Source organism: Nuphar pumila, chromosome 3 (assembly GCF_984573655.1).
Source record: "Nuphar pumila chromosome 3, dmNupPumi1.hap1.1, whole genome shotgun sequence".
Classification (NCBI taxonomy): Eukaryota; Viridiplantae; Streptophyta; class Magnoliopsida; order Nymphaeales; family Nymphaeaceae; genus Nuphar; species Nuphar pumila.
The window spans coordinates 33,166,291-33,310,469 of NC_143251.1; the positions used below are offsets into that span (position 1 = coordinate 33,166,291).

The 144,179-nt window shown below is 38.0% G+C and overlaps 2 protein-coding genes and 1 long non-coding RNA gene across 3 annotated transcripts; all 3 read right to left on the reverse strand.

The window, feature by feature from the left end:
* Nucleotides 1-601: 601 nt before the first annotated feature.
* LOC149842525 (uncharacterized) lies at nucleotides 602-23,693 on the reverse strand. The gene is made up of 4 exons (XR_016430777.1): nucleotides 23,535-23,693; nucleotides 23,403-23,459; nucleotides 1,254-1,373; nucleotides 602-1,171 (listed from the first exon to the last, which is right to left on the reverse strand). It is a non-coding gene; the product is annotated as an uncharacterized LOC149842525 (long non-coding RNA).
* LOC149842526 (uncharacterized) lies at nucleotides 23,669-73,441 on the reverse strand. The gene is made up of 14 exons (XM_090000683.1): nucleotides 73,349-73,441; nucleotides 46,353-46,471; nucleotides 46,055-46,148; nucleotides 45,856-45,939; nucleotides 45,619-45,775; nucleotides 45,016-45,209; nucleotides 44,632-44,676; nucleotides 37,993-38,021; nucleotides 37,781-37,902; nucleotides 30,568-30,615; nucleotides 25,073-25,197; nucleotides 24,574-24,947; nucleotides 23,910-24,498; nucleotides 23,669-23,797 (listed from the first exon to the last, which is right to left on the reverse strand). The coding sequence occupies exons 1-14, from the start codon at nucleotides 73,439-73,441 to the stop codon at nucleotides 23,669-23,671; spliced, it is 2,202 nt and encodes a 733-aa protein (XP_089856809.1).
* Nucleotides 73,442-96,992: 23,551 nt separating this feature from the next.
* Nucleotides 96,993-122,090, reverse strand: LOC149842527 (uncharacterized). The gene is made up of 10 exons (XM_090000684.1): nucleotides 121,681-122,090; nucleotides 120,489-120,582; nucleotides 120,335-120,410; nucleotides 119,904-119,968; nucleotides 119,769-119,813; nucleotides 119,581-119,681; nucleotides 119,358-119,499; nucleotides 97,327-97,388; nucleotides 97,158-97,237; nucleotides 96,993-97,067 (listed from the first exon to the last, which is right to left on the reverse strand). Exons 1-10 carry the CDS (start codon nucleotides 122,069-122,071, stop codon nucleotides 96,993-96,995), a joined length of 1,131 nt encoding a protein of 376 aa, XP_089856810.1. The 5' UTR covers nucleotides 122,072-122,090.
* Between the last annotated feature and the right edge of the window lie 22,089 nt (nucleotides 122,091-144,179).

A 144,179-nucleotide genomic window follows, 5' to 3' on the forward strand; every position in this document is an offset into this window, starting at 1 on the left:
AGATATACACAACAAACATAAAACATTGAAGTAGTTCATTGGAAAAAAAAAGTTTGTTTATTTCGCAAACTTTTTATGAATTTCACGTACAAACAAAAAAAAAAGACGAATACAAGCGCTTATATATAGAAGTAAATTGGCATGCTAAACCAAAATCTTGTATTGTTTAATGTTGACAGCACACAAAAGTTCATAAATTCTACAAACTTTTCATGAATTTTGCATTGAAAGTAGACTTTACAACCAACACGAAACTATTGACGAAATTCATATGCTAAAATGAAATCTCTCATTGTTATAAGTCGACAGCAAGAAAGTCTGTAAATTCTACAAACTTTTTACGAATTTCACACAAAAGGCAAACTATCGTAACCACCAAACGTGAAACTCTTAACGAAATTCACAGGAAATTTTCACAAGCAATGTCGTGATACTCATACTATTTGTGCAAAATTTATGATTTCAACAAAAATATCGTGTGAATTTCATTTTTAGTGAGATTTAAGGAGATCAAAAGAGCATTGCAATGTAACACCCAAAAATCAATAAATCTGCTCATGATTAAGGTAAAAATGTCCTAAAAAAATAAGAACATGAGAAATTGGTCATAAGATGGATTTCAAATTTGGGAAAATGCATCAAATGTGTTGTACAATACGGTCATTTTCATATATAGAATGAGTAAGAAACTAATACATAAAGGGGTTTCTTGATTAAGAACCTCATAAGCCGGATAAACAGCTGAAAACAAAAGTTAGTCACTCGAAGGCGCAGGTTGATCATATGAGGCTGACTACAAACTGCTAACAACTTGAAACCATAGTTTTTGGCCCAGGCGATTCCAGCCATTCTGGATGAGCATACAAAATAGTGCCACATGATTGTCCAATTCTGATCCTCTGCCAATTTGGGAATTCTCATCATGTATCATGTGCATCTTCTTCCAAGTGATGGATCTTGACAAAAATGAACTTCGTTGTGAATATGAGGCCATACTGAGAAGCTTCATTTCTGTTTTCCTTAGTCTTCTCAAACTTATTTGCATGTGCCGATGTAATACAAAAAACACTTTAATACAGTATGCAAGAATTCTTTTCGATGCACCTCATTATCATATGCACCAACCTCGATCAACATCTTATGAATCTGAATCTTTCCTTGGCAACCTCAACTAGAAAAAATTAAAACAAGATTAGACTCACAATGTAGAGCAAAAGAATTGATATCATGAATAAATATCAGCAACCGATTACTTTTGAGTTTTTGGCAATTACACAACCAACTCTCTTAGATCCAGCAGAATATGAGCAAGTTTTGTACAGCATTGGATCTGAAGCTGGGAAAAGACCCGATCCATCAGCAGATGTTGAAACCTAACCATCAAAAAGCAAGGATTGTTCAGATGCAGCCTGTTGAGAGCACGTAGTAAACATAAATTTGCATAAGATGACAAATGACAGTTCAATAATACCTAACAGAGTATAACTAAAATTTTTCTAAAGAAACAATAAATTATAGTTGTTCAACCCAATGTTGTATCGTACGACGCAGTATGATACATATCGCTACTATGAGAAATAACAATATAATACATGTATTGTGATATGAGTGTATATTATATTTGTATTGTATATATCGTACAATACACCTTTGGCGATTTTAAAAAGAGCTGAATCTTAATTTTTTCTTTTTTGAGGTTTAAAGACCTCGTGAGGGTTGACGACCTCATTTGTATAGAGGCCATTAGAGGGAGTATCAACACACCCTAAGAGTTCAGAGAGCGATTTGTGAGTTGATTCGTGCACAAAGGAGAGGGCTTTTGCAGTTTGTTGCTCTAGTAAAAGTACATTTCAACCATTTTTTTACTCAAGGAAGTAGGTTAAGGTAAAAAAAATCTTATTTTTACTTATTGAGTTTTTGGAGGAAGATGATATCAAATGATCCAACATGGCAATGGGACACTCAAGTAATTAGTGAAAACCGATTAAAAATTGAGTGCAACTATTGTAATACTATTTTTTGGGGTGGTATCTCTCAATTAAAGCATTATTTAGCTAGAACACATCTCAATGTTACGGCCTGCACGTGAAGAAATTTGTTGGATGTTGTAAAATGTCAATGCCAACAATTACTCACTGATTTGAGAGAAAAAAAAAAGAGATGAGTGAGGCAGAAATGAGGTATGTGCAACCCTGAGAGAACGAAGATAAGCTTCATATTTCTTATCCTACATCCCTTAGCATGGCATCAGAAGTAGGAAGTTCTGCAACGAAGAAGAAAAGTGTGGTTGGTGTTAGTAGTAGTGTTGCAGGTACAAAAAAAATATAAAGAAAAAGAGAAGAGAATTCTTTGAGAGGAAGTAAAGCTAGAGGCGCTATTAGGAGTTTTTTTTTCTAGGACTACCCATTTGGCGCAACCTGACATTCGTACTGCTATGACTCCTCAATATTTAGTCGATTAAGTGAATATCGTGGTTGGGAGATGCTTCTATGATGTCTTTACTCATTTCAATGCAACAATTTTTTTTATTTTCAGGCCATGGTAGATGTCATAACGAGTATCAGGTCTGCATATAAAATGTCTTTATATCATGCTTTAAAAGAAAACTTAAGATACTAATGTGAATAAAGTAAAGACATATTGTGATGAGATGGGACACTCATTGAGAGAAACTAGGTGTAGTATCATGGCAGATGGGGAGATAAACAGAAAGTCAATAAGCTTGATATTTTTTTGTCTATTACTCTGAAGGAACTATATTTTTAAAGTCAATTGATTTGTCTTTTACGCTCAAGACAATAGATGTATTTATTAGGGTATTTGATCAGGTTGTGAAAGAGGTTCAAACTGAAAATATTATTCAATTCATTACTAATAATGCAACAAATTATAGTGAAACAATTAAAGAATTAGCAGAAAATTATGAGTCATTCTTTTGAACCCCATGTGTTGCCTATTGCATAGACCTCATGCTTGAAGACATCAGTAACAATGATAAGATAAATCACACATTTGAATGTTGCCAAGAAGTTACTAAATTTATTTACAATCATGAATGAATTTTAAGCCTAATAAGAAAATACACTAGTTGCAATTACTAGACTTACGAGTTTTTTGAAAGTGCAAAGTCTAGTAAAGAATAAAATTGCACTAAAAAAAATGTTTTCATTAGATGAGTGGAATGCATATCCCTATGCACAAAAAAACAAAATAAATTATAGATATTGTATTTAGAAGTGAATTTTGATATTCATGTGAAGTTGTTGAGAATAACTATACATTTGGTGAAGATACTTCGATTGGTTGATAGTGAAGACAAACAATATATGGGTTATCTCTATGAGGCCATGGATAAGATTGTTAAGATAAGCCTTTAATATATATATATATATATATATATGTAAACTAGAATACCCATCAAGGGTATTCCGATCATTTTACATTGTAACAGGCATCATCCCATTAGGGTCTGACTGTTTATTTTTATGTTTCCTTTTTGTAAATGTAAATGTGTACTAGTTGGGTTGTTCCCTATGACCCTTGTGTATCATAAATAGGGCTTCAAGCCCTTGTATATTTCATTGCCTTAGCATTTCATGCAATACAAGAACCTTTATTTTGACCCTTGTGTGGGTAGTGTTCTTGGTTGGTTGTATTCTTGTAAGTTCATAAGTGACATGTATTTGCTTTTGTTCTATTTCATTACATGATATCAAAGCTTTGATGCTCTTGAGTTATTATTCATTCAAAAAGGCCAAGAAAATGATCGTGAGATTGGTAGAACATCGGTTTGTGGGATCGTTGCATCGGGAAGTGCACTATCAAAGAGTGCCTCAACAATTCTTTTGTCATCTTCGTTTCTCTCTTTTTCTCTCTCTCTCATTATTGTAAAACATAGAGGATGAAAGAGAAGTGATTGTCTCTATTCCCGTGCGACTCAATGATACTAACTATGTGACGTGTGCATCAATAGTGAAACACAAAATATAAAAAAAGGGCCTATGGGGTTTGGATGATGGTACCGAAAGAGAGCCTAAACTTATACTTACTAAGATTGAAAATGGAAAAGAAGTGTCTCTTCAAGGAGAAGAGATGTCTAAGGTCGTCACTGAATATGAAAAAAAATGGAAAGAGTAGAGGATGGGTCATTCCAAGATAATTTGATGGCTCATCAATAGTGTTGACATCAACAAATGCTCTAGCTTAGCAAAATTTGACTTTGCTAGTGATGCATGTACGTATCTTAAAGATATGTAGTCTCAAGGATATTACTCACATATGCAATGTGCTAAATAAAGTGAGAACTAAGACCCAGGGAGAGATGAGCATTAGAGAATATTACAATGCCTTCTCTCTTCTTTAGGATGAATCGACTCTTTTAAAACCAAAAATGGCATTGCGCCCAAGACGAAGACCTTCGTGAAAAACAAATTAGAACGGAGCATTTCTATCAATTTGTTAATGGGCTTAAACTCGAATTTGAAGGGACCAAGTTGGCCCTTCTTCGTAGAGGTGTACCTACCATATTTGAAACTCTTGAAGAGTTAGCTATGAAGGAAAATATGTTGAAAAAATCATCTATTTCAAATGATGAAGAATTCATGCTTGCTATGTCAAAGCCCGAAAATCACACTAGGAGTTATAAATCTCTTCACTTTGTAAAAAATAATGAGAATGAAAGAAATTCCAATGACTATGGAAGAAGTCAAAATGATAAAAGAAGTGATCATGAATACAAGAAAGGTGGCAAAATAATATGTTACCATTGCTATGAACCAAAACATATCAAACATTTTTGCCCTAAAAGAAGGAAAAAAGATCAAAGAGATGATAAAAGGGTGGCTTTTGTGGGACCATCTTTTGAAAGCAATAGTGTAAACGACTCCAAATGCATTGGCTCATTATCTTTGGCACAACTCATAAAGTCACTACAACCAATGTTCAAAAATCAAGCTCCTTCTTTCACAGGGGCGGTTGTATCTACAAGTGGTAACCCTAGTAAGACTTCTTGGATCATTGACTCCAAATGAATTCATATTATCCGAATGTCATACTAACACAAATGATTCTTATGTTTCAACCGCCGATGGAACTTCCTTAATTAAAAGTTTTTGGGATTTTCAAAAACAACAAACTTTCTTTATACCAAATATTAGAGTAGTACCAAAATTGAATTTAAACCTCTAGTGTGTTTCCCAAATTGCAGACCATGGAGGTAAAATTTTATTTTCATCTAATGATTGTTTAATATAGGATCTCCAGTCTGGAAAGCTGATTGGGCAAGACCATAGAAGAGGAGACCTCTATGTTATGGACAATGTTCAGTTATCAAAACATATTTTTTGTAATTTTGTGGAAAAGAAAAATATAGAAAATTGGCACAAAAGGCTAGGATATCCTAGTGTGTCCAAATTACATTTGTTTCTATTTCTTACAAGTTATAAAGAAAGACATTTTGTTTGTGAAGATTGCATCATTGGTAAAATGAAATCTTTACCCTTTAGGGCTAGACATTTTATAGCTAAAAATCAATTTGAGTTAGTACATTTGGATGTATGGGGACCGGCTCCGGTTATATCCAAAGGAAGAATATTTTATTATGTTGTGTTTGTGGATGATTATAATAGACACTCTTGAATATATTTTCTTAGACACAAATCTGAAGTATTTGATTGTTTTAAAAGTATATGTTGGTTGTCTATGAAGAGGCACAACACACAAAACCTCTCTCTCTCATATTAGTCTACCTAAGCCTCATTCTCCTATATGAGTTGATAAATGAAAGTTGAATCCTTAATGCCGCACATACACACAAATCTTCACTCTTTACACTAGGCATACCCAGTGAATCTTCTATTTAAAAATCTCAGTCTTGTGATACATATAATGGTTGTATATTCTACACTTGCTACTATAAAAGTCTGATCCAAGACTTGAGAAAAGTATAGACCGACTCTTCCTAAGTTGTTAATGGAGTGTTTTTTACCTTTTCTGAGGAGTCGATATCAATGCCGAATTGCTCCACATTTACTTGAACTACTGGTGATGAAGAGTGACAACACTATCAAAGAAAAGAGGCACACTAAAAGGCTTGACTATACTACCAACATCGATATTGATAGGAAAGAAAAGAGGCTTTCTAGAGGTGGGCAATGGGCCGAGTCGACACGAGCTTAATGGGCAGGCCATGGTTCGGGGGTTTCACAATGGGCCAGTCCATTGCCCACCCCTAAGACCTTCCATACGCCTTCTTCCTCTATGGATAGGTCTCTGTGGCAATAGTGGGACACAAAAGTCATGGCGATCATTGGTCAGATGCTTCTGGTGAAACCAATTCCCAGTGTGCGACAGGTGGTGTGTACATGACTGCTTCGCTTGACACTACTGTTAAGCCTCATTCTCTTATATGAGTTGACAAAGGAAAGTTGAATCCTTAATGCTGCACACACAGAGATGTTCTCTCTTTGCACTAGGCATGCCCAATGAATCAGCTATTTACAAATCACAGTTTTGTGATACATATAACGGTTGTTTACTACATACTTGCTACTATAAGAGATTGGCTTGACACTTACATCACCGAGGACAAAGTCTTGTATTTAACATCGTGTCCAAAAAAGAGAACCAATCAGTCAACTCACCCCTCGATCGGTGCCTTTTGTTTCCCATTCCCAATCATGGTCCCTCCACTTCACAAATCAATGCAGTAGCCACCTCCTTTAAGAGGCCATGTGCTCATGCAGTAAAATCACAGTGAACTATCAAGCAGCCAGCTAGCTGGAATTCTAGCCCTATCCATTATTATTGCCTTTAAAAAGAACTAGCTTCTTATTGCAAAATGCATCTTTAAGTGAAATGAAACACTAGTGCAAAGAGCAATGTCACAAAGTGACAACAACGAATGCACAAGCACATAAGCAAGAAGCCACTAATGGGCAAAATACAACAAGTCATAAAGGGCTAGGCACCAAACACACACAATGTGAGGGAGAGAGAGCTTAAAATACAAAGAACAATGTATTGAAATGCTCCTAGAAGCCTTGAGAATAAGGGGGAGAAAGACCCCTTATTTATACACATTATGGGATTAAAGGGGGCTCCTATAGAGCTGCTCGGAGCTTCCAAATGATCATAAGCTGTTGGAAGCTCCCCAACAGTCACATTTGTGACCCTTGAGGAGGGCCCAACAGCTCTATAGGGAAGACCCTCTTACTCTTAATCAAATGGGAAAAAGAAAAATAAAGAAAGACAAAAAATGTCCCTAATGGACATGTCTATTTATAAAGAGAAAAAAGACTAAATTGTTAAATATGTATATGTAAATGGATATATTCCATGTACTGTATTGTACCACTGTACTGTATTGTACCACTGTACTGTATTGTACCACTTTACTGTATTGTACCACTATGCTGTATTGTACCACTTGTACAGCATACTGTACTGTATTGTACCACTGTACTGTATTGTACCACTTGTACAGCATATAAATATCAATGGAAAGGGGAGAAGATCCCATTGCCGCCCAACATTTTTTTCTCTCTTCCCTCTTACCTCTCTCTCTATCTCTTGCTACGATAGTAAGGTGACTCCCACATCTGATTTCTCACATGGTATCAAAGCCAAGGGCGTGGTAATCACGATCATCAGGAAGGCCCCTAAGGACCTTGACGTGCGTTTTTGGGCGTTCTCAAGGAAAGTGTTTTTTTTTCACCTTTTCTCTGTTGTTTCTCCGTTGAATCACTATATTTCGACGTCGTTTCTTCATTTCCTCATATCGTGCATCTTTTCCTTCTTACATATTTTGTTATCCCCAATTTTATCAACCCTAATTTCTGTTTTCAATTTTATCAAACCTAATTTCTGTTTTCCCCAAATTTGGGAACCCTCATTTCTCAAAAGTGCCTCTTTTCTCAAACTTCTTGTGATTTCTTATCTATTTCTTGCAATATAGTTGATAAATCGTACATTCTGCACGATTAACTGAAAAATCGTGATTTCCAAAACTCAAAAATTTCTGTCCGTACGGTTCTGTCCGTACAACCTACGAATTTCTGTCGTGCTGTTTGATTCATCCTTGATCTTCTTCCTTATGGATTCTAAAATCAGCCCCGGATTTCTTTCTCAACTTGTTTCTCACAAATTAACTCATGATAACTACTTACTTTGGAAACGCCAAATTCTGCCGTTTATCCGAAGTCATGGTCTTTCCGGGCATCTGGATGGGGGATCACCCGCCCCACCTATGACTATTACGCAAGAGGTAACTGGTAATGATGGGAAGGTGAGTTGCATTGTTATTCCAAATCCTGCGTATGATGTTTGGTTTCAGAAGGACCAATCTGTGGTTGCCTATTTGACTGCCACGTTATCTGATCGTATATTACAAACTATCTCTGACCATTTTACTGCTGCAGAACTATGGAGACATCTTGCTCACTCTTATTCACAGGTTTCTGAATCACGTGCACTTCAACTGAAATGGCAGTTCCAATATATGCGAAAGGGAACTAAGACCATTACTGAATTTCTAGGGGATATCAAAATTATCATTGATCAGTTGGCCGCTATTGGATATCCTGTTTCTGACAGAGATGTTGTTCAGCAGGTATTGGGAAGCCTTGGGCCCCAATATCGTATGTTTTGCACTGCATTACAGGTTGCCTCTACACTTCCATGCTTTGAGGATTTACAGGCCAAACTCCTACAGTATGAAGTTAGTTTGACTCAAGATCATCTTATTGATGATCCTCACCCTGTCATGTTTACATCTGGGTCTACCTCATTTCGTCCACCTGCTGCTCATATGGGCCGTGGAGGACTCCTTCCTACTCCTACTGCTCCACCTGCCACTAGAGGTACCTGTGTCCCTACTTGCTTCCATTGCAACAAGCGTGGCCATGTGAAAGCAGATTGTTGGCACAACCCACAGAATCGCAACAAGGCAGGGAGGCCAGGACCAAGAGCTGGACAGATGAATGTTAGACAGTTTCAGGGGCAGCCGCAGGGAAATTTTCGAGCACATCAGGGTACTGATCAGGGACAGAGTGCAGGGTTGCCACATGATGTGCAACAAATTCTGATGACTGCATTTAACAACATGAATTTGCGTCAGAATGATGATGGAGTTTGGTATATTGATTCTGGAGCAGCCGCACATGTTACTTCTGATGCAGGTAAACTTTCCAACATGGTTCCTTATATTGGCACTGGGACTATTGTCACGGGAGATGGTTCCCACCACCCTATTTCTCATACTGGAAATGCATCTCTCTTTGTCACAATCTACACTACCATTGAAAAATGTCTTACTCACTCCTGCCATTGAGAAAAACATTTTATCTGTTTCTAAATTGGTTGATGAAACAAATTCATCCATGGAATTTACTCCGTCTTCTGTTTGTCTTAAGGACCTTCGAACCAAGAAGATGCTCGCTAAGGGTGAACGACGCGGAAACATGTACGTCTTCGAAGCAGCCCCCGGGACTTTGAAGACGTCATCTACCGTGTCTCCATCTTTTCCTGCTTATTTGAGTCAGTCTTCTTCTGTTATGCAATGTAATAAGCCAGTTTCTTGGCATCGTCGGTTAGGTCATTGTAGTCAAGGGTTCCTTGACAAATTGTCTTCTCAGGGTTTTATTCCCAAAGTCAAATTAGATCATAAGTGTCCTAGTTGTAATGTCTGCAAGAGTCATGTACTTCCCTTTCAAAGTATCAATAAAAGAGCTTCCAAGCCATTTGAAATTATTCACTCTGATGTTTGGGGCCCAGCTCCTGTTTCATCTCTGGCTCTCGTTATTATGTGTTATTTCTTGACTCTTTCACTCGTTACACTTGGATTTACTTTATGAAATCTAAATCTGAAGTGTTCAAACTTTTCAAACAATTCCATGCCCTTGTTCAGAACCTTTTCAATTCAAATATCACTTATTTCCAGTGTGATGGTGGTGGAGAATACATATCTCATGATTTTAGTGAGTATTTAAAGGACCATGGCATCACACGTAACTCCTCTTGTCCTTACACTCCACAACAGAATGGAGTAGCAGAACGTAAGCATCGGCATATTGTTGAAACCGCGTTAAGTATGATGCACAATATTGATATTTCTTTCTCTCTTTGGACTGAGGCCTTTCACACTGCAGTGCATATCATTAACAGGTTGCCTATGGAATTATTAGGAGATCAGTCTCCTTATTATTTGCTTCACGGTTCTCACCCTTCTTATGATGATTTGCATGCTTTCGGATGCATTTGTTATGTCCATGTGGATCATTCTTTACGTAACAAGTTTCAGGACAGAGCAGTTCAGTGCAGATTTCTGGGATATGCCGATGGGTATAAAGGATATAGATGTTATGATCCTATTTTGGGTAAGATTAAGGTGTCTAGAAATGTTGTTTTTGATGATGACCATTTCAGCACTTGTGATACTTCTCAGGTATATGAGCAAACTACTTATGATCCATGGCTTTGTGATACTTTGCTATATGACTCTATCAGAGATCCTGTTGTTGATGAACCAATTCAGTTTGAAGCAGACAACTCCATCATCCAGGATGCACCTTCACGGTTTTCAGGTTTGGTTTATGCCCGTCGAGGAGCCCCTCCAACTCCATCTCACGAGGCTCCCCCTCTTCGACGATCCACACGTGAAAGGCATCCTATCCATCGTTGGGTTAGTTACAACAATTTTTCTCTTGACTTTCAGTTGTTTCTAACCAATGTGGCCAAAGAGAAAGAGCCGTCTAATTTCCATCAGGCAGCCCATTCTCGAGCTTGGGTTGAAGCTATGAACGAAGAAATGGCAGCACTTCATGAATGTCATACATGGGATATTGTTCCTCGACCTGTTGATAGAAATGTTGTTGGTTCCAAATGGGTTTACAAGATCAAGCGTAAACCAGATGGTAGCATTGAAAGATATAAAGCTCGCCTTGTTGCACGCGGATTCACACAACAATATGGGCAAGATTATGAGGAAACTTTTAGCCCTGTTGTCAAAATTGGCACCATTCGTGTGATCCTCACTTTGGCACTTCAGCATGGTTGGTCTCTTAGCCAGTTGGATGTCAAGAATGCGTTCCTACATGGGGACTTGAAGGAAGAGGTGTATATGGAGCAACCTCCTGGATATAGTGAACATGATGCGGCTACATGGGTTTGTAAATTGAGAAGGTCTCTTTATGGTTTAAAACAGGCATCTCGGTCTTGGTTTGAGAGTTTCTCCATGGAAATTCAACAGCATGGCTTTTCTAAGAGTATACTTGATCATTCTTTATTTATGTATAAGAATGATCATGTTACTACTTGGGTTCTTATATATGTTGATGACATCATTATCACTGGGAGTGATGATGCACATATTGCCTTGGTCAAGTCTTTACTCATGGCCAAATTCAAGATGAAGGACTTAGGCCCATTGCGATACTTCTTGGGAGTTGAAGTCGATAGACAAGATGATCGACTCACTCTAAGTCAACACAAGTATACTCTTGACATTCTTCACACCACTGGTATGATTAATTGTAAACCTCTCAGCACCCCATCTGTCTTAAATCATAAGTTTAGTGCAAAAGAAGGCCAATTATATCATGATTCCACTTTATATCGCCGCATTGTTGGTATGTTGCAATATCTTACATTTACAAGACCTGACATTGCTTATGCTGTAAATCAAGCATCTCAGTTTATGCATGCTCCCACTGATTGTCATATGGAATGTATTAAGCGTATTCTCAGATATCTGAAAGGGACTATTGGAGATGGATTGCTCTATCACAAAGATGAAAGCTTCACTACAGGACACCGTTTACTTACATATTGTGATGCAGATTGGGGTGGGGATCCTGATGAGCGTAGGTCGGTTTCAGGATATTGTGTTTTCATTGGCCCAAATATTGTCACTTGGAGTAGTAAGAAACAAAAGGCCATTGCTAAATCCAGCACTGAGGCAGAGTACAGGGCAATGGCAGCAGGGACAGCTGATGTCACTTGGGTACGGCATCTTCTTCAAGAGTTGAATGAACCCATCTCTTCCTCTCTGCTTTTATGTGATAATCAAAGTGCCATTAATATTTCTTTTAACCCTATTCATCATTGTCGCACGAAGCACATTGAGATTGATCAGCATTTTGTTAGACAAAAGATTGAAACAGAAGAAATTGAGGCTTCGTATGTCAGATCAGAAGACCAAGTGGCAGACATCTTCACCAAAGGATTGGTTAGTCATCAATTTTGGTTACTTAAGAGCAAGTTGAGCATGATTGAAGATCATCCTCAACTTGAGGGAGGTTGTTAAATATGTATATGTAAATGGATATATTCCATGTACTGTATTGTACCACTTGTACAGCATACTGTATTGTATTGTACCACTGTATTGTATTGTACCACTTGTACAGCATATAAATATCAATGGAAAGGGGAGAAGATCCCATTGCCGCCCAACATTTTTTTCTCTCTTCCCTCTTACCTCTCTCTCTATCTCTTGCTACGATAGTAAGGTGACTCCCACATCTGATTTCTCACATAAATTGCCCGAAGTGGACATTACAAAAGACATTCATAATGCATATATATATATGATATTCATATATTTTAACACCCTCCCTCAAACTGACAATGAAATCACCAAGAGTTTGCTTAGGAGAAAGTTGAAACGCGGGGACGACAAAGCTTTGGTAAAGAAATCTGCAAGTTAATACTCTGAAGTGACCAATGGCAGTTGAATTGTAATAACCGGAAAAAAATTAAGCTTGGATTCGGGTCGGATCCAGACTTGGACCCGACCCAGACCCAATAGATTCACTGCCTCCCATGTCTTTTGAAGGCAGCGAGGCTGGGGTTTCAAAGAGAACCCCCGCACCCTTCTTCCTCTCTCGTTCTCTCTCCCCGGCACCCCTCGATTCTCTCTCGTCTTCTGTGATTTGCCGGAAAATCCTGTCAGGCTGCCGCCACCGGCGACAGCACAACCGGAGCCCACACTCGCCGGCGACAGCCTCCCCTATGCGACCTCGCCGGCGACGCCTCTCTACCCAACGACCCCCGAAACTCGTTGTCGGTTGCGCCTCGCCAACCTTTGTCGCCCCCGTCCCGAGGGCTCGTCGATGGCCTCTCGGCCGGCACCCTTAGTCTTGCCTTGCTGCCGGCCACCTCCTTTCTTCTCTCTGCTGCGAAGGCGCCGACGACCCACCGCCACCGCCTTTCGCTCTGGCGACCCCCAAGTACGCACCCACCTCCCCTCTTCGTTTCTTTTCCTTCTGCCTCCTCTTCTTCTCCGTGAGGGGTCGACCGACAAGGGGCAGAGCCCCCTGCCGTCGCCTCTCATAGGCAGGCAGGATCGACTGACAAGGGGGCTGAGCCCCCTGTCGTCGGAAGGGGGACTTCCCCCTGCTTCTCTCTTTGGGATCGACCGACAGGGGGGTTGAGCCCTTTGTCGTTGTCTGTCGTTAGCAGGGGGACTTCCCCCCTGCTTCTCTCTTTGGGATCGACCGACAGGGGGGTTGAGCCCCCTGTCATCGCCTGTAGTCGGCAGGGGGACTTCCCCCCAGCTTCTCTCTTTGGGATCGACCGACAGGGGGGCTGAGCCCCTTGTCGTTGGCAGGGGGACCCCCCCTGCCTCTCTCTTTGGGTCGACTGACAGGGGGCAGAGCCCCCTGTCGTCGCCTCTCATCGGCAAGGGGACTCCCCCCTTGCCTCTCTCTCTGGGTCTACCAGGAAGGTGGTGCCGAGCACCCCTCCTCGCATGTCTCCCTCTCTTTTTCTCGATTGGGTGGGCAGGGGTCGAGCCCCTACCACCTCCCTGCACCCCCGTTGTTCAGGGGAGGGGCCAAGCCCCCTCTCTGCTCCCTCTTTTCGGGCGTCAGGCAGAGCCTTTTCCCCCTGCTTGTTTACGTGTTCGACAGGCAGGGGCTAAGCCCCTGCCTCTTTGCGTATTCGGCAGGCAGGGGCGAAGCCTCCTGCCTCTCCCTTTGTGGTAACGGGTAGGGGCTTGCTCCCTTGTCTCTTTGCTCTTCTGGCAGGCAGGGCGACGCCTCGGCCTCCTCGTTGCCTTCTTCAGGTAGGGGTGCAGCCCCCTGCCTCCTCGTAGTTTGCTAACAGCAGGTCAGCAAGGGTTTGCAGCCCCTGCCCCTACTTCTTGCGCTATAGCAAGTGCGCAAGGGTGTGATGCCCTTGCCTCTGCTTCCTTCGCGTTAGGTCAGTGGCAGTGCCCCCGACCTTCTGTTTTTGGCGCGATGGATCATGCTCGTGCTCCGCGACCCGAGTCGTCTATCGCTTACACTCGCAGACGTCAGCAAGCTTGCAACTCCCAAAGGTAAGGGAAGATTGCACAGAAGACTTTGGCAATTGAATTAAGTTCAATTAACTAAAAAGGGACCATTAAATAAATATATATATATATGTATATTTATACGAGTACGCATTTTACTAAAGGACGCGGTTTTGCGATCCTTATCCTTGACTTTGTCGTCGTGCATCGCGCAAAGATTTTGCGTTGCACTCCTTCTTATAGTCTTTACTTTGCCGTCGCGCTTTGTGCCCAGGATCTTGCTTTTGCATGTGTTGTTATTGCCTTGCTATTGCAGATGACGCTCAGGTTCTCGCTCATTGCATACGCTTTTGAGGCATCCTCGTGGAGAATGCAAGAGACATCTACCACTCTCCCTCTTGCGACAAGAGTTCAGTCGGGAGCGAGCAATACATCCTCGTCTAAAGAGAGGGATACCTCGCAAGGATCATGGCTCTTTGTGTGCGCAGTCCTGCAGAGTCGACTTGAGATTTTAGGGAGCTGCGCAAAAGCATCAAAGACTACCCAAATCAAAGCATTTTGAAGGAGGTGATTGGTTGGTTCTGTTGAGAAACTCGTATCCCATCTATCGAGGTTGGTATAGAGTCATGCGGGGCATGTAGATACCCTAATAGCGGATGAGATTCGAGATAATCACATGCCAAATGTTGGCAAAAGCTGCTGGTTGTTTCAAAATATAAAGAATGTCAAAAGTAAAGCTTGAAAAACATTACATCTTTGTGAAACACTCCTGTTGAGGTTCCTATTGAGAAACTATACCCTTTTCATTCTAGAGTACTTGTAGTCGTGCACTACACGCTAGTACCGCGATGATCGGATGAGCCGGTCGTGCTACCTCGAATAGTGCTAAATGCACAATGTTGTAATCACATAAAATAGCCTTATATTCGCCTTCACAGGCAAGATGCTCGGGTGGTTTAAAGACTACAGCATAGGATGGGTCGTCAGTTAAGCAACCCCTAACGCACACATTCGCTTCTTGTTGTCTGTCAAGAGAGAGGACAGAGCGGTACAAAACTCCAATGGACAGGTTGTTAACAACCACCCCACGGGCAATGATCCGGCCTCCCCAGTCATTGGAGTTAGGAGAAAGGGGCTACAATAGTTAGCTCAACACTTCTGCAGAAGTTGGATGCATCTGTAGCACAGCTTATCAGCCTTTGGGGAATCCTCTCTCGGCTAAAGTCGTCCCTTTAGGAGCGGACTCAACTAGCTATTCGGGTTATTGAAAATACATAGAATAACAGATGCCTGAACTAGTCTCAGTTGTTTCTATGTTTTGTCTGCGTGTACCCGCAAGCCAGTAATATCGAAACATAAAGTTTGTTCACACTGGTCGATTGCTTGTTTACTCGGTAGTTCAGTATGCTACTCGTTGAGTTGTACCCGCATGTCGAGGCGTTACTCTAGTTTGTTAAACTACTTACGTAGTTCTTTGCTGAGTAATAACTATCTTCTCATACTAGTTAAGTGCTTATAATAATAGCATTATGCCAGTTGCTACATATTAGCATGTGACTTGCTTTACCCTTGGTCGAATTGTTTGGTGCTTGTTGTAACGTAGCACTTGTTGGCTTGTCTTATAAGTTGCTTACATATTGTGATATAACTGTTGTTGTATGATTGCTTATCATGTATAGCTTATGAATGGCTTGCGACACAATGGTTTATGCCTTACGATTAATTTAATTACTTGCTGATGGACTGAGCCATTTGATGGTAATTGTATGTATTGCGAGCATTGCTATTAGTGCATGTCTTATTCAGTTGTTTTGTTTGGCTGACAAATAGAGTTAGTTACTCTTCGCCTATAGAATCAGCTGGATTGCCATATCTGTGTGTTCTCATGTGTCGTTTACGCATGCTTTGAGGTCCTATTTGAGGATTGCAATGTTCCTTGTGGCAATAACACGATGCGTAGTATTATATGCTTCTGTGTGATGTGATTGATATGCCACGTGATAAAAAATGTTGAAAGTATGCAATAATATGTTCATGGTTCATGGAACCTTATTAGAGGAATGGGTAATCGTGTGTTTTATTTTACCATGTGGAGTGATACGATACATATTCCTGATATACATGCTTGTGCCCATATTGGTGGCTACTGACCCCAAAGGCGGTCAATTGTTCGGAGCAATCGATTGTATTGATGCATGTATCACTGAGTGGGGTGTCTGCTGAGGACCTGATCTCCAAAGGATTATCTGCGAGGGCGTGTATGATCAAGACCAGGTAACCGGCTAGAGTGGTAGATTCTCTGTGAGTATGTACACTGTCCATGAACGGGTAGCCGCAAAGACGGTGAACTCCTGTGAGGAGGTGTATGGTTCAAGACCAGGTATACCATCTAGGGCGGAATTCCTTGTGAGGTTATACATTTCCCAGACCAGGTGATCCGGCGTCGATCTTGTTGATTATTATAGTGGCTATCGACCCTGAAAGCGGTCATTTGTGTTGATGTGTGTATTACAATGATTTTTATTGTATATGACATTTGTTGGGGACCGGTTTCCTAAAGGTTTCGCTGTGAGGGTATGTATGATCAAGACCAGGTGACCCAGCTAGAGTGGTAGAATCTCTGTGAGGATGTACACTGTCCACGAATAGGTAGCCGCAAAGACGGTGAATTCCTGTGAGGAAGTGTATGGTCCAAGACCAGGTATACCATCTAGGTTGGAATTCCTTGTGAGGTTGTACATTTCCCAGATCGGGTAATCCGGCTAGAGCGGTAGAATCTCTGTGAGGATGTACACTGTCCACGAACGGGTAGCCGCAAAGACGGTGAATTCCTGTGAGAAAGTGTATGGTCAAAAACCAGGTATACCATCTAGGTCGGAATTCCTTGTGAGGTTGTACCAGAGTTACCAGTCGAGGAAGCGGGAGCGGGAAGCGATACGGGAAGCGGGAGCAGGAAGCGAGGCACTTTCAAAAATTTAGGAAGCGGGGAAGCGTGGGACCACTTAGAAGAAAATTCCGAACCGTCTCGGAAACGACCTAGGAAGCGAACCGGAAGCGAGGGGGAAGCGAAAAAATGAAAAAAATGGGGAAGTGAGGGGGAAGCGTGGGGGAAGCGCTTCCCATAAAAGGGAAGCGCGCTTCCCAAAAAAAGAGGACGCTTCGGAAGCGCGACGTTTCGCGCTTCCCCTTTTGCCTAGGCGCTTCCGGTAACTCTGGGTTGTACATTTCCTAGATCGGGTAATCCGGCTAGAGCGGTAGAATCTCTGTGAGGATGTACACTGTCCACGAACGGGTAGCCGCAAAGACAGTGAACTCCTGTTAGGAAGTGTATGGTCCAAGACCAGGTATACCCTCTACGGCGGTAATTCCTTATCAGGTCGTATATCTCCCGGACCAAGCGATCCGACGTGGATCTTATATTTTTGCTTACCATAAAAAGTTATGGTGAGTTGTGATGATCCTCTGAGATTGTTTGAGATAGCCACTTATGAACTTATAGTTTCGACTTTCTGTTTTAGCATGATTACATGCAGGACTCATATGTGAGAATCAAATCATTAGTGATTTGAGATAGTGATCATGTTTTGGACCTTCTACGGAAGGGTGGGCTTTTCTGAGAAAGTATGACGCCTTAGTGAGTCATAACTGGTGACAGATGGCCGCGTAAGGCCTTGAGAGATGGGAATAGTTCAAGGTTGTTCAAGACAAAGAGTTTGTTAGAAATAGTGAGAGCGACAAACGATGTCCTGATAATGATTAAATGTAGAGACCCCATTCTAGGAACGAGAACAAGCTAGTTGCGTGGTGGTTCACAACCTACGATCAAATGAATCGTCTTGCTACGTTTTGCCATTTGCACTGCTTACGCATTTGCACTGCTTACTTACCCGCTTGCACCGCTTACCGCTTGCACTGCTTGCTTACTTTGAATCGCTTACCTTGTTGCACTGCTTGCCCTGTTGCACTGCTTCCCTGTTTAACTGCATATCTGCCTTAAACTGCTTAGCATACTGAATTAAATGTACTTAATTCAGTTTCTTGTAGTCTCTCTTATCCACCTACTAGTTTTTCGCGAAACTAACTCATTCTATGGGTACAGGTGATGATTAGGTACACTACGAGCGATGGTGCGATTGCAAGATGGCTTCAAGACTTCTTCCTATTTTTAGCTCGCGTCCTGGACGTTTTGGGTTTATAACGAATTTTCCTTGGGATATCCAAATTTTGTGAGTTTTGGTTCTTTTAGCTAACGTGCCCAAAGTTGTCAGCTTGTCTTCTGAATTAACAAAAGAATAGTCTTCCGCTGATTTTATGAACAAACTCTGGAGGAAAGAGACTTTTTCTAGTCTCTTGTCTGTTTTCTGAAAGGTTTGCAAGTTTGAAATTTTGGGGCGTTACATGAATAATACCACGCAAAAATCCATCCCGAACATAATGATAGTCCATCTTAATGTACTTTCTTCGTTCATGAAAGGTGTGGTTGCTAGCAATGTAAATGGCACTCTTGTCACAACACGGTTTCGAAGGAAGAGAGATGATGACTCCTATGTCTTTGAGCAGACTTCTTAACCAGACAAGTTTTGTTGTAGTCGTGGTCATCGCCCTATACTCGACTTCTGTGGAAGACAATGACACATTTTGTTGTTTCTTACATCTCCAATAAATTAATGATTCTCCAAGAAAAACACAATAACCTGTAGTAGAAATACGATCATTGAGATTACCACCTCAAATCAAATTCAGTATAAGCAATTAAAATAAGAGATGAAGAATAAAATAAGAATAGTTCTTTTGTTATTGTTTCCTTTATATATCTAATAATTCACATTACAGTATCCACGTGAATAGAAGTAGGGACATTTTGAAATTGACTTGCACTATGAACAATGAGCAATATTTGGCCTGGTAATAGATAAATATGTTAATGACTTAATAAATTGACGATAAAGAGTGGGATCCTCTAAAGGAGTTTCATCATCAGCTCCCATCTTAGCATTGATTACTTCTGGAGTCCAATTTTTTCCGTCAGTTAAGTTAGACTTGGCAATAATATCTGTTGCAGGCTTCATTTGAGACAGAACATATCCTCTAGGAGAATATACAACTTCAATCCTTAAAAAATCTAAGGTCAAACATATCAAAATTATTTTTAAGAATATTTTCAATAGACTCAATGCCTATTTTAGCATTCCCACTGAAGATCATATCATCAACATATAACAACAAAATAGTTATGTGATTACTTTCATTCTTAACAAAAAGAGCAGTATCAGTATAACAAGAAGTAAATCAACTATCAAGAACTTTACTAAAACGGTTGTACCAATCTTTTGAAACTTGTTTAAGACGATAAAGAGTTTTATTAAGCTTAAGGATTTTTTTTTTCAATCTAAAGACCCAGCTGATGATCTATATAGACTTCTTTATAAGAATCCCTATTTAAAAAAACATTTTTGACATCTAATTGGTAGATAGTTCATTATTTAATAGATTCTTTACTAGTCATCCTAGCAACCGAAGCAAAAAACTCATCATAATCAATTTCATACTCTTGTACATAACCTTTAGCAACTAACCTAGCTTTATATCTTTCTAACGACCCACCACTCTTAGTTTTGACTTCATAAATCCATCTACACCCAATAGCATTTTTCTTAAAAGAAGATTTACGATTCTAGTGTCATGGCTTATATCCAATGAAAATGTTGCTTAGCTTCTTTAAAGTTGGAAGGCTCATGAAAAGAATGAATCATCATTAGACAAGTTTTATAACTTGGACAAAAAGAATCATAGGACACAAACTTTTGAGAAGGTCTACTACTCCTAGAGGATCGTCTAGGTAGGGATTCCTCTACTTGGTCCTCTAAGGAAAGATTTTGTGAATACATGTCAAAAGTGTTTTGTTGTTTATTTTCCTCACGCCGAGTATACACATGCATATCATTAGGATTCTCACTAGGACAATCATCTATTTCATGAGAATGGTTATCATAAACAATTTCATTATCACAAATTGTATCATTAGATTTTTTAGAGTGATTTCTAGGTAACAAGTCAAATAAGAAAGAATAATCAACATCTTCCTTGGGTTGTTGATGTTCAAAACTATTTTGTTCTTCAAGAAAAGTCATATTTCTTGAAACACAAAGTTTATTATTTTTAACATCATAACACCTATATCCTTTTTTATTTTCATCATAGCCATTCAATGCATATTCAAGAGCTTTTGGTGAGAGTTTATCTTGTTCTTGAAAAAGAACAAAACATTTGCAACAAAATATTCTTAATATTTTAAAATCCAAAGATATTTTAAAAAATCTTTCAAAGGAAGAAACATTTTTTTTAAAGATGAGGATGGCATCTTATTTATAAGATATATTACAGAAAGAGGGATTTTGGCCTAAAAATTCTTTGGAACATTTTTAGAAATGAGAAGAGCTCTTGTAGTTTCAATAAGATGTCTATTCTTTTTTTTGGCAAGGTCATTTTTATGAAGAGTTTTGGGACAAGATCTTTGATGAATAATGTCATTTTGTTTAAGATAATTTTGAAATTATTTTGACAGGTATGCTCCTCCGGAATGGGATCTAAAGATGGTTATATTATTTTGAAATTGATTTTGAATAAGGGTATGAAATCCTTTAAAGATAGAAAAAACATTAGATTTATTTTTAAGGAAGTAAACTCAAGTGTATCTAGAGAAATAATCAATAAAAACAACATAATATGAGTATCCTCCTTTAGACATGACAGGTGTCGGTCCCCATACATCTTAATACACTAGCTCAAAAGGTCTTTTCGAAATGAAGTTGCTATGTTGAAAAGAAAATGCATGTTTTCAAGGATACAATCATTGAATGTAAATGCCTTTTCATTATAAAAGTTCTCAAAAAGAGGAAAGAGATACATCTTAGAGAGACTAGAATAACCAAGCATTTTGTATCAAGTGGCAACATCCTTAGTTTGAACATGATTGCAAAAAGACTTAGATGGTAATGACAAAAAATCTATATAGTATAGGTCTCGTCTTCTATGGCATTGCCCAATCCGCTTCTTGGATCAAAAATCCTGCACATAGCAATTTGAAGATGAAAAAGAGACACTATAACCTAAATCGGATATTTGCGAAACTAAAAAATATTCAAGTTAAGTTCAGGAATAATTCTAATTTTCGAAACAAAGAATTTTTTGTCATTGTTCAAAATTGTTTCAAGAGTTCCTATCCCTTTAATATCCAAGGATGTACCATCTGCCGTAAAGACACAAGATTTAAAAGAGTTAGTATTTTGTTCGGATAAAAGAGATAAATTTGATGTCATGAAAGGAAGCACCTGAATCAAGAATCCAAGAAGACACACCAGAAGTTGATGAAACCGTAACACCGAAAGTAGGTGTAAAAAAGTTGTTTCTTACAAATTGTTGAAATGCTTCTGCAAGTTGAGAAATGGAGTCCTTGATATCTCCAATAGAAGCCACTTTTCTCTTATGCTTAAGACAATCGAGTCTAAGATGTTTCGGTTCATTACAATGATGACGCACAATTTTTCTTACACCACTATTGTTGTCAGTTATTTCTCCAAAAATGAGGAGGTTTATATGTCCACATATTGTTACCCGGTTTAAAAACTGCATGCACTTCATCAATATCCGTTTTTATAATCCAACAAGTTTCTTCTTGACATAGATCAGCAAGAATTTCACTAAGAGGAGTTGAAGTCCTATAAAGTAAGGATCCTCTTAGTTGTTCAAATTCGGGCCTAAGCCCATGAATAAATTGAAAAAGTCTCTCCCTCTCTATTTGTTTTTGCCTCATGGCACCAGCATTTCCTTCCCATTAAGGGGATAAAGCACTATAATAATCCCTAATACTCATATCTCCTTTCGTGGTAGCTCTCATTGTTTCTTGCAAAAAGAAATGCCTAGCAAGGTCTCTTTGAGTATACATACATTTCATGAAAAACCATGCTTCATTTGCTTTCTTGAATTTGGCAAGATTAGCACAAATTTTAAGCTCCACATTATTCATAAACCATGCCAATATTTTGGCATGCTCACTTTCCTAATCTTCAACTTTGGATTGATACTCATCTCCACTCAAGGTTTTCTTCAAGATTATTCATGAACTATGCATTTTCTTCTCCACTCAAGGCTTTTTCTTGATCTCCTTCCGTCTTGGTGAGCTGCAGTTGAGGTTCCAAAACCACACCATATACATACCCCCAAAGTTGTTTACCTTTGAGGTTCTCCATAGCGGCCGCCCACATCCTATAATTAGTCTCATTCAATTTGAATGAGAGATCAATCTTTGCATCCTTGTCCGCCATTATGTAAAAAAGGAGAGAATACAAGAACATGTGTGCAAAATATAAGCACAAAGAAAATGAACCAAGCAAGAGTCCCAAGAATGTTCAAACACCTAGAGCTATGATACCATGAAACGAAACACTAGTGCAAAGAGCAATGTCATAAAGCGACAACAAAGAATGCACAAGCACACAAAGAATAAGTCACTAATGGGCAAAATACAATATGCCAAAAAAGGGCTAGGCACCAAACACACAATGAGAGAGAGAGAGAGCTTAAAAATATAAAGAACAATGTATTGAAATGCTCCTAGAAGCCTGGAAAATAAGGGGGAGAAAGACCCCCTTATTTATACACATTATGGGATTAAAGGGGGCTCCCATAGAGCTGTTGGGATCTCCCCAACAATCACATTTGTGACTGTTGGGGAGGATCCCAACAGCTCTATTGGGAAGACCCCCTTACCCCTAATCAAATGGGAAAAAGAAAAAGAAAGAAAATTAAAAAAAGACAAAAAAATGTCTCTAGTGGACATGTCTATTTACATAGAGGGAAAAGGATTAAATTGCCCCTATTGCACATTACAAAGGACATTCATAAATATATATATGCATATATATATATATATATATTATATATATGCATGTGCACACACATATATATAAATATGATATCCATATGCTTTAACATCAAGTACTTCCAGCAGCTAACTTAATTTAGAAGCGAGTTACAAAACTATTGTGTTGATTCATTATCAAGCTATGGCTTCCATTAAATTTTTAGAAAAAAGTCATGTGCATTCGAAAGATGTACAGCAAAAATTTACCTCTTCTTGCACAGAATCATGGCTCTTTGCAGTGATGCAGTCCTTGAAAAACAAGATCTGTTTTTGCATGAAACATAAGACACTGCTAGGTAAGATGGTTGACTAAACAACAGATGAAAAGGTAAATTTTACCTTATCCAGTAAATGAACATTTGAAGAATTTGTTGCCATGACCTGTAAGCCAAGGCAAGAATTGGAAGCACTACAGGAGGGGCAGTAGACAGGTCGGAACACGCATCCATCTTCCTCACACCAGATATCCTCATTTAGAGCACTTCCTGTGGTTCTTTTGTGGTTAAGCTGCCGATCAACAGAATCAATGTCAGAAACAATAATTGACACAGTTTCAGGAACACTCCTAGTAAGAGATTCTTGAGAACTTGCAGTAGCCAATGCTGATTCCAAGAAATTCCTCAGACAAGATTTTGAAGAAGAAGAGAACGAGCAATTCACAAGGAAGTTCTTCTCAGCCACTCCCATTGGAGCTTCACAGATTGAGCAACATACATGTCTTTCGAAAGTCTCACCAAAATCACATGAAGACGGTTCCACAACAAAGCTTTCCATATCCGGTTCTTTAGGATTATTCTCAATCAAATGTTTATCTGCAGTGCCAGAACTACCAGCCTGAAAAGCAAATTCAGTTCTCCACTTTGCTTTGTTGGGGCTATGCATACTTACAGGATCGGTATGTTCTGCACATTCATCTTCTAGGGGCCCAATGATATCCCCATGAATGTGCCTATGCAACTGCAGACCAATTGGGTTCCTCATTTTCTGATTATAAGAATTCACACTCAGACACAAAGATGATTCGGTTTCAGCGTTTGGGATATCTTTAGCATCTGCTGTACTTTCTGGTGTAACAGCTGAAAGTAATGCTTCTTCAGAAAATGCTCCTGATGTTACCATGAAATGATTTGAATGATGAGACATATGATCAGAACATTCACTAGGAGTTGGAGCTGTAGGAGGAATATTGTCATCTTGATCTACAGTGAAATGACAGAGATGGTCTTGATTGCTCAACTCTTCTGTGGCACTAGACAGTTCATTATCGAAGCTGGATGATCTTTTGCTCTCCTCCTCCAAGTACCTGTGCAGTTAATCTTTTATTTACATCCACAACTAGAATGAATCATGAAAATTGAAAACAAGTGCATAACAGTACCTTGACTCTGTTTGTAACGTGTCATCCATATTCCCGTCCTTTTTGAGACTACCACCTGTTTCTCCAGTCGCATGAGATGAATCAAGCAAGAGAGAATTGCATTGTGTCTTTGGTTCAGTACTATGTGAGGTGTTGCTTTTCATGTAAGAAATAAAGTTTTTTATTGGAACTACAATACTTTCTAGAGATAGCTTATCATTAGAAGAAACTTTCTTTTCACGACCATCATAGACCTTTGCTTTCTGATTTCTCTTCTTGGCTGATCCATTCCCTGAGATGCTGGTGGCTTTCAGAGAAGAGACATGTCCTTCATCCATAAGAGAATCATCAAATGAAGGTGTCCTCATATTAAGACATTTTTTATCTATTGTTTCCTGTTAGTACCAGATGGAAAGCCCATGTCAAAGGCAGAACAACCATGTGCTGAGGACTATGAAGCAAAGGGAACAGAAAGCAGAGGCATTTTTTATATTCAATGAAATGGGAACACAAGTATAACCTTGGCAACTGGATAAAACTTCTGCAGACCCCTCAGTGCCATGCTGAAGTTGTCATATTCCTTAATAGATTTTCTAAGCCACTTTGACATGTTGGCTACATTGTTCTCCCCCATAAACCGCTCATCTGAAAAAATATGCAACAAAGAAATTAGACTTTGGAGGATGCATTAAAAGAGAAGAAAAATCAAACTAAGTTAAGAAAAAGAGGGTTGCCACAAAATCAGGCGAAGAGATATAATAAACCAGTTGACATAATTAATTTGCAGAATGAATGTATGATGGTCTATAACAAGGTTGCCAGGCTAGGAAGTGGAAGCGGGAAGCGGAAGCGAGAAGTGAGAAGCGATGAATTTTAAAATGTATAGAAAGCATGAAGCGAGGAATAAAAAAAAGAAATATAAGAATTGAATTGGAATTGAAATGGAACACACAAAAAAACTAAAATAAAAGTGACTTCTTAAATTTCATGATTTTTAGTGTAAGAATTAACTTTTTAACAAAATATAAAAAATGATGAGTGCCAATTTAGAGAAAGCACATGGAAGTGAGTGAGAATCTATGTCACAGGGATTCGGCTAGCAGGGTGCCGCACCCGCGCCGACGCGACTCGACGCGGGAGCGGGTGCGGGTGCGGCACCGGGTGCGGTCAACCCGATCCTAGGTGCGTTGACTGCACCCAGGATCATTTAGGTCCATTTTTTTGGGGATTTTTTTTTTAAAAAAAATTGCCCTATGAAATGGGCTGCGGAATTTTAAAAAAAAAAAAAAATCTGCTGACAGCTACTGCTGCTCCAGCCTTTTCAAAATCCTTCTTTTTCATAAAGGATTTTCTCTCTCCATAATAAATGATAATGATGGTGGTAGCCTTGCTCTCTCTCCATAATAAATGATAATGATGGTGGTAGCCTTGCTAATCCTTCTTTTTCGTAAAGGATTTTCTCTCTCCATAATAAATGATAATATGATAGTGGTAGCCTTGCTGGCTATTAGCATTCATTGTTCTCCTGACGAACTCTTCTCCTGACGAGATAGAAGCCACAGTAACCAAGATCTGCTCTTAAGCATGAACTTGTTACAGATCGACGTGGCCTATGAAGACTAATAAACTTGTGAAATAAAATCTCACAAACCAGCATCCAATGCTAGGGCTGCAAATGGATTGGATTTGTTTAGATCTCTGATCCAAATCTGACATATTATTCTTAGACATGGATTTCAAATAACATCATATTGGGGTTGTACTCAGATCTACATGACCTGGTGCGCTATCGTGCAGCTGTATATAAAATGAAATTTGAAAAAACCCGCGTCGGGGGAAACCCCGGACCCCCTTTATATATATATATATATATATATATATATATATATATATATATATATATATATATATATATATATATATATATATATATATATATATATATATATATATATATATATATATTACATTTTTGCCCCTACCGCACCCCCGCACCCGGGTTTTTTGGAAGTGCCGAATCCCCGCACCCGCACCCATGTGACATAGGTGAGAATCATGAGAGGAAACATATAAAAAAACATGAAAAAGTAGAATGAGAGAATATAAAAGAATAGATGAAGCATGGGAGAATCAAGATTTTCATCAAGTTTCGAAAGCAAGGAGTATCGCACTTCCGAAGCAAGTTTCTGGGAGACCACCTATCTAAGAAGCTTCCCATAACTCTGGTCTATAATCACATAAGATAAGCTACAAAGTAAACACCCAACAATGGATTTCTGCAACACAAGCTAGACTTAGAAATATTGGCAAGGGTTTAGTCAAGAGAATTAAACAAAAAAAAATGTTTTTCTAAGAAACAACTTGGAGGAATTAGATTAAAAATTAAGAAATATAAAAAAATGTACAAAAGTTTGACTTTCTTGGGAAAATAGTGTGATCACTTAGTTTAATTCATTGCAATATTTTAAAATTTGTCATCTTGAAAATTTTTAATTATCGGCTATGTCACACGGACTCGGCTAGGGAGGCGCCGCACCGGAGTCGACACGCCCGACACGGGTGCGGCTTCGGACACTGCCCGAACTCGGTCAACGCCGAGTCAGACCCGGTCAACGAATCGAGGCAGAGTCCGTCCTTGTTTTGGACTCGATCAACGTTGACTGAGTCCAAAAATATTCATTTTTAAGGTTAAAAAAACAAAAAAAAAATGATCTTTTTATATATATTTTTAAAAAATATATATATAGCATGAGTCTCAAACATAAGCACCAGAAAAAAAAATTCGGGGGGCGTAGCCCTCCTATGGCCACCCCTGGACCCCTGCCCGCTCACCGCGCCGGGGGGAGCCCCCGGACCCCCCTTTCTGCAAGGGTAAAAGTACAATTTGCAAAGTTTATAAAAACACTCATGCTGGTGCCAAACTTTAGAGGACAATATCCACATATATGCACACAGGATATTATATATATATATATATATATATATATATATATATATTAAATATATATATATATATTTTAAATATATATATATAGCCGAGTCCCCGTGTCCAAAATTTTTAAAATTGCGCCGCACCCGCACCCGCACCCATGTGACATAGATTATCGGTGATATTTTATATTTGTGACAAGGCAACGAAGACAATGCTATTAACCTACTTAATTAAGTTCAAGAATTGATCATAACTGAATCAAATATCAGGACTGACCCTATGTCACATGGGTGCGGGTGCGGCACAATTTTAAAATTTTTGGACACGGGGACTCGGCTATATATATATATATATATATATATTATTTTTTTAAAAAGTGCACAGACACAACACAGTCTGTGACTGTGTCTGTGTTTGTGACTGTGCACAGTCACAATTATTATTATTATTTTTTTAAAAAGTGCACAGACACAACACAGTCTGTGACTGTGTCTGTGACTGCAGCACAGTCCACTGTGCACAGCACAGTGCACTGTGACTCTTTATATTTTTTTTTAAATAAAAAATATAAAAAAAAAAATCAATTTTTTAGGGACAAATGGACATTTTTGGACTCGATCAAAGTTGACCGAGTCCAAAATGTGGACGGACTCGGCCTAGACTCGTTGACCGAGTATGACTCGACGTTGACCGGGTCCGACTCGGCGTTGACCGAGTCCGACTCGGCGTTGACCGAGTCCGACTCGGCGTTGACAGAGTCCAGGCCGAGTCCGAAGCCGAACCCGTGTCGGGGCGTGTCGACTCGGGCGCGGCACCTCCCTAGCTGAGTCTGTGTGACTTAGGCCTGACCATAATAAAAGTATTTTTTTTTCAATAAAAAATTATAAATAACGAATACCCAAAACAATTTTCTGACATGGAAGGTATTTGTCAAAAAAAAACGTATCAAGATATGTTACTATTTCTAAGGAAAATACACCCTTTTTTGCTATTTTCTTATTTTTAACTTGAGCTTCCCTGATTAAAGAAACATGTCCCATAATTCTTGGGCTAATAATCCATCGTCGGGACCAATAAGGATTTCCTGCGAGAGTGTAAACAACAAATATGTAACACATTTTATCCTGTCTCACCCAGCTATGATATTCTGAGTTCAGCGAGGTGACAGCCTTGACACTCTCCTTCCCCTTTGATCTCTACAAGAAACTTGGGGGACATAGGATCAAAATTGTCCAGGTGTCACATCAAATCCAAGCTATCAATAAAGGGAGTGATTTGACGCTTCCATATCAGAAAGTTGGAAGTCGTCAATTTCTCTGGAACAAGTTGAGAGAGAAAAGAAGAATTTATGGGTAAAGGAAAAGACAAATTTGCAACTGGAAAAAAACACTAATGTAATCCGATTAGAAAAGAAAATCACAGGCATCTTTTATTTTTTTGCAGACGACCTGTAGCAAGCAGACCTACGAGAATATTAATTTCAGTTCATATGAGCATCAATCAATCACCAAACAGTTTGTAGATAAAATATATAAAGTGAAATAGATAGTTTGACGTTACTACTGATCCAAAACAAATAAAAGGCAGCAAGACGTGATGAGATATACCTTAAATAAAAGATTGAACAAAACAGATCTGAAGAAAAAAGATATTAGAAAAAAAAAACAGAGAGGAAAGGAAGGGGCATGTAGATTTGGGTTGGCTATAGAAACCAAGATCCAAGATGTATTTTTATGCGAGGATTCAGATCTGATCTTGGTAAAACTCAATCTAGTTCAGATGAGATCAGAAATACAGCAGGTCTGTATAAGCAAGGACTGGGTAGGCTGCGAGATATACTGACACAATATATCATATCTGAACCTGATTAAATCGATTTCAGGTCAAATCTAATCAGAAAAACAATAGATCTGAATCAGACTATAGCAGATTCAACGACCCAAGAAGCGAAATAAAAAGGACATAGAACAAGAGAAAGAAGAAAGAGGGACAATAGAAAGAAAAGGAGAGAAGATTGAAAGCTTGGATCTAACGGAAAACTAACCTGGACTAAGCTCTTATACCATATACCACCACGATCTTAATGTGTATGTGAGAGAGAAAAGAGAAGAAAGGTGAAGAGAGTGCAGCCAAACCCCATGATTTCTCTCTTGTGGTTTCTGTTCTCATTAATCAGTATATGAACAATACATTAGGTTATGACAAAAGACTGGCTTACCCGTAATACGAACAGCTAATGACATGACAATACAAACATATCATTGGACTATTTTACCTTTCCATACAAACATGATATTTCTAACGGAACTTTCATGATTTTTAGACATTTAATTGGTTTTATAGTTGCTGGATTGAAGAATTTTCATGGTTTTTGGACATTCCTGCATTGGTTGTAAAATAATCAGGGTTGGATCCAAAATATTCATGCAAAGGGAGCAGTTTTCAAATAGGTGTAGAGATAAACTAGAAGGCAGTTTATTCAACAAGATTCTTGGGGGTTGGATCCAAAATGCAGAAGAAATCTAGAGTGAGCCTGATTTTCCTGGATACCTTATAAGTGGTGTGTTTGGCAAGAGGTAGGGATGGCAGTGGGGCGGGGCGGGGCGGGGGACAAGGTCTCCACCCCCGCCCCGCCTCAAGATTTTATCCTCCACCCCCGCCCCGCCTCCCTGGCGGGGATGGATTTTATCCTCCACCCCGGCCTTCATCCCTGTTTCATGTCCTCCATCCCCGGTTCAAACGGGGATGAGGCGGGGCGGGGAAAAGTGTGCGTCCATCCCCGCCTCCACCCCCAGACGGGGATGGATTTTAACCTTCGTCCCCGCCTCCATCCCCGTTTCATACCCTTCATCCCCAGTCCAAACGGGGCGAGGCGGGGCGGGGCCCCGCTTTCCCCCGGTCCACTGCCATCCCTAGCAAGAGGGATATTTCTAGTATTACAATTATGGATGGATGCCACCCTATCAATTTGAAGCTTTGAACATGTAAACAATATACAGCTAAATGCAGTATACAGACAAGTACCAAAAAGATGAAAAAGAGAGAAAAGAGATGGCATATTTATTGAAATAAGAATAAGCTACCTAGTAAAATAATGGCCCCATAGTCATCCCTATGCCGTATGCATCGACCTACAGAAAGAAGAGAAACATTACACATGAAAAATTAAAACCATAAATTTTACAAGCTTTTAAGTAATAAATATTCAACAAATGTTTAAGAGTAATTATAGTCCATGCATCAAACAATTACTCGGGGTGTTCAAATAGGAAATATAAGTTTTATGCCAGTTTTTCAAAAGTAACTCAATATTATTTTATGACAACATATAAGATGCAAAATGTTGGTAAAGACGTAAAAAGGAATAGCTCTACTATTAGTCTATTAGATATACAAACTGGAATAAATGTTTGCATATCCCTGTGGGCAAATATGTCACATTATTAGGTGAGTGTTTTACAGAGAAAAACATCCTACAAATGACTTTGTTAATGACTCTTCTTCTGCTTTAGACTCCTAAAGAAAAAGTTTGAGCAAATTAGCATAGGTTAAAAGTGACAAGATGACATCCCAACATAAAGGCAGTTAAACAAGAAAATTAACAATAAATAACTTTAGATATGAGTGAAAAAAAATGAGTCCCCACTTTACAAGAGTAACTTCCCAGCCGCATAACCTTAGCCAAGCTCCAAAATTCTTCATCTGAAGGCATGCATAGGGAAACTGATAATGCTCAATCCATCCTTGAATACTCTTTGTTGCATAAAACCACACAGTCCATTAGAAAAATCCTTGAATGCACTTCTACTCATAAAGGTTTAAAGCATCATGTCTATCAATCTTAGGCCAACACCAAAGTTCTAAATACAGGTACTCTATGGTGGTGCTGTCCAGCAAGGGCTTCACCACTGATATGGTTCTGACTTAACCCAAGGCCAAAAGCCCCCTCAAAAAAGAAAAGGAAAAGAAGAACCGTTCTGGTGTTTATACCATTGAGATTAAGCTGCAGTGTCGATCAAAACCCTTAGAGTTGGTGATAAGACTGGTAGGATTTGTTATTTAGCTATTGCGTAACCATCCTATTGACTAGAAAAAAAAACAGATGAAAATGTGCTTTACTGTGGTGCTTTCAGCCACCCTGAGGCCACAACCAGAATGGGTAGAAATGAGCTGGCACCACCTACATTCTTTGCTACTTCACATACATGAAAGAAAAGAAATGGCCAGAGTTTGGAACATCCAATCTTAGAAATACAGAACCAGACGATTGACCGGATAACTCATTTGAGGCAACTGGATCTGTAATAACTACGAAAAATAGGGAGATTTGGGTCTTGGATCCCTTCACTGGATCCAAATGGAGTAGGCAATAGGGTACAAACTATATGGGTTGGGTCGAATCCACCATGGACCCAAATGGATCCACTTAAGGATTTGCCCAAGTGGTGTCATTTCAAACCCACGTCATGGGGGTCTGCCGGTGTGAATGGGTTCATAACCTATGACAGACCCGGATCCACTTTAGAGTAGATCCGGTACTGTGGGTTATCGGATTCGGACCCGGACCCGTTTTCCTTTTTATTTAAAACTCGAGCATCAGAATGGTGCCTAGGGCACGATTCTTGCCCAAGAGTGCAGATAGCAAGATCGGGGGAGGGGAGGGGTTACAGGAGGTAATCGACTCTCCCGGTTCATCGGAGACAGGGGGTCGCCGCTATACAGGAGGAAGGTGAGGGAGGTCTCAAACAACTCTCGTTTTGATTTTCTAGTCTCTTACCTCCCACCTTTCATCTCTTTCTTACTCTCTGGAGATTTTGCGCACGCCGGTGGAGTCACCATCGTTAGAGGTACCCCGACCACCTGATGTCGCCATCGTCAAAGTTCTTCTCACAGCAGGCATCGATCACGATTGAGGTAGGGTTCTGTTCTGATGGCATGGGTATGGGTGGATTCGGTGTGGGGGCAGTAGATGAAACCCAGATTGGTTTTCTTGATCTTATATGTTTTTGATCAGATAGGTTTCTCTTGATTTGATTCATTCTCTGGAACACATTGATTTTCTTGATCGTATATGCTTTTGATCAGATGGGTTTTTTTTTCATGATTAGATTCATTCTCCTGAGCGTATTGGTTTCTTGATCATATATGTTGTTGGTTCGATTGATTCTTCTTAGTTGGATTGATTCCTTTTAACTGATTGCATTGACTTCTAAATAATCTGTGAAGCAGGGTGTCTTGAATCTGTCGGCATCTGATTTTCATTCAATGAGGACTGCATAACATAGATTCCTTTAATTTCTTTAACTTCTTGAATAAACCTGGGTTCTTGATGCTAACAGATTCCTTTAACTAAAATCTGTATATGCTAACAGATTTCATTTTGTTGTTATAAGCATAGAATTTCGTGGGTTGTTGTAGATTTTGATTTTTCTTTTGAAACAAAAAAAAATGTATTATGAAAAAGAAGGGTAGTAAACATACTTTCATTGAGGGACTATATGTTGCTTGAACAGTCTTACGTATATTATAATGGGTGATCCATACAGCATATCTCACGTTATAAAGAACACGTTAAAATTGTATATCATTTCACACTACATGCAAGGTTATATTTAGGAGTAGTTATTTTTGTTTATGTTTGATTTCAACTAGTGTTGTCAATGGTATACTGTCTCTCTGTGCATGAATTGTCATGTTTCTTTTAAACCATATCGATGCATTTTTCTGACTAACTGCAATCTATATTGGACGATTGTATGCTAAAAATGGTTTAACACAAATTTCAGGATAGCTGATTTGTTATTTTTTTTTAAAAGATATCTAGTTGGGATAATTTGGTTAGAATAATATGTGGGAGTATGGGATACTTTTATTAACAGAGCAGCTGGGTTATATGTAACAGATAGATACCTATGATGGGTATTCATGTTTAGTATATTGTGAACAATGAACATAACATGTGACAAAGGAAAGTTTGGGACTCAATGTTTGAGTGTGTGTATTACTAAGAATGGGGTTAATGCTATGGCAGTGATTAGAAGTTGTGGAAATGTTCTAAACTTCGGAAAAATAACTAAATTAATGAAACCCAATTACTCTGTTGAGACCTACCTTGGAGAGGGTGGGTGGTACAAGACTTCAAGGACTTGTGTTTGGTGTTGAGCGTGAAGCGGCTCGTGGGTCCCCGTCTTCGGAGTTAGGGACCAGAACTACCTATGTGTCCTAGGTGGTAGTCTCACGTCTTCTGCAGAAGTTAAGGATGCATCCTGTTTTGAGTTGAGCCCTTGGGAGATTCTCTCAGCTATTGGTCGCTCTCTTGGGGATTCAGTCTCCGTTAGAATGTTCGGGTTAATAAAATACTTGGAATAATATACCCCCGAACGTTCTCTTCTGAAATGGTCACCTGTGCCCGTGTGTACCCACGGGCTAAGATAATTATACATCATTTAGAAGAGTATGTGTCACAACCAGTGGAGACACTAGCGAAATATATGTAAGTTTTAATTTTTGATGCATTATATTATCAACTTGTAAACTAGTAAAATTCTTACTTTGTGGATACGAGGTAATTAAATTGTTATCTGAAAGTGTACATGTTATTACATTGATTGTGGCATATCTCTCCTACTTATTGATGTGGCATAATTGTCATTGGTATATAACTGCTCACCTGCTCATGTACATGAATGTGGATCTTTGTTACATAGACTTACTTGTCTTGATATACACTAAAGCTCAACCATGACACTCATACCACACACTCGATTCACGATATACTTGCACTATCAGTACAGAATTCTTGCTTATACGTGGTAGTCTAATTCTCATCTTTTTTTAACCTTCTCAGGTCATGAGCAGTCACCACAATCGGTTACAGGAGAGGTTTCGATATCTGTTTGATCTACTGGTTCCCTGGCCAACTTGTAACTGATATGCAATCATGGATTCGTTCTTTGTAAATGTACTTTTGTAAAGTTTCATAAACTAAAGTGGAATAAACGATGTGTGGATTGTTTGAAGATCTTTTTACCTGTATCGCTCCATTCACTTAACCATGAGTTATAAAATGATTCTACTGTATATATAAAAAAAAAATCCCGGTGTTTCCGGTTTAAGTTTTTGGGGCATTACAGGATCACTCCCTATTGGGTAAGCCCAGTTGGTTCACTTGGTTAACATACAGATACCATCTTATTTTCTTTCATTCCTTAGTTACACATGATTGATGTTTTGTATAAGGATCCTGATCAGTATTCTAACTTTTCTACTTGTCATAGCTTTCTATATTCATAATATTGCTTTTACATTAAAAATAATGCATACTTCATGTGGATTTGGATAGCTTGTGCATAGTAGTTATTAACTGATTGTGATGCTTGATATACTTCTGATCAGTATTTTAGTTTTTCTACTTATCATAGATTACTATATCCATAATATTGTTTTTACATAAAAAAATATTGCATACTTCATGTGGAATTGGATAGCTTGTGCATAGTAGGTATTACTTATTTGTGATGCTTGATATATTAGTCACTCAAATATGATGAGATTGCCTCTCAGAAATTTTCATCTTTCTAGATATACAGATACTAAATACATCACGAAATGTTAATGTAGTGGACAATTTCTGCCATCTAATACAATTTTTTCCTTTATGAATGTATTAAACAAAAGCTAATGAAACCCAGCCAAATTAAGTCACAACTCACTGGATTTCCAAATTATGCAGAAACCATAACCCCTACACATGTTATGTTGTGTCACATTGATCGTATTTTTGTATCCTACCATTTCTTGGTAACACAAAATTGGGGAGAAAAGTTAGATTTCATCACAATTCTTGATATGGTTTACAATATAACTACACTAAACTTTTTTTTTGCATTGTCATCTGGGAATATTAGGCTGGTATATCTACATGCCTCATGAGCAGTGTTATTAAAAACGTGCCTCAAGGCACAAAAAGTGTGTCTCGCCTCAAGGCGAGGGGCTTTATGCCTTGAGGCGCATGTATAAAGTGCAAAAGCCCTGAGGTGTGTGCCTCATAGGCCTTGAGGTGCACGCCTCGAGGTGAGGCACGCCTCAAGATGATGCGTATACGCCTTGTTTTTGGTCAAATGAGGGTCAAAACCCGTATTTGGACAAAATTTAGGGCTTAAACAAAGGGCCCCCAACCCTTTTTATTTTCTCTCTGTTTTTTTTTCTCACGAAGCCTCTCTCTCTCTTTGATTTTTTTCTCATGCAGCCTCTCTCTCTCTCTCGTGGTCGATCCCAAAAACAGGTACTCTCTCATTTTTTTCTCACATGCAGTCTCGCAGCCTCTCTCTCTCTCTCTCTCATTTTTTTCTCAAAAGTAAAGATAACTTATGAGTATCAGTCATGTTTCTACTTTGCATTTTCATAATCTGTCTTCTAAAAAATACATTATATTGATTAGCCATGCATGTGAAAAGTTGTATTGTTTTATTTCTTGGATCATATTCCTCAAATTTTTCATTGAAGACTGTTAGCCGAACTGCATATGGAATCTGAACTCAAAGACATCCAAAAACCAATCTTTTGTAGAATTAGCTGTAATTATTACTTTTGTGATTATCTCATAATTACTTGGTCTATCAAATAGCAAAGGCTAGGCAAAATATGTTTCAAATTTGTTAGATGAACTTCATTTTCATGTCCTTCCATCTCCTTTTGCATATTTCTGATTAAAGATTAAAATGCTCCTTATGTTCTATTTTTCATTTGATCATTCACAAACAACTAATTATGTGTGTTTTCCGATTTCATGTATTACTAGGTGTCAAAGGTTTGCAAAAGGCAGAGGTGAGTTCAATTTGAACATGTTGATAAAGAAATATAACCAGAACCAAATAGACTGTTATCTTTATAAAAAATATTACTTTTTAAGCCTATGTATAATTTGTTCGTCAAGATATATTGTCCTGTAGATTTTTTAGTGGCTTAACGATAGGTTTTTCACTGCTTATTAACATTGATTGATCTACACTCTTGTTATCTTTTATTGATTTGCTACAATCAATTTCTCTGAAGTGGTAATTGTTGAAAACCCGATTATCTGCTCCTAAATGAGTAGACTCTCTTAAAGCCTCTTGGATATTGCACTATTGCTAGGTTTTAGGAATCATTAACCCGATTAAATCCATAAGTTACCTTTACTTTTGATTATGAATCTTTTGTTTTTCCTTTCTTTAACTTCTCCATCCTTTTGTCAATCTAAACAAAGTAAAGAGTAAAACTCAAATATTTTCAACTAAGGCATTATTTAGATTGATGCACAGAAGGCATTTAAAGAAGCACGCATGTAGGCCAACTTATAAAACCTGGAATTTTCCTATGCTATGTAAACATATTTAATCAAGTTATATATGTTACTTTTACATGTTAATCTCATATTTTTCAGTATTTATTTGAGATTTTTTATTTCTTGTTGGTTGTTGCTTCATCAATACAGCATTTTTTTATATGTAATTTTAGATATTTTTTATATTTTTTTTTTAGTTTTCAAAAAAAATATTTTGAGGCTTGCGCTTTACGCCTCGCCTCAGATTTTGGTGGAACGCCTCGTTACACCTCAACGCTTTTCACAACAATGCTCATGAGGGTGACCTTGATGAAGTTAATAGTGCTGCATCCAAGTCGTATCTTTTAAATTCTTAGCAACTTTACCTTGCATAGAGATTTCTTCACAGTTCTTGTAAATAAGCAGATCCTAGTACAAACTTGACATTTCTTTTATCGGAAAATTGGGGTGGCGTGGACAAAATGCATCATGAGTTATAAGGGATATCATAAAGCTATAGTGAAACATCCTAGTAATGTTGGATCCTAAATCCTTTTATCCCTTCCCATTATGGACTATATTTCATAATTCTTAACACTAAAGAACCTAAAACTATTCAGTAGGCCACAAGAATGGCGGGCTTAAGCAAACATTAATGCATTTGTTCAGCCTTTCTTTTCTTTTTTTTGAGGGAGAAAGAGAGAAGCCTTTATCCAGCCATAAGTAAAAAAATGCACTAATAAATGACATGGCAACAACCCAATCCTTCTTTATCTTTCTAAGATTCTTTTATGACTATACATGATTCCAGTATAATAGGGGAAGTGGAAGAATTGCAAGTGCACAAGAGAAACAAGGAAAATAAACAGCACGACCTGGGAATATATCCAGAGAATTGAAGAAAAATAATTGCAGTGGTCCAACTTGTAAGGAAAGATCTAACAGAAAAACATTCTTCTATGCGAAAGTATTAAGACAAAATAAACATTTACCTGCAGCCTGATTCAGAGCACGAAATGCTTGATGGCAATACCACTCACTCCCACTGAGAAGGTTTTTTGATGTTCTGTATTTGTCATTATATTTCTTCTTCATAATTACTTTAATGTCACTCCTACATAAAATTGCATCAAAAAGCAATATCACCTCAAAACAGTTCACATACAGGAAATTCACAACAAGATCATATGGAAAAAAAACTTACTTGTTAGGAAAAGGTATTCCAACAATAACCTGACTATGTCAAGGAAAATAGCATCAGATTATTAATGAACCATAAACTATGAGCACTGCTTCAAATATATATATATATATATATATATATATATATATATATATATATATATATATATATATATATATATATATATATATATATATATATATTCAGCTTCTATGTCACAGGGACTCGGCAAAAGGGCCCTCACACCCGCATCGACGCGGGTGCGGGTGTGGCAAACACATCACAAGAGAGAGAGAGAGAGGGTTGCTTACCCACACACAGAGAGAGAGGGTTGCCTACCCACACACACAAAGAGAGGACTGGGGTCGTACTCTTTCTTCTTCATCTTGCTAGAATAGAGAGAGAGAATGAGAGAGTTATCTCAAAAAACAATGTCAAAGGAAGATACGTGGCCCTTGTATTGTCACATCAACTGACACTTGTTATCCTCAACTAGTTGTGCATGTCTTTAATGTTTTTTTTAAATTTAAGTCAATAATAGTTGACACCTCAGATTTTCCCTTTTTTAATATTTTTGTTGTAAAGAGCAGGAAAATAAGTGTTCTCTTTTGTTGAAAATTACACCTTTTGTTTTTTTCTTCTCTCGTATCTAGACCTAGGTCTGTTGGGTTTACTTTGACTCAGTTGGATTCAGACCTGGGTCAAAGTAAACCCAGGTGTGAATCAGTCTAGGTATATAGAGCCAAGTCTGTTTGAGATTTTGTATATATATACCCTCCCGTACCCCCTACCCCCGCACCCAAGTTTTTTAAAAGTATTGTATCGCCGCACCTGCACGTATGTGACATAGTTAGCTGTTGAAGGTAAGGTGAGATGCGCAGCAACCGAGGTAGAGAGAGAGAAAGAAAGAGAGAGAGAGAGAGAGAGAGAGAGAGAGCTGGAGAATAATCGAACTTCTTACTTTCAATTAGGGCTAATCTCTATATTAAATAGAGATAGTCCAAGGAACAAAATTACACCCAGGTCCCTCATTAAAGAATAAGATTCAAATAACCTCTAGTTTAGAAAAACTTATTTACTAAAACATCTTAGTCTCAACACTCCCCCTCAAGCTGAAGCATAGATATCAATCATGCTCAGCTTGTTACAACACTTTGAGAAATTTGGTCTCGCCAGGGCTTTGGTAAAAACATCAGCTACTTGATCTTCGGAAGATACATGATCGGTGCAGATATACCCAGCCTGAACCAAGTCGCGAACATAGTGACAGTCAACTTCAATATGTTTAGTCCTTTCATGAAACACTCGATTGTTGGCAATATATGTAGCAGCCCTATTGTCACACATCATCAACATAGGTAGAAATACTTTCTCCTGAAGCTCGGTCAAGACTGATTTTATCCACATAATCTCAGCTGCAGTCTGGGCTATTGCTCGGTATTCAGATTCAGCACTCGACCTAGCTACAACGGTTTATTTCTTACTCCTCCAGGTAACAAGATTTCCTCCCACAAACACACAAAATCCAGATGTTGACTTTCTATCTTCACCAGATCCTGCATAATCCGCGTCAGTGTAAGCAACAACGTCAAAAGATGGATTTCGTTTAAACAACAGACCTTTACCAGGAGATGCCTTTAAGTACCGAATAACCATCATAGCTGCATCCCAGTGAACTTTTGTAGGTTTGTCCATGAACTGACTGATTTTACTCACAGCTAATGAAATGTCAGGTCTAGTAACAATCACATATAGTAACTTACCCACCAAGGATCTAAAGCTGGCACTGTCCACATACTCAGACTTCTCATCGAACATGTGAGTTTTGGGATCCATTGGAATATTAGCTGGCTTGGCTCCTAGCATTCCAGTCTTTTTTAATAAGTCCAACACATACTTTCTTTGAGACAACACTAAGCCCTCTTTGTTTCTTGCAACTTCGATACCCAGAAAATATCGAAGGTGACCAAGATCTTTAGTAACAAAGTGTTTCTGAAGATGATCTTTTGTGGTAGAAATATCTTGGGCACTGCTCCCTGTTAATATGATGTCATCGACATATACCACCATAACAACAATTCCAGCACTGGTTTTCTTGATGAACAAGGAGTGATCTGAAGTTGTCCTGACAAAGCCAAAACTCGACATTACCTCAAATAATTTGTGAAACCATGCCCTTGGACTCTACTTCAGGGCATAAATAGCCTTCTTCAACTTGCACACCTTCTTACACTCCCCCTGAACCTCGAAGCCTGGGGGTTGTTGCATGTAGACAGTTTCATGCAAATCCCCATACAAAAAGGCATTCTTGACATCCAACTGAAACAAGGGTCATCCATGGTGCACAGCAACAGAAAGAACAAGACGAATAGTGCCAAGACGAGCAACTGGGAGAAAGTTTAAAAAAAGTCAACACCATAAGTCTGAGTATACCCTTTTGCAACCAACCGGGCTTTGTACCGTTTAATTGACCCATCTGAGTTATATTTAATGGTATATACCCATTTGCAGCCAACAATATCTGCATCAGTTGGAGGATCCACCAAATCCCAAGTGCCCCTAGAACATAGGGCATCCATCTCATCCTTCATAGCCTGCATCCATTTGGGGTCGAATAGAGCCTGACTGTGATGAAGCGGAACAGAGGAGGCAGACAAAGCCGAGATAAAATTCTTCATAGACGCCCCAAGATTAACTTCAGAAACAAACTGAGAAATGGGATGAAGAGTGCACTGTCTTTTCCCTTTTCGCAGAGCAATAGGAAGATCCTCATCAATAGCAAAAACTTCAGTATGCTCAGAGATACTTGCCTCAGGAGAAGGAGATAATGAGGGCATGGAGGTAGGTGGTAACTTGTGAGTATACACTATAGGAGGGTTTCTGTATCGAGACTCCCCAGAGGATGGAGCCACAGGCTTTGGAGTGAACGACTCTAAAGGAAAAGGGGGAATTGGCAGAGGAAAAACATCACCCTGACTATCTTGTAACCTTGGAGTAGTACTCGAAAAATAAGGAATAGACTCAAAGAAGGTAACGTCCGCACTGACATACTCTTTATGAGATATAGGGCCATAGCAACGATATCATTTTTGGTTCTTAGGATACCCAAGGAAAACACATTTAATAGACTGTGCGAAAGTTTATCTCGATCAGGACCCAGCTTATGCACAAAACACACACATCCAAAAAATTAGGGGGGATAGGAAAGAGAGGAGCCTCTGGATGGAGAATTTGAATTGGGATCTGGTCTTCTACAGAACTTGACGGCATGCGATTTATAAGAAACCCGGCTGTCAAAACCGCATCACCCCAGTATGTAGCAGGCATATTGGATTGAATCATAAGACACTGAGCAACATTAAGGATTTGTCTATGTTTTCTCTCAGCCACCCCATTTTGCTGGGAGGTATGGGGACATGTAAATTGAGGTTGAATCCCATTAACAGAGTAGAATTGAAGTAAGTCTTTGGATTTGAACTCAAGAGCATTATCAGTGCGAACAATTTTAACACATATGTCAAATTGAGTTTTTATCTCTGCAATTAAAGATTTAAGAATGACAGGACCTTGAGACCAATCTTTTAACAGGAACACCCACGATAGTCTCGAGAAGTCATCAACAATAACTAGATAATAACGACATTGAGACCTATTCGGAATCCTACTCGGACCCCACACATCTACATGAAGAAGATCAAACAATCCTTGACTTGATGGACTCTGACTAGAGGAAAAAGAACTTTGACAATGTTTTCCTAATTGACATGTTTCACACTGAAAAGAAACTGAGGGAGGTATATGAGGAATGACACGACGAAGTTTTGTCACTGGAAGGTGACCCAAACGATGATGCCACAATAGAGGACTTGAGGATGATGTAACAGCAGAATAGGCTGAAACCTCTGGTTGGTATAGGTAATACAAACCACCTTCCTCATAGCCACCACCAATCCTTCTCTCCGTCAGCAAGTCCTGAAAGGTGCATCCCATAGGATCAAAATCACTCTACAATTCAACTCTTGTCATTCGACTGACGGATAATAAATTCTGTGGAAACGAAGGAGCATGAAGAACATGCGACAATTGAAGAGTAGGGGTAATAGACATGTTTCTCTGCCCTACAATTGGGGAAGAGCTACCATCAGCAAGACGTATCCCTTTTTTACCTGTCACAGGTTTTAAACTCAAAAAGTTGCTCGAGTTTCCGCACAAGTGACCAGAGGCTCCAGAATCAATGACCCACCTACCACCTTGAGCAGATAGGCCATCACCTGCCGAGCACACAACCTCCGCAACAGAAGACTTCGAATTGGATGATCGTAAAGCAAGGAGCTCGTCATATTCAGCCCTGCTAAGAGTTACACAATCATTGGAGGAATCTGCATCTGATTTAACCACTTGAGCCATAATATAAACTAATGGGCTTGATTCACAAAATGCAGGAGCAACCACACGCGCATACCCACAATCAACAACAAGCCCGACTATATCAAGTTTTGACTTCACCAATGAAATCTGAGAAACACGACCTTCGACTGTTCAGATCCAAACTTCAAATATAATTTTAAAGAAACTTGACCAAAACCTTTCACCTCAACCAAGGATGACTATAGCTTGTAAATCAAGATCACACATCCAACACGACTTAGAATGTGTTACCATCACACATCCGCCACTACGACAACCAGTAGCAGCACCCAACACAGAATCCCACTTCAAAAGACAAGGTTCCCACAAACAGAATATTTTTCAACACAGCAGAGAATCACGCCTGCTGATTCCAAAAAAAAAAAAATTTAACATGTTTTCAAACGTCAGCTGAGTCAAAAGGATCACGACACAGCACCCAACTGCTTGCTAAATAGAATCTGAGCACAACCAGCGATAACATGAGCAGAAACAAAAAAATTTTAACTCACGACATCTGCTCCCAGCCATATACATCATGACAGCAAAAAAAAATCAATTTCACGACTTTTGCACATCACTTGTACTTATCAACATGGATAAAGGTATTCACGACAGCTGCTCCCAGCAATATAAATCACGACATCCAAAATAAAATCAGTTTCACGACTTTTGCTCAGCACTCGTACTTATCAACATGTATATAGATATTCACCATAACCATTAGATCTGATTACAGATCTGAGTCATGACATTTGTCAGATCTCAGATCTGTATTACTTATTTTGAAACAAAGATCGATCACACCTTTTCTGTAATCACTCGAACTTGACGCAGGGCACGAGATCACGCTCCCAAGGACAATGGATCAGATCTCTACTGTATCTGATTCTTCACAGCCTTCAACAGAACCGACCCCCACTTGATTTGATTTCCCGACTTCTCTGCATCAGATCTTCACTCGATCTGAACTTCTCCACCATCCACACGTCAAAGATCATTTGTTTTGAAGCCCGCAGCATCCAATTAATTTGCAACGATCTGATTTTTTTTTATCATGTAAAAATCTGTGTCGACAACACAGAGAATCAAATCAGATCAGCAGCATCACACGACCCACGATCTGAGTGCTTCCACGATCAGCCACGATCTTAGTGCTTCCACGATCAGCCACTTTCCACGTTTCACGACACTTGATGCAGCTTGCTGCAGTTTTCCACGATCAGCCACAACAGCATTACACGACCCATGATCAGAAATTGTATCCCAGGAGGGGACGCGGCTCTGATACCATGTTGAAGGTAAGGTGAGATGTGCAGCAACCGAGGTAGAGAGAGAGAAAGAAAGAGAGAGAGAGAGAGAGAGAGAGAGAGAGAGACGGCTGGAGAATAATCGAACTTCTTACTTTCAATTAGGGCTAATCTCTATATTAAATAGAGATAGTCCAAGGAACAAAATTACACCCAGGTCCCTCATTAAAGAATAAGATTCAAATAACCTCTAGTTTAGAAAAACTTATTTACTAAAACATCTTAGTCTCAACATTAGCTATGTAACACAGACTCTTCTAGCATGGCATTGCACCAGCGTCGCACCCGCACCCATGCGGGTGCAACACTTGGACACAGCTTCCTTTATGTCAGGTGAAGTCAACCACACTAAGGTCCATTTTTGTCCAAAAATAGATTCAGTTAACCCTAACCAAGTCCATTTTTATCTATATTTTATATATATTTATATATATATACACACATAAATGCACACATATATGTATACATGCATGCATACATACATACATACATATATGCACCTCTGCACCAGTGTGGTGTTATTTTTTATCGATGAGGAATAGCAATTGTAAATTGTCAATTTGATTTATTGCATGAATTTATGCATGAAGAATTGATGATATGATAATTGTTTCTATCTCATTAGTGTTAATTTAAAACTGTTAAAAAATTTATATATATATATATATACACCCTTTCCGCACCCCCGCACCCAAGTTTTTTAAAGTGTTGCATTGCGGCATCCGCAACTATGTGACAGATATTCAGGATAAGTTGACCATGCCTAGAGTTCTCAGGCCTTTGAGCTATGGAAAGAGTCATATGCTCATAGATGAACAAAATTATTTGGCAATTGTGATCCTTTGAAAACCACAAAGAATATCATAGTTTAGTTCAGAACTTAAGGCAATTCAAACTTCAAAAAAAATGACAACAAAACTTGGAAAGAGTATGTGAAGGATACGACCACCCGAGCATTTTCATCAGAGAAGTCAATCCCTTCAGAGACCTGCAAATAAAAACAATAAAAAATAGATTGCTTTATTTGGGTTTGAGTCAAAAAGTAGTCTTTTACAAGACCTACTTTATGGGACATATTGGGAAAATAATAAGTCATATGACAACCTTATGATATGATATCAAAGATATATAAGGCATCTACTTAATTGAAGTGAAGCAAAGATAAGCATTTCCAAACCTTAGGTCTAAAAAAATCTGTGTTTACGGAAGGAATCATAGCAAAGACAAAATAAAAGGTCAAAAAAGGAAATATAATAGACTCAGTAGAAAATACCAAAATAAACCAAGTTATTGACAACAATACTCTAACATAATTAACAAAAGGTACCTTTCCTCGGCATACTGCAAGAAAAGTAGCTTCTCCCTTAGAATCGTTTTGACAGGAATCATCACTAACCAATTGCTTGAAATCTCGCTTACGCCGACCTTTTAGTTTCGAAGGTACAGCTTTTCTTATCCCACGAATAGAATCATAATAACCCTTTAGAACAGACTCAAAATCATCTGAATTCCTTCTTGGCTCTACAACAGTATTAGAAGGTAACAGTTAACATGCTTGATACCATGTCTGATAAAGGTTGAAAGAAAAAAACATAAACCAATAATGTTTACAAAAAGCTGCCTAAAACTTAGGCATGTACAATATCATACTGATGCTTGTGTGAAGAAAGCAAAATCATGGAGCCAAACACCTGAAACAAGAAAGTAAATGTAGAAGGGCAGGAAAATTCAATTATGGCAAGTAACATGGCTGTTGATAGGGAGAAGTAGAACTACTTTGCCTCACAAATTGTCATCCTCATTGATATTACCACAAAATAGTATTTCCACCTTTGCCTTTCTGAAATGATTATCTTGTTTGAAGTTGCTTATTAATTTTGTTTCCATACCTACATTATATATCATTGGGAGGCAAACAATGAAGACCTACCAACAAAAACAGGCTTCTTTTCATATAATCGAGACAATAGACCTGTTTGCTTCCAACGGCAGCACAGCTTATCCATCAGCTTATAGCTAGGAAAAAATACCAGTGCACCACCAGGCGTTATCTTGCATATCTCTTCCAAAGATGCACCAAGTGAATCCTTCAACAGCAAAAAGATAGGTTACCCTAAGATGCAAGTCGCTCACAAAATATAAACAATCTTGAGTTTCATAATCTTACTTGAAAGGCATAGTTATCAGCTGTCTTATAACTAGCATTTAGACAAACATTACCAGGACCATTGGAGATTACTGCTGCCCAGAGCTGCGAGCAAAGAGAGGATCAACAGAAGAACAATAAACCAACAGTATCACACAACCACAATAGAAAGAGGAAAAAAAGAATTATAATCAGTAAAAAAACTAAGAAGAAATCACACCTGAGATTCTGGGTCTATCACATGTGGAGCTTCCATGCATATTTCAAACTGGACTCCAAGTTCAGAGGCAAACAAACTCATGGGTGAAAGTGTTCTAAATCATCAGGAAATGAAAATAATAACCAAAAAGAAAACCAGTGATGGCAACATAAAGAACCAAATCACAATCACAGATGCATCCAAACACCCATACAAAAACAGTGATTCTATCAATTATGCAAGTATATTGTCAATTAAATGGATGTGATAAAAGAAATTGTAAATACAAAATCACAAGCAGGTCTACTAGGATAAGTACCCAGATGTAAGTATCACAGATAAGGAAAGATCAGCAAGCTCTCTAAAAACCACTGAAGGGTTCAAACACCACAGGCTAAAACAATGTGTCCATCCGCTTGCAGTACTTCCTGCATTTAGCTACAATAGAATCAAGCAATAGAAAAGGTTTAAGTGCTAAAGCAAACACTTAATACAGTAGAAGAATAAAAACTCAGTAACCTTTTATTTGACTGACTGCAATAACTGGATGAAGACAAATCAGCAAGAAAATTACTATATTCATTTATCAAAAATGGCTCACAACAATGAAAACCATCCAGAATACCACAAAAATTAATCTTATGATCTGATCAATCATATACTTGCTCTTTTAGAGAGAGCTGATTGATCATATACTGTTGTCAGAATGAAATTTGGTCTCATAGATTAGAGGCTCATCAGGCTTTAGATTATCTTGATATTTGCATACCAATCTACAGAAAGGTCACGCAGCTTTCACTTTTAGGCTTTAAGGTTTTTCACCTGGATCAGTGTAAACCACCATTACATTGACCATTAACTTATGTCATGTTATAGAATTATAGGGTTATTTAATTCATATCAAATGTTCTGAGTTACAACGATTTTTTCATTAGAAATACCATTGAGCATTAAAAATTCACATGATCAAATTTGTGATTTTGTAATCTTCATTCCTTCCACCGGTTCCTATATCACTTAATAATGAACTAAAAGCACATCTCATTGTGGACAGTTGCATCACTAACTAAAAGGGTCTATAAACTCAGGATGTGATTTCATACCAGTCATCAATATCCCTAATGGGGATCTTCAAGAAAAGCAGAAATAATCTAAAGTTTAAAAAACAAAGGACACCAAGAAAATGATTTCCTTTAAATATAAAAATTTGTCATGTTAATATCATGATGTAATGGAAATTTTTTATATTTGCCAAAAGCAACAACACCTTAATGACATAAAAAATTTAGGCAACATCCATGAAGTGTAGAATACAAGAAATACATGCAATACAATTTTATGTGACAATCCAAGACAAATTCTTAAAGACACCATAGAAGGATAATGCCTCAAGAAGTATTTAAGCATAACGTCAAATATAGTAGTATTGATGAACTAAATTCTTTACAATACAATTCTAGAAAGTTTTAATCAAATGCTGGCAAGTAGAACTGGTAAAATTAAATAAGCCACTCACAGCCTGGTTTGCTTCAGCTCAGTAGAGCTCTTTTGGTCTCATAAATAGGCTCAAGCTGAATACAATCTAGATTATGAGAACATTATGTTTAATAACCCAGGTCCAGACAAGGACCAATTATCTCAGGTAAGCTTATCACACATGCACATATATAAATAAATATATATAGGAAAATATTCACCACATTTGTGGGTTCCAACTTCCAAAAACCCCCAGTTGAAACTCATAGGGTCAAGTCGCATTGACCAAATCTGACCCCATGGATGTGTTTAGCATGGCCCAAATAGTAGCAGTTGACCCCATGGATTACGTTTTTTGACATAAAAATCTGATTTCTTTTGAGGGGTGAAAATTTGATATAGACACTGGTTGATTTTCAACTCCTGGAAAATCCTACATAAGCCGACGCCACCAAACCAAACACATAGGTCACATCTGAGAAAAATTATGTCTTTTACTCATGCATTTGGAACCCATGAGTGTAGCCAACTTTTGACATGCATGCATATATACACACACACAAATATATAGAGTAATGTGTATCTTCCAGACCATTTATCTCCCAAACAGTCCCAAAAACATGCTTACAAGTGTTTTCTGCTTAATTTAAACCCATAGATGTGATTTCTATGTTTTATTTAGTAGAAAACAAGTATTAGTTTAAATATTTTTTATGTATAGATGTGTTTTTAACTCAACAAAGAAATCAACAGTTCATAGTGCACCAAAAACATGATTAAAAAAAACTCAAGAGTTCTTGTTAAATTGATTTAATACAAATCATGGTTTTTAATGAATAAACAATGACAAAGTCAAACACATCTACAAATTTGGATTAAGCAAAAAACATATACAAGTACATTTTTTAAAGGAGTCTGGGACAGTCTAGGGGATAAATGGTCTAGAAGATACACATTATTCTATCCATCTATATATATATATAGAGAGAGAGAGAGAGAGAGGGGGAGGGAGAAAAACTAGAATATGAGAACTACCATGTGAACCACGATTTTCATGGTTTTTTTGTTTTTTTCTCTTAAATCAAATTGTACGGATGTGATCTAAATGCTTGGTTTTATAAGGACCATCTCTTGAATCATCCAATCATAATGCATAAAAAAGATTTTTAAGGCTTTAAAATCAATGGCTCATAGTCTTCATAAATATTCAAGCAACTAAAAATCGTATTTTCATCAAAAATACACAATCCAAGAGTTCATTCCTAGCAAATTCACCATGCCGAACACATCTACATGGTTGGATTTGCAAAAAAAAAGTTAGAAATGCCCAGTTCACACGGTAGTTCTTATATTCTAGTAACTCTCTCTCTCTCTCTCTCTCTCTCTCTCTCTCTCTCTCTCTCTCTCTCTCTCTCTCTCTCTCTCTCTCTCTCTTTATATATATATATATATATATATAATGTGTTTGCCAAAATTTGGTTGTTGGTACCCATATGGTTAAGGACCCCCCCCCAATTGGAACTAATAGTGGGAGGCTGTTTTGACCAAATCAAAACAAATAGATGTGTTCAACATGGTCAAAATAGTAGGAATGAAGTGAACTCTTGGATCATATTAAAAACACAATTTTAAGAGGGTTGTAAATATGGTATGTTGTAAGCCATTGATTTTTCAATCCCTGCAAAATCCTATATACACATAAGAATAACATGATCCAAACACCAATTTCTACTAACCCAAATATGTACATCATATATCGAGGGGTAGAAGTGCCAAAAACATCAAAAAATGAAAAATATTATAGATTTTTTAGTAGGGTGTTCCTTACAAGGGTACCAAACACTATATATATATATATAGGTATCTGCCTACTCTAACCCATGTCTACCATGGTCTATTGAGCTTTTGAAGGGTTTTTTCAAGTTTTTCTCAAATCTGACCATACAGGTGTTCTACATGGTTGATTTTATAGGAATTGACTCTTGCAACGTCTAATTCCGATAGACGGGTAGGTTTTTATAAGGTTTGAAAATCAATACTATACAAAATTTATAAATATCATAAATATCTAAGGCTTAAAAATCATGTTTTTTTATCGAAAAAACACAATCCAAGCATCGTTTTCTAGCAAATTGACCATACTGGATGCATCTGCATGGTCAGGTTTGTGAAAAACAACTCGAAAACCCCTTGTTTGCTCGCAGTAGGCACGAAACAGAGTAGGCAGTTACCCTCTACTTGTATATATATATAGCATTGGGTTGGGATGGCTGGAAGGGGTGGTTTGTGTTTTGTTTTAACCGAATTTCACCCCATGGATGTATTCAGCATAGTTAAAGTAGTAGAAATCGACCCTTAGATTGTATTTTCTCCACATGAAAACATGATTTTTGAGGGTTAAAATTTTGGTATATTGTAAGCCATTGATTTTTTTCAACCCACAAAAAAGGCTGACACGCACATCAGAAAACAAGAACCAAGGGCATGTTTCTACTAAACTAAACATGTAGATCACATATGAAATGTTAGATGTGCAAAACAAAATCTGTCTTTCAGTAGGGGTTCCTCACCAGCTATACAAGCTCAAGAGAATAGAGAGAGAGAGAGAGAGTGGAAACTAGAAACTAGAAACTTCATTCATTCTTTTTGAGAAAAGATACAAGGGCTGACTCCTCTTTACCAATGTTGTAAGTATCGTACCATACGATATTTATTGTAACTATGACCTAACTCGATACGATACACGCTCGTATCATGATACGAGTGTGTATCGTATTCGTATCGGTTGTATCATATGATACAGACATGTATCGTACGTGTTGTATCATACGATACGTGCTTGGAGCACTTTAAAATTGCTGAAACTTGAAATTTTTAATTGAGTTTTAAAGACCTCCCTAGTGTTAAAATGTAAAATTGTAAATATATATATAATAATATTATATATATTTTTTTTTCTTTTTCTGTAACTTTTTATTTTTTGTTTTTCTGTCTTCTAGTTAAGTTTGAACTAGACTGACAATTGCTAGTCAAGTCCTGTCCAGACTTGACTAGCAATAGAGTTGTTGGACTCTAGTCTAACGGCTCTATTTAGAGCCGTTGGACTGTGTCCAACGACTCTATTGAGTCCTCTCCTCCCTCCTCTCCTGCTGTGTATATATAGGGCTGCAGCCCCTCTTGTAAAGTTAGTTCAATGCTTCTTAAGCATTGCCTTTCTATTGTTCAATAAAAGGAATATTTTATTTCTTTTTGTTTGTTTCCTTTTATACCCTTCTTAAGGGTTATGCCTAAATGTCTTGTTAAGACATAATCTATTGTGAATCTCAGTTCGTGTTTGGAAGATCGTCATCTCATTTCATGGTATCAGAGCTGCGGAAGTATTAGATCTTGAAGAATAGCTGCCTCGGTTTCCGTGCTCATTTGCAAAAGTGTTCGCTACTTGAAGAGAAGTGTTTCATCACTTCATTGGGGAAGATTTCACATCTTGTTGTATTGTATCTCTTTTTTTTTCTCACTTATCTTCTTGTTTCTCTTCTATCCCTATTTTTTCTTTCTCCTTGTAATTGATGCATGACAATGATAAAGTCACCATGATGCCTATGAAATTAAGTGATACGAACTATGTAACATGGGCTTCAATCATGAAGCACCATATATGGGGAAAAGGCCTATGGTGGATTGTGGATGGTTCTGATTCGGAACCTAAGCTATCTCTTACTAAAAAAGAGGGAGATAAAGAGGTTCCTCTATTGGAAGAAGAGAAAATCAATGCTCTTGCCTCTTACGAGAAGAAATGGAAAGAATGGAGAATATCTCATGTGAAAATAATGTCATGGCTTATCAATAGCGTTGACATTAAAAAATGCTCAAGTCTTGCCAAGTTTGATCATGCCGATAAGGCATGGGAATACCTTAAAAATATGTATTCCCTTAAAGATATTGCACACGTGTGCAATCTCCAAGAAAAGGTTCGAATGATGACCCAAGGAGACAAAACTATTCGTGAATCAATGGGTTGTCCGAACTTTGAGAAGAACTTTCCCTTTTAGAACCAAAGTGGCATTGTGCCGAAGACATCGAGTTTCGTCAGAAACAACTCGATGCTGAACATTTTTACAAGTTTATAACTGGATTAAGGCCGGAATTTGAAACCACTAAATCGGCCCTCCTTCACCGGGGAAAAATACCTTATATTGTTGAAACTATTGAAGAATTAATAATGGAAGAAAAACGTCTCCAGAAAGGTTCTTCAAAAACTGAAGATGATTCTGTTCTAACCGTATCTAGACCAGAGAATCATATTCGATCATATAGACCTCCTCACTTTAACCAGCAAAATGGTGACTATGACAAAAAAAAAAGTTATTTGACATCACTGTCATGAACCGGGACACTACAGGCCACAATGTCTCAAACTCAAGGAGCTGAGAGAGAAAAGAGTTGCAATTGCTGGATCAGAGCCTAAAGATCAGGATGCACCAGTTTCCATGGACCAACTAATGGAGATTCTTCAGCCTCTCGTCAAAGGTGTCTTTTCATCTAAAGCTTCAACCGGCGCAACAGCCTCATCTTTTTTCGATCCAGGTAAAATTTCTTGGCTCCTTGACTCTGGTGCATCTTTTCATATGGCCCCAAAGAATCAAAGTTTATCCGAATGTGTTAAAAATAAAAAAGTGTGTCAAAGGTCTTTACAGCTGATGGGACTTCTCTTAAAATAGAAGGAATAGGAAATTTTGAAAGGATTTATAAAACAAAGAAATTTTTTATTCCAAAAATTAGACATGTTCCCAAATTGAATTTAAATCTTTTATCTGTATCTCAAATTTCTGACTATGGGTGTAATATTTCCTTTTCTTCCCATGGTTGTTGGGTACAGGATCGCCAGTCAGGCAAGCTGATTGGGGAAGGCCATAGAGAAGGAGGACTCTATTACATAGATTTTTTTAAAAAGTCGAAGAAAGCTTTTTGCTATAATATTCAGAAAATTGAGTTGGAACTGTGGCATAAGAGACTTGGTCACCCAAATATAGCCAAAATCCAACTTTTTCCAAATCTAGAAAAATTTTGTAACTCTGAATCAATTGATTGTAAAGATTGTATTCTTGGCAAAATGAAAAGATTATCATTTCAGAACAGAACTTTTTTCTCTTCAAGACCACTTGAAGTGCACCAGAGATTTCTAAAGGAGGATTTGCTTACTATGTTATTTTTGTCGATGATTTCTCTCGGCATACTTGGATTTACATTCTTAAACATAAGTCTGAAGTATTTTCATACTTTCAAACTTTTCATAATATGGTTAAAAACAAGTTTCAAAATGATATTACTATTTTTCGCACAGATTCAGGGGGAGAATTTTTATCCACAGATTTTAAAAATTATCTTAAATTGCATGGCATCAAACATCAAAGATTTGTCCTTATACACCTCAACAAAATGGGCTGGCAGAACGAAAGTATCGTCATATTATGGAAACCACTAGGACTTTATTAATAACAAATCAAGTCCCGAAAGATTTTTGGACAGAAGCAAACTTAACTGCCACCAATCTCATTAATAGGATGCCATCCTCCTCTTTACAAAATATCACTCCCGTTGAAAAACATATGAACATTTCTCCAGACCAGAGTTACCGGAAACGCCTATAGAATAGGTGAAGCGCGCTTCCCCGGGACGCGCTTCGGAAGCGCGAAATGCAGCGCTTCCGAAACGCGAGGGGAAGCGCAGGTTCAATTGAGGAAGCGCGTCGCCCTTTAAAGGGAAGCGCGTCCCCCTTTAAAGGGAAGCGCGTCCCCTTTAAAGGGGTACGCGTACCTCTTTAAAGGGGGACACGTACCTCTTTAAAGGGGGACGCGTACCCCTTTAAAGGGGGACGCGTACCCCTTTAAAGGGAGACGCGTACCTCTTTAAAGGGGTACGCGTACCCCTTTAAAGGGAGACACTATTATGGAAAGGTCGAATTTGCCCTTAAATTTTTTTTTTTACACATGAATATATTTTTTACCGAGGTTAAAATGGGTATTTTATAAAACCCGTGAAAAAATAAAATCGAAAGGGGCTTAGGGTTTTGTTTTTTCACGCGTTCCGACTCCTCTCTCTCTCTCTCTCTCTCTCTCTCTCTCTCTCTCTCTCTCTCTCTCTCTCTCTCTCTCTCTCTCTCTCTCGAGTTTTCGGCGAGCTCCAAGTTCCGGCGACCTCAAAAAATTCCGGTGGCCTCCACCGACTTCCGAAGATGAAGATGTTCACCTTCAGGTACGCTATCTTCTCTTACCCCCCTCTCCCACACTCCGTCACTCTCTCTATCTCTCTGTCGTGCGAGCTCCCCTCCAGTCAGCAACACCAGTGGGATCCAATAGGGTAGTTTTGGGGAAAGTGATCAAGGGTTTTTTCTTTCTCGGTGTAGATCTATCGCAGGGGTTGCTAGGTGTAAGATTCTTTTTCTGGGTGTATATCAAGGGTTTTTTTGTTCCTGTAGATCAAGGGTTTGTTTGTAGTTTTTTTAGTTTCTGATTCATTATCGCAGCGGTTTTTTTTATTCATTCTGCATGAAGCAGTGGGTTGTTTTTTATTGTCTTCATGATACGCTATCTAATGATGGTTTAAAAACTGGCCGAGTCAACCTAGTGACTCGGTTTCACTCAGGCATTTAGTGGGTCAACCCAAAAATGAACAAAACTTTGCTGATAGGGGTTCGAGGGCGCAAATAGGGGTGTAGCAAGAAAAAAAAATGGTGTGATAGGGGTTCAGGGGCAGCATCCTCCTTTTTTTTTAGATAAAATAAAAATGGCTACAATTATTAATAAAAATCTATTTCATATGGACAAATCAAACTATTTACTGCAGTCAGGGTTGGGCTACAAAAATGGATAAAAATCTATTTCATATGGAATCAGAGCTGGGCTAATACTGAGCTTTTAAAAAAAAAATTTAACTGGACCGGGAGGCCCATATTTTGCTTTGATGAAGAGTTTTCGAGTGATATAGGGCTGGTGTCTGACTTGTGTGGTGTGAGGTTCAGCTCGTGAGCAGAGGTTTGATTCCTTCATTCTCTCTAGAAAGTACATTTAAGGAACAGGGGATTGTTAGAGACTATTTGTTTCATTTTTCCGTTGCAATAACATGATGGTCTTTATCTTTTGTTTTGTGTTATCATATGATGATCATTTATATTCTTATTTGAGACCCATGAATGAACAGTATATTGGTTGAGAAACATTTCACATTTTGTGGTTGTTTAACTGAGTTTATTTGGTCGTCTTTTTTAGAAATAAGGGTTAATGCAGTATTTTTTTATCATTCTTGTAGGTTTTAACTTTTAAGTCATTTTGACGATTGCTTGAATCCTGATTCCTGATCAGATTGACTGGATCACTTTTATTATTCTTTTACTGTTGGATATATATGGATTATTGATTTATTGTTTTCAATTTCAAAGTCAATGAAAAACATGTTCTGCCTCCACAAGTTGTCTTATGGTTTCATTATGGTGTTTGATCTTGCAGACTTTTAGAATCTATTCTCTCCTTGATCTCTTGAAGTGATTTTGCTTTATGTGAATTCTGAACTTACATGTTGATCAAGTGAACCAAGCATGATAAAAGAAACAAAACAAAAGAGATACTTATAAGTATCCTATAATATATAAAAAATATATTATAGGAAAATTCTTGAATTCATATTATAAAAACATATTATACAAAATGTATACCAAGCATGATTGAGCTTATCATCCCTATTAAGTATGAATTATTTGATATACTGAGCGTGGGCACACCCAGGCTCGGCTCATTTACTCGATCAGAAGAGTGGGGCAACTAGTATGCTGCAGCTAGTTGTTTAAAATTTTAAATAAATATCATTATTGCTAGTAACAGTCGGCCAATATGAATTTTGTTTTTCTTCGTTGTTATGTTATCTTATTTTGGCATTTTTTCATAAATACAAACTTTTAAAAGAACTTTTTTTTTTTAAATTTTGTTTGCTTTATCATAGTATATTATAGAATCATAAATCTTTCACCTCCTTAAATGATGTTTATTTATTTGTTTTAGTAATTGGTAAATTATGAGTAATGATTTGTGTTCTTCACTCTCCATTATTTACTGTTAATAATAGCTTTTTTAAAGTGTTTTAGGTTGATTCTGATACTTTTATGATGCGGATATATTTGCATGTTCTTTGCTTCATTAATGACCATCTCAAGCTATGATCACGATAATTCTGATGACGATGACGATTCTTTGTACAATTTGGAGCATGAATCATCTAGTGGTGTTGGGAAGGGCAAGAAGAGGTCTTCTGCTTGTCCATATCAGTTTGAGGACCGAAACGAAAATTGTTTTGATGAGGAAGATAAAGAAGAATATGACTTGGATGACTACTATTCTGAAGATGACCAAGATGATGAACCACCTAGTATGCATAAAACAACAGTGCTATGGCGCCATGTATTGAAACAAAAGAAGAGTGGGCAAGGAAAGCAAGGTGGAACCCAAGTTTTTATGTGCAGGCACTGCAAAAATATTTATCATGGGTCATATACTCGAGTTTTTGCACATCTCATGGGATCTCCAAAGGGACAAAGTGTTGGGATTGCCTTTTGCCCTGAAGTTGCAAAAAATGCAGAATTGGCAAAAAAAATTAAGAGGCAAGTTCGTCGAGTGGACGTTTCATCAAGTGCATTTGAGTTGAGGAGATCAAGAATTGATACTCCGAAGAAGCCTATTAGTATGACTACATCATCTAGTGGAAGCCGAAAAACAGTTGATATTCGTGATACCTTTAAAAAGGTAGAAAGAGATGATGTAGATCACAAAATTATCAGATTTTTGTGTGCAAATGGCATACCTTTCAATGTGCTTCGATCACCATATTGGGAAGAGATGATATCTGCAGTTAGTAAAGTGCCTGGATATAAACCCCCATCATATAAAAAAGCGCAAACAACGTTGCTTGACAGTGAGAAAGAGTGTGTTCACAGGGAGTTAAATGAATTTCGAGAAAAGTTTGAGGAGTTTGGAGTTTCCATTGTCTCAGACGGTTGGACAAATATCAAGAACAAACACTTGATAAATATACTTGCCTCACTGTTTTGGCTCGATGTTCTTATATGCAAGCGATTTTTCTAATGTGCAACAGTCAGCTGCAAACATTGACGAGTTTTTGAAGACGGGATTTAAACTTGTGGGGCCTTCTAATGTAGTGCAAGTGATTACAGACAATGCAGCAAATTGCAAGTTAGCAGGTGAAGAATTAAAACAAACGTACAAGTATATTTTTTGGTCACCTTGTGTTGTGCACACACTTAATTTGATCTTCAAGGATTTGGCACATGAGTTTCATTGGTTGGGAGAAACATATTTGCAGAGTAAAGAAATTGTGAAGTATATCACAAATCATTCAAAAGCACTAGCAATCTTTAGAAGCAATGAAAAATTAGAATTAATAAAGATTGCAAAAACAAGGTTTGCTTCACATTATACTACTTTGAAACGCTTGCTTGATGTGAGGGAGAGCTTAAGGCTCACAGTAATTTCAGATAGATGGAGCGATTGGAAGCAATCATGCACGGATGAAATTATGAAAAAAATGGTTGTTACAACAGAAACAACTGTTCTTGATGAAGAATATTGGGATTCTGTACGTTTAGCATTATTGATTACAAAACACATCTATAAGATGATTAAATTTTGTGATCAGGAAGGCCCTATAATTGGTGAAGTGTATTAAGGCATGGACAACATGTTGGGGGAAATCAAAGACAATCTAAAAGGACAACCAGATTTATATGAAAAGATTCATAAGATTGTCTCAAATAGATGGGATAGAATGAATGTGCCTCTCCATAGTCTAGCCCACATGCTTACTCCAAAATATTACGAGTCGGAGTATCTCAAAATCCCAGCAGCAGGAGGGGTCAAACGAGTTTCTCCTGGTAAAAATTTAATTCTATCTATTTAATAAAGTTTAAAGTTAAATGATTTAATTATTTTATTATTTCCTTTGCATTTCTCTTGTTATAGTTACTAAACATTTTTTTTTTGCAGAAAAGGATAATGATATCTTAGACGGTGCAATGTTTGCGCTTGAAGTCATATCTTCTGGAAATGAAGAGTTATCTACACTTTATAGGTCACAACTTGTGGCTTTTGCATCAAGAAGTGGAAGATTTAGCCGAAATGCAGCACGAATAGATGCACTGAATCCTACAATGTCAGTGCTTAATTGGTGGCGTTTTTATGGTGGTGATACACCGGAGTTGAGAGCATTAGCTATTAAGGTTTTATCTCAACCTATTAGCACATCTTCTGCAGAAAGAGTGTGGAGCACCTATAGTTACATTCACAATGTTAAAAGAAATAGGCTCAATGAAGATCGTGTTGATACCTTAGTGTATATTCATTCCAATCTTCGATTGATTGACAGGTATAATTAAACTGTGTTGTACTTTTGTTTTGGTATTTTTTTTCTCTTTTTTTATCATTGATTGTTTACTAGCATTCATATTTTATATTCTTGTTATAAAAGGTGCAACAATCGCTATAAAGAAGGGCCTAGTCAAAAATGGGATATCAATCCAGAACTTCCTATTGTAGAAGAAAATAAGTTGAGATTAGAGGATATGTGATGGAGAGATTTGGATGATAGTGCACAACAATCAAGCACTATTTCCAAATCCAAACATAAAGATGCACAACCAAGAGCTCCATTACCTCCAATAATTATACGTACAAATGAAGTTGAAGAGCATACAAATCAATCCATCAGAGCTAGTAGAACTGCAGATATACAAGAGCGACCATCAGTTCCTCATGGTCGGATTGATCGTTTCTTTAGCCGGAGACCTAGGCAAGGTATGTTGATATTGTGTTTTTTATATTTTAAATTGTGGTTTTTGAACATTTTAACTTTTTAACGTATTCATTATAGGAAATGACAGAAGGAGCAGAAGACATGGTCGTGGAGGACAAGATGCACGTGATGATGCAGAAAGTTCGCGATCTATTGCTGACTTGAAGGGGAAGAGAAAGATGACAGATTAATGAACTCTTGAATTATTATTTTTTTTTATGATGTAGTTGGAGTAGTCCAACTTAAAAACTTTTATGTTACTTTTTTGTCATGGTCTTATAATATTTTTTTGGTATACTTTTATTTTGAATCTTGCATGATGAAGTGAAGTAGTGGATTATGTTAATTTTAAGGTTAGACTTAGAGTTTAGAACTTTGTAGCTTATAATTTACAATTTAGAAATTTATAGCTTCTTAGGTCGCTTCCGGTTCGCTTCCTATGTCGCTTCCGAGACGCTTCCTATGTCACTTCCGAGACGCTTCCCGGTTCGCTCCTAAGTGGTCCCACGCTTCCCGCTTCCTAAATTTTTGAAAGTGTCTCGCTTCCCGCTTCCCGCTTCCCGCTTCCGCTTCCCGTATCGCTTCCCGCTCCCGCTTCCTCGACTGGCAACTCTGCTCCAGACTACTCTAGACTAAGAATATTTGGGTGCAAATGTTTCATATTTACTGACAAAAATGATAAACTTTCCCCTCGTGCAATTCCCTGTGCCTTTTTAGGATATGCTGAAAATCAGAAAGGTTATAGATGTTTTGACTTCAAAAATAATAAGACTATATGTGTAGAAATGTTTCCTTTCTTGAAAAGGAGAGCTTCTTTGATTTTAAAAAATCAAAGGATGTCACTGAGTACTCCTTTTTGTTAGATCTAACATCAACATCTGATGAATATGACCTTGATTGTAACTTTGATAATGATCAAATAATTATTGATCTTGATCATAGTGTTGAAAATGAAGAAGTTCATAGGGATACTAGTATACAATATTTCAGGCGACAAGAGTCTAATCCTCCATGTGCACTTGAAAAATACTCTAACATTCCAACTAGACAATCATCCTGAGTCTCAAGGCCTCCAGGAAAGTTTGTATCATGCGAGTCCTTCTCACCTACATATAGGACAGTTATTGCATTAATTCACTCATATAAAGAACCATCCACATATTTTCAAGCAAAAAATGATATCAAATGGATAGAAGCCATGAAAGCTGAATTAGATGCACTTGAAAAGGCTTCTACATGGACTATTCAAGATCTTCCTCCAAGAAAGAAAACTATAGGATGTCGATGGGTTTATAAAATTAAAACCAAGACTGATGGTACTCTTGAAAGATGCCCGATTTGTAATACCCATGAATTTTATTCGATAAATAAACTTGAAATTTATGCCCTTGAACAGGTACATGGATATTTTTAGTATTGTATGTGTTCTTTGTATTCAGATAACGGATATTCTGTTTGGATCTTCAATGTTGGATCCTTAATATCCTGTTCAGAACTCCGATATTCCATTCGGATCTTAGGTATCGGACTACAAACCTTAAATTGAATATTTAATAATAGATTTTGGTCAAATAGATTGGATCTTCGAAGTTTTAATCGAAATTATAATGAGAAAATTTCTATATGGGGTCTACAATACTTTAGTGAGATTGGTATAGCCTAGGCGATGTTCGGATCCACAATTTTGCATTTGGATCTTCGACATCAGAACTTCAATATTAATCGAGATCCTTGTATCGAAATAGTAAGGATCAGTGTATATTTAGTTGGATCCATAAAAATTCTTTTGGATCCATGGTTCCAAATCATATAATCAAAACTTTGGATTCTTGGATCCAGATTTATTAAAAGGATTGACGAAGCGCAATGGATCTTGGATCCATATTAATTTATGTCAATTTTTGGATAACGTAAATGGATCTATATTAACCTATGAAAGACCCACAAGATCGTATCGAAGAATAAACCAAATGTATTAAGAATATAGTAATTTAAAGCTTGTAATATATTAAATCCTCAGACGGATCCAAATTGCCCAACTAGGTGGTTTCATTAAAAGATTTGGGTTGAGGGTCATGAGTGTGGCCAAACCAAAACCGTACCCAAATTAGGAGTGTTAAAATATATATATATATATATATATATATATATATATATATATAAATAATAAAATAAATGATAATAATAATAAAAACATAATAATAATATATATACATCTAGATCTGCGGTTGGACCCGTATGGGCCCAAATGCATGGGGTTCGTGGGTTGCAGACCCAGTCGAACTGAGCCCGCACCCCACTGGTGCATTAAGTAAAGAAAAAAAAACACACACACATTTGGACCCGGGTTGGATCCGGATCCGACCCGGATCTGCCAACATGTTAGGGTTAAAACTCGCATGGCCAGGGGTTTCTTTTAAAACTTTCCCCTGCGCCGCTCTCCCTCTTCCTCCTTCTGTTGAGGTTTCCTGATCAACGCCCTCCCGCACCCTTAAAATCACGCAAGGGTGAGGGGAGGCCCTCACCCCTGCACTCTTCTTCTCTCTCTCTCTCTCTCATCTCCCTCTCTGTTTTACAATTGCGCAACAACAAGCCGTCGGCGCCGGCGATCTGGTTCTTGCAACAACGGCCACCTCCTGTGTTTTCTCTCGCCGGAACAGGTAGGATTATGCACCTTTTCTTGTCCGGTGTTGATTGCATCCAGTTGTGTTTGGGTCGGTCCAGGGGAACCCCGATTTTTTTTCCCTCACGTTACGAGCATGTCAAACCCCGATTATGGTGTGTTTCCAAGACGAAGATGGGAGGTTTGACTGCTCGAAAACTCTGACAGGTGAGTGGAGGTTTCCAGTAGCGGCGATTCTTTTTGTAGGATCCTGTGCTACTATTGTATGAGTTGAGTGATTCTTGAATGGGATTGGGTTTTCGTGGGAAGATTAGAAAGGGGTTTTTCTTTTGATTTGTAACCCTTTCTGATTAGATATCAATTGGCTGTGGGTGTTTCTGTCATGCCGGAACTTAAGGTATGCCTGGTGTGCTCCAATGCGGTGTCGGGATCTCGATGGCCACTACACTGATTTGGATATTTTTTCTCTCTTGCCTAACCCTAACCTGGGAAAATCCCAAATCCAATAGATTTGGGGGTGCTTGGTTAAAGCAATGGGTAAACTCTCCCGTGAAAAAAAAAAGAGAATACCCCAGATTTGGGGGTTTTCTGTCGATCTTGATGCTGGATAACCAGATTCAGGGGGAAGTGTTCCCTGAAAGTGAAGTTGAAGGTTGTTTCTGATTTTATTGGTAACCCATAGCATGTTGATATAGATTTTCTGTTAGCTTAATCTGCATCTGTTTCATTTAGAAAGACATAACATGTTTAATTCTTGTGAGTCCTAATTGGAGTCTGTTTTAACATACTTCTGTTAAATACCTGTTGGCCGATCTCCGGAGCCTGTTTCATTTAACATTAAATAGCATCCTTATGTTAGTTCTGGACAACCGAATGTGTTCGTTTCATTTGGACAAACAGAACATTCTTATATGAATTCTTGATTAGCTGAATGTGTATATTTCATGCTGAAAAGTTCAGCCTAATTACATTAAATCCTGTTAACTGAGTCTTGCGTCTGTTCATTCTGAATATAAACATGTTAATTTAATTTTGCTAACCAATTGTGATTATTACATTTTGTAAAGCATGGCATCTTTATGTTCATTTTGGGACAGTTGAATAGTGTATAGGTCGATCAGCCTTGTGAACTGATATCTTTGAGTGCTTTGATTTCAAATGATCAACATGTACTTAAAATAATATATATATATATATATATAGATTTATTTGAACTCGAAATGTCTAATGAATTGGTCCAATTGATTTGAGGTTGATGAACCAGACATTTATAGATATAGACAAACACCTATGAGGTCAAAACCTTGGATCAAACTTTTTTAATGTCTTAGGCTCTTATGTATTTAACCAGTTGCACCTGCGTGAATAATGATACTAAGTGGGTTACGTCTATAGTTATGGATGCTGCACCCAGTTGTTGTTGGGGCTCTATAGGGTTCTTTAAATTGCATTCTTTCAGTTTTCTCTAGTGCTATGACTGATTTACATGAAATACCACGTGCTTACATTGCTTTTTGTCAGAGCATGTATGAATTGTAATAATTGTATGCATCATGTATTCGGAAGTGTATCTTCGACTTTAAAGTAGATACGCTCTGATGTGAATACTCCAACGTGAATCTATATAGTATACCACTCGTTAGACAGCGCAATAGCCGATACTATATTGATCTAAATCAGGGGTAGGCTTTTCAATTACTTATTGTGGAATCCAACATAAATAATAAGAACAAAGTACCGATGCCAGGCTTTCTGCTTTGAAAAGGTCTAGCCCAAGATTTGCAATTTCAGTGCTTGTGGACCTCAGCTCCTTAGTTGTATAACTAAATTTTTCACCACTAGTGAGAGTTTAACCAGCATGCCTATGTCGTCTCATTGTGTTCCATCCTTTGAAGCAGATTTTCATTATTGTTCATGGTAGCAAACATAAAATAATTGAACAGATATGCGGATTTAACAAATGCATGTATTATATGTGTGTTTTGTGGTTTTGACAGGCATAGCTTAAATGTTCCCATTTTAATGCTTTGAAACTCTAGACACAGTTTATCTTTAAGGCTTAAGCTCATGTTATCTGTGTTTGAGGAATGAGGTTGTTATATTGGTTTCAAATATATGATGGTGCACTTAATGACATATGGATAAGTGCCTTTCCGCGAGGCAGTCACTTGGGAAAACTTTGTCTAGCGGGCAATATGGATTGATTACCCGATGCGGGTACTGGGGCTGCTAAACCTGTGTGAAATATCAATAATGCTGAAAAGAAACTTAAATTTATTTCTGTGTTTGACTGGTTTAAAGGCACCGGAGCACTTTGGGTGGGTTATGCAATTAATATGACAAAGGATTGGGACTGTTCTATACACCTTGGTAAAATGACTAAGGTTGGGAATTCTACTGCTGTGGTAGTAGAAGGAAGTTGGGGGAAATGCCCTATACTTCGAAAAATAAATTAAAAGAAAAGATTAACACACTCAGATTCGGGCTTACCTTGGAGAGGGTAGGTGGTACAAACTTCGAGGACATGTGTTTTGGTTCGAGCGTAAAGCGACTCGTTGGTCCCCAGTCCTCGGAGTTGGGGGGACTCAGACTACCAATATGTCCTAGGTGGTAGCTCTTTGTTCTTCTGCAGAAGTTAGGGATGCATCTTGTTTTGGTTTGGCCTTTGGGAGGTTCCCTCGGTCACTGACCGCTCCCTTGGGATTTCAGTCTCAGTTAGAATGTTCGGGTTAATAAAATACTCTTGAATAATATACCCCCGAACGTTCTCTTTTGTGATGGTTGCCTCGACCCGTGTGTACCCGCGGGATAAGAAAAAATAAACATCAATTAGAATATTTTAGGTATCACAGTGAGTGGAGTTACTAGGGAGACATGTTTATATTCTTCCAGCATGTTCTGAGCTTGTGATGAAATGACATCCTGCAATGTGTAGATATGAGATAATCAAACTCATATTGGGATTGCTATATGAATGTTATTGTTGTTGCAGAATATGGTTTAAATTGCTTAATGCCTTACTTGCTTAATTGTTGTCTTTACATCAAATGCTTTACTTGCTTAATTATAACTGTTGTATAATCTACTTACCTGCTTAGATATATGTGTTTGTTATTGTTGTTGCATAGTCTGATTTACGTGTTATTGTATATGTTAAAGATTTACACTTGACACCCACATCACATACTAGATCCATGATATACCTGCATTAAGAGTTATAGTTTTCCTACTTAGACGTGGTAGTCTAATTCCAATCAATTTACTATTTTTCAGGTAAAGAATATGGTTTATGAGCGGCTGCGGGATGAGGCATCGGGTCGAGATTTTTGGATTTACTGTTCCACGGATCGCTTGGGTTTATTGAAATTTTTAACTGTTCATATCATTTAAAACTCTGATGATTTTCATTGATAAATAGAATGAAATAAATGTGTTGGGTTTTCTCTCTACCGTAATGTCTCGAAATGCTTAACCCTATATTATTTTTTGTTTCCGCTGTTATAAAAAAAAGTCTTCAAATTTTGGGTTAAAATTTCGGGGCGTTACATGATTAGTAGCCAAAGGTTATGCCCAAGAATATGGCATTGATTATGAAGAAACCTTTGCTCTGACGGCTCGTATAACAACTGTCAGAACCTTAATTGCCTTAACCTCTATCAAGAAATTGTTTATTTTTCAAATGGATGTCAAAAATGTTTTTCTAAATGGAAAGCTAATTGAAGAAGTATACATGGAACCCCCTCCTGGTTTAAGTATTCCTAAGGGTAAAGTCCTTCGCTTAGAAAAAGCTCTTTATGGACTTAAACAAGCACCAAAAGCTTGGTATGATAGGTTTAGTCGTGTTATGATTGATATTGGTTTTCAATTCTGTTTAACTGACACTGCTTTGTTTATTAGGAATTCTGATGCAGGGATCATTGTGCTTCTTCTCTATGTGGATGATATAATCATCACCAAAAGCGATAAACAGGGAGTTAAAACGATCAAAACACTTCTTAAATCTCATTTTGAAATGACTGATTTCGGCTTGTTGAGATATTTTTTAGGCATTAAAGTTGTTTATTCTCTTAGAGAATATTTATTATCTCAGACTAAATTTGCTTTTGATATTGTTTCCCGGTCTGGTATTACTGATGATAAGAAAGTTGACACTCCTGAAGTTGTTAATGTTAAAATGAAGATTGATGATGGAGAACTTCTTGCAGATCTTACTCCTTACAGACAGTTTGTCGGGGCACTTTCCTATCTATCCATTATCAGACCAGATATAACACATGTTGTTCACACAGCAAGTCAATACCAACATGCCCCTACTGCTGTTCATATCGGAGCAGTCACGTGTATTATTAGATACATCTAGTCCCCTCTTTCATGGGAACTTTTCTTATCTTCCTTCTCTTCTCTTGATTTAATTGCATATACTGATGTTGATTGGGGAGGTGATCACAATAACAGACACTCAACCACTCGTTTTTGTGATTTTTTAGGAGAATCGTCGATCTCGTGGAGGTGTAAAAAGCAGCATAAGGTATCTCTCTCATCCATCGAAGCTGAATACAGAGCCATGGCAACCACGACCATGGAAGTAGTTTGGCTCCGACGACTGCTTGCTGACATGGGAGTTGAAGCAACAAAGGCTTCACAATTGTGTTGTGACAACAAAAGTGCGATCTACATTGCCAGTAACAAAACATTCCACGAATGCACCAAACACATCAAAATGGATTGTCACTACGTCAAAGAGAAATATCTACACGGGACAATTGATCTGCCATATGTTACTTCAGAATATCAATTAGCAGACTTCTTTACAAAGCCTCTCGCTGCTCCCCGATTTCGCTTTCTCTTAGACAAACTTTCGCTCATTATACCGTAAGTTTGAGGGAGTGTTAAAATGTAAAATTGTAAATATATATATATAATAATATTTTATATATATAAATATATTTTTCTTTTTCTGTAACTTTTAAATTTTTTTTTTATCATCTAGTTAAGTTTGAACTAGACTGACAATTGCTAGTCAAGTCTGGACTCTAGTCTAACGGCTCTATTTAGAGCCGTTGGATTGTGTCCAACGACTCTATTGAGTCCTCTCCTCCCTCCTTCTCTCATGATGTGTATATATAGGGTTGCAGCCCCTCTTGTAAAGTTAGTTCAATGCTTCTTAAGCATTGCCTTTCAATTGTTCAATAAAAGGAATATTTTATTTCTTTTTGTTTGTTTCCTTTTATACCCTTCTTAAGGGTTATGCCTAAATGTCTTGTTAAGACATCATCTATTGCAAATCTCAGTTCGTGTTTGGAAGATCGTCATCTCATTTCACCTAGGACCGTTTCTCTCATTTGTGTAGAAGCCTTCAGAGGAGAACCCACACACCTAAGAGGCGTAAGAGCGATTTGGGTGTTGATTCGTGTACAAGGGAGAGGGCCTTTGTAGATTTCTCATGTAAGGGTGCATATCCATCCTTTTTACGGATTCATGGGTGAAGTTGTTGAGAATCATTATACCTTTGGTGAAGGTGCTTGGATTGGTTGACAGTGAAGACAGACCAGCTATGGGTTATCTCTGTGAGGTCATGGATAAGGCAAAAGAAGTCATTAGAGATAATTTGAAAGTATGAGTCTTGTGGTATGTTCTTAATTGCAAGATATTTAATATTTTTTATTGTTCTTGTGAGATATGCATGCAATATTATCTATATTAGTTGATGTTTAATGATGTCTTATGCAACTCATAGAGACATAAATGCTTTATATATGATTTTACTATTGTATTTTGTGCAATTCATAATTGGTTTATGTGTTATGATTTTTTTTAGAATTTTGGTTATTTTTCTGATTTTTCTTGATATTTTAGAATTTTTGAAAATTTTTATTAAAATTTTGTGATTTTTTACAATACGTATCTAACTATGGGCCTGACCGATATGGGTAACGAACCACTACTTACAACCTTGCTCTTTACAATCTTTCACTTGACAAAAATATCCTTTAAAAAAACATAAATACAATAGTGACTAGACCATATAGAATTAGACAGATTTGACCTTTAAGACATAGCCACCTATACATACAACATTATATTACATGTAACCTTTAACACCTATAAGTATAGCAAACGTTATCCTATACAAATATATAGGATTAAGAGTATGTTTGAACGGTTTAATGTAGTGGAAAAAATGGCCTTAACCAGCACTAAAGGTCATCCTTCAAGCAAATTATTTTGATCTGTCGATACGACAACGCGATCAACAGCCCAAAAATGTTCAATAGGCATTCGCTAAGAAGCGTGTTCAAAGACACCTCTCTCTCTCTGCTTATATATAGGCTATGTCACAGGGATTTGGCCAACTAGGTGTCGCACCCGGGTCGATGTGACGCGATGCGGGTGCGGCACCTGGTGTAGTCAACCCAACCCTGGGTGCGGTCAATGCACCAAGGGTCATATATGTCCAACTTTTGGACTTTAAAAAAATGTGCCTAATGAAATGGGCTTGAGGATTAGGGCAAAACAGTTTTGCCCTCTCTCCCCTGTCTCCCAACGGTGCGAGTTACGAGCCTGCGAGACACCAACGTCGATGAGCTACGACACCCCGACACCGGCAACGCCTACCAACTGCTATCGTCCAGCGAGCACGATGTGTCCATCTCCAAGGTACGTATTCAATCTCTCTCTCTCTCAATCTCTCTCTCTACTTGTCTCTCAATCTCTCAGCTACCTCTCTCTATTTTTTCTCCATTTTCATATTGTGTGCCTCTCGCTCTCTCAACTCAATCTGTTAAAAAATATTGGGGCCGGGCCGTATGGCCCGTACGGGGATCTGTTAAAAAAATTTGCTGCTTTAAGCAGCCATTTTGCAAAACATGAAGGTCGAACAGAGTTTTCACAAGCCCAGCCAAGTCGAACTGAGTTTTTCCTGTGACATATGGTTCCTTATAATGTGTATTATTTATTGATGACTTGATGTTGGGTAATTTGATTGTTATTACTAATTTTGTTACTTAAAATTTGGTTGAATGCTCATGTTTTAATTACTAACTTGCTACTAGCATACTATTCTATTGTTATTGTTAAATACTTAGATATTTTTTACATTTGTTATTGTTAGTAGTTAAAATTTTAGTAACATATTAGTCTACTACATAAAATTTGTTAAAATTTTGTTACTAACTAGTTAAATACTTAGATAGATCAAGTTGCATTAATGTTATTGTTATATATTTTTCTCGTACCTTTCAGTATTTATTTATACGTACGGTGCTACTACGAGTCTACTATTGTATATGTTATTGACCTTGCACTCAATATTTTCAATCTTGATTGTGTGTATAATTGATTTTAATATAACATTTTTTTTGTTTTCAAGACAAAAATAACAGATAAAGGGAAAAGACTTGCATCATCCTTATCCCCAGATGTGAGTTTTGCAGATAGTGTTGCTAGTAGTTGTAGTAGGAGTGTTGATTCAAGTTTTTTAACTACAACATGTGATGATGGGGGTACACTATGGGCACATGTAGAAAAGCTTGTAAAAACTGGAAGAGGTGGTGGAAACAAGAGATTTCGATGCAAGCTCTTTGAAAGAGATTTTGTTGGATCTTACACAAAAGTTAAGGCTCATTTATTGAAGACATCAAGACATGGCATTGTGAAGACAATACAAGAAAATACAAGATAAATATGATAAGAGAAAGACAATGAGTGATTCTTGTGCAATTAATGTATCATTTTTAAGCCACCAAGAATATGCTCAAAAAAAAAAGTGAATGTAAGAGTAAGAGGAAGAGAAAGATGAACGATACAAGCATCATTCAATACATATGGAAATGAAGAGATGATAGAAAAATATGGAGATATTTTTATTCTAATTCACTCTCATTTAATGCAGCTAGAAATCCTTATTAGAAGGATTTAGTTACTTCTTTGGCAAATTGTAATTTGAGTAGATATGTACCTCCAAACTCAAAAAAACTACGAACCACACTTCTTGTAAAAGAGAGAGCAAACGTTAAGAGAATGCTAGAGATTAAAAATTATTTATGGGAACAAAATAGAGTTTTCATTGTTTCTGATGGGTGGACAGATATTCAAAGGCATCCACTAATTAATTTCATTGCTTTTTCGCTTAGTAGCGCAGTATTCTTGAAAGCAGTTGATGCATCCGGGGAATATAAAAATGTTGAGTATTTGAAGTAGTTGTTTATAGAAGTAATAAAAAAATGGGTGATCAGAAAGTAGTACAAATCATCACAAACAATGTTCCAGATTATAAAAATGTAGCATTGAGTTTGGAAAGTGAGTATCCTTATATCTTTTGGATTCCCTCCGTAGCACACAACTTGAATCCGACCCTCAAGAGCATCTGCAACCCTCAAAAGCATTAGGAATTTTGTTGTCAAACACCATCATTATAATGTTATATTTAATAGGACCATTCTGACCTGAAATTGTTGAAGGTCGTTGAAACACGTTTTGCATCAATCATTGTGATGGTAAAGAGGATTAAGTGAAGAATGCTTTGGTTAGCATGGTGACTGATGAGAACTGAACATTTTATCGTGTTGATGATGTTGTCAAGTCTCAAGAAATTAAGAAATTCATTGTTGATGATGAGTTTTGAGACAGAGTTGTATACTTCATTCAATTTACGCAGCCTATTTGAAAAATGTTGAAAGAAGTTAATAAAGATGAGCTCATGCTTTACAAAGTTTATGAAATGTGAGATAATATGATTGAAAAAATACAAGTTGTAATTTTTTAGCATGACAAAAAAAATCTTGGATTAGATGATTCAGAATTTTTTAACCATATTCATTCAATTTTAGTCAGAAGATGGGATAAGAGCAACACCTATGTCAAAGAGATTCGGCTAGCAGGGTGGGTGCGGGTGCGGCACCGGGTGCGGTCAACCCGACCCTGGGTGCGTTGACCGCACCCAGGGTCATTTTTGTCTATTTTTTTGGATTTTTTTTTTTTAAAAATTGCCCTATGAAATGGGCTGCGGAATTAAAAAAAAATCTTTGGGGGGGGGGGGGGGCTGCCCCCCTATAACCCCCTGACAGGGGCGGCCCCCCCTAGACCCCCGCCCGCTGACCGCGCAGCGGGACCCGCGCCGAGGGGAGCCCCCGGACCCCCCTTCCTGCAAGGGTAAAAACAATGACCATAAAATACACCCTTGAAGTTTAAAAATGACTTGGCGGTTCCATGCATTAATGGACACCAGTAGCTATTTTTGCAATTTTGTGTAAAAATAAGCTACACACTTATTAGCTGTGCATTCAAAATGCACAATTATTAATATGTTTTCCTAATAAAAATTACTAAAATGTCCATAATTGTGACAATTAATACACCTAATCACCATATCAATTTTTAAATTTGTTAGGGGCATAAAATTATGGTGAATGTGCTAACATGCATAAATGTCATTGACCTTAACAGCTACCAGCCTACCATACATTCATACATATACACTATACATGATATATATATATATATATTTTACATTTTTGCCCCTGCCGCACCCCCGCACCCGGGTTTTTTGGAAGTGCCGAATCCCCGCACCCGCACCCATGTGACATAGAGCAACACTCATTTGCATTGCATGACACATTCTCTTAATCCAAAATATTATGCAAAAAATTGGCAGGAAGGTGGCATTGGTCGTGTCCTTCCAAATTCAGACCCAGAGCTATCAAGGCATAGAAATATGTGTATGACAAGACTTTATCTAGAATCACATATTCTAAATAAAATCGCACAAGAATTTGGAATTTTTACATCTTCAAGATTTATATAGACAGGCATTACTAGCGAGAGAGGAGAAGAATACAGATCCTATCACATGGTGGTCAACATTTAGATCAGAAACACCTTTTCTCCAACGTCTTGCATTGAGATTGTTATCTCAATCTGCTAGTTCATCCTGTTGTGAAAGAAATTGAAGCATATATTCTCAAATCCACAACATGAAGATAAACAAACTCACCATAAAGCATGTAGGGGATTTAGTATATGTTCATTCTAATTTTCGACAATTTCGCGAACCAATGATGAATACAAGTACTAATTATTCTTTTAGTTATTTGACTATTTCTTAATTTTTTCATTTAAATGTACTTATATTTAACATTTTGAAATTGGTTTTGTAATGCAGACAAGGATCATCCAAATTTTGGGATGTAAACCCAGAAGAGCAACTTAGAGGGAGAACATGATTTTAACATTACAAACATGGATTTATCTGAGCTCAATCTTCCTTCTTTTGATGCATTTAATGATGAAGTAGAAAATTATTAAGATTCATTACCTCATCGTCATATACATTACGTAGGATATACTTTTGGTATGTAATTATGCATTGTTTGCTTCTTTTGTTAGTATATTGTATAATTTACTTCTTTTAGGCTTTACTTATTTGATTGTTTCTATAATATATTTAGGTTGATTTAATTGTGATGTTAGTTTTTAAGATGTAGAATAGAATTGTAGATTGTTAATTTGATTTATTACATGCATGATGATGAATTGATTTAATGATATTATGATAATTGTTTTTCATTTCATTAGTGTTACTGTTGTTAACTGTTAAAACTTAAAAATTATATATATATATATATATATAATTTTTTATATTTTTTCCCTCCCGCTCCCAAGTTTTTTTAAAGTGCCGCACCCGCACTCACACCCCCACCCATGTGACATAGTATATAGGGAAATGGAAACCTACAAAATGGGCACAGTGCTAAATGAAGCATGCTATTGGATTTTCAGTTTTTTTTCAAAATTCTAACTCCATAGTTGTGTTCAACATGATTGATTTACTAGAATCGACACTTGGATCATGCATTTTGGATGGCAAAAATGGTATTTGGAGCCTTGAAAATTTATAAAAATCATAAGCTACTGATTTTTGAAACCTTATAAAAACCTATCCAAGCATCGAAATCAAATGCTGCAAAAAGTGATTCCTATAAATACAAGCAGATAGATCACATTTATACGGTCACGATTTTGAAAAAACACCGAAAATCCAATAGCATGTTTCATTTATCACAGTGCCCATTTTCTAGGTTTATATATATATATATATATATAGAGAGAGAGAGAGAGGGAAAGGGTAAGTGTGGAATTGATACGTGCTAAATGGGTTTTTCTGCTCTTCTAGTGTTTTTTCGCAATTCCAACCCCATAAATGTGTTGAGCATGGTCGATTTACGAGGAATCCACACCTGGATCATGTGTTTTGGAGGAAAAAATGATATTCAGAACCTTGAAAATTTTATAAAGATTTTGGACAGTTGATTTTTCTAACCTTATAAAAACTCACCCATGTGTCGGAATCGAACACTTCAAGAATTGATCCCTATAAACTCAAGTACATAGATCACATCTGTATGGTCAGAAAAATAAAATGAAAAAACCCTGAAAAACTCATTTAGCACCTACCCATTACTCTCTCTCTCTCTCTCTCTCTCTCTCTCTCTCTCTCTCTCTCTCTCTCTCTCTCTCTCTCTCTCTCTCTCTCTCTCTCTATATATATATATATATATATATAGTGATAGCTGCCTACCACTGTCTAGCTAATTGTCAATGGACGTGAGCAGTTGGACAGCACACACGTCACAATGCAAAAAAGGACCTTTGGCGGAGCGCGAAAGCATCACTAAAGGTCCCAGGGCCTTTAGCAGCGCTTCACAAGCATCGCTGAATGTCATTAGCGGCAGACACGAAGTGCCGCTAAAGGCCTCCTAGACTTTAGTGGCACTTGCACGCACCACTAAATCCCCTTTTATCGAGTGTGTGTGCATTGAGCATCCATCGTGCGCTTGATGGATGCCCAGCATACGTCCATTTATGGTAGGCTGCCTAAGCTGTAGGCAGCTACCACCCACTATATATATATGGACACTAGAATATGCAAACTGAAAATGTGTGAACCAGAGTGGAACCGAAATTTTCATGGGCAATCCTGGTCGGGACGAAACCACTTTCCCTTGTCGACAGACAACGTTGGCATAATGTTCATACAACCAATCCATCCCCAAAATGACATCATATTCAGTCATATCGAGCAAGATTAGGTCAGCAGGTAAGTTCTGCCCTTCAAGTACAATTATGACATCAGGGATGTAGTTTACACATATTGAATTATATCCTATCAGATTGTACACATATAATTCATGTTTCAGAGATTCAGTATGTGCACCAAGTAATTTTGCAAATTCTACGGATATGAACGAATGTGTAGCACCACAGTCAAATAGAACAAGTGCAGCACAGCCATTGACAAATACAGTACCTTGTACCAGATTTCCTTTCTCCAATTCTTCCGCAGTGGTGGCATATACTCGTCCCAGCACCCTCTTCTGTGCATTTTGCTGCGGTGTTTGCTGCGGCTGAGATGGTTGGTGTTGCTGTCCTCCCCCGGCATTTCGTTTCTGCATATCCGCCATCTTCTTGTGGCACTGACGGGCATAGTGACCCATCTTTCCACAGTAAAGACATGCTCCTGTGTCTCTAGGGCAAGGTTGTCCATAGTGGGACCGGTTGCACTTCTGGCACACTCGATTTTGTCCTTGTTGCTGCGGAGGACGATTTCCACCGTTGTATTTCTGCTTCTTGTAAGGTGGCTGGTACTTCTTACCACCGTGGTGCTGAGGCGGACCGGCTACCCGCTTCCCCGGTGTGTCCTTTTGACTCTTCCTTGATCGCTCCCATTCCTCGTTTAGCATAGTAGCCACTTCAATGGCTTGTGCGAGGGTGGATGGCAGATTTATCATCACTCGTGGTCGCAATCCGTCCTTGAGTCCGCGGACATACCTAGTTGCTCTGGCTTTATCATTCGCAAACAAATTTGGGCAATAACGCTCCAAAGTCCGAAATTTGGTAGTGTATTCCACCAAATTCATATTTCCTTGAGTAAGCTCCAAGAACTCCTGATGCTTCTGATCACGAGCGTACTGGGGAAAATATGTTTCTAAAAATGTCTGCTTGAAACCTTCCCATGGAATAGTATCCACTCCAGCAAAGTGGATGGTTCGGGTTGTGTCCCACCATTTCTGTGCATCTTCCGTCAAGCGGTAGGTGCCGAAGTCCGTTTGATTATCCTCGGGAACAGACAGAACCCGAAAAGCTCGTTCTGTTTCTGCAATCCAACTCTCGGCTAGTTCAGGATCGGCCTTGCCTGAGAAGGTAGGCGGGTTCAACTTCAAGAACTTCTCATACGTGATTGTGCTCGTATTATTCCTTTCGCTTATGGCTGCGGCTAACTCCGCCTGGTGTCGCATTTGAGTGTCCATGGTTTGAGCCAGGTTACCGAGAGTTTCCATCACGAAACCCCTTTGGTCCTGTCATTCGTTCGCCGTGCTCGAACTAGCTTGGGATCGACGATACATCTAATAATCATTTCAATACACACAGTTTTACTATCTTTGAATTGTAGTGTCCTTAAAATCATCACAAGTATATATCTAAACTTATATAGAAAACAATGCAATTATCAGGCCTAATAAAGTAAGAATGATAAAAATATACTCACAGAGCGATCTCAGGATGTGGCATGACCGTGATCCTTGATTTATTGTTCCCAGGCTCTGATACCATAACTGTAACGCCCCGAAATTTAACCCAAATTTTTAGGAATTTTTTTTTTTTTTCAAGCGGAAACAACTAATAATTCTCGGGTTAAGCAGTTCAGAACGATACAGGAAGGTAAAAGCAAACCACACCATTTATTTCCACTTTAATAATAATAAAATCCAACATCAGAGTTTTCACATTTAGTCTCAAAACAAAAATCTCAATCTGAAAGTAAGCAGAACCGCCAGGGAACAAATGGATCAAGTCTCGGTCAGCGCCTCATCCCGTATCGCTCATAGAACTACTCTTCTCCTGAAAATAATAGAAATTATAGGAATTAGACTACCACGTCTAAGTAGGAAAACTGTAATTATTCTTGCAAGTAGATCATGTGTCAGATGTGGTGTGGGTGTTGTGTTGGAATTTCAGTCTAAACATAAACACATAGGGAATTCGATGCAATAGCAATAATAGACATATATCTGAATAGAAAGGTAGATGATGTAACAGTTTATACTTAAGCACAAAAAGCATTTTACTCAACTACAACAATTAAACAAGGTATTAAGCAATTAAAGCAGAACTTACACTAACATGAATAACATCTATATAAAGTCCATAATATGAAATAAATTAACTACTATGCGCACAGTTTAGGATGTGGTTTTATCATAAGCACCGAATATAAAGCATGATAAAAAAGTAAACAGTTATCTCTTTAATGACTCCAACACAGTGATACCTAACTGTTCTAGTTAATATTTATCTTTTCTTATCCCGCGGGTACACACGGGCCAAGGCAACCATCACAGAAGAGAACGTTCGGGGGTATATTACTCAAAGTTGTTTTATTAACCCGAACATTCTAACTGTGACTGAAATCCCAAGGGAGCGGCCAGTGACCGAGAGAAACTCCCAAAGGCCAAAACCAAACCAGGATGCATCCCTAACTTCTGCAGAAGTACATAAAACTACCACCTAGGACCAATTGGTAGTCTGGGTCCCCCAACTCCGAGGACTGGGGACCAACGAGTCACTTTAGCTCGAACAGAAAAACACGTCCCCGGAGTTTTGTACCACCTACCCTCTCCAAGGTAAGCCCGAACTGAGTGGGTTAAGCTTTTCATTTATTTTATTTCCCGAAGTACAGGGCATTTCCCCAACTTCCTTCTACTATCCTAACAGTAGAATTCCCAACCTTAATCATTTTACCAAGGTGTATAGACAGTTCCCATCCTTTGTCGTATAGATTGCATAACCTACTCAAAGCGCTCTGGTGCCTTTAAACCAATCAAGCAACAATATTTTACTTTCATTTTCTTGTGGGTTCACATCATAACTTCGACGGCCTATTCAAGACCCTCAATACCCTAGCTAGACCTCCATATGTCCATAACAACCCGACCCATGTGTTCGGTTATCAAAACCTCATTTATCATTCTTATTATCATTTATTTATTCCTTAATAGCAAATTGCTACAACTCCTCCGGATATTATGAAGGGTGGCATGTAATACAAGCTCTGACAACAAGCAAAAACACAGTTGGTGTACTTTATTGAACGTGCAGTATAGTCCTAAAGATTTGGTAATATATGTATTTCTCCCAACATCCTCTCATTCGAACATTCCACAAGATATACAGCTTATTTGGCACTTGATACTTTCAGCAAGTATGTAGTGTTAGGCAATAGTACTACAGCAAAAATACAATTTGACAAGCCTATGAACATTGTAAAATAAACATCTTAATGGCCATTTGAATCTTCTAGATGATGTACACATAAAGAATCATTGGAACCCTTTGAAGGAATATGCAGTTAACCCATATAAATTAGGCAGTTTAATATGCAGCTAAACATCATTTTAAATTGCTAGTTACTATGGAGTGAACACCAAATTTACATGCCGCCTAATATACAACTACTCATCTATTTAAATTTACAAGTTACTATGCAATTTAATATGCAACTATCTAAGCATTTAACATAAAGTGAATACGAAATTAAATACTAGATTGAATCTCAACCTAACATGCAACTAAATCGACATGGAGTAACAGTTTAATATGTTGTTTCATATGAAACGAATATGATCATATAATGCAGCTAACTAGGCATCTAGCAGTTGATTAATCATGCAGCTTCATATAACATGGGAGACCATTATAATAGACAGCTGATTAGTCTTTGCACCCTCTGGAATACATACAACCAACCTTGATTAATTAGGTAACAATCGTTATCACTAAACAGATACAAGACTCAATTATTGGCAGCACCTTGGTTTATCATAAGTAATTCAACTAAAAACATAGGAGTTAAACATGCATTCACATTGATTAAGCCTATGCAAAACAAAAGTCCAGACCTTTACAACCCTCAAGCATGGCCATATGTGCACAGACTCTATGTCAGTCTACTATAACACCTCAACTCTGTTACAGCAAATTTTCCAAAACATAAAACACCACAGCGCAGGAGCTTAATATGCAACTAACCACCACTTCAATACACAAGGTACACAATCTACCGTTTTAGTTCTTTAGTGGGCACCCAGTCCCTACAATTAGATAAAAACAATTTCATAATCAGTCCAAAAGATTTGCACAAAATAAATTCTAAATTCAAGAGAATATAGTCCCAGCCAAGTCATGCAGTCCCAAAGATTATATACAATGCTAAGTCATAACATTTACATGAATGTATATATATATTTACAGATATATATATACATAAACCAAAAAAATTCAGATGAACGTGTATACAACTCAATCACAAATTTCATTAGGTCTAATTAAATCATGAAATCCCAAAGAGACATACACAGGGATTAGATCATGATTCAAAAAGAAAAGAAAGGAAGCATCCGAAACCCCAAATTGTTGATTTGGAGTTTCCGGTTTGGGGTTGACAGACAACCCCCAACTGGAGATTTTTCCCCATTTACAACTCGACAGTCTGGGTTTCGGACAACCCACATCCCACCCGATCCATGCTCGACCTGAACAAAAATTTTACAGAAACCCTACCATTATCCGGCGAGGGTGTTGCGGCATCCACTGGAGGGGTCGGTCGGCCTGGACAGCACCACCACCGGAGAGGTCGGTTGCGTCTCCTGACACGCCTTCAAACAGCAGGCCCGAGCTCGGGGGAGGGGAATCCGAGGGTTAGAGAGAGAAGAGAGGGAGCATGGGACAGCGAGAGAGGGAGAAGGAAGGGTTTGGGGTCCCCCTTTGTAGGTGGGTGACCTTCCAAAAAGGAAGGAAGCCCGGCGGCTTCGGCTTCCCCCCTCCCATTTCCAAATGTTAGGGTTCAAAAGAACCCTAACCAGTGACTTATCGGGGGGTTTCCCCCTTCATTTTTATCGGGCAACCCCCTTATCGGGCTCCCCTTTGTATCCTTTTTACAAGGTGTGGGTCGGGTCCGAGTCTGACCCGCGACCCGCACTCGGGATCCAATCCCATGTTGGATCCGGGTCTTATAAAAAAATTATGGCTTCTTAATTGGATCCAAAAACCCCACTTATATATTTATTTTATTTCTTTTCTTATTACGTATTTTAATATTTAAATAGGTTTATCTTGTATAATATGGGTGCTGGATCCGAAACTTGGATCCGTGCCCAGATTCGCCCATTTTACTCCTAAAATACTAAAATTTTTAACGGTAAAAATTGCGGTTATTACAATTGTACTTACAATCTACTTGGAATATCATGATCCAAGCTTGTTATGACTCAATCTAACCTCATAGATGTGTTCAGCACGGTGGATTTAGTGAGAATTGACCTTAAATCATGTTTTTTCGATAAAAAAAAACATGTTTTATTGAATCAGGAAAAATTGGTGTGTTTATAGCCTTAGAATGAAAATGTTCGAACAAAAACTAAGGCTAAAAATTTAATTCCAGAAAAACGCCAAACCAATTTAATAATAGATCAAATTCATTTTTTCTAGTTTTCAGAAAGATAAATAGTGTAATTGACAATATTCACATATGACCTCTAAATATTGACATAAGCTGGCTATTGTTTATCTTTATCAAAATTTCAGAGTAGCTTATTCTTAAAAAAAGAATAGGAGTAAAGCAGCTGCCAGTGCCTTCAAGTAAAGGTCATGACCATTCAAACGGTTTATTTATGATTTGATCAGCTTTAAGTTAAATGCTAGAGGAGGATAATAAATGGATCTGTTTACCACCGTCTCTTTTAATATATCTTTGCAAGGCTAGCTGATAATCAATCAGATGAATGCCACCACTGGAGAACAAATAACTGAGCGAAGAAATCAACCCTGCATAGCATTAAAAAAGAAATTAGTGCAAAAAATGACAAACCAATGACATGACAACATGAGTATACTACATACATACCCTCCAGAGTTGCCACGGACATGCCACTCAAATGGACCCTATCTAACTCTGCATCCGAAGCAGCTTTGATTGCCTAGTTCAACAAATTCAAATGGGAGAAAGGCTTCTGAGAATATCCAACTCAGAAGAAGTCAGACAAATTCTGAAACAGTACCTTTATGGCACACTCTTGCAGGATAGGGAAGCACTGCTGAGAAATGCCAGCAGCCTCAAGCTCCCTTAAAGCATAATCTCCAGTCCAACTGTGAAAAGATTGAAGCCATAAACTTATTGCAAACATCAAAGAACAAAGTGATATTGTGAAACTCATGAGCTTTTGAGTTTTGGATGAGAAAACCAGTCAGAACTTCCTGTTAGCCTGGTGATATTGAATATGTCTAAACTATTAAGTAGCTGACAAATGCACGATACCACAAGGTGCATCTAAAACACCATTGTTGCATCTACTAATTTAAAGGCGTATTCAGATAAGTGCCAAAGTCTGACATTAGCAGGATGTTTACACCTGGCCAATCTGATGGCAGCTGGCAATTAAATTTCTCCTAAATGCTATGAAAACCTATAGAAAGGACTCATAAAGCATATGGATAATGAAGCAGAAATCTTAAGTATCTTTGGTATCTTTAATAAATTTCATGCATTTATAGAAAATAAGTTTCTCACGCTTATTCTCAACTTCAATGAGATAGTGATGGGGAGTGCTCATCAAAAGAATTCAGCAATTTTCTACAAGATAATGGAATTAGTCACAAGCTGTCTTGCCCGCATTGCCATATTATGGAGAGTGGTTTAGCCAAAATTAAGGCTAACAACATGCTGCTATATATTTGGACAGAATCTTTCAACTCAGTTGTATATATTATAAATAGGCTGCCAATGACAGGACAATAGTTTTCCTTACTTTATGTTGCATGCGAAGCATCCAGATTATGACATGCTGAGAGCATATGGTTGCACATGATATGTTCATGTGGACAAGAGTAAGGAGAGAGCCTATGTATATAGACTTGTTAATTATGCAGATAACATAAAGGTTATCGATCTTATGACCGGATAAGCATGTTCATATATCCAGAGATGTTTTTTTACGAGTTTCTATTCAAAAATGTATTTAGAGGTACTTTGATGCAGGAAGCAAATCAAGAAAGCAAGGGACCAGAATAATATCAACCTTGGTTGAATGCAGAGCTCTTCTCGTACCCAGTTAATAATGACATACCACAACAAGCAGAGAAGACAGGTATTGATAAATCGAATGCAGAAAAGGTGCAGCCACAAGAAAGTGTTGGTGAGTAGAAGGGAAGCAGCCATGGGAAGATGTCCAGCCAGTTGAAAGTTTCATGAGGTATAAAGATGGGTGTGTTTATAGCAGAAGGGCGAGGAATCCTAATACACTGATTCAGCAACAAGAAAGTGGCCAAACAGAAGTTGGAGACAGCCATATCAAACAGAGGAGATCTAACAGGATTGACACGCAATGAAAAGATGGGCGAGTTATGAGAATTTAGTATGTATCAGTTATTAGTGACAAAATTAGAGAAGCATGATGAGTTAAAAGTAAAACATATAATCAAGTTGCCAAATGAAAGAGATGGATAGAAGCAATTGAAGAGGAGATATAATACCAAAACCAAGAGAGAGGAATGTAGTTCAGTCAAATATAAAATGAATTATAAACTCGATGACACCACAGAAAAGTCAAACTCGTTGCAAAATGTTATACACAAGTATGGACTTGATTACAATGAGACATTCAACCCAGCAATTAAAATGTGCACTACCAAAATAATTATGCTTCGTACTACAAATCATGGTTGGTCCATAAATAAGTTAGATGTGAAAATGCCTTCCTCAACAGAAATCTTAACGAGGAGGCCTATATGGAATAGCCTCCAGAATATAGTAAAAGAGGCTCAAGATTGTATTGTATCGTATTTGTATTGAATGTATAGCACAAAACAACCCTGTATCGACCTATATCATATGATATAGGGCGTATCGTGCGATACACCTTCGGCACGCTTTAAAAAAACCGAAAGTTACTTTTTTACTTTTTGGGTTTTAAATACCTCTTGAGGGCCGACTTCTTCATTTAGAGGGGAACCCACGCACCCTATGAGTCATGAGAGTGATTTGGGGCCCAATCCGTGTGCAAGAGAGAGGGATTTTGCGATTTTCTCAAGGGTGCATTTCGTCGAGCAGGCGAATATCGCGGTTGTCGACATTCGTACTGCTAGGACTTAAGTTTGTTATGTGTGTAAACTTGTTGTCCAATATTTGTATAAATATATTTTTATTTGGTGGTTAAATGGTTACGTCTTATTTTAGATCTTTCGATTCAGTCTTCATGTTCATCTTATAGAGATGATCCTACATGGCAATACTGAAGAAGCATGGATGATGTACCATGACAAAGGTCATAATTGAGATGGTTGTTTTGTGGTGCTATTATTAGAGGTGGACTACACAGATTTTAACAACATATTGCAGATCTTCATCAAAATGTATATCTATGTGATTATCCATCTATTCCTGGCACTTTTTGTGTTGATGTTATTGTTGAACCAGAAAAAATTCAAAGAAGAATTTTGCAAAAAATGCAAAGGACTTCCAACCATTGTTCCAAATTCTGAAGATTATGATGATGACCCACTTGATAAAAAAGTGGTTGAAGATCAAGAAATTATCGTGCGACAATTGGATGCAACATTGAGGAATTATTGTCCTAATTTTTGGCAAATAGGCTCTAGAAGATAGTTTAGTTTTAGGATCTTTATAGTTTAGAACTTTAGAGATGAAGATTGGCATGTAAGATGCTGGTTAAATGTAATGTTTTTAGTTATGACTTATGACATTTTAGTATGACTTGATGGGAATTTAATATTGTTAGTTAAGGATTTAATTGTGTTTAAATTTTAAACTATGTAGTTGCCTTTTATTTACATTGTCAATTATCAATTGCATGGTTTGTTATTAGTTTTAGCAGGAGAAGAAGAAGATGATGATTATGATTATGATTATGATTATTAAGGTTCTATATATTTTTTTTTAATATGAAAGTATGAGTCGTATGAGTCTTGTGGCATGTTCTTAATTGCAAGAGTCTTATGTGGCTCATAAAGATATAAATGTTTCATATTTGATTTTATAGTTGTATTTTGTGCAATTCATCATTGTTTCATGTGTTATGATTTTTTAAAAAAAAATGCTAAAAATTTTTGGATTTTTTTATTAAAAAGTTATGATATGATACAACTAATTTTTGCCCGACCAATATGGATAATGATATGATACTTACAACCTTGCTCAAAAGGGCCATATATGGCTTAAATCAAGCCTCCAGATCATAGTCTGAAAGTTTTCTCTAAAGATTCAGAAACATGGGTTTTACCAATCTTTTGATCATTCCCTTTTCTTACACGGTAAAGGTTATACTACACTCTTGCCTATTTATGTTCATAACTATGTCACATGGGTGCGGGTACGGGTTAGACACGGGTGCAGAGCAATTTCAAAAAATTTGGATACGGAGCCACGGCTATATATATATATATATATATATATATATATATATTTTTTAAATATATATATAACAATAATAAGACTCGGTCAAAGTTGTGCCCATTAGGGGACACGGTGTTAGAAAATAATATATATGTATATATTTGTAATCTTTTTTCTTTTTCTTTATTTTTTACTTCTTACTTTATTTTTTTGTTTTTTTACTTTGTATTTTCTGTCAGTTAATGACAGACTGTAGAGTTGCACAGTCTGCTAATGACAGACTGTGCAGCTCAGTCTGCTAAAGCATTAGAGACGTTAGTCTGCTAATGACAGATTGTGCAGTTGCATAGTTTGCTAAAGAATTAGAGACGTGACTATATATATATATAAAGATTGATTTTTTTAGTTTTTATACGTCTTTTGCCCTAAAAATGGACAAAATAGACTCAGTCAAAGTTGACCGAGTCCAAAATGTGGATGAACTTGGCCCCGATGCATTGACCGAATCCGACACTTGGTTGACTGTGTCCGCCCCGTGTCGACACGGGTGCGTCGACCTTATAGTCGAGTCCGTGTGACTTAGGTTCATAACATTATTATTATATGAGATCTTGAGAAAAAAAATATATAGATCAAGTTCTGTAACGACCCCAATCAAGACCCTTTAAAAATGCGGAATATTTTTTTTTTCTTTCTAAGAGTTGCGGAAACCTTCCCAGAGATCTGGGGTCCTCACAGTTACACTTTCCATTGGATAGCCCAACCACCACAAACGAAGTTGCAATCATCATCTATCTCAACCAACAAAAACTCTTTTATTAATAAGTAAGAAAATTTCAAAGACAAGGTTTTCTTCAACTAAAAGTAAAGTAACAATTGCAGAAATTAAAAGAACTAAAAGAAGCAAAAATAGAGCCACTATGTCCTCTGCTGGAGCCATCAAGCTCAAGTATGACTCTTATCCATCCCCAGATGCATGTTCAACTTCATTGTTCAGCATTTCCTGTGAAAAACCAACAAAGTAGGGTGTCAGAACCGAAATTCTGAGCACAGCTACTTCTAAAGAAATCAGGTGAGATAAAGAACATGGATAAGATTTCATGCAGTGATTTGAGTGAGTACGGATATAAAATTTGCAACATTTAAATATCCATAACTACCAATAATTGCATATACTCACCAGTCAAGAACAATAAACAGTGTCATATATCAATAACTAAATAATCAAGCCTTTTAGCATGATTTCACAAAGTAAATCATATGCTACCACCAAATGATGTCATGATATCAAGAATGATTCAAACATGCATGATCTAATGCATAACAGAAAAATGCATGATTATGTGCAATGCATGATTTCTTTTGTTATCTTTAATTTAAGTTCTATCTTTCCATATGCATGCCCTATTAAATGCACACATCTTTAAGTTTCTCTTTTTAATTACCGTGGCCCGCGGATACACCAAACGGGTACAAACCCCGAGGTCAAGTAGGTTCCCAGGGTAGCTTAACACACAATTTGTATTTTATTACTGGGTTCCAACTTAGCCCTCGACCGATATCAGGAAACAACACCATCCATCAGAACATTAGACCTCCACATCTAATGTCGGGGACACAAGGGACACCCCACGCCCACAAGTGCCACTTCCTTGGTACCATAAACTCACAGTTGTGACTAACACACCACTCCCGGATAAAGTGGCGGACTCTCCCTAAAACCGTGGCCAGGAGAAAGAACCTCAATATCGGGTTCAGGGGACCAAATTACAGCACACAGAGTTTTTGTATCCTCACAGTCTCCCCCAGACCGGATATCCAAGATTCTCATACTCCATATGAGATATCCCAGAATGTATATTACATTGTTCTTATTTATTATATTTTTAATTAAGTCCATTTCTTTAAGTTTGCAACACATATGCAAAAGTAAAGTGAAAACCCCGCATCGTCCCTTGCAGGGACCCATTCGGGACTTCAGCCCGTATAAACCACTAGAACAGTGTAGTAATGTGCCAAACCATCTTATGTGGTTTAAGTGATGCATTTAAAAACATAAATAAAAGAAAACCAAACCCACGGCTCTCCAGGCCGATGATGTCCATTTAGGTCATCAATGCACCACAAAATGAAACCAAATTAGTGTTTCATTCATAACACTAGGCCAAAGTGCCCAAAAACATGTGCACTTATGCAATCATACACCCAAATATATGCATGTCATAACTCATTCATATGCATTTTCAATATGTGTGTATTACCTACATCACATATGGGCATTAACCAAATCCATGGTTTCTTTAAGTGTGTGAGCGTACACATGCAATACAGGTTCTCATCAAGCGTACATGCTCACCAACCTATCAATAACCGATCCATGATCACATTCACGATTAAACAACCAGCAAAATGATATGCTAAGATAAGACTTCATATATTCACCGAAAATCAAGTATCTCACAGGTTACAAACTATATAAATCATGCTAACACGTGCCATCAAATATTCAAACTCAACTTTAAGTATATAATAACAGATAGAGCTATCAACGTAAATTCGTTAACTTTGAATTAACTTATGTATGTAACCTGTGCCAAAACCTAGAGTTAACCATCCAAGTACCCGCATCGGGTATTCAATCAATATTGCCCACCACGCAAAATTTCCCAAGTGACTGCCTCACAGAAAGACACATATCTATATGTCACTAAGTGCATTGTCATTCATTTGAACTCAATGTGACAATCTTAAGCATATACAGGCTTCTGTACACATTCCTCAACGACGGATTTCATATGAAGTAAAGAGTTCTCAAAACAGGCACCATTTTGCTAACATAGTTTAAATCATGTATGCCATACTTCCCCAACTTTACTAAAATGCACATACCGTCAAAATAACATGGCTAGGTACCCTATGCCGAAAAAAAAAACTACATGAATCTTCAATGCAGCTCGGATATCACACAGCACGCTCTGTTTCACATAAAATAACAGGCATTCAAACCTTTTAAGAAATATGCATTCTAATAGACATTTGACTATCCGGAAATATGTAGTTTAATATGTCTTTAAACTTCAGAAAAAAATGCAGCTTAATATACATTTGAACGTTAGCCCAATATGTATTTAGCATTAGAATTATGCAGCTAGAATGCATTCTCATTCAAGAAATCTTCCTATACAGAGGTGCGCAAATCCACAGTATTCATCATACTATAATCTAGAAATAAAATTTCAGGAAAATATACAATACATAGTTCCGACATGCAATTTCATTTACACTGTATTCTTATAACAAGCAGGACTTAAAACATTCAGACATTACAAGAAGCTACACTTGTAACTATACATTACAGATTTCTTACTTATTTTTTTATTTTCTAAAAACCAAAAACGATTTTACTTGATAACCCAACAAGAGGCCATCATCGTATCAGTCAATCGATGTATATATATGCACCTATCATTAGCTGCACTGTTTCACATTAGCTTCATGGATTTTTAGGAAAAATATAAAATCAGGAATGGACTAACAGTTAATATTTGCACCCGAGTTACGATACATTAAAAAAAAATCAACTCTAGGAGCCGAGTAGCATGGTGACACTTTGCAGTAATGACTTACCTGATTCTAGGTTTGGGATTTTTACCCCAACTGAGATCCCCAAACAGAGATCGACATACATCGTACCTCCCCTTTTATCAGAACACTGAAAATCCCAAATCTAAAACCCTTAACCGAAAAATATTAAGCCCCCAACAAATCATCTAGGGTTCCGAAATCCCCAACTCTAAGGGTGAGGGATTTCCGACAGCATGAACCCCTCCTCTCCAGTCACTACCCGAAATCGAACTCAGGTTCGATCCCTCACCCAAAATCCAAAAAGCACCGTACCTGTTTCTGATGGGTTTCCCGACGATCGAAGGCTGAAGGCGCGTAGGCACGGTCGGCTGGTGTCGCTCCACGCTGCTGCCGTGAAGAAGGGAGCTCGCTGGAGGTCGGCGATGGTGGATATGGGCTGCCGCAGCTCGCCGGCGACCTCCTCCCCTCCGATGCACACCCAACTCGAGAGAAAGAGAGATAGAGGGAGAAAGAGATCGAGTGAAAGAAAGAGAGAGGGACTGAGTGGAGAGAGAGACGAGGGAGGGAAAATCCTTAACCCTACTCCTTCTCTTATCCCCCCCCCCCTCCAGTCCGAGATGGGGGGAGGTCGGTTACGCCCTGCGTAACCCCCCCTTCCCCCCTTTCCTTTTCTGTTACGGCATTTCGGGCAACCCTTATCGGGTTGCCCTTTTCTCTTAAAAGGGCTGTCATGGGGTGGGGCTCGGGTCCGAACCCGGGACCTGTAACCCGGCCCCAAAACAATATGGATCCACAAGTTGGATCCAAATGGATCCAACTGTGGATCCTCGGATTAATTTTAAAAACTTAAAAATTTTATTTATTTATTGTTATTATTATTATTAAATCGGGATTTAAATTAATTAATCCTAATTACCCCCTTTATGGGTCCTAGATCCGAAATATGGATCTAGGCCCAATTTGAATTATTTTATAATAAAAATTTCGGGTTTTACAAGTTCATGTTAAACAAAAAGTTCTAGATAAAGGATTTAGGGAAGCTGAAATAATTTTTGGGAGAAAAAAAAAGGACAAACTTGTGTTAACTAAGCATACGTACATAGTTGATTTCCTTGCTAAAACTGACATGAAGGATTGTAAACTTGTATCCATGCCTAGTCCAATACACCAAAGACAGTGCAAAACATGGTGAGACATACAGTAAACCTACCTACTGAATACATAAGCATAGTGGCTATGCTTTAATTGTAAAGCCCTGAAAAAAATCGTGTCAGACACGTGCCCTGCACGTGTCGGACACGTGTCAAGGTTTGGTCCGCTGTGTCGGGCCCGGATCCGGGTCCGAACCGGACCCGAGCATAACCCGACCCTGGTTTCTCGAACAATCGAGCGACTGCATCTTTAAAAAGATGCAGGTTCAGTCGGGCGAGGGGTAAAACCCCCTCGCCACTCTCTCTCCTCTTTACCTCTCCTGTCTCCGTCCCTCTCTGCGGCCACCGACGTCGGTGACTCGCCGCCGGCCACCGCCTTCGTCCTGGGTGCTGCAGCCGCCGACGATCGTGCCTCCGACCACCACCTCTCTGCCTCCCGTCTCCGACAGTCTGTTGGCAGACGCCAGCGATCGGAGCCACGGTGACTTTCATGCATCGACGACCTCCCCGTCGCCAGCAATCGCAGTCGTCGGCCATCTCCCCCTCCGAGCACCCCTCGCTGTCTCCTCTCTTCTCTTACGTCAGTTGCCTCAGCAGACAACCCGACGACCCTTGCCGCCTGAGTTCCTCGTAGCTGCCGACCTTCGCCTGTCGGCGACCGTCACCACCACCTTCTCCCCCTCCGAGCTGGCATCGATGACTCGCCGCCAGCCATCGCCTTCGTCTCGGGTGCTGCAGTCACCGACCTTCAAGCTCCGACGACCAGAGATCCCCCCCCTCTTCGTCCCCTATGTCGCAGGACACCGGCAATCGACGCCGATGGCGGCCTCTGATCTTCGACGACTCTTTTGTCTCCGGCCCTTCCTTGCAGGCGTCGGCGATCGAAGCCGACAGTGGCCCTCGAGTTTCAGCAACCTCCGACTGTCGGCGATCGTTGCCTTCTTCTCCCTCTTTTTGCGGTGAGCGGCGACCGCCTGACAACATCAGCCGCCGGCGATAGCATCACTTTTGTTCTCCTCCCTGCCTCTGCACCCTCTAGCGATGTGCGACCCTGTCACCCTCTTGCTTTGTTGCCGTCTTCTGAGGTAAACCCTCCCCTTTTCTTTGCTTCTTTTCTTCTCTGTGAGGGGTCGATCGACAGGGGGGCTGAGCCCCCTGTCATCGCCTCTCGTCGGCAGGAGATTACCCCCCCCCCCCCTGCCTTCCTCTCCGGAGTCGATCGACAGGGGGGCTGAGCCCCCTGTCGTCGCCTCTTGTCGGCAGGGGGTTAACCCCCTGCCTTCCTTTTGTTGTCGGTCGACAGGGGGGTTGAGCCCCCTGTCGTCGCCTCTCATCGGCAGGGGGTTCCACCCCTTGTCACTTTTTGTTGTTTTTCGATAGGGGGTTCTGCCCCCTGCCTACTGTGGTCCTTCGACAGGGGGCTCTACCCCCCTATCCCCATCCTGTTTTCGGCAGGGGGCTATGCCCCCTGCCTTGTGTTTCTCGGCAGGTTGCGAGGCCCCTCTGCTCCCTTGTTGTTTCCCGGCAGGGGGAGAGGCTCCCCCTGCCCTCTGTAGTTCTTCGGCAGGGGCTGAAGTCCCCTGCTCCCCTGTTGCTCCTCGGCAGGTTCTGTCCCCCTGCCTCCTGCGTTTTGCCGGCAGGGGGCGAGGCCCCCCTGCCTCCTTTAGTTTCCAGCGAGGGGGGTGAAGCCCCCCTATCTTCTTTATGCTTTCGAGTAGGGGGCTTGCCCCCTACACTGTGCTTGTTCTCCGGCAAGGGGCTTTGTCCCCTTGCCTTGTTCTTGCTGTCGGCAAGGGCAGAGAGCCCCTGCCTGTCTCGTGTTCTGACGGGGGGTGTTCCCCCCTGTCTTGTTGTGGTAGGTGTGGCAGGGAGCCTCTGTTCCCTCCCCTGCCTTTCTCTGTTCTGGCAGACAAGGAGCTCCTGCTCCCTGCCTTTGCTGCGGTTGCCAAGCAGGGCTGAGGCCCCTGCCTCTGGCACCCTTGTTTGCAGGAGCTGAGCTCCCTGCCTGCTCTCGTGTTTGGGGTCCGGTACTGATGCAGATCTCACCGGACCCGCTTTTCGTTTATATTACGGCATATACTAACTGTAAAATCCACGTAAAAAAAATACTGGACCCGGGTCGGGTCGGGACCCGACCCAGGCCCGCCCTCGTTAGGTTTTAAAACCCGACACAGAGGGGGGGATTTGTTTAAAAACAAATCCTCTCCCCTGTGCGCCGCACCTCACCCGCGCCACTCCACCCCTCGGCAGAATAAGGAAACCCCTTGAGGGTTTCCTCGTTTATCGCCCCTCCCCGAACTCTTTAACAGCGTTACAGGAGGGGAGGATCGATACACCGCCCTCCCCCTCCTCGTTCCCTTCGGGCGACAGCCTCGCCGGCAGCCCCGACCGACGCCTCCTCCTACTGGTCCGATCGCCGCCGCCGCTGCGACCACCGCCGGCGATCCGCCCCTTCCAGGTACGCTGTCTCCACCCTCTCCTCCTCCCTCTTCTCCTCTCTCTCTCTATCACCTCGCCGGGAGGCCGACAGGCGGCGCACGGCCCCTGCCGCGCCCTCCCGCCTCGCCTGTGCCCATCGGAGGCCCGACAGTTGGCCTACGGAGCCCCTGTCGCCTCCCCCTCTCTCTTGAGGTTGCAGGTGAGCCTGCAGGGGGCCAATCACCCCTGCGGCACCCCTGTCATCCGTTGTCCTGTCAGACAGGGGCCGATACCCCTGCCACTCTTTTGATTCCGCCGGCAGGGCAGGTATTACCAGTGGCCTTCTGACCTTTTTGACAACTACGTCATAATAACTCTCACCCTTGCAGATTTACACAACAGGTCTCGTTCGTGCTCCGCGGCCCGACCCTCGTTGCATCCACACCCGTAGACATACGCAGCTGCACGACATCCGGAGGTAGGGTAAAGTCGCACAAAGGGCAATTGATGAACGTATCTACGTTGAAATGATTAAGATGCCATGCTAGATATGCTTAGAGTTACATTGCTTCTGCATTGCGTATTATCATGTTTGTATGCTCATGGGTCGAGGTACAATTTCATTCTTCGATCATTATTTTGCATAGTTGCTTATGAGTTTGAGGTGTGGTTTCGTACTTCGTGCAATACCTATGCTCTCGTTTGCTTGCATATATTTTTGCATGCACGTTTCCTTTGAGTAAGGTACGACTTCGTGTCTCATGTATTACTTATGACCTTATGTGTTTCCCTATCTAAGTGGTCAAGGTATGGTTTTGGTACCTCGTGTGTTACTTATGTGCTTTTCGCTCGATGTGCGGCATTGCAAGTCGAGAGTTGCTTGTTGTCATGTTATAATCTGCATATGCTCACACTAATGGTAAATACGTACCTACATAAATGTAGTCATGTGCCTAACCTGATTTCAGTTGTTTTCAAAACACTAGAAGTTGCGCTTGTGCGCTATAGTTCTTTTAAAGATAATTTCCTTCTGCAAACCCAGTGCTCTTCAAAATGCACCACTTTTGCAAAGTTAAGTTTTAAGTCCTGTCGGATTGCAAAGTCACGTTTGGGCCCTCCCAGGTCCACACACTTGGGAGAAATATTTTATAACCCCGATCAGGGGCATGAGCATATGAATGAGTGGGGTACTGTTGAAGGACCCATTCTTTATTTATCAATTTAGTGTCACATGTCGATACTAAGATAAATTTTGGATGCAAGATTGATAGTGATGTGCCTTGTGTGAATGACTTAATGTGGCATTATGGCTTTTAAGGATGAATCGTGCCAAATGAGCACTCCTATATTCTTTGGATTGTTATGAAGTTATGTGTTGGGTATTCCTTTTGAGAAACCCACAGACCTCCCTGGTTCAGTATAGCGTATTTTTAGAAATGCACATGTTAAGTACTTTGTTGATCGGACGAGAGATCCGAGATGACCTTGCATCATGAAATATGAAAAATGTTGTTGAAATGAATTCAAGACTTATCGTGTCAAATTGTGTTGTGTTACTTCTTATGCAGATAATATATGTTGGGGTTTCTTTGGTGAAACCATATCCTTTCATCGTAGTCGTACTTTTGACAAGTACGACCGTACTTTTTGACAAGTACGACCGTACTTTTTGACAAGTACGTCTTCTTACGTTGCAATGATTGGATGAGTAGGTTGTGGCAAACCTCGATGAGTGCAAATAACAAAATGTTATGATCACCTAAATAAGTGATGTTTTCGCCTTCACCGGCAAGATACTCGAGTTAGTCGAAAGACCAGAGTATGTAGAATGGGTCTTCAGTTAACTACCCCTGATGTACTCATTCGAATCGCTGACTCCTGTCAGGAGAGAGGACAGGAAGGTACAAAACTTCGATGGACAGGCCATTAATGGCAGTTACGAGCAAAAGACTCGGCTTCCCCAGTCATCGGAGTTAGGGGAATGGGACTACCATAATTATCGTAGGTGGTAGCTCTTCATGTTTGGGATGCATCCATTGTTTATGTTGCTTTGGGGATTTCTCTCTTGGTCACCGACCGTCCCCTTAAGTGCGAACTCAGTCAGCTATCCGGGTTATCTTAAAATACATAGCATAATAAACCCTCGGATCAGTCTAAGCTGTTTCTATAGTCGTGTCTTGTGCGTACCCGCTTGGCCAGTTAATATCGAAACATAATTTAAATCTGATTACACAATTTGTTGAGTTATACGCGTATGAAAGTTATGGTGTACCACCGGTTCAATACTTATGGAATTGTGTGTGTGGTTGATGAAATATTGTATTTTGCTAGTTAAATTTCTTATGCAGTTCTTTGCTTGTAGTTGTTAGCCTACTTGTGCCAGTAAAATGCTTTTAATAATTTTAGCATTGTGCTCATGATAGTTTGCTCTACGACTCTGCTGAAAGCAAATTGCTATTTAATTGCCTGTCTACTTGACATATTAAATTATTTTGCTTAATTATGTTCAATATTGTCCTGTCTGTGCACCTACCAGTTTTTAGTGAAACTGACCCATTTTATGGGCAGGTTTTGGATAGGTAATACAGTCTGCGATGGCACGATGGCGTGATGAGGTCAAGATAGAGCTCTTTCCCTAACGTTTCGCTCCTGAGGACATGTTGGTAAATTTGGTATAAAGTGTGTTCCAAAATTTCTCTTTTATTAAACCGTGAGTTAATAAAACTGTTTTAGTAAGCTTCTTCTTGGTTTCAACAAACTAATTCTCAATTATTGAAACTCTGTTTCTAAACCATTTGATTTCAATGGTTGTGCGGGATTTGACAAAAGGAAAGTTTACGATGTAATGCGCTCAAGGTCCATTGACTTGTGGTTTTAAAAATATCATTTTCCGCTGAAGTATTATTTAAACTCTGATTATTGTATGATTTCAAAGCTTTCTAAACTTTTCTAAAAAGTTACAAGTCCTGGATTTTTGGGGCGTTACACTTTTTGTATGTGTTGCTCGTCATTGCTTTGTTACTGCACTTCGTGCATGTATTCTTATCTCTGTCGTATACTCCTTTACTTGCTTACGCTTATCGTTTAATCGAGGTGCAACCCTAGGCCTCGTAAGTCGTCATTTACACTTGCTTAGTCAGTATAGGATCTCATCTCTCGTGAGTTGCTTACGTAGTTGCCTGCTTGTGTGTTTCGATGATCGAGGTATGATTTCACACCTCGTGTGTAGCTCTAGCGTTTTACCCTCGCGGTGCAGCTTCGCCCATCGAGTCTTGCCCCTCGATTTACCATTGTATTAGTATGTGCACTGGTTTGCCCTTTGTCAGCTTGCACCCCCTGAGTGCAGCTTCGAGTGTGTAGTGTATATCGTTTTACTTGTCTTAAGAGTCACGACACACACTTATGCACTTCGGTTCTTCAAAGATGATGGTCTTAGGTGCAAACCTATTTTCAAAGATGTATAGCTTTGTAAAGCAGAGATAGCGGTTGGATCTCTCAACCCGATGTATTTGGAAAAGGTGTGTTATAACCTCAGTTCGCCTATTCGATACAACTCGGATAACCCTGTTTAGGAGCCTGTGCACGAGTAGGGCAGAAATCCTATTGAGGTACTTGCGCCATCGCTAGATGGGCGTTACATCACTTCTGATGCGAGACCTAGTTTCTAGGCTTTCTGGTCCAACCAAGATAGTAGCATCTTCCTTCCTTCGTGAATGTATTGGATTTCTTATGAGTAATTTGTGCTCCTCTTGTAGTTGTACTCTTAGTCACATACGATATGTTTGGGATACGAAGAGCAGAACGAGAGGTCTTTAGTAACCTCTAAACGTATATTGACACATTAAGCTAAATCCTGTTATGTTAATATTCGCCTAATAGGCAGAATGCTTGTGATTGTCTAAAGGACATGAGCACGATATGTTGGAACTGGAATAAGTTCGCTGTGGACTTCTGTAAAGCAGAAGTGTTGAGAGATTTCATGCGAGAGATCCTTACTCCTCTCATCGTGGTTGTACTTTTGAACAGGTACGTTGCGTACTGCGGCGAGTAGGATGAGAGGTGTGTGGTTGCCTCGAACGCGCAATGGCACGTATAATTCACATAAATGATAATCATGCGCCTTCACAGGCAAGATGCTCAAGTGGGTCGAAAGACCACAGCATGTAGAATGGGACGGCGGTTAAGAAAACCCTCCGTCGTGCTCATTCGGGACGGTTCTTCAAGAAAGATGATGGATGGTACAAAACTCCGATGGACAGTCATTAATGGCAATCACGGGCAAAGATCTGACTTCCCCAGTCATCGGAGGTTAGGGGAAATCCTTCAGGCCACTTCTGCAAAAGTTCGGATGAGCATCCATTGGGCCTTCGTTTGCCTTTGGGGATTTACTCTCTTGGTCACTGGCCGTCCCCTTAGGAGTGGACTCAGTCAGTCATTCGGGGTATAATAAAATACATAGCATAATAGACCCCTGAATCGATTCTGACTGTTTCTACGTTTTGCCTTTTGCGTACCCACAACGACGGACTTATAATGAGACAAGATATAACGTATACACATGATCATGAGATATGTGTGTTGTGACGTGAATTGATTGCTTGCTTGTTAGCTCGGTAGTTTGGTACGCTACTCGTTGAGCTATGCACGCCTGTCGAGGCGTTACTCTAGTTGGTTAAACTGCTTACGCAGTCTTTGGTAATAACTAGCTTCTCATACTAGTTAAATGTTTATTCGTTGGCTTACGTCTCTTATGATTGATGTGATTGCATATAGCTCGTAATCTACGAACTTATGGCAACTAGGACTGATGTAGCAGCTTGTCTTATAAACTGCTTACATATTGTGATATAACCGCTACCATATGATTGCTTATCATGTATAGCTTATGAATTGTTTGTGATGCAATTGTTTGTGCCTTACGATTAATGTAGTTATTTGTCGATAAACTGAGTCATCCAATGGTACTTGTATATGTATTACGAGTGTTGTTATGAATGCTTGTCTTATACAAATTGCCTTGCTTGACTGTGGGATAGAGTTAGTTACTCTTCACCTTTAGAATATGTGGGATCACTATTGTTGCTTGTTTAGCATTGTGGTCCTCACTGCTCTTGTATGTAATTGTTTGCTTTAGTAGAGCTTTGTTTACTCCACGGCACTTTTTGTTAGATCTGCTAGTCTTGTTTTTCCTTCTTGATCTAGCGATTATCTTGCTTATTGCAGCCCTTGTTCTTTCTTGTCTTTTACACCCCTACTAGTCTGTTGTAAGACTAACCCATTTCATGGGCAAGTGGTGAACAGGTTATACAGCTTGCGATGGCACGATGACGTGATGTGTTCAAGGCAAGGCCCTTTCCTAACGTTGCGCTCCTAGGGATACTTTTGATAGATGTGGTATAAAGTTTCTTTGAAAACATCTCTTCTGATTAAAACTCTGGATTACTAAAACTGTGTTACCAAAACGTTGTTCTTTTCATTTCAATAAAATGTATATTTGAATTGCAAATCGGTTTATAAGGGGAAGATTGCATTTGCGTTGTAATGCGCCCAAAGTCTAGGGATTTGCTTTTTTAAACCTGAGCTTCCGCTGAACTTTTGTTTCAAAGTCTGATAAATGATTGATTTCAAAGCTTTCAACCTTTCTCATAAAAGGTTTCAAGTCCATGATTTTGGGGTGTTACATTAATACTTCACATTCATCAGACTGGATATAGCGTATGCAGTTAATCAAGTAACTCGGTATATTGCATGAGCCAAGAGTTAGTCACATGGTAGCAGTTAAAAGAATTTTAAGATACCTAAAAGGAAGTTTAGTTTATATAAAGAGATTATAAAGAGAAGATACTTTAATCTTAATGACATTTTCAGATGTTGATTAGGCAGCCAATCCAAATCAAAGATCTGTTTCTGATTATTGTTTTCATTGGTATAAATTTGATTTCTTGGAGTAGTTGAAAAGCATTTGCACGTTCAAACACAAGGTTGAATGTGAGGATACCAGAATCCATTCTGTTTTGTGATAATCAAATCACTATCGATATTTCATTGAATATGAGGCAACATGAGAGAACTAAATACAATGGAATTAATCAACATTTCATTAGGAAAAAGATTGAAGAGCAAGAATCTTGAAGCGAGATTTATTGGTACAGAAAATTAGATAGCATGTCTATTTACTAAAAGGCTAAAGATGCAAAGATTTTGGTACCTGAAGAACAAGTTTTCCATGTTAAAACCCATGTACAGCTTAAAAAAAACTTTTGAGACAAGTTGTATAGTGTGGATCCATGCAATCCAAAACCGTGTGGAGGAAAAATTAAACATGTGTTGTATTTGACATTTTTATATTACCATCATTATTAGTCTTGTGTATCTATTGAAATCAGAGGTATCTTAGTCTTTTCCAACTTTTGTTTGTAAGTGCCATTGAATATAGGAGACAATACCACATGTTCCCATATTGGGAATCGTGCAGCAAGAGCAACTCTTGTTCAACATGTTCTCCTCCTGTTCTCGTGTGACTGCTTTGAAAACTGTTGGATAACAAAAAATCTTTTAAATACACCTTATTCAAGTCAATCGGGTTGTTGAATCATCGCAAGTTCATCACACAACTTTAATTTTTTCCAATGTACTCAGAAATGGAGTTAACTTCTCTCTTACGATTTAACAATTCATCTCTTAACTGCATGACATTGGCTTGCAAGACTGGAGTATATGAGTTGTGCAATTTCTTCCACACAAATCCAGGGCAGTTGAAGAATCAATAACTTCGGCTAAAATGTCACCTAACAGTGTTGAATTTTATCAAACCAATTAAACCTTGGTGTTTGGCTATCCAATCATCATTCGATGGGTTCTTAATCATGGTGGATTTGGATATAGCATCCTTAGATGTGTCTTCTTCATCTGTTCATTATTTAAAATATATTGGGTAATTTCTCTCATTAAATCCAAAAGACATCTTTTAGTAAGTCACTTTTTGAATGAGTTGTTTAGTTTCACTTAATCTCACAGTCTCTCTTATCTCCTTTTCTTTTTCTTCTTATTCCTCCTATTTTGTTCTTTTCTTTTCCAGCCCTCAATTTTTTTAGCAAGATGTAAACCCAAATACATCCAAGATTGATTGTTCCTCCCCTATAGCTGAACATTGTTAATTATGCAACTTGGTGTTGCTTTCATGAAAAGGTGTGCATATCTGGTTCACTTTAAAATGACAATTTTTCTCATCAAAAGTATATTTAGAGGCAGAGAACTGGTTTTTCCATATTACCAACCATTGTGATATCAACTAAAACTAATGCGAATTTCATGGTTAACTCTAACAAGCATGAAACATTTCATGATCATTTATGTAGAACAGACAGAGAAAGAAGATGTGCAGATCATATCTGCTCACCAGGAAAAGTAATGCTCAAATTCAAGCTTTTCCAAGTTATCTTTTCTCCGACTAATCCAAGTAATGATTCCCTAAGAAAATGCAATTTCAGAAATGTCAGCAAAACGAAGATCGTGTAAAGTTTATAAACAAATTAATGTAAGTAATAATATAACAAATACCTGGATCATATCATATAATGGCTGGTAAATTTTCACAACGTTATCAACTAAACTCAACTGTGCTAGTTCAACCTGCAACTCTTTGATACAGAAGCAGAACAAATAACAGAACCCAATTAAGAACCTTGTCCGCTTGTATAAATAAAATAAGGGGTAAGACGCCACTTACTGTCTAGAACATCTTCCTCAATATCAACGCTCCCAGCTTCCCGTGCCATGTCTTCTATATTACTGCAGCATAACGCACTAACTATATTCAACATATTACTAATTTGTGAAAGACACACCTGGATCCACTCTCATATGATGATGATAAGGATGATGAGAGAGAGAGAGATGGCATTCCAGTATACTTATGAATACGTCATTCAATAACCCTTATTGCAATATGTTTATGAATAATGGTTATCTTAATGATGATACAACATATTTTATTCAATGCTTTTACATGTACTCATATTCTATTTGTGGCTTGATTAGTTAAAACAACTTTAATCATTTTGATTTGTTGTTTTCTTCTTTCATTACGTGTGTATTTTCTTTCTGTTTTTTATCAAATGCAATCTTGGTAATTTCTTATTATTTTAAATCTTTAAGATAATTTTTAAGATTCTAATTATTTGACAATTCTTCCATTAAAAACTTGATCCATTTTTCCTGCATGTCATGATACGCTGCAGTGCAATATGAGAAAAAGAAATCTGTATCTTAGAACCTGTCAGTGCTGTTAAGATTAATGTATCAGTTTTGTATATATGTATATATATAAGTACATCTATATGTATACATATACTGTAATATATATAACATATATGTTGGGGACCAAGTCAAACTAGTTGACTTGCTCCAAACGGCTAGAATTCTAGCTGTTGGGAGGTCTCTCATTCCTTGCAAGAGATGACTCCTTCCCTCTTATTTTACACTATTCTTCTTCCTCTCTTTCTCCTTTATAAATAGGGATGTGTGTCTATGTGTCAGGGTTGAGAGAGTGATGGGTAGTTTTAGGATTTTGTGTGAATTGAGTGTATTGTAGTGAGGAATCAATGTAATTTTCTAATGTATTTTTAATGTTCTTTATTAATGAAGATATTGATTCATATTCTGTGTTTCACTTTAGTTCTCATGTTTTATTTTAAATGTATTATGTGCTTGGAGTTCATTATGGAGTGCATTGGGATCCGTGTGTGACAAGTGCATGTTATGATATGCTTTTTACAATATTCCTTGAAGTGCATTACAACATTGATTTATACTTCTGTCTAAGGCTTCAAGAAAAAATATATTGTTTTTGCCAGTCCCTTTCAACAGTTTGGATAATGTCATAATTGGAGCAAAAGAATTGTGTTTCACTATTACTAGCATAATCCCTGTTGCAGTACAAGACAAGATTTGGTTCATATTCATTTTCCAAGTCCTTTTAATTGTATTCTTCTTGTTTTATTTTAGAACCTTCAACCTAGAAGTTCTCAATGACCCTCAAACCTTCCCTATCAAATGGCTTTTTAAACAGTTACATGACACTTCAACAAGTTCCCCTTTTGAATAGAGAACCTACCTCATGGTTTTGGCCAGATGAATATTCAAGAACCACACAATCTCACAGAGAATTCTTGGTCAGACCACTCAGGCATGCCACCTCCACCAAGACATCATCAAGGCTGGTTCTTAGACTCCGAAGCAGCCAATCATGTTACAGGAGACCCAGGCAAACTCGCTAACTTTGAACCTTATTATGGAAATGGGTGTGTAATCACTGGTGATGGAAAACATCGCCACATAGCTCGTGTGGGCACTACTAATATTACTACCAGTAGAGGTCCACTTTCTTTATCAAATGTTCTTCTTGTTCCTAATCTTCAAAAAAAAAATACTTTTTATTTCTCAGTTATGTCAAGATTCTAATTATCGTGTCACCTTTACTTCATCTTCTGTTTTTGTGAAGGGCATTCACATGAATAAGACACTCATTGAGGGGAGGAGATATGGGAATTTGTACATGCTTAATGAAGTCTCAGTTGCATTGTGCATCCTGTCGTCTAGCTCTTCTTCAGTCACGCCTGCATTATTTTCGTCATCAAAGTTCATTGTCACTACCCAGGATGCTAGTATATGACATCGTAAATTAGGACATTATAATTTCAGTTTTCTTAATCATTTATGTAATAAAGGTCTTATTGATGTTAAAGACCGAAGTGTATCCTCTTCTTCTTGTGTAAGTTGTCAGGTTTGTAAGAGTCATGAACTCTCTTTCGCTAAATCAAATAAAAGGGCTTCCTTTCCTTTTGAACTTATTCATTATGTTGTGTGGGGTCCTTCCCCTACAGTGTCTTTATCTAAGTATTATTTGATCTTTGTTGATAATTATAGTCGTTTTACTTGAATATTCTTTTTAAAATCAAAAGATCAAGTTATTCCTATTTTTCGTCAATTCAAGTTGCATATGGAAACCCAATTTTTAAGAAAAAATTTTGCCTTGCGAAGTGATGGTGGTGGTGAATACATGTTGAATGAATTCACATGTTTCCTCCATGATAATGGCATTCAGCGTGAGTTGAGTTGCCCTCGGATCTCTCAACAGAATGAGATCGTTGAACGTAAGCATCGACATGTGGTCGAAACAGCCTTGACGATGATGTATGGTGCAAAATTAAAAGAGGGTCTATGGAATTAAGCTTTTCACATAGTTGTTTACCTAATAAACAGAATGCCCTTATCCAATCTTGGTGGAGAATCAGCTTATTCTCTCATTTATGGTGCGCACTCGGATTACTCCCGTTTAAATGCCTATGGATGCCGGTGTTTTGTTCATATAGATAAAACCTTGCGGCACAAGTTGTCTCCCAGGGCCACTATATGTCAATTTATGGGATATGATGATGAATTCTTGGGATATTGTTGTTTCGATCATGCAGCCAATAAAGTTATCATCTCACAGCATGTTAGTTTTTATGAGAATATATGTGGCAACCAACATAAATCCTTCACTGCTAATTTTTTGCATTCTTATTGGCTTTCCTCACTTGTTGTTAAGAGTGTAGCAAATGATAATCATGATGTCTTTGTAAAAGTATCTCCAAACAAGATACTAAGATCAAGACCTTAATATTCTTGATAATAAACCCGGCACACATGCATAATAAGAACACTTTAGAACACTTGTGCAAAAAAGCACAACTCACAAATGCACAAAGGCATAAAAATATTGGAATCACTTTATTGAGCACTTGGGCTTTGACTCAAAGCCATAAGAAATACAAGGGGGAAGCCCTTATTTATAAGGAAGCAAAGGAGCAACACAGGGGGCTCCCAAGAGAGTCGTTGGGAGCCCCCAACGGTCACATATGTGACCGTTGGAGGCTCCCCAACGACCCTTTGGGGAGCCTCCCTATGTGGCACAAAAAACAAAAGAGCAAACAGAAAAAAAAAAGAAAAAAGGAAAAAGTAAAAAGGAAAAGGAAAAAGAAAAGGCAAAGTTACAAGCATATTCCAAAATGGAATATGCGTAAAACAAGAATTTACAGAAATACCCTTTTGTGTGGATAAGAATATATATATATATATGTGAATATAATATATATATACACATATATACATAGTATATATGTATATGTATCTATATATATATATATATATATATATGTGAATATAAATATATATAAGATTACAAATATCGATACATAATTTAACACCCCCCCCCCTCAAACTTAGGGCAAGATGACCGAGAGTTTGCCAAGGAGAAAGTTGAATCTTGGGGCACATAAGGCTTTGGTGAAAAAATTTGTCAACTGATATTCTGAAGTAACATAAGGCAGATCAATGACTCATTTTAAGTAGGCTTCACGAACATAGTAACAGTTCATTTCAATGTGCTTAGTTTGCTCATGGAAAGTATGATTTTTGGCAATGTATATTGCACTCTTGTTATCACAGCATAGCTTAGTGGGTCCTTCAATAGTGATTCTCATGTCTTCAAGCAGCTGATGAATCCATACAATTTTCATGGTAGTAGTTGTTATGGCACGATATTCAGCTTCAGTCGAAGATAGAGAAACTTTTTGTTGCTTCTTACATTTCCATGAGATTAAAGAATCACCTAAGAATACACAAAAACTAGTGGTGGAGTGACAGTTATTTGGGTCACCTCCCCAATCAGAGTCAGTATAAGCAATTAATTTTAACTCTGAAGAGGATGACAGAAAAACTTTCTTATTAAGAGTACGCTTTAGGTATCTTACGACACGTAAGACGGCACTCATGTGAATAGAAGTTGGTGCATGCTGAAACTGACTTGTCGTATGCACTGCATGTGAGATATTTGGTCTGCTAATACTCAAGTACATCAACGATCCTACAAGTTGTCTGTAGGGAGTAAGATCGGAGAGAAGAACACCATCATCAATCTTCATTTTAGCTCCTACTATAGCAGGAGTTTCACAAACTTTATCATCTGTAATACCTGACCTGTCAATAATATCAGATGCAAGATTAGTTTGGGACAAAAAATACCCTCTATGAGAGTATGCTACCTTGATACCCAAAAAATAAGTTAAAAATCTCAAGTCAAACATTTCAAACTTATCCTTTAAAATTGATTTTATGCTTTTAATCCCTTTAGAATCGCTTCCGGTTATTAGCATGTCATCCACATATAAAAGTAAAATAACAATCCCTGCATTAGATTTTCTAACAAACAAAGCAGTATCAGTAAAACAGGATGAAAAACCATTTTCTAACATTACGGAGTTAAACCTATCATACCAAGCCTTGGGGGCTTGTTTCAAACTATAAAGTGTTTTTCGAAGGCGAAGCACTTTTCCTTTAGAAGACTCCATTCCAGGAGGAGCATCCATATACACTTCTTCGTTTAGATCTCCGTTTAAAAAAACAATTTTAACATCCATTTGATAGATGTTCCACTTGTTGATTGCGGCAACGGTTATAAGACATCGGACGATGACCATTCGAGCTACCGGGGCAAAGGTCTCTTCATAATCAATCCTATATTCTTGACTATATCCTTTTGCAACTAAACGGGCCTTGTATCTCTCGAGGGACCCATCACTCTTAGTCTTAACCTTAAACACTCATCTACACCCTATTGCTTTCTTATCTTTAAGAAGGTCTTAAAATTCTTTTGTCTTTGCTCTCCTTAGAGCTTCAAGTTCATTATCCATAGTGACTATCCATTCAGGACATTTTCGTGCTTCCTCGAAGTTTCTAGGTTCTATGTAAGAGTGAATGGCGCTTAGACAGGCTCTATATTTAGGTGAAAAAGACTCATATGAGATGAACCTAGAAGGGGGTTTTCTTTGTCTTTCGGTCCTATGAAGGTTTTCCTCATTTTGAGGAGTAGTCCCACTAGCATCATCATATCTTTCGAGGGCACTTCTGAAAGTATTTCTATCTCTATGAGTATAGGTTATGGGATCTCTATACGGTTCCTCATTGACATGTTGATGAATCGTTGGGGGCACAGAATTGGTTTCATTATTACTTGAGTCATTCTGATTCGACTCATCATCACTAGTATCATCATCTTCAGTCAACAGATCAAACAAAAAAGAATAGTCTATATTCTCGTCATTATATTCAAATTTTTCGAAACTAGTGATATTTTCCAAAAAGCTTACATTTCTGGAAACATATAGTTTATCATTTTTAATATCATAACAACGAAAACCTTTTTGAGTTTCGGAATAACCAAGAAAGGCACAAGGAATGGCCTTGGGGGAGAGTTTGTCATTTTTATCAGTAAGGACAAAACATTTACATCCAAAAACCCTCAACCTGCTATAATCAGGTTCTTTTTCGTATAATTTTTCAAATGGGAAACCTTGTTTAAGTTTTTTGATGGGAGTCTATTTATGAGATAGACTGATGTAAGGGTTGACTCAGCCCAGAGTCTTTTCAGAATATTTTGTGAAATGAGCAAAGTTCGTGTTGTTTCAATGATATGCCTATGTTTTCGTTCAGCCTGGGGTTTTAGGACAAGATTTTTTATGGAGAATACCATGATTTTCAAGATAACTTTTAAATTCATTGGAGAGATATTCGTCACCCGAATCGGTTCTAAGAATTTTTAAACTTTCATTGAATTGATTTAAAATCATCATATGAAATGTTTTAAAAATCAAAAAAACTTTATGTTTATGTTTAAGAAAATATATTCAACTAAATCTAGTGTAATCGTCCACAAAGATAACATAGTATGAGAAACCTCCTTCAGATATCACCGGAGCCCGACCCCATACATCGGAGTGAACAATTTCAAAAGATTTTGTTGTAAACATGGATCTTTGAGAAAAAGGAAGACTTTTCATTTTCCCAAGAATACATTCATTACATACAAAATTTTCATTAGAAAGATGCTTAATAAAAGGCAAATAAGAGATTTTAACAATGTTAGGATGACCCAATCTCTTATGCCATACATGAATATCTTTGTTTTGAACAACATTACAAAATTGGTTCTTAGGAATTTTGAGAAAATCAACATAGTAGAGGTCTCCTCTCCTAGAGCCTTCCCCAATCAACTTCCCGAACTGGCGATCCTGTATCCAACATTTATTAGAAGAGAATTTTATATCGCAACCATAGTCCGAGAGTTGAGAAACCGAGAGTAAATTTAAGTTTAGTTTTGGTATAAGACGAATTTTTGGAATAAAAAAGTTTTGCTTTTCAAAGTTGTCCATTCCTTAAATTTCAAGAGGTGTTCCATCCGCCGTTGAGACAAAAGATGGAAAAGAATTTTTAGAAAAATTAGAAAGAAAACAAGAACTTGGAGTCATGTGAAATGATGCACCGGAATCTAGGAGCCAAGATGTCTTACCGAGAGATGAGGAGGATGACATAGCGGCTCCGGAAATGCCTCCTTTGAGAAGAGGTTGAAGAGCATCCACAATTTGCTGAAGGGAAAGAGGCTCATTTGATGAGGGTCGTTCATCTGGTTGGGATGCCATAGTTGCGGCAAGAATTTTCCTCCATTTGGGGCAAATGGGTTTTATATGCCCGGGTTCTTTACAAAAATGGCAAGTTAATTTGCTATAGTCTCTTTTGTCATATCGATCATTTCCTCCTTGACCTTGATTTTTGAAATGAGGTTTGTATGCCTTCATATTATTCCCGAGTCTTGACACAGCATTAACCGCTTCATAATCATTTTGAGAAGGTGCAGCAAGGATGCAAGGATTATTTTTACTAATCCTCATACGGGTTTCCTCACCACTTAGCTTAGTGATAACATCTTCAATAGAAGGAGATGTGAAGGCGGATAGAAGAGAGAACCAAATTTGCTCAAATTCGGGCCTAAGTCCATTTAGAAAATTGAAGAATCGATCTTCCTCTAGTTGTTTGTGTCTTAACTCGATTGCTTCTCCGCTCCATTTTGGTTCGAGCATAGCAAGCTCGTCCCAAATAGATGATAGTTCAGCAAAAATTTCTCGAATAGACAAATCGTTTTGTTGAAGGGTCAAGGCCTTCTTTTGGAGGTAATATTTGTGAGATAAGTCCCTTGAAGTATACATTTTTTCAAGGTACAACCAAGCTTCAGAGGCTTTTTTGAACTTAATGATGTTGGCGTTGATCTTGGTTTCTACGGATGAAAAAATACAAGACAAGATTTTGAAGTTCTTCATCTCCCACTCATCATGCCTTTTTGAATAATCTTCTAGGGCTTTTTGTCTATCTTCACCTTCAAGAATCTTAATATCCCCTTCTTCTATGATTGTAAGTTTGGGTTCGGGTTCTGATATGGAACCTTGAACGTACCCCCAAAGACCTTTCCCTTTGATATGGGCTTCCATATTGCCGGCCCAAACATGATAGTTCGAACCACTACGTTTAAAACCAAGTGAGAAATGGGAGTCTTTTTTACCCATTAGAGAGGGAAGAAAATAGAAAATAACACGTACCTCAAATGATTTTCAAATCTTTCTTGACAAAAGATGCTTCTAAAATATTGCCCGAAGGAGATCATCCACTTCAAAACTTCAATAACTTGAAGGCACGTTTTTCGAGGCACTTCAAAAATGAAGAGATGCACGATCCTCCTTCTTCAACGAGGCTCTGATACCATGTAAAAGTATCTCCGAACAAGATACTAAGATCAAGACCTTAATATTCTTGATAATAAACCCGGCACACATGCATAATAAGAACACTTTAGAACACTTGTGCAAAAAAGCACAACTCACAAAGGCATAAAAATATTGGAATCACTTTATTGAGCACTTAGGCTTTGACTTAAAGCCATAAGAAATACAAGAGGGGGAAGCCCCTATTTATAAGGAAGCAAAGGAGCAACATAGGGGGCTCCCAAGAGAGTCGTTGGGAGCCCCCAACCGTCACATATGTGACCGTTGGAGGCTCCCCAACGACTCTTTGGGGAGCCTCCCTATGTGGCACAAAAAACAAAAGAGCAAAAAGAAAAAAAAAGAAAAAAGGAAAAAGTAAAAAGGAAAAGGAAAAAGAAAAAGCATAGTTACAAGCATATTCCAAAATGGAATATGCGTAAAACAGGAATTTACAGAAATACCCTTTTGGGTGGATAAGAATATATATATAGAGAGAGAGAGAGAGACAGAGAGAGAGACATATATACATAGTATATATGTATATGTATCTATATATATGAATATAAATATATATGAGATTACAAATATCGATACATAATTTAACAGTCTCCTCCTCGCTTGGCCTGGTTGCTGCCCCAGTTTTTCAAGATTCAAAGGTACCTGATTTTCCTCACTTTGACCCAGTCTATCACAGATGGGTACCAACAAATGCACCCAGCATTACCGTTCCAACACATACTCAAGGTGTTGCAGTTCCTCCTACTTTGGACTAGCTAAAACAACCACCAATGGAGACTACCTCTGATCATGCGATTGTAGCCTAAGTTCCTCGTGTGAGCACTCGAATCAAGAATCTACTGTCCAGATATGTGAGCTATGAATCCTTCTCCGTTGATTTCTTCACGTATGTTGCAGCCCTTGAACATATTTCAGAACCCAAGTCTTTTGCTAAGGCCAATCTCGCTGGACAGAGGCTATGAATGATGAGATTGAAGCACTTTATGAATGCTACACATGGGAGGTCGTTCCCAAACCACCGGATAAAAACGCTATTGGGTGGTGATGGGTGTATAAAATAAAGCGCAGATCAGATGGCAGCATCAAGCATTTTAAGGCTAAACTTGTGGCAAAGGGGTACACACAAAAGCATGGCTTAGACTTTGATGAGACATTCAATCCCGTGGTTCGGATGGAGACTATTTGCATTGTCCTATCTTTGGAAGTGTTACATGGGTGGTACCTTTTTTAGTTAGATATTAAAAATGTTTTACTACATGGAGACTTATATGAGGAAGTGTACATGGAGCATCCTCCTGGGTACTCGGAAGGAGATAGAAAGACCTTAGTTCTCAAATTGAGAAAGGCTATCTATGGTCTCAAGAAGGCTTCTCGAACATGGTTCGAGACCTTTAGTTCAGTAGTAAAAACTCTGAGTTTTGAAAGAAGTCACTATGACTACTCTTTATTCGTGCAAAAGATACATTCGAATATCACAGTCATTTATCCTTACAGGAAATAATGCAGTAAGGATTGATGAGATAAAGTCATTGTTGCACAAAGCCTTCCACATGAAAGACTTGGGACCTCTTCGGTTTTTCCTTGGCGTGCAAGTGAACCAGCAGTCAGACTCATTCTTTCCCAACAAAAATATGCCAGAGATATTTTGCATCAAAATGGTATGCTGCAATGCAAACCCACAGACACTCCAATGGCTGCTCATGCACTTCTAACTGCAGATTCAGCTGATGATACCTACTTGGAAGACCCCAGCAAATACAGAATTATAGTTGGATCTCTTCCATATCCTACCTTCACTAGGCCTGACCTGATTTTTGCGTGAATCAGGTTTCTTAGTTCATGCATAGGCCTCAAACAAAGCACGAGGAAGTAGTTAAGTGTATCCTCTGATACATTAAAGGTAATATTTCTGATGGGCTAGCTATATGAAATCACCTCTTACGCCTACCCACCATTCAATCAAGGTGATTGCATATTCGGATGTTGATTGGGCTTATGATTGAACTACAAGAATATCGGTTGCAGGTTATGAAGTTTATTTAGGCTCCCACCTTGTTTCTTGGGCAAGCAGAAAACAAAAAACGGTTGCACAATCTATCACTAAGGCAAAATATCAAGCTATGGCGGTCGTGACCACTGAAGTCACTTGGATTAAGCACATTTTATGTGGCTTACACAAGGTTGTTTTCAGCTCACATGTCTATTGTGACAATCGAAGTGTGGTTTCTATTTCCACCAATCTCATTCACCATGGAAAAATGAAGCATGTGGAAATTGAACATCATTTTGTTAGAGAGAAAGTCGAATTGAAGGAAATTCATCCCATGTGCATTTGTGGCAAATATCAAGTGGCAGATTTATTCACTAAGGCTCTTCCAACAAATCGGTATTGGGATTTAAAATCCAAACTATCCATGGTTCTCCACCATGTTTAGTTTGAATGGGCATGTTAGAATATGTACACTAATTGATCGGGTCGGTTTAGATCGATATCCATTTTGTACTTTTAACATAAGAGTCATATAAATAAAGAAACATGACACCTACCTAGGGTGACGCCTCTTTTGGGATTCCTCACTTTCTCTACCATCTTCTTTCTTCTTGTTTTGTTGTTTGTACAAGGAATCGTATTTCGAAGGCGTTCTCATAGTCACTGGGTTTGTGTTTGAGAAATCAAGTTTGCATGCTTGATAGTGGTTGTTGTTTTGGCTTAGTTTGTGGTTTCGATAGAGGAATAATGGTATTTCTGACCGAGTATACCCATTGTGGAAGGTGTAGCGGTACTTCCTAGTATTGATACTCTATTGATTATGATTTTGCTAGAAACTTTTGGTGTTTTCTCTTACATAGTGTTTGTGTTGTGATGGTATGATGTACTGTTAAGATATGCATATATATTTATATATATATGGTCATATCATATAGGTATGTATATAAATATATATAATGTATATATATTATATATACTTTATCATTGTAATAGGTGTAATATCGGGTGTTTTTTACACTAAGTTAAATTTTGGTTTTTTTTTTATTTTGGCTGTATTGTAGATACATCGATAAAATACTCGATATTAGGTGGCATCAATTGAATCTGGGCTTGGCCCAAGTCTCATCGACAAGACCTAAACGAGCCAATTGAAATGTAATAAAAACTTTTATTTACGACATTTAAAATCAAGCAAAATTCGAGTTAAAATTGGGCAAAATTCAAGTTTTATATCATTTAATGCGCCACAAAATTCTCAATTCAACGATATTTTATTTTTCTGAATTTGGGCTACAGTTTAGCCCGAAAATCACATTTTTTTTTAAAAAGGCCCATCTCGATGAGACCGAATCTAAGTTGGATCAAACCGGATCTGATCCATATGATCCAAGTTAATATAGATCTGGACTCAATCCAAGTCCCATATTAATTAAGATTTGATCCAGTTCAAGATCTATATTGATATTGTATTTGGATTTGGATCTCCAAAATCCAATTCCAATGAAATTAAAACTTTAAATTCAGTATAAAGGTTTAATTTAAAGATATTTAAAGTTAAAAAGACTCTCAGAGGGGTAAGACACCCTCTGAAATTTTTTTGGTTTTTATTAATTAATAATTATTTAATAATTAATTAAATTAATATTAAAAATAATTAAATTCTGAATTTCAGTTAGATATGGTAATTACCAATCAATGGGGTCTCTAGAAAACCCCAATTTGGTGGAGTAAACAAAAAAAAGTAAGTAAAGAAAAAAGAAAAAAAATTGAAAAAAGTCAACAAAAGGATTAGGAAAGGAGGGCCGGAGATAGAATCCCATATGGGGAAACTCCATCTCCCAACCCATATGGGAATCCAAACGGGGGTGTCACCCTCTAGAGGGCCCTCTATTATAAAAACTCAAAAGAGAGAGAGAGAGAGAGAAAAGAAAAATCGTGATAGATGAGGAAGAAAGTCTTCTTCCTATTCGATCATCCGATATTTTTCGGGTTTTTTCAAACTTCAACAAAGGTACGGGTTTCTCTGTAAAACCCGAAAATTTTGATTATAAAATTTTCCAAATTTTGCAATTTGGGCCTAGATCCACATTACGGATCTAGGACCCATAAAGGGGGGGGGGGGGGGGGGGGGGGGGGTAATTAGGATTTATTTATTTGAAACCTCGATTTAATGATAATAATAGATAAATAAAAAAATTTAAATTTTAAAAATTTAATTTAATCCGAGGATCCACAGTTGGATCCATTCGGATCCAACTTGTGGATCCATTTTTACTTGGGGTCGGGTTGCGGGTCTCGGGTTCGGACCCGAGCCCCACCCCATATTACTACCCTGTTACGTGAAGAGGGCAACCCGATAAGGGTTGCCCGATAAAACCCTTGCAGGATATGGAAGGGGGGCAGGGGGGTTACGCAGAGCGTAACGATCCCGCGCCCATTTCGACAAAGAAGGGGGGGCCTGGGGGCGATAAAGGAGGGGAGTGGAGAGGGGGTCTCGCCCTCTTCACTCAGCCTCGTCTCTCCCCCATCTCTCCCCGTCTCTCTCGCTCGCTCGGTGCGCACACTCCGGAGGAAAGGAGGTCGCTGGAAAGCTGCGACAGCCAGCAACCATCAAAAGCCCTCCAGCGAGCTCCCTGTCACGGCAGCAGCAAGGTGCAACCCCAGCCGGTCTTACCACGTGACTTCAGCCTCCGATCGCCGGAAAGCTTCAAAAAAAGGTACGGGTCTTCTTGGAAATAGGGTGAGGGATCGAATAGGGATTCGATTCCGTGCGTGTGGTTTCGAGAGGAGAAAATCTCGGGGGTTTTGAGTAGTAACGACACCCGATTTGGGGGTTTAGTTGACAACCCCATTTCGGAACCCTAGCTATGGTTGGGGTTTCTGTGCCTAACCCTAAACCGAAAACACTTTTTTTTTCCAACCCAACTGGATTTGGGTATTTTCTTGCCTAATCCCACCCTGCAGAATCCCTAAATCGCATCGATTTGGGATTCGACTGGGGTATCGGATAGCCCCAGTCGTGGGATTCCCGATTTCCCGAAATGGACAACCCCAGGTTTGGGGGTTTCCTCTTTGGGGACTCGATGAACCTGATTGTGGAAGCATGGGGTCGATTTGTGATAAAAAGAAGATTATGGTGCATGTAAATGAATTTACAAAAGAGTGAATCTGATTGTTTTCTTGTTGTGGTTCTGGTTTCTATTTAAATTAAATTTTTTTTTGGATATAGTATCCTTGGAATTTTGTTCTTGGTTTGGAATCGTACTTCTAGGTCTGACTCATGTCAGGGACTTTAAATAAGAACTCTCTGGCCCATGTAAATCTAAAAGTTTTGCAATTGAACATAATGGACTCTTTGTTATTATATATCTTTTACGGAGTAAAATCTGTGAGTATATCTGTCTGTTTTAGAATCATGTTAGCTGAAATCGTGATGGTATATGATGAACTGCGACCTTATGATTTCGAGTCTGATCCAGAGACTAATATGCATGAATGGAACTCACATGCTTGTTTTGAGTTTATTTAGGAAATGTTCTTGTTGGGTGATAAAGACAGATTGGTGGTATATGCCTAGATCCAGAACATAGCTCGCCAATCATATATTATCAAGTCACAATCTGGCTGAATGCATTAGTCCTTGAACGCAACCCTGAGTTGTGTTGTATAATCACTCTTGATATGCCTAGATAAGCTGGTGGAAATCAATATAAATAGACTTGAGACTTGTTTTGGAAGTTGGCATACATGTTAAAATCCACAGTACTTATTAGCAGTAGTGAATATAGATTAAGCTTAATTATAAACTGAGAAATTTCGGTGTTAAAAACATTGAATGTATTCAGTTTCTGTGGAGTACTCAAGAATTCAAGGAGTTTCTTTCGGTTGAGTACAAGACCGAACTCGTTCTGTGACTGAGCTAGGATTGGTTAAGTAAATAATTACTGGTATGCTAGTGAGTGTCTTCTGCGTTTCTTTTATTAGCTATCGTATTATAAATAGCATAAGATGATGGTTCGGTTTTATCAGGACATATGCCAATCATGTATCATTCTTTAATATATATATATATATATATATATATGTATGTGTGTGTGTGGGGGGGGGGGGGGGTTGAAAATGTTAGTATGGCTACATCATTAGGTGACAACATTAGGTGAATAGTGTCAGATGAATTGCAATTTTTCTTTAGCTTATAAAAAAATCTTGGCTTACTTAATCACTAAATTGTTACTGTTTATTCCATGATGAAAATCATGATTTGTAGCTTTTTGAGAATATGTGTCTTGTTTGGAAGTCAAATCGTTTTTTTTTGTCAACTGGTGTATGACAATAATATATGTACTTAATCAGAACTGTGTGGCAGAATGGTTTGTCTGGCTGAGACAGACAAAATTTGTTGTATGTTAAGAAACTTTGGGTTGTGGCACAGGTGCACACATGATGTGAATGTGTATAACCCCGAAATGTCAATTTATAGATCCGGTTTATGTTCGTGAGTGAGGATGATAGCTCATATTATGAGTGGAAGGTTTCATGTATCTACGTTTCGGGACAGGTTTAATTATTATGCATATATGATTTGGTCTTTAGTGCATGTGCATATATGGGATCGAAGTCTATTGGCATGTATAATCATGCATAAATATTCTCATATACTTATGAAACTATGGATAAATGCATGTGTGTTAAGTGATTACAGAAAAGCACTTACACATGAATGGTCATACATGCATAGGTTTGTGGAAGCTCATGCACATTGTTAAAATGGTATGAATGAATGTGCATTTTGAATTATGTTGGTATTATGGCATATATTGCAAGTTGTTATGATTTTCGCATACGATGCATCGATGGCCTAGATGGACCATCACCGGCCTGGAGAGCAGTGGGTTTGGTTTTCTTTTATATATGTTTTTAAAAGCATCACTTAAACCACATAAGATGGTTTGGCACATTACTGCACTGTTCTAATGGTTTATACGGGCTGGAGTCCCGAATGGGTCCCTGCAAGGGAGGATGCGGGGTTTTTCACTTTACTTTTGTATATGCGTTGCAAACTTAAAGAAATGGACTTAATTAAAAATATAATGAATAAGAACAGTGTAATATACATTCTGCGATATCTCATCTGGAGTATGACAATCTTGGATATCCAGTCTGGGGGAGACTGTGAGGATACAAAAACTCTGTGTGCGTTGTTGCCCCTGAACCCGATATTGAGGTTCTTCTTCTAGCCACGGTTTTAGGGAGAGCCCGTCACTTTACCCGGAAGTGGTGTGTTAGTCACAGCTGTGAGTTTATGGTACCAAGGAAGTGGCACTTGTGGGCGTGGGGTGTCCCTTGTGTCCCCGACATTAGATGTGGAGGTCTAATGTTCTGATGGATGGTGTTGTTTCCTGATATCGGTCGAGGGCTAAGTTGGAACCCAGTAATAAAATACAAATTGTGTGTTAAGCTACCCTGGGAACCTACTTGACCTCGGGGTTTGTACCCGTTTGGTGTATTCGCGGGCCACGGTAATTAAAAAGAGAAACTTAAAGATGTGTGCATTTAATAGGGCATGCATATGGAAAGATAGAACTTAAATTAAAGATAACAAAAGAAATTATGCATTGCACATAATCATGCATTTTTCTGTTATGCATTAGATCATGCATGTTTGAATCATTCTTGATATCATGACATCATTTGGTGGTAGCATATGATTTACTTTGTGAAATCATGCTGAAAGGCTTGATTATTTAGTTATTGATATATGACACTGTTTATTGTTCTTGACTGGTGAGTATATGCAATTATTGGTAGTTATGGATATTTAAATGTTGCAAATTTTATATCCGTACTCACTCAAATCACTGCATGAAATCTTATCCATGTTCTTTCTCTCACATGATTTCTTTAGAAGTAGTTGTGCTCAGAATTTCGGTTCTGACACCCTACTTTGTTGGTTTTTCACAGGAATTGGTGAACAGTTAAGTTGGACATGCATCTGGAGATGGATGAGTTATACTTGGGTTTGTCAGCTTCAGTAGAGGACATAATGGCTCTTTCTTTTGTCTTTTAGTTCTTTTAATTTCTGCAATCGTTACTTTACTTTCAGTCGAAGAAAACCTTGTCTTTGAAATTTTCTTACTCATTAATAAAAGAGTTTTAGTTGGTTGATATGGATGATAATTGCAACTTCGTTTGTGATGTGTGGTTATCCAACTGAAATTGGAATTGTAGGGACCCCAGGTCTCTGGGAAGTTTTGCGCAACTCTTAGAAAAAAAAATATTCCGCATTTTTAAAGGGTCTGGATTGGGGTCGTTACATTCTCTCTCTATTTGAATGAGAAGGAATAGCGTAAGTAAATGTCATGTAATGTTTTTGGTGGAATAGAAAATGGAGGAAAAAGGAAAAAACGAAAATCCAACATGTATATATATGTATATACATAACGTTATAGCGATTATGTATAAAGATATCATATATATATATATATACATATGCCTACGTGACTATATATCCAAGTATATATACAGGTAATGTTAAATCAGCCAATAAACTTTACTTGGGCTTGTGTATGTTGTTTTAATTTATGTGCATCAGTCCCACTGTTCACAAGGATAGATCTGTCTCACCGTGCGTGGGGACAGATCTGGACAAATCGGTCTACTGCAATGGTGGACAGATCTCTCGAACCCCACAGACATGCAGATCTGATCTGCGAAATTAAAGGGCGAAATTTTTTGCATGTCACCTGACAGACTTTTGGCTTATTACATAACTACATTTTTGGCCTGTCATATAGCTAATTTATGGCATGTTACATAACTAAACTTTTGGCTTGTCATATAGTTGATTTTTGGCCTGCTACATAACTAAATTTTTGGATTGTACATTACTAAATTTTTGGCTTCAAATACGGCAGATTTTCAGTGTTACATAACCAGATTTTTGGCTTGTTACATGGCTAAGATCTCAACCTGTTATATGGTCGGTTCTTGGCATGTATATGATTAGAATTTTGGCCTGTTATATGACTAATTTTTGGCCTATGACATGACAAGTGTTCAGACTGGTTATATAACATATTTATATGACTGTTTAATGCATGATATAAGACTGATCATGTTTCACACAGTGTCACCAAAACACAAATTTTGTAAATTCTGGTTTTTTGACTGGTTTTCGGTTTTAACATAAAACTGATTTTCTTTTAGACCGTGAACAGCCCAGCGTTCAAAAATATATAAAATCCCAACCGACTTCGGTCAGCTGGACAGTTTTCAAAAAAAAAGTGGACAGATATGCCCAGCCGACTGGAGTCGGCTGAGCATATTTCAAAGACTGTTATGCCCAACTGACTACAATCGGCTGAGCAATTTCCAAACACTATCAAGCCCAGCCGACTGCAGCTAGTTGGGCAAACTCCAAGGTGTTCAGTCCCAGCCAACTACAGTCAACTGGATGTTGATTCAAACAAAAAAATAATAATAATATAATCTATATATGAATTGAAGATTTAGCACGACAGAAAAATGATAATGAGTTCATGAGGCTGACTTCAATAATCAGTCATACCCATTAAGCAGTGACTGTTGAGCACATAGGTTGCCCGATTCCCAGCACAATCGGCCTAGCAAGTTGGCCACGAAGAAACATTTAAATTGATAAGAATCATGCATTTATGCTTAGTATTTAGATTTATACATGTGCTTAATGTTCAAATTTATGTGTGGCTGCCCATGTCCAGATTATGTATTTTCACTTATGATCGGACTGTTATGCATGTTTTCATGTGACTATTATGCATGCTTTCATGTGACTGTTAGGCATGTTTTTATGCAACAGCTATAAATGCTTTTATTGACTGTTCATAAGTCATAAAATTTCACTAAAAGTATATGCTTTAGTGTTGAAAAGGGGCACCACATATGTGCAAAAAATAACATGAGACTGCATAGGGTTATCGGTTGGGGTTGTGATCGTTTTGTCAAAGCTCAGCCGATTGCCAATAAGATCTCATTGTTGTCCCGTGTTTGGGTAGCATAGCTTCGGGCTTGGTATTTATGTTTTATAACCCGAGCATGCCCGAATTTGGTAAGGATGTCTAATGGTTATGTATGATCATGAAAGTGAATATCATGTTAGCATAGATATGCATATCATGAACATATGAATTTTGAAATTAGATTGATGTTGCATCAACACGATCATGTGCATATGTGAATGAGATACATGAGATAAATCATGAAAACAAAAATGTAGATTGCAAGCATGTATTCATATGCATATGAAATTTGTTTATCCATGTACATTTGTACTGTGTGTGAATGAATGCGCATTTGTGGGCATGTTGAATGATTGCATAATTACATGTTCATTGTGGTTTTTGCATGAGATGCATAAGTGGTCTGAATGTGAACCATTGTAGGCCATGTGGGCCACGAGCAAGTGTTGCTCTAAGTCTTGTTGTATGCATTGCAAAAATCCATTTGAAATATATTGAATTAATTGCACTGTTTCATTTTGTAATGAGTAAAGGTCACGTGTTGTGTTTTGCATGTTAATTTGCAAAACGAATCTTGTGTAAAAAAATTGTCTTTTGATAAAAAGATAAAAGAGATAAAACAGTGTAATTAATGTTCTCTTCCTAGATGTCTCTTCTACAGTGTGGGAATCCTGAATGACAGTTTTGGGAAACCGTGAGGATACTAAAACTTTGTGTGCGATTGTGCCCCTGAACCCGATATGGTGGTTCACCTCAATGTCACAGTTCTACTACTTTGCTTAGGGGTGGTGTGTAGACACAACTGTTGTTATTGGTATACCAAGAAAATGGCATCAGTGGATGTTGATTTTCCTGATGTCCCAGCATTAGATGTTGATTTCTAATGTTTCGATGGATGGTGTTGATTCTTCATATCGATCAAGGGCCAAGTGTGGAACTCAGTAATAAAATACAAATTGTATTAAGCTACAACTAGAAACCTATCTTGAACTTCATAAATTATTGTGCCCATTTTGAGTATCTGCAGGTTTTAATAAAAAGTGGAACTAAATTTATGTGCATTTAATAGGGACATGCATACAAAAGAAAACTCTGATAAGAATTTAATAAGTTACTCATGCATGTGCATTGATATCATGCATATTTACTGTTCTGCAATTAGTTCATGCATTTTACATGTTTTCATTCCATGTGAGATATTGTTGTTGCATGTTAATTGTTATTAAATGTGCGATTGGTTATTTGAATTATGAGATAGTTGTAGCCATGCTCCTCTAAAAATATTTCATTGATTTGATTTATGTTTTTCTTGTCTATTTGAATTGTTAGAGGAATTCGTACGCATGATCTTTGATTCTGACCCTATGTTTTTATGTTTTCACAGGCTCTGAAGCCCAGAGATGAGGATGTTTGCTATATGGGGCTTACGAGGTTGTGTGACTACTTTCTGATATTTTGTTTGGGACAGTGTGGCTCCATAATTTTAGACATTTATTTGATTATATTCTTAAACTTTAATTATTGATGAATAAAGTTAATTAATTGATTGTTGGGTTAATATAAGATCCTTTGTGGTTTGGATTGTGTTATGTTTGTAAGGCCTCGGATCTCTAGGTATGGTTTCCGCAATTGTTTTAAAAAAAAGTTTTCACTTTTCAACAAGGTTGAGTTGGGGTCGTTACAATAGGTAAATACCCATTAGAGGTATTTTTGTCTTTTCACAGTTACGTAATAGGTTGTGCCCATTAGAGGTACAATAGTCTTCTTATTTCTTTTTATAAAAACCAGGTATTTAGTTTGTTGTTGAGGGCACTTTGGTAATCAATACATAGAGTATTTGGGACCTCCCCAACAGCTCTATTTCTGGCCATTGGGGAGTGTCCCAATGGTTCTATGGCCCCTTTGTTGTGTATAAATAAGGGTAATCCCCCTCTTGTAAATGTGATGCTTTTTCAAGCATTTTGTTATATAAAATCCTATATTTTTAAGTGTGTTCTTGGCCCTTAAGTGACCTATGTGAATTGTGTCCAGCATTAAAGAAAAAGAGTTCAAGAATTGTGTCTATTTGTATTGAAATAGACACTAAATCCAAGTAGTCAGAGCAATAGTCTCTCATGGCATTGCGTCCTGAATTTAATAATATGAAGAGTGTTAAGATTCAGAGGACCTCTCCACCCACTGTGATACAAGCTCTCTCTTAGTTATTGCTAAAGATACTAAGATAAAGTCTCTTGAGATCTGTCTATCAAAAGAGTAAATCATGGCAACTACTCGTTCGTCTACTAGGTATGGTGTGGGAAAAAATGCTTTCATGGGGCAACCTAAAGGTGATATGAGTAATGTGAGATGTCACTACTACAGGGAATTGGGTCATATAAAACAATTGTGTCCAGCATTAAAGAAAAAGAGTTCAAGGATGGTGGGTGGAGCTTTTGCTGCTAGTGCCATGGTGGGTGAGAAGAGTATAGGAAAGATGAGACGGGATCTTCTGCTATAGCGACTACCTCCAATGCACAACTGTCTGTCCACTCCAGACTAGAGCAAATACAACAGCAAATTCAATAGCTTCTTGCCCAGTCATCCATTTCAACTTCATCTTCTACTCCCAACACCTCTGGTCTATGGTACCGAGACAGACCATTTTACCCTTTGTACCCGTGTCGACCATTTTACCCTCCGGACATACAAATTTGTATTCAATCTATGATTTATAATTATGTTTTCAATTTATAACTTTATATTTTCAGTATATAATATAGATTTTAGATATAGCATATATATTTAGATTATATTCAGCTTATGTTATATTTATGTGATATTTAATATATATATATATACATACGCACATTTTTTGGAAGTGTCATGTTGTACGCTCCGCACCTGCACCCATACCCAGGTGACGTAGCCTCCGGTAGTGCCTTTGCGTGTATTCCTTGTGTTGATTCAAGATGATTGATAGACTCAAGGGTGTCATGTCACATGATAACCAACTTGAAACCATGTTATGGTACCTTTCACACAGCAGATGGATGTTCTATGAGTGTTTCCAAAGTTGGGTTCTTTATTTCTGCTTTCAGCCCCGATAGCAAATTGAATAATCCTGAAGTTTTATTAGTTTCATCACTTACCGTGAATCTAATTTATGTTGATCGAATTACTCGAAATAAGTGTGATGTTATCTTTACCCCTTAATTGTTGTTTTATACAAGGGTAACAGGATCAATAATCAAGTTGGAAGAATGGAACTAGGCATAGACAATCACATCTCTACTTTTTAGATGATTTAAAGCAAGACTCCAAAATATTCTTGAGACCAGTCTGACTATTGCAATTTTGAAGTTTTCTGTCTTGCGGCACCATCATTTAGGGCAATTGTCAAGTTCTAGGCTGCATTATATTTTGTCTTATATTCTTGGTGACTAAATATGGAGTGTCTGATGAAGTTAAGAGTTATGACAGTTGTAAGTTGGCTAAGGGTCATGCTCTCCTTTTTAAGTATAGAGAGGTTGAGGAGAAGTGTTAACGAATGTAATATCATGTATTACTAGTAATGGGTAATACAAATTCATGTATTACTTTGTATTTATAGGGTCATTCTTGTACTTTAGTGTAGCAAAATGTGGAGTCAAAGAGGACTATTTCAGTCTAATCAATATTAGTTTGTTTGAAAGGGGGAGACCCCTATGTGTTGTAACTTTTTCTTTTTTTTCATGATAAAGTCTCTCTTGAGCATTCTCTTCATGCCGCTTTATGCTTTGATAAGACGTACACACAACATCCAGAATCGGATTAATGGAGTTAAACAATTTAAGTATTTTAGGATGCATAGAAGAGAAACATAAGAAACTGAAGAATCAAAAGAAAAAATGATGAACAAAAGAAATATAGAAAGACAACAAACAAGAAAAGGCCTGGAGCAACTAGGATAGACTGTAGGCCCTGTAGGCATCACATCCAAATGGGACATAGAAATATAGCTAACATATGGCTGACTCCTTTGTATCCTTGAATCTAGTGATACAAGAAGCATAACAAATACTGGTTGATGTAGCTTTTCCGATATATTCAAAGTGTAAAAATTTATAAGATATTTAAGCAGCAAATGGATAATTCTGGTTCATACTGTGCTTCATCAAGGATCACTATCGTTCCTCTCAAATCTAGATCCATAGCTCTACGAACAACAGGATGTAATACATAGCTGTATGGGCAAAAAACTATATAAGCATCTTCGACCATGAGTTGAGCTCCAAAATATGGGCAACCTACAAGAAAGAATCCACCTTAGCTGTTATTTCTGCACTCACAGCTTGATCTGGGAAACTAGTACCACAAAAAAATCTGACCTTTAATGCTTCTTCCAACTTTCACCAGATCTTCAATATCATGAACCTCAAGGGGGCCACCCCTACGAACGGCAGGATGGCTTTTGACTTTATGAGCATTCCTGCAGATGAAAAAACTGACTAATAAACTCACATGACAGAAAATTTCTATGAACAAATATTATGTAGAATGGAGAAAACACCCATACTTGGATCCAATGCATCCACGATCAGGATCCTTCAAAAGCAATTTACTGAAAATGAATCACAAAGATTCCCTTCATCAGAAATGGAAGAACCAAAAAACAAAAGGAAGAGGCATTCCTTGAGCTTTAGAAGTCCACCATTCTTCATCCAGATTTTGTTTTCGGCATACACGGTCATTGATGCAGTAATGTTTCTTGGATGCCTGAAAAGATGCACATGCAATGCAAATGCACCATTCCATGAATAAAACAAACACAAATAGATCAAACAAGAGCTGGGCATGCATGAGCTATGCTATTAAATGGCAAAAAAATGAATCTTATGTTGCATGGAACTAAATCTGATGTTTACTGCTTTTGAAAAGCATACAGATGTCTTCATGACAATTTAAGTGTCATGAAGATTATCATACTAACAACCTAAATGAGTAGACCATAATATCACCAACTCCAACTAAAAGGTAGAAACCCATAACATCACTTGGACACATAAATAGAACATATTATGAAATTAACATAGATTTCGAGTTCAGCAGCGAAAACAATTGTTGCATAAAGAATTGGCTCACCAGGATAGCCATCGGCACTCGGTATGAAGTTTTACGGTATTCACGAATAACTTGACTTATTTGGGAATGTGTCCTCCTTCAAATATTTTAACAGAAAATTAGCATATAAACACTATGTAAAATGTTATTCATTCTTGAAAACCAAAACACCTACGAGGCATAGAAGATGGTTGGTGCAACTTTTTTACGAGCTTTTTTATTGCCATCTGCAGTTGGAGGAAGCCCTGAATTCCCTAATGACTTATTACCTGGAGAGTATGAAAATAATCAGCACTCAAATAAAACTGGCATCAACACTAACGCAGCATGACAGTTCAAACAAAGAACCAAACAGATGTGTGGACAAATAACAAATATATTATATTTAATTTGCTAGAAATCATACAAAACCAATTGTAAAAACTGTTTGCCACTAAACGATGCATCATTACATTGGTCAAGATAATAGAGAGGTTTTTTCTCGGAACACAATAGAACAAAAGTCAATGTCTTTCAAATAAAAACTAAACAAATGTTTGCCACAAGCAGAAAGGAATTTCCACTGTGTTCTTTGAGAAAACAGTATGAGAATAATAAGAATGCAGAGTTGGAACATCTAGGCTGATAATGTTGGATGGGCATATGTAAGTTTTGATGAGATCTTTTTAATAAAATAATGTTAGCCCAAATCAGATTTATTCATGTAGATTCGATTTTATCTTTACAACCTAAGACAAAAGGTCACTGTGCGCGGCCATCGGCAACGAATGCCCGTTAAAAGTCCCAATTATCTTAAAAAAATAACTGAAGCAAAAGGAGATTATCAGGAGAAGTCATCTTAATCGTATAAGAAAGGCTTGGATGACAATGCCCCCCAATGAGCAATAACCATATAATTGCTGCCTTGTTTGAGGTACCTTAAAAGCATTTTAAAACATGGATTCCACGTTATAAAGTCTCACATCCAGTAGCATCGGCATTGTTTCATGTGGCGATTCCAGCAAGTTAATGAACCCATCACCACACAAAAAAAGGTCACCAAATTGAGAGATTCGCACAAGCATGAACGCTCAAGCCAACACAGAACCGTCCAGCTAATCACATTTCAAACCGCAAGATCATATATTCGCATTCGAAATTGATAATGAAACAATACCGCTAAGAACAACAACCTCCAACCCACAAACATATGGCTACTGCAATTTCTTCGAATACTCGCAGAGAAGGTTAATTTGAAGATGAACAGCAACAATAGGGTTTCTTCGGCATGATTTCTTTGATTTTCAACCAAAAAAAAAAAAGAGAAAGAAAATCGTTCGCCAATCATTTCTTTCGTGAAGGAAATGCGAAACCCCCAATACGCTGACCTGATGGATCGGGCTCCCGGATGAAGCCGCCACCGGAGACGAGCGGGTTCTCGTCAGCGGAAGCAGGAACGTTGTTGTCGGCAGCGTCGGGGTGGGGAGGATTGAAGTCAGGTTGGTGGGGTTTGGGCCTGTAGTGGCGCTGCCAAGCGAGGGCGGCGCAGAGGAGGGAGAGGGTCTTGCCGGTGCCGGTGGGGGACTCGAGCAAGGCGTTGCAGTGGCCCTGACGGTTGGCCCGCTCCAGCGTGGTGATCACCTGGCTCATGAACGCCAGCTGCGTCCCGTAGGGCTTGTAAGGGAACTCCACCGGCACCCCTCCGATCTTGTATACGTTTCTCTTGCTGCTGCTGCTTCCTCCCTCCCTCCTCGTCGTCGACCACGCCGGTGTATCCATCGCCGTTCGTTCCAAAAGATGACGTTGAGAACAGGAAATCTCTCTCTCTCTCTCTCTCTCTCTCTCTCTCTCTCTCTCTCTTCAATATGTCCCACGAGAAATGGCGGGAAACAGAAATGCCCCTTAGGTTTGGAAACCGATCGGATTTTATCCAATTTTGACCCACGGTAGCGTAATCCACTAAAATGTTGCATACCAATAGCCAATAGCCACATAAAAAGGGCCTTTGAAACCATGAACAAAAGTATCAAATGTTTAATAGACTTGTTATGATTATTTGAGCAACACATACCATCCTACTTGTGTGAAAGCATGTTTGAGTTACATGATAAAGAGGTATCAAGACATTACTTTTGTTAAGATTTTGACAATTATAAAAGATTATTATACAATAACAATTGATTACATATTCATATTTATAGAATGTGGTAGCAGCTTGATCGTTACCTTAACAAAAACACTTGTTGGTAGTTGGATCTCATTTTGATCCAATGTCCAAGATATTCTCTTGCAACTTACATTATGCGCTTAGAGTCTGTTTTGCTTTTGTTGAGTATGATCTGAGCTGCTCGGTTCAGGTGAATCAATACCCCGAAGGAGCAACCCGTATACTTGAACTGTAATGGCCTGCGGGCAAAATTGTGAATGAAGTAAATGTGTTGAGCTTTCTTTTGTTCACCCTCGTTGTGATTGCTTCTTGTGATTGCAATTTTTCTCCCTCTATTCTCTCTTACACTCTGATTACAAGCTTTCGCGACCGGCAAGCGAGCTGACAAGTAGGCCGATAGCGGTAAGGAGGGATCGTCGCACCGCGCTGACCCATTGAAGGAAATAAGCTTGTGACAAGTGGTATCAGAGCTCGTTATCGTGCTGGGAAGGGACTCTAGAGTCGATGTCGACAGACACGCCGACAAGCTGCGATTTGTGAGCATGACATCGTGGCGCCTTTTCAAAACTTGCATAACACCAAAGGCAAGGCAGTTGTCGAAGCTGAGGAGATGGGTTCACCTCGGGGCCAAGAAAAATTAGTTACAACTGTTAACAAGCTGATGGAAGATATGACTTCTCATGAGGAAGTGATTTCACGTGTATGTGAATCATTCAGTGGACTGAATGATATGGTGGTGAGCCTGCAAGAGCAGGTAAACTTACTAATGGGGCAGGTCACTCCGTTGACGACTATAGTGACCGACTTGCAGACTGCAGTATGAGAGCTTCAGTTGAAGAACCGTATGTTGCAACAGACGGTGATCCTAAATGGCAGAAATGGTGAGAGGCTATCAAGGATTGATGTGCCAAGACCCACGAAATTCAATGGTTTTCGTGATAGCAAGGCCATTGAAAAATTCTTTTTCAAGTAGAAGACTACTTGGATATCCATAATGAGATCATTGATGATCTGATGATTAAGGTCACAACAACCTTACTTGATGGAGATGCTATCGCTTTGTGGAGGCGAAAGCTCAGTGACATGGAGAGTGGTCAATGCGTGATAAACACCTTTGATGACTTCAAAATAGAGTTGCGCAACTATTTCATGCCAAGAAACGAGCAGAGGCAGGTATACCGAATAGTTCGTGAGCTCAAACACTCTGGTTCGTTGCAAGACTATATCAGAACGTTCTAGAAGCTTATGCTGGACATACCTAACATGCCAGAAGACGACAAGCTCAACTGGTTCATTGTTGGACATCAGTCATGGGCACAGTCTGAAGTGGAAATGAGCAACCCCTGTATTTTGGAAGATACATATGTGGCAGCCGAGCGCTTAGTTGACACTGAGTGCAAGCCTTTCAAACCAAAGTTGAGAAGAAGCCTGACCACGAAGGTAAAAAGAACGAGCGGCGTGATGATAAAGGTGAGACATCGACACGCCATCGATTCGAAAAAAAATAGAACTTCATAAAGCATAACAAAAACAACAAGGGTGCGGTTATGACATGCTTGGCTCTAATTTGTTATTTTCAACAAGCTTCCATCCGCAAACAGAGCGCATCAACGGGCTACTTGAGCAGTACCTTAGGCACTTTGTTAGTGCCAATCAGAAAAATTGGGTGAAGCTCCTTGACGTGACACAATTTTGTTATAATCTGCAGAAGAGTGAGTCTTCAAGCCACAGCTCGTTTGAGATAGCACGGGGTAGCAACCACTGACCACCCATACTCTTACCACACAAGAAAAGTGTAGGCCATCTTTCTCCTACCAATTTGTTCGCGACTAGCATGAGCAGAATGAGTTGGCGAAGGCATTCTTACATAAGGCGGCAAAGAGAATGAAGAAGTGAGCGAACAAGCATCGTTGGCTCGCAGGGTTCCAAGTTGAGGGGCAAGTGTTGGTGAAGCTATATCCTGGTTGCACAGGCATCTTCCGCGGGCGGCACGACTGCCCAGAAAGTATGAAGAACCCTTCACATTCACAAAGAAGGTGGGCAAACTCGCAGACAAGCTGGAGTTGCCCCCAGACTTCAAGGTGCATCTGATGTTCCACGTATGCAACCTCAAGCAGTTCCATCCAGATGATGGAGACCCAGAACGCAGTGTGCCACAGTGCGCTCCTATCATGCAAAGGGCCTCGACAACACAATAGGACCAAAAGCACCTCAGTAAGATCATTCGCCACAAGGTCAACTACTTGGGTGAAGCGAATAAATACTTTGTGCATTGGGAGGAAACAACAGAACCAACATAGAAGCCTGCATTTTGAATGAAGAGTCGCTACCCGACTGAAGTCAGTGCTTACCACGAAACAAATGGCGCCGAGGACGACACATGATTTGAAGGGGGGAGCATATTCCCTTGTGACTTATATTGTACAGTTGCGCTTAGAGTCTGTTTTGCTTTTGTTGAGTCTGATGTAAGCTGCCCAGTTCAGGTGAATCAATACCTCAAAGGGGCAGCACGTATACTTGAACTGTAATGGTCTGCAGGCAAAATTGTAAATGAAGTAAATGCGTTGAGCTTTCTTTTGTTCACCCTCATTTTGATTGCTTCTTGTTATTGCAATTTTTCTCCCTCTATTCCTTCTTTCTCTCTGATCACAAGCTTCCGCGACCGGCAAGCGAGCTGACAAGTATACTACAAGAAACCTGTGGATTAGCGACGACCTAAATCCGTCACTAATCTGACGCTAATCTGTCGCTAAATAGTTAAGCAATGGATTAACGTCATATTAGAGACGAGTAACTTCCATCACGAATTTTTCGATGTTAATTAGCGACGGAATATATATGTCACCCGTTTCGTCGCTAAGTATCGACAGAATGTATCTATCACCAGTTTTGTCGCTAAGTTGCGACGTAATAATGAATACCAACATTCGTCGCTAGGACGTTATTACTATACAACGATTTTTGTGTTGCGACGAATTTATAGTCGGCGCTAATTTGTCGCTACATTCAACGCTAATAGTAATTAGCGACGGATATATCTGTCGCATATAAGGAAAAAATTAAAAAAAATATTTGAAAATCAAATATCGAGAAAAAATTTCTCGTGATACATTTTATATTTTATGTGAATAAAAAACAAAGTACACATCAAAATACATATAAAATGAAATTAAAACAATTAATCGATCCACTGTAAAATTCGCAAGGTCTAATTATTTACAATTCAACATTTATATTTTTGAAACAAAAAGAAGGCAAAACAAATTCATCACATGAATCTAATCATCGCCAAGATTTTGTGCATCCTCTTATTCATTGTCTTGATCTGTCCTTTCAGCTCCACTATGCTGATTATCGCCAACAACCTACACGAGAAAAGAAAGGTCAGTATTGATAAATAAAATATACTGAAATAAATTATACTCTATATGTGATTTTATCATATGCTCATATGTGTTTTAAGGCAGTAAAAAAACTGTATATGTGATTCTATCATGCTCATATGTGTTCTAAGGCAGTAAAACTGTATATGTGATCCTATCATGCTCATATGTGTTCTTAAGGCAGTAACAAAAACTTAAATGTGATTCAATCATGTTCATATGTGCTCTAAGGCAGTCAAAAAAATGTATATGTGATTCTACCATGCTCATATGTGTTCTAAGGCAGTAAAAAAACTTTATATGTGATTCAATCATGCTCATATGTGTTCTAAAGACAGTAAAAAAACTGTTTTTGTGATTCTATCATACTCATATATATGTGCTCTAAGGCTGTAAAAAATTTATATATGTGATTTCATCATGCTCATATGTGTTCTAAGGCAGGCAAAAAACTGTATATGTGATTATATCATGCTCATATGTGTTCTAAGGCAGTTAAAAAACTTTATATGTGATTCAATCATGTTCATATGTGTTCTAAAGGAGTAAACAAACTTTATATGTGATTCTACCATGCTCATATGTGCTCTAAGGCAGTAAAAAAAATGTATATGTGATTCTACCATGCTCATATGTGTTCTAAGGCAGTAAAAAAACTTTATATGTGATTCTATTATGCTCATATGTGTTATAAGGCAGGCAAAAAACTGTATATGTGATTATATCATGCTCATATGTACTCTATGACAGTAAAAAAAACTGTATATGTGATTCTACCATGCTCATATGTGCTCTAATGCAGTCAAAAAACTGTATATGTAATTCTACCATGCTCATATGTGTTCTAAGAGAGTAAAAAAGTTATACATGTGATTCTATCATGCTCATATGTGTTTAAAGGTAGTAAAAAAAACTGTATATGTGATTTTATCATGCTCATATGTGTTATATGGCAGTAAAAATATTATACTGAAATATTATATAAAAGGTTAGTATTGATAAACAAAATATACTGAAATAATTTATATGCAATGCACCTAAGTTAAGGCAATCAAAGTTATATGAAATCTAACGACATGTAATACATCACATGAAACTTTCATACCTAAGAGGCATCTGCAAACGAAGCTCCCCTGTTCTGCAAAAAAATGTTGAACTCATCCCGGAGAACGTTGGCAATTGTTTTATGAAAGTAGTCACGCATTATGTCCTTAACGATCTGGCGTACATCATCCTAAGAATCAGTCGGATGCTTGGAGCTGATGTTGACGGGAGAAGACTTTGAGCCGTGACTCGAGGAAGCAACGACTGGTGAGGTGTTCATATTACTCCCAAACCCGAACACATGACCCTTTTTGGGTTCACCTGCTACAGTCACCCATGTTGCAGGATCAAATGATGGATGCTGAGTAGAGTCATCGTCATATCGCTCTACCATCTGTTGCTCATATGACTCCTACAAAATAATATTTATAGTATGAATTAATAATTAAGAATTATAATGTTTATGATAACTTGTATATTACAATGATTATTAATACAATAAATACATACTGTTGTCGTTCTCGCCTTTTCCGATACGAACTCTACCATGGTCTTATGTTTATGTGTTTGAACGTATTGGAATGTGAGGTTCAAAGTACATAGATGAGAAATTTGAAATCTCTTCCAAAGTGTACGCCTCACAAATAGAACCTTCTACTCTTGCTTTATTATGGACCTTTTTTTTTAGGTCAAACATGCATTTGTCAAAAATATATATTTCAAATTTGAAATATCTATCATTGAAGAGACAAATATAAGAAAACATATACCTTTCAAATGGATGCATCCACCGATATTGCACAGGACCACAAATCCTTAGTTCATATGGCAAATGTATAATCAAATGTTCCATAACATAGAAAAATGTTGGCGAAAAAATCTTTTCTAGCAGACAAACAATAGTGATGACAAAGTGTTCAAGATTCTTTACATCAGATACTACGACTTTCGATGCTTACAATGTTTTAAAAAATCCACTTAACTCAGACAATACCCCCCATATAGGTTTGTCTAACGTATCATGGAATGCTAGGGTTATCAATCGTTGCATAAAGATATGACAATCATGGCTCTTCAACCCATATAATTGTCTATCATCAATCTTCACAGCCCGAGCAATGTTAGAGACATATCCATCTGAAAATCTCAATTGTCTCAACCATTGACATACTTGTTTTATTTGATCAGGTTCAAGCACATACCTTACTTTTGGTTTCAGTACTTTGCCATTATACTCTTTGAGTTCCAATTATGGTCTTTTACATATTACTTTTAAATCCATACAGGCTTTCAGATTATTCCTCGTTTTTCCTTTAACATTCATTACTGTATTGAACATATTATCAAACATATTTTTCTTCACATATATCACATCCAAATTATGTCGTATCAATAGGGTCGGCCAATATGACAGTTCCCAAAAATAGATTTCTTTGTCCAATTGTGATCCTTCCCAAATCCAAGGAAGGGCGTCGAACTACGGGCATTTGTTAATACATCTGGAAAATATTGTAATCTTCTTAAAATCTCTATGCCACACAACCTTGTGGGTGGACCTTCCATTTCAGTTATGCTTGCTTGAAATGCATTCCTTTGTCGTCGGAACAGATGGTCGCTGGGTATAAATCAACGATGACACTCAAACCAGCAAGGCTTCCTTCTATGCGTTAATCTAAAAGTTTTTGTATCCTCCATGCAGTACGGACATGCCGACCTTCCATGTGTGCTCCAACCAGATAACATACCATATGCAAGGAAGTCACTGATTGTCCATAGAACAACGACCTTCATATTGATTTTTTTTTCATCATACATGATAACACTGTCATCCCACAGTACTTTTAGTTCATCAATCAATGGCCATAAATATACATCAAGATTTTAGCCAGGTGAGGTCGGACTAGAGATCAATAGAGACAATAAAAGATTTGGACGCTTCATACACAAGCTTGGTGAAAGGTTGTATGAAGTTACAAATACTGGCTAGCATGAGTACGGAGTTGATCTACCCCCAATGGGATTAAATTAATCTGTACATAGACCGAGTCTAACATTTCTAACTTCCATTGTGAAGTTCTGATGAGTATGATCAAAGTGCTTATAAGTTTTCGCGTCAACATGATGTATGATCTTGTCTTCATCATGTCAAACTTTATTTGCATGTCATCTCATATGTTTAGCTGTCCTTGAAGACATATACAATCATTACAATATAGGAGTGATAGGAAAGTAGCAGAGCGACTTATATGAAACTTTTTTTTATCTCGTGCTACCATTGCCTCTTTTCTTTGGCTTGAATCGATGATGCCTATATGATGGGCATGATATGTTGTTTTTCTGATCTTTAAAATACACAATGCAATGATTTGGACAAGCATCTATCTTTTTATACCCCATACTTAGAGCGTTGACTATAACCTTCGCACGATAGAAATTTTGTGTCAATTTCTCATCTTTGGGCAACATACTTTTCACAATCATGTGCAAACGATCAAAACATGATTGACTCAAATTATACTCAGACTTCAAATTCATTAATTGAAGAACTGCAGACAAGATAGTGTGACTCTCGCAAGCGTTCCAAAGTGACTCATCAACATCTCTACGTAAATCATAAAATCTACTAGCTGCATCGTTTGATGATTATTCATCTACTGCAGTTGTTACATCACTAGGACCCATTATAGAACCCAGTATTGTTCCTACGATATCAAATATCAAATCCATATATGGATTATCGTGCACCACATTCACCCGTGCATCAAAATTGTTTCTAAATTCTTCACCATGAAACGTTTAATTCTGATAATCACTCATAAAACCCTTCCTGTATAGGTGATGTCTAACGCCACGAGGTTCTACAAATCGATCGTTCTTACAAATCTTGCAAGAACACCTAATCCGACCTGTGGGATCCACTGTAATGACACTTGTTGTTGCAAATTCAAAAAAACTTGCAACACCATCCATATATTTATGCGATAACTCATTTACAACTATCCTACGGTACATCCATTCACGGTTTGCAATCATTTTATCGTATGATGTTACAAATAGTATCCTAACTAGTTAAAAGAGAACCATCAAAATGTTATGATGAAGAAAATATCAAATTTATCATGCAATATATGATGTCATACAATCACAAGAATTATGATGCATGCATTGATAACTTAATATTTTCATGTGTAAACTATTCATAACACGATACATTCATTTGAAAAATGCTTTCATTATACAATCTCATATGTAAGTTATAATCAAATTGAAAGTAACTACACGCAAGCATGAATACAATCATATCAAATATTGCAATACATCGAAAACATTCATATCAAAAAAATGTCAAACATGTACCTGCAGCAAACACACTCCAATTTCTCGCTAACTACTATCATGCTTAGCATGAAATCCGTACTCTAAAAATAAGAACACTTCTATTCTCTTACATTAAAATTATGTTCGGCATGATCTCTAAACTCCAACAAAGCAGTCCTAGATATCAACAACTAAGTGAGTGTGAACAATAAAGTGTTGCATCCAATAAATTAAATAACATGTGATGCGCTTGCATCACTTACTCACCATAGGTATTTACCCGATTTGCATTGTTTTTGTCACTTACTTACCACGGGTGACGGAGCACAAGCGGGATCCATTGAGAAATCTGCAAAAGATATTGTGTTAAAATGAAGTCACCCTCTGCCGAAAGGAAAAAATTTAGAATAAATATCAAAGTCGGACGGGATTTCGGCGAGGCAGAATGCCTCCCAGGCGTCAACCACCTCTCTGTTCGGCCCAACAGGTTTTCGAGTTCGGCCGGCCAGTCAGTACGCCAATAATGTACGACTGCGGCATGAGGTCTCTGGAGGCAGTGATCGTCTCCCAGAGCGGCAGGCACGGAGTGATGCCGTGGTTCAAGAACCCGGTGATCGTCGGGCGCCCCCCGACTCGTCGCCCTTCCTGCCGAAAAAAAATGAGGCAGGAGGGGCGACCCCCTGCCGAAAAAAAAATGAGGCAGCGGTTCGCCCCCGTGCCCCCCCCAAAAAAAGAGGCAGGGGGCGACCCCCTACCGAAAAAGCAGGGGGGCGACCCCGTGCCCGAATAAAAAAATAAGTCAAGGGGGGCGACCCCCTGCCAGAAAAAAAGAGGCAGGGGTCCTCCCCCCTACCGGAAAAAAAAAGAGACAAAGGGCGACCCCCTACCGAAAAAGCAAAAGGGTGGCCCCTCTGCCGGAAATAAAAAATGAGGCAGGGGCGACCCCCTGTTGAGAAAAAAAATGAGGCAGGCGCCCCCCTGTCGAAAAAAAGAACAAGGCAGGGGGGCGACCCCCTGCCGAAAAAAAAATGACCCACTTACTTGAAAGACGTCGTGCGGGAGGTGACGAGCGACGAAACGGGGGCGATGGGTCGGGAGAGAGATGGGCGGCGAAACGGGGGGCGATGGGCCGGGGGAGGGACGAGCGACGAACCGTGCAGTGATGGGCGGCGGGCTGGGGAGTGCGTCGGGCGGGAGAGGGCGACGGTCGGAGGAGTGCGTCGGGCGAAAGAGACGAAATAGGAAAGAGAAAGAAGGGTTCTGATTAGGGATTTACAGGAAACTTAGCGACGGATTTGGCGACAGTCTACTTTCGTCACAACTCTGTCGCAAATTTACATGGCCAATTAGCGACGGAATATTTCTGGCGCTAACGTCGTCACTACGTAGCGACGGGAAAACCTTCATCACAAAATTCGTCGCTAAATACCGCAGGTATTGCGACAAAAACTTGACGTCGCTAAGTCATTGCTAATTAGCGACGGATTTGGCGATGAAAGTTTTTTCGTCACTATTTTTGTAAATATTACGGATTTGAGCGACGAATTTGTTTCTCTCGTTAATCCGCCACAAAGTTGCGACAGAAAAAATCTATCGCAAACTTACGTCACTAATGGCCATTTTTCTTGTAGTGGTAGGCTTACGGCGGTGAGGAGGGACCATCGCGGCGCGCTGGCCCATTGAAGGAAATAGGTCTGTGACTCAAGATGCCCCATATATAAACCCTCTCCTTGTATTCTCCCCTTTTCAATCTCTCTCTCTCTCTGATTCCCCACCCGTGTAAGATGCCGTCAGATTCTCAAGCTCGAGGGCCGAGATGAGCACTGCTAGAGGAATCTAGCACTATCGGAGGTCCAACCCTTACTGGTGTCCCTCTTTGTCTCTCTTGATTCCCCTCTTTCCCGCCTTCTCTTTCTCTCTCTACACCCCTCTCGTCAACCTCTCAAAACCCCTCTCTACTCTTCTAGTCTCCCTCTCTCAAAACCCCTCTCTCTCTCCACCCCTCTTGTGTTCCTCTCTCAAAAAAACCCTCTCTACACCCCACTCGTCTCCCTTTCTCTAATAGTATGTTGTGTTCATTTTCGCATGTCAACCAATTTTGAAATGGTTCATTGTTTTAAGTGTGCTATTATATATTTTCATTTGTGGTTTTCATTAGGCCAATATTTATAGTTCTCCACTTTCCTTTAGTTGCTCCTTGTAATAAAAGTACATTTTCTATTCACTTTAAAGCTTATGATTCTAGTCCATTGGATTCTATGTTTTTTAAGTTGGGTTGGAGAAACATGACATATAATGTAACACCCCAAAAATTTTAAGGAATTTTATTTTTAATTTGATTTATCTAATTGCAAACATAGCATAATAGAATATTTGAAACCAATTCAAACTTTAGGTGGGTTACACATACATCTGAATTTAAATATCTTAATTGAAGAAAATAATTCAAACCAGTACTCAATTAAATTGAGAGTTTACATGTCTCAATAAAAATCCAACTTAAACTACATAAACATGAATTTAACCCAAATACAAGAGATAAGCATTGGTACATCGTTAGATAATCAACTAAAGTATATAACATAGCATGACAATATAAGTTCAATGCACATATTCATAACCAAACATGCTTACAGTCAACATTCATAACAATTATCCAGCTATGCATAATTTCAAAGGTAAATAGACAATTCATAATAAACCTTATCATCATGGATATACTGTAGTAATGCCATTGATTTAGTATAGGGATGGCAGTGGACCAAGGCACAACGGGGCTCCGCCCCGCCTCACCCTGTTTGGACCAAGGATGAAGGGCATAAAATGGGGATGGAGGCAGGGACGAAGGTTAACATCTATCCTTGTCCAGGGATGGAGGCGGGGATGGACTTAAGCTTTGCCCCGCCTCGTCACCATTCCAATTCCTGCCTAGCCCCGCCCTGCCTCGTCCCCAATCCTTTAAGGGATGACTATAGACTAAGGGAAAATGGAGCCCCACGTCGCCTCACCCCCATTTGGACCGGAGATGGAGGACATGAAACAGGGATGGAGGACATGAAACAGGGATGGAGGTTGAAATTCATCCCCGTGCGGGGATGGAGGTAGGGATGAAGGTTTGGATTTTGAAACGGGGTGGGAGTAGAGACCTTGTCCCCCGCCCCCTCCCCAGTCCACTGCCATCCCTAATTTAGTACTTAATATTTTGTCTATCTTTCATTGCCCTTAAAGATACACATTCAGGGTTCCTAACTTCGATTCAACCAAATCAATAGGGGGTGTTTGTTATGCCATGTGGTTTATTAACCTCATTAATTATAAGAATCTGTCAACCCCCTTTGCAGTTTTCTACTAGAGTGGTCTGTGATTGAGAAAACTCTAAGTGGTTCATACAAAATCGATTTATACTCTATAGAAATTGAGAACATACTACCTAAGTCACATGATAGTCCAACCCTTATAACCAATGACTAGGGACCAACAGAGATGCCTAGCTCTCCAAAGTGATAAATGGTCGACCAATCGAGTGTACCATCACCCTCTCTAAGAAGGTTCTGAGTTTGAATGGGTAATTAGGTGTTATTTAACATTAAGTTTATACATTAATTTCAAGTACTCTTAGCACACTGGCTCACTAGCCCAAGCTCGACTCTGAGATATTTAATACAATGTTGTTTCTTAACTCATTCAAATTGCTTGCAATACAAACCACATCTTTGTGTAACCTTGAGCACGGGTTCCTTGAAGCAATTATGTGATTATGTGCATATTTTTGAAGTATTTTTCTTTTGCGCTCCACAAGCACCCATGTGACCCACAAAACCCAGGCTCACACAGAGTCATGTTATGCTCATATCACATATTTATTGTCATCATGCATATACTGTATTACATGCTCACATGCTTACATAAAGTTGCATGCATAATTTATTCATTATTATGATCCTTCAACAAAATCACATGTGCATTCATTTATTTTTCAATAATCATGCCTTATTATGCATAATGCACATTATCATATATGATATATAAATTCTTGACATTCATGATTTAGCATGAAGAACATTCACTTAACATGCATATCATATCACTCAGCTTTTAAGCATTGCTTGTCATGTTTAGCAATGTAGAAAACAACTAGGCATTAACACATGTGAATTGTGAAATTTGGATCCATGTTTACTAGATTATGAAAAAATCATCAAAAATCACAAAGAACCATTTTGACTTCTAAATTTTAAATAGAGTTGCCCTAATACGTAAGGAAGAAACCACAAAAAATTTATCCTCAAACTCGTTCCATAAATCCTTAAAAATTTTGTAACTGACCTTTATCAAGAAAAATTACAGGACATATTTTGTAAACTGCATAATTTTTTCTCAATTTTAGATTTTTTTTAGATTTATTGTGAACTCTATTGAAAAAACCCTTTTTACAGTGCCTTTCACTATGTCTTGACTTTTACCCAGATTTTATTCAAATTAATTTGAGCCATTTTGAATAGGTTTCTATAATTTTCAACATGATAAGTTGAAACAGTGCTGCAACCAAGATAAAAAATATATGTTCTATTGAAATAGTCGTTTCATCCTTAATACTGACTCAAACGAGACCAAATAAGATTCTAAAATTAATCCCTAGATGTGTAGAGCATTCTAGTATATTTATTTTTATTTGTTGGACTCATATTGTGGGAGAAAAAGATTTTTTTCTGAAACTGATTACATTAAAAATAGGAACAACATAAGTGTGATTTAAAAAACTGACAATAATTCCATAATCAAGATCAAGGATGATATCAAAACATGATCAACTATAATTGCAAATAATTTAAACATATCTATAGAATATTACAACAATTATTTAGGTTTTTTTATACTAGCAACAATTATAACATCAACATGCATCATCCCTAAATCATGTTTCAATCATGGATCTATCCAAATAGATGCACCTATCCATTAATCACATGAAAACCAATCAAGATATTGAATAATGGTTTTAAAGTTTACTAACATGAAATCAACTAATTAACATGCTAATACTAACTTATTTTTTGCATACAACAAAAAACCTCAACCTAATTTTGCCTAAACCTCTTTATAAAATACGAGACTTGATTTAAATCAAGATTCAAGCCCAAATAATTTCATAACTTATGAATCATACTAGTAACACATAAACTCATCATTCATACACTAAATACGCTGGAAATAATTGACATCCAACACTCAATCATAGATTTAATTCACTCCAAAGCCGATTTTTACCTAAAGGCTTCAAAACATTTTTTTTCATCAAACCGATTTTCAAAAATCAAATATGGTGACATGGTTTCAACAAAATTAATTTAAAAAAAAACAAAACCAAATCTATTTTGGTTATTCTAAGGTTTGATTCACCCTTGGTTAAGTTATTGGAATAACTCCTACACTTATCCCATGTGTTTAGCTTGACTCATGCCTACGCATTTGACGCACCCACCTCGAAACGGATCTTATCGAATCACCAAACTGGATCAATCAAATTTTTAGAATTGAACACCCTCCTCCGAACACTGCAAGCTTCGTTAATAGAGTTCCTTCACATCAACCATGTGAAGGAGACGAGAGGGAAGTGAGAAGGAATGTGAGAGAGAAAATCAATAGAGGAGAATGAGGGATTTGAGAGGGGAAGAGATTGAGATAAAAAAAAAGAATGTGAGGCAATAGGGAGGGTGTGTGATTGATTCACCCCTTTATCTAATATATATGTTTTTTTTTTTACTTTTCACCCTATGGAATAGGAACTTTAAAAGTTTCCTATTCTATTGTTTTGCTAAGTTATTAATTCCTTCCACTTTTGGGGTCAACCGCAAAATTGTGTGAAGGGACAATTTTCTAACTTTCCTTTTGTTAACCTAATCTAAAAAGGTCTTTTAAATTAAACATGTTTTTAGTTTAAGTAACACCAGCTAATTAAGGTTCTCTCTATTTAATATAGCTTATTAGGACCCCTAATTAACTATAAAAGCTATATATATATTCTTGCTAATTAAGGTTTCCTTTACTTTTCCTTTTTGGATTTTCATTCTGAGAGGATTCAAATCCAATGTGGCATCCAACCTCATGGCTCCAAATCAATATCCAAAAATCATGTCCAAGTCCAAAGTGGATCTTGGATCCAACCAAAACCCAAAACAAAAAACCATATCTAAATTGATTTAATTGGATCCGAATCCAAATTCTCATGAAATCCAAATTTCAATTTATATTCAAATGCCAGTTTAATTCCATTCAAATTAATAAGAAATCTAAATGCAAATTTAACTAAAATTCACACTAAATCAATCCCAGTTGATTACTTTAACATAACTAATTTATTTTCATAATTATTTGAATTGTGACTCGATAAAATCCGCAGGTATTACATGTAATATAGAATGAAGCAAAGTTGAAGGGATTTTGATTAGTTTATGTTCTTACAATTGTTATGAAATTAGTATCAAAACACTATAATGGCATGTTTATAGTATTTGTGTGTTGATAACAAATTCTGATTTATAAATCAAACCTCTAAACCTATTGGATCTCAATATTATCTAACCTAATTTTGAATCTATAGTTTTAAAACTGGAATTAAAGCTATGTTTATTGGTAAAAATCCATTAATGTTGTGTTATCTATTGCCAAAAGTATGCTCTTTTCAGTCCAAACCATATCGGTCCTATCATGCAATGATTTTTTTAACAATTGCATATCATGCAATGATGTTCTCAATCAATTGTGCTGCTATAGGAAACCAATTTGTAACCCTAGACAGGCCATCACCCTCAACCTAAACATTTTGAAATTCTTTGTGTGTGTGTGTGTGTGAACTTTTGAAGCACGAGATATGACCAAGCTTTTTGGAGTGAATTCAACTTCTCATCTTATATATTATATTTGGACAAAGTAAATTAATTTTAGTTGAAATTTAGACAATGTTCTTGATTGGCATTTTGGTTGGCCTAACTATGAAGGCTACATGAATATAATATGGACAACCTACATCATTGGTCTTAAAGTTAATCACTTGGCACTTTTGGTGTTCAGAACATGGGTGCATAAGCCATAGTTTATATTTGATGTTGAATGTGTACTTACTCCTTTGTTTCTCTGAGACCAATTAAGTTCTAGACCAAACACAACGTCTTTAGAGTAGGGAAAAGTGACATGTAATACCACACATTTTCATACTTAGTCATTTTCTAGTTTTTCAAAAATTTGGCAAAGTCTGTTAGAAAAATCGTTTAAACCTCAATATTAGGCCAATGCTTTTAAGTCTGGGCTTGGCTCAGGTCTCATCGACAAGGTTGAGACAAGCCAATCGAAGCATAAAGAAGAGTTTTATTTTTGACATTTAAATTCAAGTAAAATTTGAGCAAAATTTAGATTATTTGTAGGCGAAATTCAGAATTGAATATTCGTGTAATATATCGTTGGATGAGTCTTCAAATATCGAGCGCAACAATATTTTAGTTTTTCAAATTCAAGTTTCGGTTGGCTAAAAAATCATATTTTTCTAAATTTTGAGCAGTTTGCCGGTTCATATCTAGATTTGGATCAGACCAGATCTGATGGATTTGATCCAAATTAATATGGATTTGGACTCTACGCAAGACCCATACTAATCTGGATTTGGGCCAGTCCAAAATTTATTTAGACTTTTGGAAATGGATTTAAACCTTAGATCCAGATCTAGATTTGGATCCAAATTTATGCCCAAGAATTTTATAGCTTTAAATTCAATAACAAGCTTTAATTTGGAGTTAAATAAGGTTAAGAAGTCTCCCTAGATAATTTGGCTATTTTGAAAAACTTTTAAATAATTATTAATTATTCAATACTAAATAATTAATTAAATAATTAATAAATTTTATTTAATTCTGAATTTTATTTTTAGGATTGTTTAGGACTTCTTACATGAGTCCTTGTATATGGCCAAAGAGAATTATGTAAGTTTTGTAAAAGACTTTTGAAAAATTTTAAAACTTTGAAAAAGTCAAAACATGAGAGTTGGAAAAATTTTGAAAAGAGAGAGAGAGAATCCTCCAAGGAAGAAACTCTCTTTCTCCGGCCCATCTAGAGATGGCTGGAGAAGGGGGATGGAATCACCTTCCTCTTGGCCTACTTAAACATAAAAAAAAGGAAAGAAAGAGAAAGAGAAAAAAAAGAAGAGAGCGAAAGAGAGAAAAAAAGAGGAAGAAGAGGAGAAGAGCTATTTTTCTCCATCCATCTATGTTTTTGATCTTTCACCAATGTTTTTAGGTGATCTACATCAAAGGTACGGGTCTCTTTTTTAAATTAAGTGAGAAAATGAATACCGATTGAATTTCTATGCAATATTTTGATGGAAATTTTTGGAAAAAGTGTATATATGGATGTTTTCTCAATAATACATGGAGAATGATCCATGGATGTTCCTCCATGGATGTGTTTTTTATTCTTTTCATTGTTTCAAAAATAAAATTTTGGTACATGTTCTATGTTAAAACAGAATTTTATTCATGGTAGAAATATCTTGATATGTGTTTTCTTTTACGCTAGATTTAATCTCCATGAATGGTACATGATATGTAAGGGTTGATATGAGCATGCTAAGGATATATACATGGTTGAAGATTGTTTTCTTTCATGAAAGTATGCTGAGTTTGAATGCCTCAGATTATACATCATGCTCATGTGTATGCATACCTACATAGGAACACATATGAGATACATATATTGTTGTATGCTTAAGCCATAATCTCTCTCTAACCCTTACAGAGGAAAAAAAATTTAATTACATATGGCTGGAACGTTGATGTAGTTTTATCTCAGAAGATGCTATTAGAGATGGTTCAGAAAATTGAAAACGTAGATCTGGAAGTATATAAGTGTTTTTAACCTTTTTATGGTTTGATTAGATTTCTATCTCAAGCTCAGATTTTGATTTAAATATGATTATGGTATATGTACAGATTCTGTGGGGCAGGATCATTAGTATAAGTAGGATCATCAAGATAGATTTATTAGTTTAAATTTGAATCTGCATATTTTGTTTTTAAGGTTCCTGTTCAGTTAAGAAAAGAAACTTGTTCTATTTCTTAGTTAAAAAAAAAACCTCTATCAATACCTATGTTTGATGCACATGTTGATTAACCCATAACGACCATATTAGAAACAGCGTATACAACCCTTATGGGTCCAGACAATGTGTTTTATAGATTTTATCAGGCTTGGAAAAAAATTATCAATTTGCACAGGCTTTGATTAATGCAAAGTCTCGACCTTAATCTGCATTTCCTCTTGGGTTTTTATAAGCTAAACCAGCTTGGATTAATTCTGTCCAAGTCATTTATTTTTGGGCTTAGAAGGTCCTTAAATCATAAAGAGAAAATTCTGCAGGTTCATGATGGATTTTCCATGGCATTCTGGTATGCTGATTTTCTAAAGATAGTTTGTTTAGGTTGAACTGGGCATAAGCATGTTAAATTCGGTTTAGCAAACCTATATTCAGATAGGTAGTTTAGAAAAAAAATAGGTTTTGGGGGCTGGTTGGCAGCCAACCGAGGGTGCTCGGTCTTTGGCTGTTTTCACAGGCCCGGTCTGGGCCTGTGTGTTGTCTGTCAGCCCCAGCCAGCTGAGCTCAGCTAGGTTGGAGCCGAGCCCAGCCGACTGGTGCCTTTCAGGTTTTTTTTTTCTTTTAAAAATTCTTTTTGATGTCTAGCTTGACCTGGGCATACCCAGTCGGGTGCCTTATTGGGCCATTTACGCTCAGACGAGTGGATTGGGCTGGGCAGGGGGGTTGTTATATATATATATATATATATATATATATATATATATGTTTCGTTATGCATTTAAAAGCTCCAGACTTTGCTAAGTGTATCTATTTTCGATTTTAATGCATGTTAAAGATGGAATGTCTTTATTGACATGTTTTAACTTGATATGACCTGCTTTAGCATTATGTTATTTTAGAATTGGTTCAAATGCACGTGTACTCATAAAAAGAATGTGTACAGTCAGGTGATTTAGTTTTCATATTTTCGCTAAGTGGGGCTGATATATCTTTATACAGGCAATAGGATGAAGTTTTCACTTGTATTTAGTATATCATGTTTGTCCACAATACTAATGCATAGTTGTTTTCTTTTACATATGTATACATGAAGTCGACATGTTTTGCATGTATGTAATTGCGCGGTTGTTCACATGTTAAATTTATATGATACATAAATGAAAGCATGCATTGATTCACATGTTTACTTGAATTGGTTCATGAATGGAAGCATGCTTTGGGTATAGTTATGTGAACACATACAGTTGAATATGAATACATGCATAAAGATATAGTCATTGGCATGCACGGTTGTGCATTGGAAAACATGTGATACATTGGCATGTTCCTGATGATTTTTGCATATGAATGCATGGATGATCAAAGTGGATCATCATGGGCAGTGGAATGCCTTGAGCCAGTATGCTCCTTGCTTTACTTGTCTATGCATTTCAAAAGTCATATTGTCTATTGTGGTTTTAATTGCACTATTTTGCATTTTTTTCATAGGCTGAGGATGAGCCTCGCATTTGAAAATGCAAATTTATGATATTAATTTGGCATACTTTATCATAAATTAATGATACAACTATTAATAATAATTTAAAGAAAAAGAATTGTGTATTGTACATTCTGAGATGTCTTGTCGAGAGTATGAGACTCTTGGAGTTGCAGTTTTGGGAAAACTGAAAGTATACAAAAACTCTGTATGCATTGTTGTTGCCCCTGAATCCGATATTGAGGTTATTTCTCCTAGCCACAGTTTTAGATAGTTTTCGCAACTTTGCCTGGGGGTGGTGTATAGACAATTGTTATTTTTGGTATACTAAGAAAAGTCACACTTGTGGATGGGTGGTGTCTGGTGTCCCGACATTAGATGGGTGGTCTAATGTTCTGAAGGCTGTTTGGGTCGAAGGCTAAGTTTGAAACATAATAATAGAATATAACTTATGTGTCAAGTTACCCTGGGAACCCTACTTGACCTCAGGAATTCTTATCCATTTGGTGTATTCGCAGACAATGATAATAATAAAAAGTGAAACTTAACTGTGTATGCATCCTAATAGGGACATGCATATAAAAGATAACTTGATTAAAGATAATAAATTATTCATATATGTGCACTGAGGTCATGCATTTTCCTGTTATGCATTAGATCATGCATATTTACTTACTTTTTTACTTGTTTTGTATATTAATTTCATGATATTTCATCTTGTTGCATGATGAATATTCTTACTGCTTACTTGTCATTGTGCAGTTATTCTAGTAGCATCCCTCTTAATTATTGCATGAATCTTATATATATTCGTTATGCTTATTTATTTTATTAGATGGATTCGTACACAGAATTCTTTAGATTCTGACACCCTACATTCGATATTTTCGCAGGCTCAGATGCCTAGTGAGATGACTTGCTCATGAGAGGAGCTACAAGGGGATCACATGACTGTTTGACGGACTTTGATGGATAACAAAGCTCTTTCTTTTTACTTTCTTTTTATACACTCTAATGTTCTTATTTAATTGTCTCATGACTATCATTTTCTAATTAATAAAGTTGATTAAGCTTGGATTTGGTTTGAAAGATGGGGTGTAAGATCCCTTGTGGTTTGTAGATGTGAAATAAAACTGTAAAGGCATCGGGTTGCTGAGAAACTTTCCGCAATTGATTAAAAAAAAATTCTGCACTTTTTCTTGGGTATGAGTTGGGATCGTTACATGACAGGTCAGTTATTGTTTCCTAGGTATCATTGTTTGATCCCCACAAACTTAGAACCATAACAACTAAAGCACTTGAGGTAAGACAAATTGTTTTGTGTTGGCTTGTCGGGGTAGTTTGTGGTTCCATAATGTGCTCTTGGTATGGAATAGTTCCTCTGTAATTTTATTGGTGTTCCATTATGTCTCCTTTTAGGGTAAATTTACATGAGCTTTTGTATCGAGTTTTCATCTCAAGTCTATAAATATGGAGTGCATGGGGCAACAATATATATATATATATATATATATATATACTTGCTTGGGCAATTGTAGTAGATCAACCATTAGAAGTTTAATCACGAGTTTGTTTATCAATTGGCCTTTTTATGAAATTTAGGAACTTATGAAAATCATAGTGGTTGCATCTTGACTTTTTGATAATCAGATAAACAAAATCTTCAATTGTGAAATGTTTGAAGGGTGTTCGAAAGCATGTCTGAAACTCTACTATTCACTATAATTTTGTCCAATCCATGCTTTTTCATTTTAACACTAGTTAGAACGAATGTCTTTCTATTTCATTTCTTTGTTATGATACATTGTTTCAGCTCTATACAAGGAGAAAGCCACATTTTTTATGACAAGGAACACTCACCGAGAACTGAGTCACTTAATGGGCATGTCCCACTCAGGTGGGGTCACTCTAGAAGGTTGTGAAACAGGGTCAATTAAATTGGCAATGTTATGCTCTTTGCATTTATTTTTGTAAAGGAAATAAAAAATTGTTAGAGTGAAAGAGCTACAGGTACACTACGAGTACATCGGCCTTATAGTGGCAATCATTTCACATAGAATAAGAAATAGTCCTTTAATCAAGCTTACACAAACAACTATAAAATATAATAGAAAGGGTTGACATATTTAAAATTTTGTCCACTAGGAGTAGAAAACAATATCATGCATTTCATTTATATCAATTTCTATACATTCTCAAAATGGGATAGATTGCCAAAATTCAATTACATTCAAATTCAAACATGAATGTTTTCTTCTTATTGCAATAATTAATCACCAATTCTAGGACTTTTCCATTGAGATCAATGAATCATGATCCCCAACCCCTTTAAATATATCATGTTAGGTTGCTGCCAACATCATTACCATACAATTGAAATTGGATGGCTCTTGTGAAAGCAAGAACCCTTATTCACATTACCACACATGAATTTAAACTATCGTCTTGGTAATCATCATTGCTTAAATCACTACACAATAAAATAAACAAAGTGAGTTAATAGTAAGGAAAAAGATACAAATACAATGTCACATCAAAACACTACAAAAAATATGCAGATTAGCGACATACGCTATTTGACAGTAATTCATAGCAAATCCGTCACTAAATGGATTAGTGACGAATGGGTGACGACTTAGCGATGGATAGATTCTGTCATAATTTCCTAGTCGCTAATTAGTGACATAACTGATCTGTCGCTACTTTCATCGCTAATTAGCGACGAATTAGCAAATATCACGATCCATCAGTAATCTGTCGCTAAATAAGGACTGATTTGGTTTTGTGACAGATATATATCTGTCGATAATCCATCGCTAAAATTTGACGATGGATACATTTTGGTTGCTAAATTCCATCGCCAATTTAACGACGGATTACATTCCGTCGCAAAACAATGACTGATTAAGTTTTTGAGACAGATTAATATCCGTCGCTACATTCACAACGGATATTAGCGACAGATAATAGTCGTCGCTAATTCATCGCAAACTTTTAAAAAAATAAAAATAAATTTATTTGAAATATAAATATCGAGAAAAAATTTCTCATAATACAATTTATATAACCTGTGTATAAAAAAATAAAGTACACATAAAAAAAATATATACAAAGCAGGTGAAACAAATTTAGCACAAGCTATAAGTGACACAAAATTAACAACCCACTATAATCCTCGCCAAGTTTAAATTAGTTACAAGTGAACATATACAAATAGTTTCGTTTGAAACAATAAGTACGTGAAACAAATTCAACACATGAATCTAATCATCGCCAAATTTTGAAACATCATCCTCTTCATTGTCTCGATCTGCCCCTTCATTCATGCCTCCATCAGCTTCTCTACGCTGATCTTCTTCAGCATCCTATATGAGAACCCAAATGTAGTATTGATAAACACAATATAATGAAATAAA

Bases quoted from the DNA above. Each gene is read 5' to 3' on its own strand.
- LOC149842526 (XM_090000683.1), bottom strand. From the start codon at position 73,441: ATGGCGGATATGCAGAAACGAAATGCCGGGGGAGGACAGCAACACCAA. The intron at 37,903-37,992 runs GTAAGTTTTTTT...AATTTTATGTAG, and splicing joins GGAATACCTTTTCCTAACAA to GAGTGACATTAAAGTAATTA. The intron at 30,616-37,780 runs GTAAATGTTTAT...TTCTTTCTGTAG, and splicing joins TGCTCTGAATCAGGCTGCAG to GTCGATGCATACGGCATAGG.
- LOC149842527 (XM_090000684.1), bottom strand. From the start codon at position 122,071: ATGGATACACCGGCGTGGTCGACGACGAGGAGGGAGGGAGGAAGCAGC. The intron at 119,969-120,334 runs GTGAGCCAATTC...GCATCTTTTCAG, and splicing joins GAGTGCCGATGGCTATCCTG to GCATCCAAGAAACATTACTG. The intron at 97,068-97,157 runs GTATTTGTTATA...GCATTTTCTTAG, and splicing joins CATTATATGATATGATCCAG to GGAATCATTACTTGGATTAG.